This window comes from Pristiophorus japonicus, chromosome 1 (genome assembly GCF_044704955.1).
Source record: "Pristiophorus japonicus isolate sPriJap1 chromosome 1, sPriJap1.hap1, whole genome shotgun sequence".
Taxonomy (NCBI): domain Eukaryota; kingdom Metazoa; phylum Chordata; class Chondrichthyes; family Pristiophoridae; genus Pristiophorus; species Pristiophorus japonicus.
The window spans coordinates 68,273,464-68,417,642 of record NC_091977.1 but is presented as its reverse complement, the minus strand read 5'-3'; the positions used below and the strand labels follow the sequence as shown (position 1 = coordinate 68,417,642).

Here is a 144,179-nt window from a genome sequence, read left to right as displayed (position 1 = left end):
AATGGAAACTAGCGCTCATTTACCACCCGTTTATCACTGGTGGTAGATTTGGCATTCAATTACCGTCGGCGATGTGTGAAACCGCCCGCCCATTTTCTTTCTCAAATCTGACGTCATCACTCGTGTACCACCCAGAAGATTGATTATAATGGAAACCACCGCCCAAATACCGCCCAAATTATTGCCGAGTGCTACTTTCGGCAATTCACCCATATACCGCCCAAATAACCACCCGCGCAAAAAACGCTCAGAAAAAGTTGCACTTACCTGATCTTAACCCAGTGGTATGGACGCCATGTTGTAAATTGGATGAAGTTGAAGAAAAGGCTGCTTAAAGTTGTTGGGAGCATTGAAGTAATTCATGAGTGATTTTTTAAAAAATCTTGACATTCATCTGAACACATTGTGATCAATTTTAAGTAAATTTGTGTTTGTTTAGGACAATTCAAGAATTTTTAAGACAGATTAGGGCATTTAAAGTAATGGGGCCTGTAATTTCTCAGCCAGTATTGCTGACTACTCACATGCTGCAGAATAGCGATGGGAGAAGGTTCATTGAAGAGCATTATGTGCCCAAAGAGGTAGCAGACTGCTGAGGAGGAGGAGACCTTACACCCAACGCATTTACAGGGAGCAGCGTTCATACCTGAACCTGTCTGATAGGACATGCGTTAGAAGGCTGCGCTTCCGAAAAGAGGTCATCAGTGAGATATGCTAGCTGCTTAAGGGAGACCTGCAGCCTACAGTACCATCAGGACCACACTGCCCATTGAGGTTAAGATTACTGCGGCACTTTCCTTCTATGCATTGGGCTGCTTTCAGGCCTCAGCTGGCGACATTTGCTGCATCTCTCAGCACGTCGCACATTGCTGCATTCGCCAGGTGACTGAAGCCCTTTAGGCACGTAGATGGACTTTATAAACTTCCCTATGACCAGGGAGGCACAGAGAGAGAGGGCTCTTGAGAATAGCAAACTTCCCCAAAGTCCAGGGCGCAATAGACTGTACGCACCTTTAGAGGAGTCAGAGCTTTACCATAACCGAAAGGAATTCTACTCCCTGAACATGCAGCTCGTTGTGGACCACAAGCAAATAAACATGGCAGTAAATTCCAATTTTCCAGTGAGCATTCATGATGCGCACATCTTGCATGACAGCACTATCTCCGCACTATGTCAGCCACAAGGTCAATGCTGGATGCTAGGTGAGAAAGAATACGGCCTCGCTACCTGGTTCTTGACCCCCCTCCGTAAGCCCCAGACAGATGCCGAGCATTGCTACAATCAGAGTCATATAGCCATATGCAATATCGTCGAAAAGACAATTGGAGTGCTGAAACAGTGCTTCAGATGCCTGGACCACTCTAGAGGCAGCCTACAATACCACCCTGAGCAGGTTGTTGAGTTCATTGTGGTGTGGCTGCATGTTGCATAACTTAGCTATCAGGAGGGGACAGGATTTGCCAGATGGGACCGCTGGTCCTCCTCAGGGGAGGTGGAAGAGGAGGACGAAGACCTCAGGAAGGACAATCAGCCTGCCGACGAACCCATGCTATCACCCGCCTCCCCCCCCCCGCCTTCCCCATCCCCCACACCACAGGAGAAGCCCCATGATAGTTATGCAACTGCAAGACTGTTGCGTCAGCAGCTCATAAATGAACACTTTGCTTGAAGTTACATTACGTTACATTACGTTTAATCGTTGCCTGGCCATTGTTTGCAACCCTTGTATTGATGGTTAACCTTCTGTTTGTAAAAGACAGTGCACAAGAATTCTAAGTGTAATAAAAATCTTTTATAATTTAACAATTGAAAAAACCTTTTTTAGAAATTTATACTTACACATAAATTTTTTTAACGTGAAAAAACAATTAACAGATACAAACATTGATTTTTGAATAGAAACACCCATACCCCCCCCCCCCGCCAACAGTCAACAATTTTTTAATATCAATTGAAATAACGATAACAACAACCCCCCCCCTCCCGCCACCACCCGAACCAGGCAAAATTTCTACCTGCGGCCACCGTTCCCTCTGTCTTTACCCCGCGCTGACCTTAACACATCCTTTCCCCCTAAAGTTGCCCCTGCCCCTGGTCCTAACCACATTTGCTCCAAGACAACTTACAGCAGGGCACCTCGAGCGCTGCTGCTGTGGGGTGGATGTCAGTGGCAGAGTCACTTCTTAGGATCTCGGAGAAGAATCGATATCTGAAGACCCATCTCCAGAGTCAGAAGCAGCTGTTTCCTCCTGACTCTCAGCTGCCGGCATAGGTGGTAAGATACCTTGGAGTGCAGTGCTATATATCGAGTCCATCGTCTGCCGCATGACATCGACAGAATTGGCGGTTCGCCGCATTATCGTAATCAGCTGCGCCATGTCCTCCGAATGATGAGCTAAAAATGTGGCAATGTTGCCGGTTAACCCACCTATGGCCTGGAGGAGCTCTCGACCGATGTTGACGCTCGCCCTAGACAGTGATACACGTCCAGGTTGACATCTGTCTATCCCTGAACATTCCTACCTCGCCGAATCAACCTCCACGGATTTAGCGTATGTGCTGGACCACTCGGTGTGCCCTGCTGCAAGCCACTTGGCCCCACTACTTCCTCAGTTGAGGAAGAAGTGGCTGCAGGTAGAGTGGACCCTTGAGTCCCTGAGTCCCCCTTCTCTACATGTTGGGTTGAGCAGCATGGTTGAGATTCATCCATACGATCCTCCTCCTCCTCTATGGTCTCGTCTCCAGTGGTGAGCATCATTTGAAGTAAAAGGGGCGACGCTCCAGGGGGTTCCAAATTTCTCCGATGCTCTTGGGCAACTAGAAAACATAATATGAGAGGTTAGTAGAAGAGGAAGGGAGGGCAAGGGTGACATGAGAACACTTACGCTGCGCAGGTATATGTAGGAGAAGCAACACTACTGTATTAGATATCACCCTAGACAGTGATACCTCGTCCAGGTTGACGGACTGCATTGCGGCACTGGAGCTGTGGGTGGATGAACTCTGGAGCATCCACAATGCTGAGAATGTCGTGAATAGCACGTTTAGCGAGTTGGTCTTACCGCAGGAAAAGGGTACACAGCCAGATAGCAAATGGGCGACCAGCAGGAAGAGCAGTGCAAGGAAGGTAGTGCAAGGGTCCCCTGCGGCCATTCCCCTGCAAAACAGATCCACCGCTTTGGGTACTGTTGAGGGGGATGACTCATCAGGGGGGAGCAGCAGCAGCCAAGTTCATGGCATGGTGGTTGGCTCTGCTGCACAGCAGGGCAGGAAAAAGAGTGGGAGAGCTATAGTGATAGGGGATTCAATTGTAAGAGGAATAGATAGGTGTTTCTGCAGCTGCAACCGAGACTCCAGGATGTTATGTTGCCTCCCTGGTGCAAGGGTCAAGATGTCTCGAAGCAGGTGCAGGACATTCTGAAAAGGGAACAGCCAGTTGTCGTGGTGCATATAGGTACCAACGATATAGGTAAAAAACGGGATGAGGTCCTACGAGACGAATTTAGGGAGCTAGGAGTTAAATTAAAAAGTAGGACCTCAAAAGTAATAATCTCAGGATTGCTACCAGTGCCATGTGCTAGTCAGAGTAGGAATCACAGGATAGCTCAGATGAATACATGGCTTGAGGAGTGGTGCAGAAGGGAGGGATTCAAACTCCCGGGACATTAGAACTGGTTCTGGGGGAAGTGGGACCAGTACAAACTGGATGGTCTGCACCTGGGCAGGACCGGAACCAATGTCCTAGGGGGAGTGTTTGCTAGAGCAGTTGGGGAGGAGTTAAACTAATACGGCAGGGGGATGGGAACTTATGCAGGGAGACAGAGGGAAATAAAATGGAGGTAGAAGCAAAAGATAGAAAGAAGAATAGTAAAAGTGGAGGACAGAGAAACCCAAGGCAAAAAACAAAAAGGGCCATATTACAGCAAAATTCTAAAGGGGCAAAGTGTGTTAAAAAGACAAGCCTGAAGGCTCTGTGCCTCAATGTGAGGAGTATTCGGAATAAGGTGGACGAATTGACTGTGCAGATGGCAGTTAACGGATATGATGTAATTGGCATCACGGAGACATGGCTCCAGGGTGACCAAGGCTGAAAACTCAACATCCAGGGGTATTCAACATTTAGGAAGGATAGGCAGAGAGGAAAAGGAGGCGGGGTGGCGTTGCTGGTTAAAGAGGAAATTAATGCAATAGTAAGGAGGGACATTAGCTTGGATGATGTGGAATCGGTATGGGTGGAGCTACGGAATTCCAAAGGGCAGAAAGCGCTAGTGGGAGTTGTGTACAGACCACCAAACAGTAGTAGTGAGGTTGTGGACAGCATCAAACAAGAAATACTGGATGTGTGCAATAAAGGTACAGCAGTTATCATGGGCGACTTTAATGTACATATTGATTGGGCGAACCAAACTGGTAGCAATGCGGTGGAGGAGGATTTCCTGGAGTGTATTAGGGATGGTTTTCGAGACCAATATGTCGAGGTACCAACTAGAGGGCAGGCCATCCTAGACTGGGTGATGTGTAATGAGAAGGGACTAATTAGCAATCTTGTTGTGCGAGGCCCCTTGGGGAAGAGTGACCATAATATGGTAGAATTCTTTATTCAGGTGGAGAGTGACACAGTTAATTCGGAAACTAGAGTCCTGAACTTAAGGAAAGGTAACTTCAACGGTATGAGGGGCGAATTGGCTAGAATAGACTGGCAAAGGATACTTAAAGGGTTGATGGTGGATAAGCAATGGCAAACATTTAAAGCTCACATGGATGAACTTCAGCAATTGTACATCCCTGTCTGGAGTAAAAATAAAACGGGGAAGATGGCTCAACCATGTCTAACAAGGGAAATTAAGGGTAGCGTTAAAGCCAAGGAAGAGGCATATAAATTGGCTAGAAAACGCAACAAACCTGAGGACTGGGAGAAATTTAGAATTCAACAGAGGAGGACTAAGGGTTTAATTAAGAGGGGGAAAATAGAGGAGTACGAGAGGAAGCTTGCAGGGAACATAAAAACTGACTGCAAAAGCTTCTATAAATATGTGAAGAGAAAAAGATTAATGAAGACAAACATAGGTCCCTTGCAGTTGTAGGGGAGGACGAAAACCCCTCATTTTACCCAGAAGGAAAAGGGCTGTGGGATCAGTCTGTGCTGTGAATAGAAACCGATGGAAGGTAAACTTTGGGACACAAATGGAGACCCCCCCCCCCCCCCAGTGTTTGGACTCATAGGAAAGGGAATTTAATTTGGAACTATCTACCAGAAAGTTTGAAATCCTAAAGTGCACATGGAAGAAACTACGAACTTTAATCGAATTTGGGATTTTTTTAAAGGTCTGCAAGAAAAGGGGTGGAGTCAATATCAAAAGGGCCAGTTTGGACATTGGAACTAATCAAATTGTCTGGGAACTGTATACCCTCGAAACTTGCCCCTTGAAAACATTAGCATTTAAACAATGCCACATACATATTCCAACACCTTTTTCATCAGGCATAGAAATATCTGGCTCAGGCCAGACTAGCACAATGGCTACAGGAGGCCAATGAAATCAACACCCACTCAAACCTTGAGTAGGTTAAGATCAGTGGGAAAAAAACCTAAAAACCTCAAACTGCTGCATTTTTCAAAATCAAAAGTCCACCAATGAGAAGAATCGACTTCAGCAGGAGAGGCGGACTGGATAATCTGGCTATAAAAAAGGGGTTTCTGACGTAGTGAGATAGAGGAGTGATGATTTTCCCTGCCCTCGTGATTCAACAACCACAACCACAGGCCTCTCGACACTGAAGGAAAACCAGTGTCCGAAGACACCAAAGATAGAAGAAACAAACCACCAGACTGCGGAAGGCACAGTAGTGAGTATAACCTCTGGTCCCCAGAACTCCCAACTCAGTTAGGCCAGGAAAGGTGAGAGGTTGGGCATTGTACTGCTAAACTGGTGTAAAGATTTTCGTTGTGTCCGTTTAGTGGGATTTAGGGGGATTGTTTTGTTGGTGTATTGCTGTTTGTTGAGTTACACCTTGCCAAATAAATTGGAAGCCTAAAGTTCCTCTTGGAATCACCTTGTCTCAGTTCTATTGTATTACATCTCCTGATCGTGAGTCTTATGTCAGAACCGTGTAAGGGAAGCTAGGAGCGCCTCGAAAACGCTCAACTGTGTGTCACAGGCTAGGGAAGAAGGGGTTAGGAGTGTTTGACACTCACAGGTGCCTCACAGGCTAGGCATAAGCTGTGGGGACGCACGAGTCTCAAAACCCCCCTTCATAAGCTGTGGACACAGTCTCTCCAGGGGTGCTCTTGCAGCACTCAGGGTACCTCACAGGCCAGGCATAAGCTGTGAGGGCAGAAGCCCAGAGAGAAACACCCAAGGCACAACAACAACCCTGTGAAAACCCCTTACAGAACATGGCGACCCAGATGGGACTTAAGCAAACAGGAGATGTTAATATAACAGATGAGGTGATAAGAGAGGAAACTAAAATGGAGGAGAGAATTTCCTCATACATTTTTGGCAAGGTGAACCTCACCAAACCTTGGGTACAAGCCCTCACTCGGGCAGAGCGCCCAGTGGATGCTGCTGCCCAGTGGACAGCAGGGAAGGACCACAACCACAAGGTGGAAAAGGCCATCTGGCTTATCTGCTTCACCCGCCAAGTCCGAAAGCTCGATCAGCGGGTGAAGGACTTGGAACAGAGTCTTCAGAAATCAGAGGAGCTCTCTGCTATCCGGGCTGTGGTTGGGGACAACCTGCTGGCCGAATTAGCTGGGGAGCAGCAAAGGAACCGGCAGTTGAAGGAGACCTTCCGAAATAGCCGGGACTATCTTCAGTGTCAGGTCACTGAGGCCAAGGGTAGTGAGGGGTCCCTCCGGGAACAGAATTCTCGGCACACCCAGAAAATTTGGGAACTGGAGAATAAATTAAAAGACGTACAGGCAGCCTATAAAGTGGCCAGTAGCAGTGAGTTTGCAGATCACGGTCCCTGCCAGGAGAGGATTAAAACTCTCACCCACGCTCTATCCCAGGCAAAGGGGATGGTCGCCCTGATAGGACCTGGAGGGTCCACAGGGGACAAAGGAGAGTATTGTGGGGTAGAGGAGAATCCAAAGGCAAGAGACGCCCGACCACCTCCTGAGGCACCGGTTGTTTGTCTGGTGGGGTACCAGGAGGGGCACGCAGGTAGTAGCATTCCCAGGGCTGGGGGCAGGACCAATGTGTCCCGCTCGGCAGCAGGGATGTGAGGCTCCAGCCGAGGGTCAGTTAAAGGCTGGATCAGGCGACCGGGCACTGTCTGCTGCACCGGGTATGGTGGGACAGCCGGAGGTAGAGGGACCAGCACAGAAAGATCCTGAACCAGGGCGGATGTGCCCGGTCAGGCAGCGCAAGTACGGTCCTCCACAGGGAGGTGGCCAAGGTCGGGGAGCGCTGGAGAGCGACTTTATTATTCCCCATGGAGTTCAATCACTCAGGGCCATGGCGGCCTATTTGGCCAAACTCACTCACAGCGGGGACCCGTCTATCCACTTCATGGAGGTGATGCAGGCAGGGGAAATTAATGGGTGCGACGAGGAAGAGACAGCCAAGCTGCTGCTCTTCTCTCTGGACAGCAAATTGTACCAGGCCCTACCGGCAGAATGCCGGAGGGGACAGCGTACATTTACTGAGGTCCAGAGGGCCGTCCTTGAGGCTATGGGCTTCGATGACGGCAGTCCTTTCGAACGGGTCGAAAGGACAAGGCAGCTCACAGGGGAAACCCCGCAGGCGTTTGCGGACAGGCTGTGGGTGGTATACCATGCAGCCTGTGGGGAGCTCCCCGACCGGGCGAATCTTTCCGCGGTACAGACTGGCCGCTGGCTGAGGTTGCTGGTGGCAAACTGCTTGCCCCGGCTCAAGGCCAGGGCAGAACTGTGGTTCGATTCCCGGGACCCCAACCTCACCGAGGAAGCAGTGGTCAGGCAACTGGCACTGGTCCAACGGAATGGAGGAGGGGAGGAGGAGAAAACCTCCAAAGGTCGGGTAAATGAAGTAAAGCCCAACTCGATTCCCAAAAGGGAATGGCACCAGAAGGGTGGCCGCTCGATTGATAAGGAGGGTGTGTGCTACGGGTGCGGGAAAGCTGGGCATTTTAAAAGGGATTGCAGGAGCCCAGTAAAGAGAAATGGGGGGAGAAGTCCTTCAGGAGCCGCCCAGAGTGGGGGAAGTGGAGTGAGCTCCTCACTATCCCTTGACCAGATAGTAGCTGCAGTGAGGACAGCGCTGGAGGGGACTGGGAAGGTAGCCACGGCAACAGGCAGGGAAGCACCAGCAACCCTGCCAGTACAGAGGCCGTGACTAGCCCAGACCCAGCCTGCATACCTGTGCCCACTAGAATATGACCCCTGGGGACGACCCTGGGTCAAGATGGAGGTTGAGGGTGTATTGGGTACCTACCTTTTGGACACTGGTGCTTCCAGCACGATAGTCCATTCGGAGGACCCCGCAACCTCACCTCTATCAAACAGGGTGCCGTATCAACTAGTTGGGTTCACAGGTAATGAGAAGGCTGGGTTTTTCTCAGTCCCGCTTGCAGTTCGTTTAGGAGCATTCCAAACACAATGGAAGTGCGTCCTGATGAACTGGGAGCAGGTGGGAAAAGGGATTTTGGGGGCTGATTTTATCATCGCTCGCCAGATCCTAGTAGACTTAAGGAATCACTGTCTATGGGGTACAGTGGGCACGGGAGCAGAGGGAGAAGTCATGGTTATTGATAAGAAACAGGGAAAAGGGACTCTGTGTACAATGAAGCCAAAAGGGGGTTACGACCTGGAGGTTCTGGTCTGTAACACCCCGGCCGAGTACCGGGCCTATGTGCAAGCAAATCTTGCAGCATTTGCCACCCATAAACACGACTGTGGGAGAGTCACAGGAGTGGAGGTTAGAATAGATGGGGATCCCATGTCGCGCCCGCAAAAGCAATATGGCTTTCCCCGAGAGGCAGAAGCAGACTTGGAGACAGCTTTAAGCTCGCTTGTCGAGCAGGGTGTTTTGAGACCCATAGCCACCCATGTCAACTCCCCGCTTTGGCTGGTTAGGAAACCGGACAATTCTTGGAGGGCTACGGTGGATTATAGGGTGCTCAATAAAAACATCCCAGCTTGTGCCCCCACAGTAGCGGCGGTTGCGGATCTGATAGGGGAAATCCCTGCATCCGCAACCACGTTCACAGTGTTGGACATATCCAACGGGTTCTGGTCTATCCCTGTACGGAGGGAAGACCAGTACAAGTTTGCCTTCACCTTCCGGGAACAGCAGTATACATGGAGCTGCCTCCCACAGGGCTTTCATAATAGTCCCAGCATCTTTCACCAATGCATGGCGAACTGCTTAAAAGGCTTCAGCCAGCCACACCAGCTGGTCCAGTATGTGGACGACCTGTTGTTGTTCACAGACAGCAGTGAGGAACACGGTCCACTGCTGGCCGAAATGCTGGTATTACTGAAGGAAGGGGGTTTTAAAGTTAACCCCAAGAAAGCCCAGATAGGTCTAGGAGAGGTAAAATTCCTGGGCCTGACGATAAGGGCAGGAGAAAGGGCCATTGATGAGGCTAGAAGAAAGGCAGTGCAGGAACTCCCTGTCCCTAGGGATGTGTCGGGGGTAAGGTCTTTCCTGGGAATCACTGGCTACTGTAGGGACTTCATCGAGGACTATGCAGCCACTGCCGCCCCTCTGCTCAGACTCCTACATAAGGGGGTCGAGTGGGAATGGGATGAGGGCTGTGAGGCAGCATTTGTCCGTCTTAAGAGAGACCTGCAGGTAGCACCAGCCCTAGGGGCAATTGATGGGGGGGAGGAATTCTTCCTGGAGGTGGCAGCCAGTGGTGACTGCTTAAGTGCAGTGTTGCTCCAGGGGCGAAACGGTCAGCTGAGACCAGTGGTGTACTCCTCCAGGGTCCTCACGGAGGTAGAAAAGGGATACTCCAATTGTGAGAGGCACTTGCTTGCCACCTACTGGGCAGTAAAGAGAGCTCAGATCTTTACTGGAGTATCCCCCATTACACTCCTCACCCATCATACCCCGACGCAGATGCTGTTGGACGGGAGGATTAAGGACGGGACAGTGAGCAGTGCTAGAATCACTCGCTGGACCCTCCTCCTCTCCCAAATGACTTTAAAGGTCAAGGGCCTCTGCGAGCCCAGGCTCGCAGCAAATTTAATCTATCCAGGGCAGCCGCATCGATGCTCTGTGGAGGGAGTATGGGACATTAACTTTGGATTTCGGGCAGGGATACACCCCACAGGCCGCGAGATCTATGTTGATGGCTCCAGTTCAGTGTCTGCGGGTACAAGACTCACGGGCTGCAGAGTTTGGGATCCCAAGGCAGGAATTGCCTTGGCTCTTAAACTCCCATGCACCCTGAGCGCCCAGCAGGCGGAACTCTCGGCGGTGATGTATGTGGTCACACACCCCGAGGAATTATCTACCCCATACACGATTTGCTCGGACAGCATGTTCACTTGCAATTCATGTACAGAGTATCTGGCGATTTGGTCACGCCGGGGGTACACCTCTGCGGATGGGAAGCCCCTTGTGACCAAACCCCTGCTAGAAAAGATCGTGGCTGCAGTGGGAGAAACCGGGGATGTATATATCCATAAGGTAAAGGCCCACTCCAAAACTGAGCCACGGGGGGAAGGTAACCAGCAGGCAGACCTGCTGGCAAGGGAAGGTGCTCGCACAGGTCGCCCATGGGACCCATATGAGGCAGGCAGGATAGCAGCAGCAAGAAGCAAGCCAGGGACACAAGGGAGCGTAGGGGCGGCTGCGGCCCCGGACCTTAAAGTAGTCCAGATGCAGGATCCGATCCTGAAGGCTGCCTTGGCTGCTATCAAAAGGGGGGAAAAGGCGGAGGGCCCATACAGTGCTGTAGATATTGCTGTGCGGGAAGGCATGTTGTTTAAAGGGGACAAATGGGTAGTGCCGCCACAACACCGGAGGGAATTCCTTCAGCTGGCCCATGAGGGTCCAGGTGCGGGACACCCTGGGCCGGAATCTACCTGGCAACGGGTAGAAAAGGCAGGGTGGTGGCCAGACCTCCGGGAAGACGTCCGCAACTTCTGTGCGGGCTGTCTGGTTTGCGCTGCAAACAATTCAGACCCTCAGAAAAGGAAGGCGTCTATGGGACACGTCAGGCGGGTAGAGGGATCATGGCAGTCGATCCAGATCGACTACATCGGACCCCTACCGGCCGCCCAGGGAGGTTATAAATACTGCCTTGTCCTGGTGGATGTGTTTTCCAAGTGGGTGGAAGCCTTCCCTTGCCGAACAGCTACCGCGGTGGGGACTGCAAAAATCCTGGTGAGGGAGGTGTTCTCTCGGTGGGGTCTACCTCAAATCGTGGAGTCCGACCGAGGAAGCCACTTCACTGGCCAGGTGATGCAGGCCACCCTAAAGGTGCTGGGGATAAGAGCCAAATGGCATGTCGCCTACAACCCTCAGTCCTCAGGCCCCGTAGAACGCCTGAACCGGACCCTAAAGGAAAGGCTGCGCAAGGAGACGGGAGACTCACCGAACAAGTGGGTGGAGGTCTTACCGTTGGTCCTCATGGGAATCCGGGCCAGTCAGTCAAAGAGCACAGGGTACTCACCCCATGAGCTGGTGACGGGCCGGATCATGAGAACCCCAGTGCATGTGTTGGCGCCGGTTCTCACCGAAGGGCAGCTCCGAGAGGTGAACCGGGACCGGTTTGTCAGGAACCTGTCTGAACACCTGAAACAGATTCACTGGCAGGCTGCTAGTAACATGGGCAGACAGCATCAGAGTAACCGATTGCTGCTAGAACCCAGCAAACACCACGAATGGGAGATAGGGGACCAGGTCATGGTGAGGAACTATGCTCGGGTCGGGGTTTTTGAAGCATTATATATGGGACCATACAGCATAGTCGACAAGGCTAGCCCTATGGTCTATGCGGTTCGATTGCCTCGCCGGATGAAGTTGTATCACATTAATCAGTGTAAATTGTTTGACCCCAAAAGAGGTATAAAACAGAGGGGACGAGCAAGGGAAGGGAATCAGGCACTGGGGGAAGAACAGGCCCCAGTGGATTTGGAGGCTCCGAAGGAGGCAGCGGGCCCCGAAGCTCTACAGCCGGGGCTGGTTCATTGCTCCTGTAAGGCTATCCCACCACTGGGTAGAGGTTCCCAGCCCACTAACAGAAGTAGGGAGAAAGGCGCTACCATTAGCAAGGTTCAAGGGGAAGCTGAACCTCCCATGGTGGATCAGCTGGGGCTAGCCCAAGAGGTGGAGGAGATGGCACTGCAGCCCATAACGTGGGACTCTGCACCGACAGTAAGGAGGAGAAACAGAGTGCCACAGCCCAGGGCGCCGTGGTCCCCTGTTTACTTAGCCTCCCGCCCCAGACTGATACGGCGAAAGACAACAGGGAGGGTGCTCTGTTGCGCTAGCAAGGGTCTCCCACCGATTATCCGGGGCTCGGGACGGCCTTGGAGGGCAGCACAAGACTCATTAAGGGGGACCATACGAGCCCCTCAGCGGAGGACATCCTGGTCCCCAGGGTACGGTCAGCCAAGTGGTCGACGACACCTGTACAGTGACAGGATGTAGCCTGGCCACCCGGGGACGGGTGGCGGTGTATATATTTTCACTTCCTGTTTTGTTACTTTGTGTTGTGTGTATATGTGTTTAGGTAAGTCAGTGACGGTTGGGTACAGCATTTTTGTGTTTGGAACATGTTAAGTGGGCCGAGCCTGGAGAGGTCTCTCAAGGCAAGGCCATGTTCTTCTTGCCTTTCAGATGTCAACACCTCCCGACTGGACATTAGTGATGCTGGTATCGCTAAGGATCTGCACCGGGCACCGAGGGGACACCGAGGACTCCCTGGTTTTCGGATGCTCCGGGGGCAGAGCGCCGACAGTGACCACAGGAGAAGGGACTCCGGTGGCGGATGGCCGGGTCACCTACTCCCACGAGGGGAGATGGCCTGGGTGGTTGGGATCGAACTCCACCAAGTACTCCAACCATAAGGACTTTACCTACGGAGAGGCCTCCATCCCCTGCCCGGAGATCACTGTGGCCACTTCCAGAGTGAGAGTGACAGAAGGCAGGAAGGTCTGCCTAACTTGCCAAGGGGACATACCTCTGGGACGGTGGTGGTGGCTCAGAAAGCTCAAGAGGGACATGGGAGACCGACACTCGGACTGGGAACGTCTGGATAATGATACCTACCGAACCATCATGGGGTCATCCGGCGGGGTAACGGTGTGCTGGGAGAAATGGTGGGCGTACGACCAAGGAATTTGTGTATGTGGGGATCCACTCGCGTGTGTTCAGAGGGGGTCTCCATTGCTTTTTATAGGTGGTGGCAGGATGTCGGGGATGGGGTGGTATGGGATCGCAGCGGGGAGGCGTGTGTGATCCCTAATCCCCGGGTACCAGTAAATGCCACTGAACTTGTAGTTCGGGAAAGGAAGCCCCCACCCACGGCCAAGCCCACCGTCCCACACGAGTGCCCGACAACAACCAGGGGGCCGGGGAATGGTTTAGTGTTGGTCCCTACCGAGAAACTATTTTATCAGGGGGTACACTACGCAGTGGCATCAGTGGTGCTATATCTGACAGAAGTCCGCCTACCTACGTGGTATCCCCGGGAAACCGAGCTGTTATACCAGGCTCTGCTGCGGGAGATGTTCCGGAAGTTCTATGAACTGGACTTCGGGGATGTCAAAGTGACAGACTTGTATAAACAGTGGGATAGGGCCGAACCGGGCAGGCAGAGGCGAGGGACTTTAAATGACATTCTTACGGGGTTTAACACCGGGCGTCCGCCATAAACAGTTTGGATAACATGCAGCTGGCCCTCCAGATAAATGGGTTAAAGAATCAGCTGCACAAAGTCCTGGGGGACGAGAATACCGTAGTGGGATCCGCGCTCCACGAAGAGGTGGCAATGACAGTTCACTTAAAGGAGATTATCTCTCAATTGGAGGCGCAGGCCAGGGCTGTAAACGCCTTGATTCGGGAGGATAGAAACGCTTCCGATCAAGCTGCCCAAAATGAAGTGTGCGTGCTCTATGGGGCCTGGTTGCTGGGAGAGGGCCGGAGTAACCTCGAGGATCTGAGACAGGGACAGGTCCCCTCCTGGATCAGCAACCAGCACTTAGCAGCACTGCACCCTTACGATAATGTTTTGAGTCCTTGCCAACTTCGTGTAGCGTCGGAAGCCTACCCGGTACCGGTGGACTATAGAAAGTCAAATCATACCATCATGGGTGTGGTGGTCAGGATGCCCGTGATGGGGGCGTCCCCACGACCAGCACCCCTGTACCGAGTGGAGAATGTGGGAGTCATTCGTGGAGGGGTGCATGTTCGATTCCAAGAGGTCCCACCTTATGTCACAATGTGAGAGCACACTGTGACAGGTACAGACCTCTCGGGTTGTCGGAGCAGGGGAGCACAGGTAATCCTGTGCCCCCAGCACTTGAACGCTTTTGCATGGCCACAATGCGGGTTCAGCACTGCTGGGGCAGAGCCTATCAATTGCACAATGGAGGTAATGGCCCCTAACCACATGCCTCCACAGGTAGCATATGTAGGCGGTGGGACATATTGTGTCACCACAAGTGCCCAACGGTATGAACACGGACCGGGAAGGTGGTGTCCAATTCCGTACAGCAGCTTTTGCTTTAAACCCAGGGCAGAGGTTCAAGTGGCACACACCAGAATCACACCCATCCCTGAACCTTCCACGATTCACCTCACGATACAAAACAACCTCAGCCATCTACAACAATATGTTGCCCAGTTTGGCTATCCCATTGCCCCACTACCTGAGAAACTTACAGCCCTCCTCCAGGCAGTGGATTTGTCTCAAAAACATTTTTACACCATGGAGCAGAAAACTGAAATTCTAGCAGGGGAGATTGCCCAGATTAAACCCCCAGCATGGTGGGATTTGGGAATACGGGCAGACATACCTGCATGGATCCGGGTGGGATCGCATGCCTTAGTAATCGGCCAACTCCTGATTGTAGCTTATCTGCTAGTTACAAGCTGTAAGCTCAGGAGAAAAAGAAAAAGAATGCAGTTCCTCAGGCTACTACACAGCCAGGAGAGCTGTTGCTAAACACTCAAGGTGTGTAAACAAAGCTTGACCGCGACACTTAGGCGGTTTTGTTATTTCCAGGGATGACTGCGTTTTCATACATGGCTCCTGGGGAGTTTGCAGGGCAGGTTTTTTTGTTTTACGTTTGAGACCGAAATGAGACTCAATGTACAATTACTGCTGTAACCTTAAGTACATACATGTATGTTGCTGTCGTGTATTGTAACCTGTTGGATTTCTGTGTTTAGTACCGCGTTAAAAGGAATTACGATATATATCGACGGGATCAGTTTAGAATTAAACTGGGGAAAGTTGGGCAATTTGGGAGATCTAGGGTTTTCTCACCACCCTGAACTTTGACACACTCGAGTGGTGTCTGACTGTGTCAGATGGGGGATTATGTAGGGGAGGACGAAAACCCCTCATTTTACCCAGAAGGAAAAGGGCTGTGGGATCAGTCTGTGCTGTGAATTGAAACCGATGGAAGGAAAACTTTGGGACACAAATGGAGACCCTCCCCCCCCCAGTGTTTGGACTCATAGGAAAGGGAATTTAATTTGGAACTATCTACCAGAAAGTTTGAAATCCTAAAGTGCACATGGAAGAAACTACGAACTTTAATCGAATTTGGGATTTTTTTAAAGGTCTGCAAGAAAAGGGGTGGAGTCAATATCAAAAGGGCCAGTTTGGACATTGGAACTAATCAAATTGTCTGGGAACTGTATACCCTCGAAACTTGCCCCTTGAAAACATTAGCATTTAAACAATGCCACATACATATTCCAACACCTTTTTCATCAGGCATAGAAATATCTGGCTCAGGCCAGACTAGCACAATGGCTACAGGAGGCCAATGCAATCAACACCCACTCAAACCTTGAGTAGGTTAAGATCAGTGGGAAAAAAACCTAAAAACCTCAAACTGCTGCATTTTTCAAAATCAAAAGTCCACCAATGAGAAGAATCGACTTCAGCAGGAGAGGCGGACTGGATAATCTGGCTATAAAAAAGGGGTTTCTGACGTAGTGAGATAGAGGAGTGATGATTTTCCCTGCCCTCGTGATTCAACAACCACAACCACAGGCCTCTCGACACTGAAGGAAAACCAGTGTCCGAAGACACCAAAGATAGAAGAAATAAATCACCAGACTGCGGAAGGCACAGTAGTGAGTATAATCTCTGGTCCCCAGAACTCCCAACTCAGTTAGGCCAGGAAAGGTGAGAGGTTGGGCATTGTACTGCTAAACTGGTGTAAAGATTTTCGTTGTGTTCGTTTAGTGGGATTTAGGGGGATTGTTTTGTTGGTGTATTGCTGTTTGTTGAGTTACACCTTGCCAAATAAATTGGAAGCCTAAAGTTCCTCTTGGAATCACCTTGTCTCAGTTCTATTGTATTACATCTCCTGATCGTGAGTCTTATGTCAGAACCGTGTAAGGGAAGCTAGGAGCGCCTCGAAAATGCTCAACTGTGTGTCACAGGCTAGGGAAGAAGGGGTTAGGAGTGTTTGACACTCACAGGTGCCTCACAGGCTAGGCATAAGCTGTGGGGACGCACGAGTCTCAAAACCCCCCTTCATAAGCTGTGGACACAGTCTCTCCAGGGGTGCTCTTGCAGCACTCAGGGTACCTCACAGGCCAGGCATAAGCTGTGAGGGCAGAAGCCCAGAGAGAGACACCCAAGGCACAACAACAACCCTGTGAAAACCCCTTACACAGTCGGATTCAGGTGAATTTATAATGTGGAACAAAGAAATGGCAGACCAATTGAACCAATACTTCGGTTCTGTCTTCACGAAGGAAGACACAAATAACCTTCCGAATGTACTAGGGGACAGTGGGTCTAGTGAGAAGGAGGAACTGAAGGATATCCTTATTAGGCGGGAAATTGTGTAAGGGAAATTGATGGGATTGAAGGCCGATAAATCCCCGGGGCCTGATAGTCTGCATCCCAGAGTACTTAAGGAAGTGGCCATAGAAATAGTGGGTGCATTGGTGATCATTTTCCAACAGTCTATCGACTTTGGGTCAGTTCCTATGGACTGGAGGGTAGCTAATGTAACACCACTTTTTAAAAAAGGAGGGAGAGAGAAAACGGGTAATTATAGACCGGTTAGCCTGATATCAATAGTGGGGAAAATGTTAGAATCAATCATTAATGATGAAATAGCAGCGCATTTGGAAAGCAGTGACAGGATTGGACCAAGTCAGCATGGATTCATGAAAGGGAAATCATGCTTGACGAATCTTCTGGAATTTTTTGAGGATGTAACTAGCAGAGTGGACAAGGGAGAACCAGTGGATGTGGTGTATTTGGACTTCTGACAAGATCCCGCACGAGAGATTGGTGTGCAAAATCATGGTATTGGGGCTAATGCACTGACATGGATAGAGAACTGGTTGGCATACAGGAAGCAGAGAGTCAGGATAAACGGGTCTTTTCAGAATAGCAGACAGTGACTAGTGGAGTGCCGCAGGGGCTCGGTGCTAGGACCCCAGCTCTTTACAATATATATTAACGATTTAGATGTGGATGACACTAAACTGGGTGGCGGTGTGAGCTGTGAGGAGGACGCTAAGAGGCTGCAGGGTGACTTGGACAGGTTAGGTGAGTGGGCAAATGCATGGTAGATGCAGTATAATGTGGATAAATGTGAGGTTATCCATTTTGGGGGAAAAAACACAAAGGCAAAATATTATCTGAATGGCGACAGATTAGGAAAAGGGGAGGTGCAATGAGACCTGGGTGTCATGGTTCATCAGTCACTGAAAGTGGGCATGCAGGTACAGCAGGCGGTGAAGGCGGCAAATGGTATGTTAGCCTTCATAGCTAGGGGATTTGAGTATAGGAGCAGGGAGGTCTTGCTGCAGCTGTACAGGGCCTTAGTGAGGCCTCACCTGGACTATTGTGTTCAGTTTTGGTCTCCTAATCTGAGGAAGGATGTTCTTGCTATTCAGGGAGTGCAGCAAAGGCTCACCAGACTGATTCCAGGGATGGCTGGACTGTCATATGAGGAGAGACTGGATCAACTGGGCCTTTATTCACTGGAGTTTAGAAGGATGAGAGGCGATCTCCTAGAAACACATAATATTCTGACGGGACTGGACAGGTTAGATGCGGGAAGAATGTTCCCGATGTTGGGTAAGTCCAGAACCAGGGGACATAGTCTTAGGGTAAGGGGTAGGCCATTTAGGACTGAGATGAGGAAAAAATTCTTCACACAGAGAGTTGTTAACCTGTGGAATTCCCTGCCGCAGATAGTTGTTGATGCCAGTTCATTGGATATATTCAAGAGGGAGTTAGATATGGCCCTTACGGTTAAGGGGATCAAGGGGTATGGAGAGAAAGCAGAAAAGGGGTACTGAGGGAATGATCATTATTGAATGGTGGTGCAGGCTCGAAGGGCCGAATAGCCGACTCCTGCACCTATTTTCTATGTTTCTATGTTGGTATCACCATTAATTAACATGAACAGAAAGGACAAAAACTGCATGGCATTGTAATAAGATTTCATGGTCCGAGTATTAATTACATTACATTACATAATTCATATATTATACTCAAGTAGCATTAAATCACATTGAATTACCAGGGGGTTATACATTACTGACCTGGCGCCACAACTGGATCTGCACCACCACGGGTGGCCGAGCGTATATCGACCCCAATGAGGGCTGCGGCCCACCCCTCGAGGTTGGTCAGTTCTGCCAACTCTGTCGGCCCTCCTCCCATGCGCCGATGCTCCGCATGATTCTCCTCCGCAGATATCTTCTTCTGCAAAGATGACAGGAGCATGGTATAAGCAAATTGCCCAGGTACTATTATGGAACACACAGATAGACATCTACAATTAGTCATCGCCAATGTTTTTCATCAATGTCCCATTAATGTTATATGTTATATGCTAATACAGTTAGTGTTATGTATCTGTAAAGCATGCACTCCCATGTTCCGCCAGGGAGCGCAACCCCTGAAGTTGCAAGGGATCCCAGCATCCCTTGGGAGCATTGTATATAAGACAGCCCCTAAGGCCTGTTACTCACTCTGGAGTGTCTTAATAAAGACTGAGGTCATTGTTACTTTAACCTCCCTGTGTGCAGTCTCCTCCGAGTAAGGAACACAACAACTGGCGATGAGTATACGAATCCAACGCAAAGATGCAGCAAACTGTGGGCATCCTGGAGAAGTTCTCGGAGGGTGAGGACTGGGAAGCCGATGTCGAACGGTTAGACCAGTACTTTGTAGCCAACTTGCTGGATGGAGAAGGAAGTGCTGCAAAAAGGAGAGCGGTCCTCCTCACGGTCTGCGGGGCACCGACCTACATCCTCATGAAGAATCTTCTGGCTCCGGTGAAACCCACAGATAAGTCGTATGAGGAGCTGTGTACTCTGGTTCAAGAGCATCTTAACCCGAGGGAGAGCGTGCTGATGACGAGGTATCGTTTCTATACGTACAGCGATCTGAAGGTCAGGAAGTGGCGAGCTACGTCGCCGAGCTAAGGCGACTTGCAGGACAATGTGAGTTTGATGGCTAGCTGGAGCAAATGCTCAGAGATATTTTTTGTACTGGGCATTGGCCACGAGACCATCCTACAAAAACTTTTGACTGTCGAGACACCGACCTTCAGCAAGGCAATTGCGATAGCACAGGCGTTTATGTCCACCAGTGATAACACCAAACAAATCTCTCAGCACACAAGTGCTAGCAATGTTCATAAATTAACTGGAACTGTGTTTGTGAGCAGAAATGTACAGGGCATAAACCACGAGTCTGCAACTGCCAGCAGGCCTCAGGTGACCCAGATGACTCAGAGTCCGCAACAAAGGATAATGCAAGGCAATTCACACCTTGTTGGCATTGTGGAGGCTTCCATTCAGCCTATTCATGCCGCTTCAAAGGTATGTTTGCAAGAGCTATGGAACAATGCGGCACCTCCAACGAGCTTGCAGATGAGCTGCAAGCTCTGCAAAACCTGCTAACCACCACGTGGCAGAGGAAGATAGGTCCATGGTGGATCAAAGCAATTTTGAGCCTCAGAGAGAGGAGGCAGATGCTGAAGTACATGGGGCGCACACATTTTTGACGAAATGTCCACCTATAATGCTAAACGTAAAATTGAATGGCTTCCCCATAGCCATGGAACTGGACACTGGCGCTAGCCAATCCATCATGAGTAAAAAGATTTTTGAGAGACTGTGGTGCAACAAGACACTCAGACCAACCCTGAGCCTCATCCACACGAAACTGAGAACGTACACCAAAGAGCTTATCACTGTCCTGGGCAGCGCCATGGTCAAGGTCACCTACGAGGGCACGGTGCATGAACTGCCACTCTGGATTGTCCCGGGCGATGGCCCCACACTGCTTGGAATTTGCTGGCTGGGCAAAATCCGCTGGAACTGGGATGACATCCGAGTGCTATCACATGTCGATGAGGCCTCATGTACCCAGGTTCTTAACAAATTTCCTTCTCTTTTTGAGCCAGGCATTGGAAACTTTTCCGGGGCGAAGGTGCGGATCCACTTGGTCCCAGAGGCACGACCCATTCACCACAAGGCACGAGCAGTACCTCACATGATGAGGGAGAGAGTGGAAATCGAGCTGGACAGGCTGCAACGCGAGGACATCATCTCCCCAGTGGAATTCAGCAAGTGGGACAGCCCGATTGTTCCAGTACTCAAAAGTGATGGCACGGTCAGGATTTGCGGCGATTATAAAGTAACTATTAATCGTTTCTCGCTACAGGACCAATACCCGCTACCTAAGGCAGACGACCTATTTGCGACCAAGTTCACCAAGCTCGACCTGACTTCGGCCTACATGACGCAGGAGCTGGAGGAGTCTTTGAAGGGCCTCGCCTGCATCAACACACACAAGGGATTGTTCATCTACAACAGATGCCCGCTTGGAATTCGGTCGGCTGCAGCGTTCTTCCAGAGAAACATGGAGAGCCTACTCAAGTCGGTACCATGCACGGTGGTTTTTCAGGACGACATATTGGTCACGGGTCAGGACACCGTCGAGCATCCACAAAACATGGAGGAGGTCCTCCAGCGATTGAATTACGTAGGGCTGCGGCTGAAGAGGTCGAAATGTGTCTTCATGGCAACAGAAGTGGAGTTTTTGGGGTGAAAGATCGCGGCGGACGGCACTCAGCCCACAGACGCCAAGACAGAGGCGATCAGGAATGCGCCCAGGCCACAGAACGTCACAGAGCTGCAGTCGTTCCTGGGACTCCTCAACTATTTTGGTAACTTCCTACCGGGGTTAAACACCCTCTTAGAGCTCCTACATGTGTTATTGTGTAAAGGTGAGAACTGGGTATGGGGAAAAAAACAAGTAATTGCTTTTGAGAAAGCCAGAAGTATTTTATGCTCCAACAAGCTGCTTGTATTGTATAACCCGTGTAAAAGACTTGTGCTAGCATGTGATGCGTCGTCGTATGGAGTCGGGTGTGTATTACAACAAGTTAACGTTGCAGGGAAGTTGCAACCTGTCGCCTATGCTTACAGGAGCTTGTCTAAGGCTGAGAGGGCCTGCAGCATGATTGAGAAAGAGGCATTAGCGTGTGTGTTCGGGGTAAAGAAAATGCACCAGTACCTGTTTGGCCTCAAATTTGAGCTGGAAACCGATATCAAGCCCTCATATCCCTGTTTGCTGAAAACAAGGGGATAAATACTAATGCCTCAGCCTGCATACAAAATGGGCAATCTCGCTATCAGCATATAACTATACCATCCTCCACAGGCCAGGCACCGAGAACTGTGCGGATGCTCTCAGTCGGCTACCATTGCCCACCACGGGGGTGGAAATGGCGCAGCCTGCAAACTTGTTGATGGTGGCGCAGCCCGCAGACTTGTTGATGGCCATGGAAGCATTTGAAAATGATAAATCACCTGTCACGGCCTGCCAGGTTAGGACTTGGACCAGCCAAGATCCTCTACTGTCTCTAGTAAAAAACTGTGTACTGCATGGGAGCTGGGCCAGCATCCCCGTTGAAATGCAAGAGCCAATCAAGCCATTCCAGCGGCGAAAGGATGAGCTGTCCATTCAGGCAGACTGCCTGTTGTGGGGTAACCGCGTAGTGCTACCCAAAATGTTCAGGGAGACGTTCATCTCGGATCTCCACAGCACACACCCGGGTATAGTAATGATGAAAGTGATAGCCAGATCCCACGTGTGGTGGCCCGGTATCGACTCTGACTTGGAGTCCTGTATACGGCAATGCAGCGTGTTTGCTCAATTGAGCAACGCGCCCAGAGAGGCACCACTAAGTTTGTGGTCCTGGCCCTCCAGACCATGGTCAAGGATCCATGTCGACTATGCAGGCCCGTTTCTCGGTAAAATGTTCCTGGTGGTGTGGATGCTTTTTCAAAATGGATTGAATGTGAAATAATGTCGGGAAGCACCGCCACCGCCACCATTGAAAGCCTGAGGGCCATGTTTGCTACCCACGGCCTGCCTGACATACTGGTCAGTGACAACGGGCCATGTTTCACCAGTGCTGAATTTAAAGAATTCATGACCCGCATGAGATCAAACATGTCACCTCGGCCCCGTTTAAACCAGCCTCCAATGGGCAGGCAGAGCGGGCAGTACAAACCATCAAACAGAGCCTTAAACGAGTCACAGAAGGCTCACTCCAAACCCGCCTGTCCCGAGTACTGCTCAGCTACTGCACAAGACCCCACTCGCTCACAGGGGTGCTCCCGGCTGAGCTACTCATGAAAAGGACACTTAAAACCAGACTCTCGCTGGTTCACCCCTACCTACATGATCAGGTAGAGAGCAGGCGGCAGCAACAAAATGTAAACGATGGTCGCGCCACTGTGTCACGGGAAATTGATCTGAATGACCCTGAGTATGTGTTAAACTATGGATATGGTCCCAAGTGGATCACGGGCACGGTGATAGCTGAAGAAGGGAGTAGGGTGTTTGTAGTCAAACTAGACAACGGACAAATTTGCAGAAAGCACCTGGACCAAATGAGGCTGTGGTTCACAGACTGCCCTGAACACCCCACAGCAGACACCACCTTTTTCGAGCCCACAACACACACTCAAAGGATCAACGACACCACACCGGACCAGGAAATCGAACCCATCACGCCCAACAGCCCAGCAAGGCCAGGCTCACCCAGCAGCCCTGCAGGGCACAGCCAACACACCAGAACAGACATTTGTACTGAGGCGGCCTACCAGGGAAAGAAAGGCTCCCAACCGCCTCACCTTGTAAATAGTTTTCACTTTGACTTTGGCGGGAGAGTGATGTTGTGTATCTGTAAAGCATGCACTCCCATGTTCTGCCACCAGGGAGCGCATCACCTGAAGTCCCAAGGGATCCCAGCATCCCTTGGGAGCACCCTATGTAAGCCGGCCCCTAAGGCCTGTTCCTCACTCTGGAGTCTCTTAATAAAGACTGAGGTCACTGTTACTTTAATCTCCCTGTGTGCAGTCTCATCTGTGTTAGGAACACAACAGTTAGGATGCAATTGATGCATGACTAACACATCTATGTTCACAGAAGCAATGTAATAAGATCGTGGATAGGAAGTAATGCGTGACACCAAGCTTACCCACCTTACCAAGCTTAATTACAATCTGGCAGATTTACATTTTAAGTAATGAGTCAGTGCATTATTAAAGTTATTAAAGTTAGTACTTACTCTCGCAGACGCAATTAGATCGTTTCAGCGCTTGCGGCACTGACTTGGCTCCCGATAATCGTGGGCGGCCAATGACACTACCTCCGACATCTCCACCTATATACATTGGCAAACATTTGTGGGGGTTTCCACACCCACCCCGATTTAATTGGCTCCACCTGTATTCGACTTCGTGGACCAAGACCTCATCAGAAAACCGCTTGACGCTTTTTCTCCCTCCCACCTTAGCCACTTCACCCACGTCACTCATGACTACTTCTTCTCTGTCCATACTTTTTATTTGAAATGTATTGTAAGTTTTTTGCAACTTTTAAAACCTCGAATATTTGATGCTTCTCTCTCCACTTGATCTGCTCCCAGCCTGTGTGTCTCGCTCTTTCTCTCTCCCTCCCTTCTTTTTCTGCGCATGCGCAGGTGACCCCTGACCTCCCGAATCATGGCAAAAGTGAAGTGACAACAAAAAAAAATTGCGTATGTTCAGAATGGCCGTTGCTAGGGACACCGGCCTTGCACGATGGAATAGGCCGCTACCGCCCACTTGTTATCGCTACCGCAACCGCCCAAATAAAAAAGGCGAAACTAGTGGTTTTTAAAATGGGCAATATTCTGGTGGTTTGTAAGGTACCACTACTGCTGGAAATATCGCCCATATATAGGTGGTAGTGATCTATGCCAAAAGTCTAGCCCTAAGGCTTGGGGCAACTGGAGCTAAAAGGTGTTTCCTGCAGGCTGGATATATCGAGATGAATTTATATATTTAGCACTTAATATCAACCTTGAATGGGTTGCAGGAAGCCAAGTAGTGACTGCATCTCCACTGGTGGAACCACTGTTAGAGGGATTTGGTGTGGTCAAGGATGGTGGCAATACACTTGCACATCTTATAGCACACTGTGCTGTTCACCCTTGCTCTTATGAATAGTTCTTAGTATCTGATTTTTGCCTGATGAGATGCTAATGTGTGCTTCTAATTACAGTACAACAGTGAAAACACTTCAAAAGTACTTCATTGACTGTAAAATCCTGAGATCTTAAAAGGCGCTATATAAATGCATTTTCCATTTGTCCAATGTCTAACCAGTGACCATTCTGCTTGAGTGACTGAAGGCAAGTGGATCTCTGTGGGGATCTGGATCTCGAGTGGAACAGCTCATCTGGAAAGTGGAGAAGCGAGGGAAGGAGAAATGTTTCTGATGGTGGGATCATGTGGATAGCAGAATTTTTATGGTTCTCGTGATAAGGCTTCACCACCCAACTTCTCTTCCTGACTCTAATGTTAGCTGATATTGTTAACGAATCCCCCTGCCCTGAAAATCTGCCATCATCAACCCTTCCTCAAAAACATGCCACTGACCCCACCCACTGTCAATTGTAAGAGTTCAGAAGTGACACCAAAATTGGTACAACGGTTCTTTATTTTAAACACAAGCGTGCTCTAATACATTTCAATATTTAAGCAGTAATTTACAATGAAGGAAAACAATATTACTTTTTCCTCCTCTGAGTAGAATACATCACTGTTTGGCCACTCTACCACTTGTTACTGCATAATATCCCTCCTTTATATGTCGTTATTGTCATAGTAAGCAATCCTGATTTTATTATTGTGTGATTGGAGCTGTTCTTCACTCTTGACTTATGCCTTGTATATGGTGGAAAGGCTTTGGGTAGTCAGGAGGTGAGCCATTTGCTACAGAATACCCAGGCTCCGGTCTGCATTTGTAGCTACAGTATTCATATGGCTGGTCCAGTTAAATTTCTGGTCAATGGTGACCCCCAGGATGTTGATGGTGGGGGCGGGGGGAGGGGCGGGGGGGTTGGTGATGGTAATGCCATTAAATGTCAACAGGAGGTGGTTAGTCTCTCTCTTGTCAGAGATGGTCATTGCCTGGCACTTGTGTTGCACGAATGTTATTTGCCATTTATCAGCCCAAGCCTAAATGTTGTCAAGGTCTTTCTGCATGTGGGCATGGGCTGCTTCATTATCTGAGGAGTTGCGAATGGAACTGAACACTGTGCAATCATTAGCAAACATCCCCACTTCTAATCTTATGATGAAGGGAAGTTTATTGATGAAGCAGCTGAAGGTGGTTAGATCAAGGACATTGCCCTGAGGAATTGAATCATACTTCAGAATCAGTATTTTTGTTCAACATGAACATACCATAACCAAATTACACTTTAACTAAGGCAGCAACAAATGTTCTTCCTTTCCATGGATGTGTCTGGAATCAAGGGATAAGGAGATCTTGCCATTGTTCCGCTCCTATCACTATCTTAACCTCATTATTTCAATCACAAGACTGTTTCATTTTACAATGTGGTACCAAGGTCCAGCAAGCAGTCACAAGTTAGTACATTTTGAATTTCAGCAGAATAAGCAGCACCTTCAGCTAGATTTTGCACTTGGTACATTAGTGCACCAGCTTTAACTTATTTAGACATTAAGCACATTATACACCCTTATTACTCATTAAGCCCCCTCTACAACTTACAAACTATTGCCCCATCTCCAACCTCCCTTTCCTCACCAAAGCCCTTAAACATGTTTTCGCCTCCCAAATCCATGCCCATCTCTCCCACAACTCCATGTTTGAACCCCTCAAATCAGGTTTTCGCCCCTGCCACATTGCTGAAACCGCCCTTGGCAAAGTCACAAATGACATCATATGTGACCGTGACCATTGGGAAATCTATCCTTCTGCTGCCTTTGACATAGAAACATAGAAACATAGAAAATAGGTGCAGGAGTAGGCCTTTCGGCCCTTCGAGCCTGCACCACCATTCAATAAAATCATGGCTGATGATTCACCTCAGTATCCCTTTCCTGCTTTGTCTACATATCCCTTGATCCCTTGAGCCGTAAGGGCCATATCTAACTCCCGCTTGAATATATCCAATGAATTGGCATCAACAACTCTCTGCGGTAGGGAATTCTCTGAGTGAAGAAGTTTCGCCTCATCTCAGTCCGAAATGGCTTACCCCTTATCCTTAGACTATGTCCCCTGGTTCTGGACTTCCCCAACATCGGGAACATTCTTTCTGACCTGTCCAGTACCGTCAGAATTTTAGATGTTTCTATGAGATCCCCTCTCATCCTTCTAAACTCCAGTGAATACAGGCCCAGTCGATCCAGTCTCTCCTCATATGTCAGTCCTGCCATCCCGGGAACCAGTCTGGTGAACCTTCGCTGCACTCCCTCAATAGCAAGAACATCCTTCCTCAGATTAGAAGACCAAAACTGAACACAATATTCCAGGTGAGGCATCAATAAGGCCCAGTACAACTGCAGTAAGACCTCCCTGCTCCGATACTCAAATCCCCTTGCTATGAAGGCCAAAATACCATTTGCCTTCTTCACCGCCTACTGTACCTGCATGCCAACTTTCAATGACTGATGTACCATGACACCCAGGTCTCGTTGCACCTCTCCTTCTCCTAATCTGCCGCCATTCAGATGTTGGGGAGGGCATCAAACAGGAAATTAGGGGTGCATGCAATAAAGGTGCAGCAGTTATCATCGGTGACTTTCATATGCATACAGATTGGGCTAACCAAACTGGAAGCAATATGGTGGAGGAGGATTTCCTGGAGTGCATTAGGGATGGCTTTCTAGACCAATATGTCGAGGAACCAACAAGGAGAGAGGCCATCTTAGACTGGGTGTTGTGTAATGAGAGAGGATTAATTAGCGATCTCGTTGTGCGAGGCCTCTTGGGGAAGAGTGACCATAATATGGTGGAATTCTACATTCGGATGGAGAATGAAACAGTTAATTCAGAGACCATGGTCCAGAACTTAAAGAAGGGTAACTTTGAAGGTATGAGGTGTGAATTAGCTAGGATAGATTGGCGAATGATACTTAAGGGGTTGACAGTGGATGGGCAATGGCAGACATTTAGAGACCGCATGGATGAACTACAACAATTGTACATCCCTGTCTGGCGTAAAAATAAAAAAGGGAAGGTGGCTCAACCGTGGCTATCAAGGGAAATCAGGAATAGTATTAAAGTCAAGGAAGTGGCATACAAATTGGCCAGAAATAGCAACGAACCCGGGGACTGGGAGAAATTTAGAACTCAGCAGAGGAGGACAAAGGGTTTGATTAGGGCAGGGAAAATAGAGTATGAGAGGAAGATTGCAGGGAACATTAAAACGGACTGCAAAAGCTTCTATAGATATGTAAAGAGAAAAAGGTTAATAAAGACAAACGTAGGTCCCCTGCAGTCAGAATCTGGGGAAGTCATAATGGGGAACAAAGAAATGGCAGACCAATTGAACAAGTACTTTGGTTTGGTATTCATGAAGGAGGACACAAACAACCTTCCGGATATATAAAAGAGGTCAGAGAGTCTAGTAAGAAGGAGGAACTGAGGGAAATCCTGATTAGTCGGGAAATTGTGTTGGGGAAATTGATGGGATTGAAGGTCGATAAATCTCCAGGGCCTGATGGTCTGCATCCCAGAGTACTTAAGGAGGTGGCCTTGGAAATAGCGGATGCATTGACAGTCATTTTCCAACATTCCATAGATTCTGGATCAGTTCCTATGGAGTGGAGGGTAGCCAATGTAACCCCACTTTTTAAAAAAGGAGGGAGAGAGAAAACAGGGAATTATAGACCAGTTAGCCTGACATCGGTAGTGGGTAAAATGATGCAATCAATTATCAAGGATGTCATAGCAGCGCATTTGGAAAGAGGTGACATGATACGTCCAAGTCAGCATGGATTTGTGAAAGGTAAATCATGCTTGACAAATCTTCTGGAATTTTTTGAGGATGTTTCCAGTAGAGTGGACAAGGGAGAACCAGTTGATGTGGTGTATTTGGACTTTCAGAAGGCTTTCGACAAGGTCCTACACAAGAGATTAATGTGCAAAGTTAAAGCACATGTGATTGGGGGTAGTGTGCTGACGTGGATTGAGAACTGGTTGTCAGACAGGAAGCAAAGAGTAGGAGTAAATGGGTACTTTTCAGAATGGCAGGCAGTGACTAATGGGGTACCACAAGGTTCTGTGCTGGGACCCCAGCTGTTAACATTGTGCATTAATGATTTAGACGAGGGGATTAAATGTAGTATCTCCAAATTTGCAAATGGCACTAAGTTGGGTGGCAGTGTGAGCTGCGAGGATGCTATGAGGCTGCAGAGTGACTTGGATAGGTTAGGTGAGTGGGAAAATGCATGGCAGATGCAGTATAATGTGGATAAATGTGAGGTTATCCACTTTGGTGGTAAAAACAGAGAGACAGACTTTTATCTGAATGGTGACAGATTAGGAAAAGGATAGGTGCAACGAGACCTGGGTGTCATGGTACATCAGTCATTGAAGGTTGGCATGCAGGTATAGCAGGCGGTTAAGAAAGCAAATGGCATGTTGGCCTTCATAGCGAGGGGATTTGAGTACAGGGGCAGGGAGGTGTTACTACAGTTGTACCAAGGCCACACCTGGAGTATTGTGTACAGTTTTGGTCTCCTAACTTGAGGAAGGACATTCTTGCTATTGAGGGAGTGCAGCGAAGGTTCACCAGACTGATTCCTGGGATGGTGGGACTGACATATCAAGAAAGACTGGATCAACTGGGCTTGTATTCACTGGAGTTCAGAAGAATGAGAGGGGATCTCATAGAAACGTTTAAAATTCTGATGGGTTTATACAGATTAGATGCAGGAAGAATGTTCCCAATGTTGGGGAAGTCCAGAACCAGGGGTCACAGTCTAAGGATAAGGGGTAAGCCATTTAGGACCGAGATGAGGAGAAACTTCTTCACCCAGAGAGTGGTGAACCTGTGGAATTCTCTACCACAGAAAGTTGTTGAGGCCAATTCACTAAATATATTCAAAAAGGAGTTAAATGAAGTCCTTACTACTAGGGGGATCAAGGGGTCTGGTGAGAAAGCAGGAATGGGGTACTGAAGTTGCATGTTCAGCCATGAACTCATTTAATGGCGGCTCCTGCATCTATTTTCTATGTTTCTATCTATATTCTGCCTTCGTGTTTTTGCCACCAAAGTGGATAACCTCACATTTATCCATATTATACTGCATCTGCCATGTGTTTGCCCATTCACCTTACTTGTCCAAGTCACCCTGCAGCCTCTTAGCGTTCTCCTCACAGCTCACACCACCACCCAGCTTAGTGTCATCTGCAAACTTGGAGATATTACATCAATTCCTTCATCCAAATCATTAATGTGTATTATAAATTGCTGGGGTCCCAGCACTGAGCCCTGCGGCACCCCACTAGTCACTGCCTGCCATTTTGAAAAGGACCCATTTATCCCGACTCTCTGCTTGCTGTCTGCCAACCAGTTCTCTATCCACTTCAGTACATTACCCCCAATACCATGTGCTTTAATTTTGCACACCAATCTCTTGTGTGGGACCTTGTCAAAAGCCTTTTGAAAATCCAAATACACCACATCCACTGGTTCTCCCTTGTCCACTCAACTAGTTACACCCTCAAAAAATTCTAGAAGATTTGTCAAGCATGATTTCCCTTTCATATATCCATGCTGACTTGGACCGAGCCCGTCACTGCTTTCCAAATGCGCTGCTATTTCATCTTTAATAATTGATTCCAACATTTTCCCCACTATTAATGTCAGGCTAACCGATCTATCAATTATCCGTTTTCTCTCTCCCTCCTTTCTTAAAAAGTGGTGTTACATTAGCTACCCTCCAGTCCATAGGAACTGATCCAGAGTCGATAGACTGTTGGAAAATGATCACCAATGCATCCACTATTTCTAGGGCTACTTCCTTAAGTACTCTGGGATGCAGACTATCAAGCCCTGGAGATTATCAGCCTTCAATCCCATCAATTTTCCTTACACAATTTCCCGCCTAATAAGGATTTCCTTCAGTTCCTCCTTTCCACTAGACCCTCAGTTCCATAGTATTTCCGGAAGGTTATTTGTGCCTTCCTTCGTGAAGACAGAACCAAAGTTTTTGTTCAATTGGTCTGCCATTTCTTTGTTCCCCATTTTAAATTCACCTGAATCTGACTGCAAGGGACCTACGTTTGTCTTCACTAATCTTTTTCTCTTCACATAGCCAAAGAAGCTTTTGCAGTCAGTTTTTATGTTGCCTGCAAGCTTCCTCTCATACTCTATTTCCCCCCTCCTAATTAAACCCTTTGTCCTCTTCTGCTGTATTATAAAATTCTCCCAGTCCTTAGGTTTGCTGCTTTTTCTGGCCAATTTATATGCCTCTTCCATGGATTTAACACTATCCTTAATTTCCCTTGTTAGCCACAGTTGAGCCACCTTCCATGTTTAATTTTTACTCCAGACAGGGATGTACAATTGTTGAAGTTCATCCATGTGATCTTTAAATGTTTACCTTTGCCTATCCACCGTCAACCCTTTAAATATCATTTGCCAGTCTATTCTAGCCAATTCACTTCTCATATCATTGAAGTTACCTTTCCTTAAGTTCAGGACCCTAGTCTCTGAATTAACTGTGTCACTCTCCACCTTAATAAAGAATTCTACCATATTATGGTCACTCTTCCCCAAGGGGGCTCGCACAACAAGATTGCTAATTAGTCCTTTTTCATTACACATCACCCAGTCTAGGATGGCCAGCCCTCTAGTTGGTTCCTCGACATATTGGCCTAGAAAACCATCTCTAATACACTGCAGGAAATCCTCCTCCACCGCATTGCTACCAGTTTGGTTGACCACCCCATCCTTCTCCAACGCCTCTCCTCCCTTGTCTAGCTGATTGGTACTGCCCTCTCCTGGTTCCATTCCTATCTGTCATGTTTGTAACCTTCACATAACTGTAACCTTTATGTAACAACACTGTACACTGTATACACCTGAGTAATGCACACCTTGACCACAGGGAGTGAATTTGTGGGAGACACTCCTCACCTGGTCATCCAGGTATATCAGATATATAAAGGGAGGTCCCACATAGGGTCAGCACTTCTTGGTCCTGGGAATAAAGGTTCAGGTCATGTAGTGACCTTGTCTGAAGTACATGCCTCGTGTGATTCTATAGTAAGGTGTAAGGACACTACATTTGGCGACGAGAAACGGGAATCAATAACCCACGAGGATGGCCACCGGCAGCACAGAGGAATGGTACTGTGTTGGTGAGGACTGGGACGATTTCGTTGAGAGGCTCCAGCAGAGCTTTGTCATGAAGGACTGGCTGGGAGAGGAAGCAGCTAGCAAATGGAGGACGCATCTACTGACCAGCTGTGGATCCAAGACGTATGTGCTGATGAAAGACCTGCTCACACCCGAGAAGCCGGCAGACAAGTCCTTTGAAGAGCTTAGCACTCTGATCGGTGAGCATCTCAAGTCGGCGAGCAGTATACACATGGCCCGGCACTGGTTCTATACACACCGGCGTCGGGAGGGACAAAACATATCGGACTTCGTTGTGGACCTTTGGCGTTTGGCCAGCCTCTGTAAGTTCACAGATGCCTGCAGGGGGGAGATGTTAAGGGATTTCTTCATTGAGGGCATTAGTCATGCCGGGATTTTCAGCAAGCTTATTGAGACCAAGGACTTGACTTTGGAAAGGGCAACGCTGATAGCTCAGACCTTCATGGCAGGGGAAGAGGAGACCAAGATAATTTACACGCGCAGCCCTGGTTCCAACGTGGCGATGGACCAGGGAGTTAACATTGTAAATAAGACACAGAACCCTGCAGGTAGGCAAGGGCAATTCGACACCGCCCAGGCAGCAACAGGCCCTAGGGTGGGCCAGCAACAGAGACAATGGTAGGGGGATCGGCAATTCACGCCACCACAAGGGACAATGCGTCCGGGATGGGACCATTGACACTCAGCAACTGAGTGCTCAGGAGTAATCAAAGAGACAATCAGAGAGGAATGCCTGTTAACAGTTCCTTTGTTCACAACAATCTCAGCTCATGCTGGAGGTGCGGTGGCAGACATGCTGCGAAAACCTGTAGGTTTCAACAATTTATCTGTAGAAACTGTAACTTCAGTGGACATCTGGCCAGAATGTGCAGAAAGCCCAAAACGAGGCTAGTTTACGAGGCAGAGGAACCAGACGAGGGGTCTGCAAGGCAGGGTGATGCTTGGGGCAAAGATATGGACGCTGAAGTTCAGCAGGTTCACGTGGCAGACGTCCACAGCTCGTACACCAAAACGCCACCCATGATGATGAAAGTTCTATTAAATGGCATCCCGGTACGCATGGAGCTGGACACAGGAGCTAGCCAGTCAATTATGAGTGCCCAACAATTTGAAAAACTATGGCCACTCAAAGCTAACAGGCCCAAACTGGAACACATTGACACACAGCTACGGACGTACACCAGAGAGATCATCCCAGTACTTGGCAGTGCAAACTTGGTGGTCACACACAATGGATCGGAATACCGGCTGCCACTCTGGAATGGTCCCGCGCTCTTGGGGAGGAGCTGGCTTGCCGAGATGAACTGGAAATGGGGGGATGTGCACGCCATTTCATCTGTGGAGCGAAATTCATGCTCACAGGTCCTACAGAAATTCGAGCCAATTTTTCAACCAGGTGTCGGGACCTTTAAGGGCACCAAAGTAGTGATACGCATCACCCCGGATGCCAGGCCAGTGTACCACAAAGCCAGAGCCGCGCTGTATGTGATGCGTGAGCGAATTGAGAGTGAGTTGGACAGGCTGCTAAGAGAGGGCATAATTTCACCTGTTGAATTCAGTGACTGGGCAAGCCCCATCGTTCCTGTCCTTAAAGCGGATGGCTCGGTCAGGATTTGTGGCGAGTACAAGGCCACCATCAACCGAGTGTCACTACAGGACCAATACCTGCTTCCGAGAGCGGAGGATCTTTTTGCCACGCTGGCAGGTGGCAAACTGTTCACCAAGTTGGACCTCACTTCAGCCTACATGACCCAAGAACTGGCTGAAGAATCCAAGCTTCTGACCACCATCACTACGCACAAGGGGCTATTCGTTTACAACAGGTGTCCGTTTGGCATTCGTTCAGTGGCCGTTATCTTCCAGAGGAACATGGAAAGTCTGCTCAAATCCATCCCTGGAACAATCGTATTCCAAGATGACATCCTTATCACGGGTCGAGACACCGAGGAACACCTCCACAACCTGGAGGAGGTGCTACGCCGACTGGACCGGGTAGGCTTGCGACTAAAGAAGTCTAAGTGTGTGTTTTTGGCCCCAGTGGCCGAGTTTTTGGGCAAGAGGGTTGCCGCAGACGGGATCCGGCCTACCGAATCCAAAACGGAGGCGATCCGACGTGTGCCCAGGCCCGGCAACACATCGGAGTTGCGGTCATTTCTGGGACTATTGAACTATTTCGGGAACTTTCTGCTGAACTTAAGCACATTGTTAGAGCCGCTGCACGTGCTCCTGCGTAAAGGTTGTGAATGATTTTGGGGGGACTGTCAAGAACGGGCTTTCAATCGGGCGCAGAACCTGCTTTGTTCTAACAAGCTGTTGACCTTGTACAACCCCTGTAAGAAACTGGTTTTAATGTGTGATGCACCATCCTATGGGGTTGGGTGCGTGTTGCAGCAGAGTAATGATGAGGGCCAACTTCAACCTGTGGCTTATGCCTCCAGGTCGCTCTCCCAGGCAGAACGGGGATATTGGATGGTTGAAAAAGGAGCATGTGTCTACGGGGTGAAAAAGATGCACCAGTACCTTTTCGGCAGAAGGTTCGAGTTAGAAATGGACCACAAGCCGTTAACATCCCCGTTGTCCGACAGCAAGGCTGTCAATGCCAATGCGTCAACTCGCATACAGCGATGGGCCCTCACGCTGGCTGCGTATGACTACACCATACCACACCAGTCAGGCACCGAAAATTGCACTAACGCGCTCAGCAGGCTCCCACTGGCGACCACCGAGGGGGCGTCGGAACAAAGCGCGGAGATGGTCATGGCCGTTGAGGCTTTCGACACCGCAGGCTCCCCCATCAGAGCCCGCCAGATCAAAATCTGGAACAACAGAGATCCCCTCCTATCCCTGATAAAGAAATGTGTCCTGACTGGGGATTGGGTGCCCGCACACGGAGCGTGCCCCAAGGAGGTCAGGCCGTTTCACAGACGGAAGGACGAGCTCTCCTTCCAAGCCGACTGCCTGCTATGGGGCAGCCGGGTAGTCATGCCCCAGAAAGGAAGGGAAGCATTCATCAGGGAACTCCACAGCGAGCACCCAGGCATCGTGCTAATGAAGGCCATTGCGCGGTCACATGTATGGTGGCCGGGAATTGACTCAGACCTGGAACACTGGGTTCGCAGGTGCACTACGTGTTCTCAGCTGGGAAATGCCCCTAGGGAGGCCCCACACAGCCCGTGGCCCTGGCCCACCTGGCCATGGTCACATATTCACGTAGACTACGCAGGCCCGTTCATGGGAAAAATGTTCCTGATCGTTGTCGATGCATACTCGAAATGGATCGAGTGCATCATATTGAATTCGTGCACGACATCCACCACCGTGGAAAGTCTGCGTATGGTCTTTGCGACTCACGGCTTGCCGGACATCCTGGTTAGTGATAATGGCCCGTGTTTCACTAGCTATGAATTCCAGGAGTTTATGACGGGTAACGGTATCAAACACGCCAGGACAGCACCGTTCAAGCCGGCTTCCAATGGCTAGGCAGAACGTGCAGTTCAAATCATAAAACAGGGCATGCTTTGGATTCAAGGACCCTCCATTCAGTACCACCTATCGGCCTCCTGCTGGCCTATAGGTCCCGCCCGCATTCGCTCACGGGAGTCCCGCCCGCAGAACTACTCATGAAACGCACGCTTAAAACGCGGCTGTCCCTCATTCACCCAGACCTGTCAGACATTGTTGAGGGCAAGCGCCAGTCCCAAATCGAGTGCCATGATCGCAACTCAGTGAGGAGATGCATAGAAATTGATGACCCGGTATTTGTTCTCAATCATGCTTTGGGACCCACGTGGCTTGAGGGTACTGTAATTGGCAAAGAGGGGAATAGGGTCATAGTGGTCAGACTTAACAATGGGCAGATATGCTGAAAACATCTGGACCAAGTAAAGAAAAGGTTCAGCATGGATACTGAGGAACCTGAGAAAGATCATGAGATGTCACCCACACCACTGCCAGTGAACGAGCAACAAGGACATTCACCAACAGTCCCTGCGGCCAGCCCGGACGAGCCGGAATCACCTCAGGCGACAGAGATGTGTCCCTCATGGCTAAAGGGATCAAGGGGTATGGAGAGAAAACAGGAATGGGATACTGAAATGCATGATCAGCCATGATCATATTGAATGGTGGTGCAGGCTTGAAGGGCCGAATGGCCTACTCGGCACTATTTTCTATGTTTCTATGTTTCGATGTCCTGGAGAGGATATAACCATGAGGAGAAAGGTCGGTGAGGGCGGCACCACTTTGTGTGGGAGGGGACTTGAAGCACAGAGCTCCCATTAGTTTGTGAAGGTAGGGACACCAGCAAGTACAACATTTGAGAAATCAATTCTTGAGATGATGAAGGTTTGGATTGAGTGCTTTAGCAGCACAGGAGAGGGAAATAAGCAGGCAATATACTGGTGGTGGAAGAAGACAGTCTTGGCGATGTGCTGATGTGGAGGATATAGCTCAACTTAGAGTTGATCAGAATAGCAAAGTTGCAAACCACAGGGTTTAAGCTGAGTTGGCAGCTGGGAGATAGATGCAATCAGACCCAGATGGAAGAAGGGTCATGTGGATGTCAGATCAAGGGTAGATGGCAATGGAGAAAGAGTTGTCTGTCATCACTGTATATGTGGAGACTGAGGGCTCGATTTTTCCTACCAAGGCGGGAAAGACGTGAGCGATGTCCAAGGCGGGCTGCGACCCTGCTCCTGGCTCCATGTCGGCTCCCCCCACGACTTTCCCTAAATTGGGCTTGTTTAGCGAGGTTCCCGGTCAAAAAGGAAACAGGTCTGATGATGTCATCTGACGACGCGTCATCAGCCGGTTTCCTTAAAGGGACCATGCCCACACATATTTTGACTGTTGTGCTGTCAGTGTTCTGCAGCACTGAGGTGCTGCAAACACTGACAAATACTGCACAAAGGTGCACAGCTGCACCCAGACTCTCCCATGACTCCCGCCATATGCTGATGGAAGGAGTCACAGCATGCAGGGAGGTTTGGAAAGCAGTGACAGGATCGGTCCAAGTCAACATGGATTTATGAAAGGGAAATCATGCTTGACAAATCTTCTGAAATTCTTTGAGGATTTAACTAGTAGAGTGGACAAGGGAGAACCAGTGGATGTGGTGTATTTGGACTTTCAAAAGGCTTTTGACAAGGTCCCACACAAGAGATTGGTGTGCAAAATCAAAGCACATGGTATTGGGGGTAATATACTGACGTGGATAGAGAACAATTTGGCAGACAGGAAGCAGAGAGTCGGGATAAACGGGTCCTTTTCAGAATGGCAGGCAGTGACTCGTGGGGTGCCGCAGGGCTCAGTGCTGGGACCCCAGCTCTTTACAATATACATCAATGATTTGAATGAAGGAATTGATGTAATATCTACAAGTTTGCAGATAACACTAAATTGGGTGGTGGTGTGAGCTGTGAGGGGGACGCTAAGAGGCTGCAGGGTGATTTAGACAAGTTAGGTGAGTGGGCAAATGCATGGCAGATGCAGTATAATGTGGATAAATGTGAGGTTATCTATCCACTTTGGGGGCAAAAACGCGAAGACAGAATATTATCTGAATGGTGGCAGATTAGGAAAAGGGGAGCTGCAACGAGACCTGGATGTCATAGTTCATCAGTCATTGAAAGTTGGCATACCGGTGCAGCAAACGGTAAAGAAGGTAAATGGTACTTTGGCCTTCATAGCTGGGGGATTTGAGTATAGGAGCAGGGAGGTCTTACTGCAGCTGTACAGGGCCTTGGTGAGGCCTCACCTGGAATATTGTGTTCAATTTTGGTCTCCTAATCTGAGGAAGGACGTTCTTGCTATTGAGGGAGTGCAGCCAAAGTTCACCAGACTGATTCCCGGGATGGCCGGACTGACATATGAGGAGAGACTGGATCAACTGGGTCTTTATACATTGGAGTTTGGAAGGATGGGAGGGGATCTCATAGAAACATATAAGATTCTGACGGGACGGGACAGGTTGGATGCGGGTAGATTGTTCCCGATGTTGGGGAAGTCCAGAACCAGGGGACACAGTCTTAGGATAAGGGGTAGGCCATTTAGGACTGAGATGAGGAGAAACTTCTTCACTCAGAGAGTTGTTAACCTGTGGAATTCCCTACCGCAGAGAGTTGTTGATGCCAGTTCATTGGATATATTCAAGAGGGAGTTAGATATGGCCCTTACAGCTAAAGGGAGCAAGAGGTATGGAGAGAAAGCAGGAAAGGGGTACTGAGGGAATGATTAACCATGATCTTATCGAATGGTGGTGCAGGCTCGAAGGGCCGAATGGCCTACTCCTGCACCTATTTTCTATGTTTCTATGTTTCTTTTCTCTTCCCTTGGGCAGAAGAGATCTCCGCAGGAGACCAACGCAGCCTGGTAGCACATTGTACAGGAGGGCACAAGCAGAGATGTCATCAGGAGGACCTGGCTGCAGTGGCACAAACCTTTCAATGATCTCAGTAGATCATGAAACGTTACTGCAAAGCCACACTCAACCTCAACTTGCTGTGCCACACATCACATCCCTATCACTCACCTTCCCTACCCTACACCTGCACATCCTTACTCACACCAACTTATCTTGCACCTCCACCCATCACTGTCTCTATCTACATCATCACATCCCCATCTCACTAGCCACCCCTCATACTCACCCTCACCCTTGTCTAATCATACCAACTAACAACCCACAAGGGTAGGCACTTGGGTGTTATCTCCAATGCTGAACATTTGGAAGTGGCTTAGTGAGTTGCAGAGAATGGTGAGACCTAACGGCAACTGCCTCCCCTCCACCCCCTACCCTCCCCCCGTGAAAAGAATTGTTTGGGCATTGTAAGGATGCTTTATAGTTTTGGTGTGGAGTGATGCCAACCTGGTGCTGATGCTCTGTGTCCTGTGCAGCATCAGATGATTGCGGAGGAGGTTGGTGTTGTTGTTGATGCTGTTGGTGTGCCTGGTGATGTTGGTGTTTGGGCTGATCGTGATGGGATTCTAAGGACCAAGGTGAGATTTTTTCAAGGGTACCGATGCTGATGGAATAAATGGTAGCTGAAGTTGAAAGGACAGAAGCGATCTGTTAGTGGTGAGATAGGTTGCTCCAAGGAGATGACACTGGATAGAGAGTTCACTACAAACACTTCAAATCTCCATAAAGCTGAAAAGTGAAGTCCAAATCCTTAAGGCTCCAGTTTCTTTGATTGGAAATTAAACAGCTGAGAAATGGTAGCTTTTATACCACTTCTGCAGCTGACAACTAGACAAACCAATCTAGAGTTGTTGAGAATCCGACACACTTACCCGACGTGATACCCGAGGGATGGGAACCTCGTAAAAAAACTTGGAAAATCCATTGGACCTGGTAAAATGCTGCTTCAATAGCTTTAAGCAGCTTCTTAACTATCACAACTGCCTGACACACCGCTTAGTGCGGGTCTGCAAACCGCTGCCAGAGCCAATACTTTGGAAATTCGCCAGGAGGCGGGTTCAGAGCGGACTTCCGCTCCGCTGTCAATCATGGCCATTTTGACAGCGGCCCACCTACAAATTCGCGGATTCCGGCCTGAGATGCAGCACGTAAGCGATGAATAAGAAGGAACCAATGAAGAAACCCTGGGGTATGTCAGATGTGATTGGGGTTTTGGGTTTTGGGGGGAGGAGCAATTTGAGAAGTGATGATTACCTTGGGACAGGAAGGAGTGAGAACGAGAATATGGTACTGCAGAGATAGTCCACGGAGGATTATGGCATGGTCAAGTTTTGAAGACAGCAGACAGGGTGTAACAGGAATAAAATCTATCAGTGTAACTGGATTCTTTAACAGGGGCGCAAAACCAAAACCACCTCCAAGTGTCTTCCATACGCACAGTATATTTAATATGCTAATGATTATTTGATTTTTTTATTATTAAAATGAGAGACTATAGAATAGGCAAAGAGAAGTGTTCATAATAAGAAAAGTTTAATTCGGGACAAATCACAGATACAGATTGCTAGACCCAGGCAGGTTTACAAGAAATTCTCTATTGTCCAAATCATAAATATGAAGACAAGCAGCAATTCTGATCATCAGATGAAAGGATCCGTTCTCTCTCATTTAAAACAATGGGAGCAGAAAATGCAAATCTCTGTGCTAACTGAAAGGGATAGTTATTCTATGTACAACAGTATTTCCAATCTTTTTAAATGGAGACTGGATACCGAGAAATCACACATGGACCAATACTTAAAGGCACAAGTGTGTCTCCTTACAAACTCATGAAAATCACTAATATAAAACTAGAGTTTCAAGGGCTCTAACTCTGACCACTTAGTCATACTGCAGATCAGATTTAATGTACAGGTACTGATCTGCACACAATGTGATCCTACATCCAGTATAATTTGTGTACGTGGCACCTTTTTGCCTGAAGCTTACTAAACAAATCAAATTACAGTCTGATGTACACTGTATGTTGGAAGGTAGGGCTAGAAAACAGGTGCCACCCACTGGAATCAAGCTATTTACATGGGAATGATTCAATGAGACAAGTGGCTGGTTTAATATCAGCAGCACGGCTTGTGATTGGTAGTAACAGTGTAGAGAACAGATTTACATTTACACAGTGTGCTTCAAATAAAATAATAGCAGGCTGTTTACCAAACTATAAAACAAAAATGAAAATGTTGCAAAGTTAATGGCCCAGATTTTCCTGCGTCAGTAGTTCTGGCAGCAAACGTCATAAATTAAAATGTTACACCCGATACTCCAGTGGCAAGATGACGCTAAATTAAACTGATTTCAAAACGCCGCAGCGAAGATCGTGGTGAATCAGAAGCGGTGCAGTCAATGGCCAATACAGGGGATTTTTTTTTTTTACAGAAGAGAACTGATAACAGTCATCTCCATTTTTCTTCATATAAACTTAATTTGTTAAAAAAAAATCATGAATTATATTGAAGCAGAACCAGAATCTCCAGGTTTACATTGGAAGTTGAACAAATTGGTCATCAAGATTCATTTTTTATTTTTTAAAAAGCAGCCTTGGATTGTAATCTTCATTGAGCTGCTTCACTTTTTATTTATGGCCAGAAAAATATATAAAAGTCAGAATGTTGAGACTGGCCCCTGCTGTACTTCATCTATTGTTTTTTTTAAGTAATTGAGTAATTGTGCATTTCATTTGAGCTGTAAGAAATCTCAATTAAAAAAATACGAAATTTATACAGGATGGCCATTAAATGATGTTCTCTGAAGCTGGTTTTAGTTTGAACCCAAAAGGGCTGATAAAAGTTGGTGATTCCGATTCCATGATGCTTTATGGATGTTTATTTTTACCCGGAAAGCACACACAAAAAAAGACAATAAAGTACTTTTGAAGCATAGCCACTGTTGTAATGTTCCAACAGCTTGCATTATATAGTGCCTTTAATGTAGATAAACATATCACGGTGATTCACGGAAACCTAAACAAGCAAAAATCTTATGACTTGAGCTTCAGATATTTTCAGCATCATTTAAGTCTGATTCAATGAATACGTCAGAATCAATATTACACTACTGCCAGGCCATCAGTTCTATTAATTTGGCAGTAGCATGAAAAGAGGCTTAAATGCAGGTTGATTTTAATGAGGACAGAGCTATGATAATGACCTTCTCGGTTTTCAGCGAGGGTCATGGCAGAGTGGCACAAAGGTCCTAGAGTGATCTCTCGGACTAGTTTCAATTGCCTAGATAGGTCGGAGAGGAATGTCCCAGATCATTTTTCCCCAAAGTAGTCTGGATTTTTTATATGGTTTTTCGCCCCTCCCAGGAGATCACATGGTTTCGGGTGGAGTGGAGAGTATATATTGTGCTACACGAGGTATCAAAATTTGTGTGGGACAGGCTGGTGGACCACAGGATCTTTACCTGTCCGTCGTTGTTCATATGTTCTTAAAATATGGAGCGGCATAATTAATGGTGTACTCCACAATTTCCTCTTGCACCGTTCAAAGGTCCCTAAGCTGTAAATGCACCAGTACAATGGCGCAAGTCCTCAGGAAAATCTGGGCCAATAATTTCACAACTGGGTAAGTTTGGGGAAAATATAAATGGTTCCAGAAAGTGTGCCATCACTGTTAAAATGGGGCACTGTTGCACTTTGGGATGGTTGTTGGTTACACATCGATGCTCCCTCATATCCCATTTCCTGGTGATGGGTCTGTTTCTTAAACTGAAGTTTCCGCCCTCACCATCATCCGTCTTTGCAGCTGTCGGATCAAAAAAGTTTTCTCCACTTTGTATCTGAAATACAGCACGGGCAAAATTCTTTAATTAAATGGTCAGCATTCAAGGTGCACTGTCTTTAAAGATGAACCAAGTTAATACCTGTCTAAATTCTCATTTTAACAAGGATGAAGTCAAGACTTTGGGGGAAGTTTTAATGGCCAGCGGGTATGCGGCTGGTTTCAGATAGATTCCCGCTGGGCCACGACAGAATGAGGCCATGGCGATTATAAGCTCTGGCCGCCAGCCGACTTCCTGCCTGGCAAGGGCGGAAAAGGGTTGAAAGCAGTTCCTAGCCTGTGGAAATTCAAGCAGCCCTTGACTATCAGCGGAGTGCAGGGACTGGGATGCTGGGTGGGTCTTGCAATATGGAAAACAGAGGTGGGTGGGAGAAGAGTACTGCAGGTAGGGGTGGCCTAAATTTTCCTTATGGGGATTAGGGGAACATTCCTGCTCCTGTTGGCCCCATAAAGGTAAGTAAGCAGTTTACCTTGAATGCCTCTTCTGCTTCCTGATACTCTTCCCACTGGACTTTACCTGGCAGGAAAACCGCAGTGGCTTCCCCACTCAGATCACATTTAAAATCGCAGTCAAGACCCGTTGATGTCCATCAGATCCTGATCTGTATATTATAAGGAGGACGCCCGTCAGTTTCAGAAGTGCTGGTTAAAATTGAACACAACAGGATCCAGGTGGAATGTTCATGAGACAGGGTCCTTGAAGAAATGCAGCCTCCTTGAGAAATGCAGCCTCCCTGGAGAAATGCAGCCTCCTTGGAGAAACGCAGCTTCCCTGAAGAAATGCAGCCTCCTGGAGAAACACAGCCTCCTGGAGAAACGCAGCCTCTCTGGAGAAACACAGCCTCCCTGGAGAAACACAGCCTCCCTGGAGAAACACAGCCTCCCTGGAGAAGCGAAGCCTCCTATGGAGAAACGCAGCCTCCCTGGAGAAATGCAACCTCCCTGGAGAAACGCAGCCTCCCTGGAGAAACACAGCCTCCCTGGAGAAACGCAGCCTCCCTGGAGAAGCGCAGCCTCCCTGGAAAAGCGCAGCCTCCCTGGAGAAATGCAGCCTCCCTGGAGAAATGCAGCCTCCCTGGAGAAACACAGCCTCCTGGAGAAACACAGCCTCCCTGGAGAAACACAGCCTCCCTGGAGAAACGCAGCCTCCCTGGAGAAACGCAGCCTCCCTGGAGAAGTGCAGCCTCCCTGGAGAAGTGCAGCCTCCCTGGAGAAACACAGCCTCCTGGAGAAACGCAGCCTCCTGGAGAAGCGCAGCCTCCCTGGAGAAATGAAAGGTCCCTGGATGAACACCTCCCTATGCACTGCTGCCCTGAGAAGTGCATGAATGTCACCCTGGGCTATAGACTCTGTTGGGAGAGTAAGGATTCCTGTGAGCTCGCCTCCATCTCGCTGGTCTCCCACCTGCTGCAGCTCGCTGTGCTGCTTCCAACAATTGCTGATGTTCCTCCTTGTTCTTCTCTTCCTCTGGCTAGAGTTGAATTGCTAGAAAGATGTCCATTTTAAAAAGTGCGTTGCCAGATTCCTGAATGCCAGATTCTACAGTCACTACAAGAACTTGAAAATTGAGTAAGTTGCTAAAATCCATTTTAAGCTGCCAGAAAAATATCTCATAAACCTTTGCAGAGCAAATGAGGATCCCTTTAAATAGTACTGAGAATGGCCACACCTGCCCTGTGCCGCCCAGGATTTAGGGGCGGGTTGGGGAAGTAACAGTGACATTGCTGATTGACACAAAAATGACACTGGGATTCTGACAATGACATTTGACCCCTATTTGCCTACATTCACGAGGCTTCTGCCTGTTTCCGGCAGGAACTCTGGCCGCGTAAATTGCGCTCCATCTGAAAATCAGAACGGACGGACCTCTGGCAGCAAATCAGCAGTACTTTGCCCAATTTTCTTCCCTGTATATTTCAAAACATGGTTGTAGCGTGACAAAAATCACCCTAGGTGTCTATAGAATCATTTACAATAACTGAAGGCCGAAATTCAATGCACCAGAAAGCTGGCGGTGTTAAGGTCTTTTTTTCCCGATTAGCACCGCAATGTTTGCGGCGGCCATTGGATCCAAATTCAGTTTTTTGGTCCCAAAAAAGTCCTCCAGCACTAATAGCGCCTCAAAACTCATAGTTTGCAGCGGTATGTGATATGCCCTTACTATACAGTACAAATGCACACGAGGACCATACTAGAAAGGAGGTTACTCTGTGACCAGTAACCTTTATTCCAGCACTGACGTGATGAAGGTGGATGGAGCTTCCCCTTTTATACCTGAAAGTCCAGGTTAGAAGTGTCTCCCACAAGTTCACCACCTAGTAGTCAGAGTTCTCACGGTGTACAACTTAGGTCAGTTTATACTTGAATTGCAATGACTAGTGAATACATGACATCACCTCCATCCAAAGTCTTATTGGGATCACAGGTTAAGTCTCTCTGGTGGTTTACGCTCCCTTGTAGAGCTCCTGAGTTGGGGCTCCGGTTGTTGGACGCTGGCCTGAGTGTCTGCTGTTTGCGGTGCCTCAGGCCTGTCTGGACTGCCCACAGTGACTGGGCTCTCTTCCACTTGGTTCCGGTGTTTGGTCACCTGTGCTGGAGTGAAATCTACATCGTGTTCTTCCTCTGCTTCTTCTATGGGGTTGCTGAACCTCGTTTTTGTTTGATCCACGTGTTTGCGGCAGATTTGTCCATTAGTAAGTTTAACTAACAGAATCCTATTCCCCTCTTTGGCAATCACAGTGCCTGCAAGCCATTTGGGCCCTGCAGCGTAGTTGAGGACAAAGACAGGGTCATTGACATCAATACATCGCGCCCTCGCATTCCTGTCATGGTAGTCACATTGTGACCGGCGCCTGCTCTCAACAATTTCTTTCATGGTGGGGTGTATGAGGGATAACCTGGTTTTGAACGTCCTTTTCGTTAGCAGCTCTGTGGGAGGAACCCCTGTGAGCGAGTGTGGTCGGGATCGATTGGCCAACAGGAGGCGTGATAAGCGGCATTGTAGAGAACCCCCTTGAATTCTGAGCATCCCCTGTTTGATTATCTGCACTGCTTGTTCCGCCTGGCCGTTTGAGGCTGGTTTTGAACGGTGCCGTTGTGACATGGTTGATACCATTTCCTGCCATGAAGTCCTGGAACTCAATGCTTGTAAAGCACGGGCCATTGTCGCTGACCAAGACGTCAGGTAGACCATGGGCGGTGGACATTGCCCGTAGACCTTCTACCGTGGCAGAGGATGTGCTTGAATTGAGGATGTCACACTTGATCCATTTGGAGTAGGCGTCTACTACAACCAAAAACATTTTTCCCATGAAAGGACCTGCGTAGTCCACATGGATGCGTGACCATGGCTTGGCGGGCCAGGACCAGGGGCTAAGGAGGGCTTCCCTGGGCGCATTGCCCAGCTGGGCACACGTGTTGCACCTGCAAACACAAAGTTCCAGGTCTGCATCTATCCCTGGCCACCAAACGTATGACCTGGCAATTGCTTTCATCATGACAATGCCCGGGTGTTCATTGTGGAATTCTCGGATGAACGCTTCTTTGTCCAGCTGGGGCATGACTACTCGGTTTCCCCATAGTAGGCAATCGTCCTGAATCAAGAGTTCATCCTTGCGCCTGTGAAATGGTTTCAATTCCTCAGGGTACGCCCTGTATGTGGCTGCCCAGACCCCATTAAGGACACATTTCTTGACTAAAGACAGTAGTGGGTCTCTATTTGTCCAGACTTTGATCTGACGGGCTGTCACGGGTGAGCCTTCGCTTTCGAAAGTTTCAACAGCCATGACCATCTCAGCAGCATGCTCGGTTGCCCACTCGGTGGTGGTTAGTGGGAGCCTGCTGAGTGCATCGGCGCAGTTTTCAGTGCACGGTCTGTGCCGAATTGTATAGTCATAGGCGGCCAACGTGAGTGCCCACCTCTGTATACGGGCCGACGTATTTGCATTTATGGCCTTGTTGTCGGCCAAAAGGGACGTTAGGGGTTTGTGATCTGTCTCCAGCTCAAATTTCCTGCCAAACAGGTACTGGTGCATTTTTTTTACTGCATACACACATGCAAGCGCTTCCTTTTCTACCGTCCCGTAACCCCTTTCTGCCTGAGACAGACTTCTGGAGGCATAAGCTACCGACTGTAACTGACCATTGGCATTCACGTGCTGCAACACACACCGGACCCGATAGGACGACGCATCGCATGTTAAAACAAGTTTCTTACATGGGTCATATAGCGTTAACAGATTGTTGGAGCATAACAAATTGCGTGCTCTATCAAAATCCCTTTCCTGGCTGTCCCCCCAGACCCATTCGCGACCTTTGCATAGGAGCACGTGTAGCGGCTCTAACAGCGTGTTCAATTTGGGAAGAAAGTTACCAAAATAGTTCAGGAGCCCCAGGAACGAACGCAGCTCCGTCGTGTTACGGCGTCTGGGTGCTCTCTGGATCGCTTCCGTTTTGGATGCAGTAGGTCTGATCCCGTCTGCTGCTACCCTCATCCCCAGGAATTCTACCTCTGGAGCTAGGAAGACACACTTCGCCTTTTTCAGTCGCAGACCTACCTGGTCCAGTCTGCGTAGCACCTCCTCCAGGTTGTGGAGGTGTTCTTCAGTATTGCAACCCGTGATGAGGATGTCGTCTTGAAAAACCACCGTCCTTGGAATCGACTTGAGGAGACTTTCCATGTTTCGTTGAAAGATCGAGGCGGCCGAGCGAATCCCGAACGGACATCTGTTGTACTCAAACAACCCCTTGTGTGTCGTGATGGTGGTCAGCTTCTTCGACTCACTCGCCAGCTCCTGGGTCATGTAAGCTGAGGTCAGGTCCAATTTTGAAAAAAGTTTGCCACCGGATCGCGTCGTAAAGAGGTCCTCCGCTCTCGGTAGCGGGTACTGGTCTTGGAGTGACACCAGATTGATGGTCGCCTTGTAATCACCACATATCCTGGCCGACCCATCCGCCTTGAGCACTGGCACAATCAGACTCACCCAGTCACTGAATTCGACTGGTGAGATAATGCCTTCCCTCAGCAGGCGGTCCAATTCGCCTTCTATCTTTTCCCGCATCACATACTGCACCGCTCTGGCCTTGTGGTGTACTGGCCTAGCGTCCGGGTTTATGTGAATCACTATCTTGGTCCCCATGAAAGTACCAATGCCTGGTTGAAATAGTGAGTCAAATTTGTCCAGGACCTGTGAGCATGATATTCACTCCACAGAAGAAATTACATTGACATCGCCCCGTTTCCAGTTCATGACAACAAGCCAACTCCACCCCAGTAGTGCGGGACCGTCCCCCGGGACAATCCAGAGTGGCAACCTGTTCTCCGAATCTTTGTGGGTCACGACTACCGTGGCGCTGCCTAGCACCGGAATGATCTCCTTTGTATATGTCCGTAGCTATGTGTCAATCTGCAATAATTTTGGCCTCCTGGCCTTGGACGCCCACAACTTGTTGAACTGTTTGATACTCATCAGGGACTGGCTGGCCCCCGTATCTAGCTCCATTGATACTGGAATGCCGTTGAGGAGCACTTTCATCATTATCGGTGGCGTCCTGGTGTATGAACTGTATATGTGCTCCACATGAACTCGCTGAACTTCAGCTTCCAGCGATTTCCCCCAGTGTCCATTTGGCCTCGTAGGGCTTACATCGGGCCCGTCCTCCTCGTACATCAACCTGGCTGCAGGCTTCCTGCACATACGCACCAAGTGATCGCTGACGTTGCAATTTCTGCAAGTATATTGCTGATACCTGCAAGCTCTGGCTGGGTGTTTGCCTCCACACCTCCAACAGGAGCCGTTGTTGGAAACAAAAGGTCCATTACCAGTCGATCATCACTGACTGTCTCTGTAACTGTCCTTAAATGCACCATTGACAGGTGTTGATGGCCCCATTACTGGCCGCATTGTCCCTTGCGATGGCGTGAATCACCGTTCAGCTAGCCATTGTCACTGTTGAATTCCCCCTTTGGGTTCAATACATGCTCGGGCATATCCGATTGCCCCTGTCTGCCTGGAGAACTGTGTGCAGCGTTAACAATGTTGACTCCCTGTCCATTTGCTGCATTTAAACCAAAATTTTTGTCAAACATCATTCTGGTCTCTTTCTCCCCTGAGATAAATGTCTGGGCCATCAAAGCCACCGTTTCCAAGGTCAAGTCTTTGGTCTCAATCAGTTTCCTGAAAACCCCAGCGTGCTCGATGCCCTCAATAAAAAAGTCTCGCAGCATCTCCGCTCTGCATGCATCTGGGAACTTACATAGGCTCGCCAGTCGCCGGAGGTCTGCCACGAAATCTGGAACGCTTTGCCCTTCTCGCCGCCGGTGCATGTAAAACCGGTGTCTCGCCATGTGCATGCTGCTCGTCGGTTTAAAGTGTCCCCTGATCAACTTACTGAGCTCTTCAAAAGTCTTGTCCGCCGGCTTCTCTGGCGCTAGAAGGTCCTTCATCAGGGAGTACATCCTGGATCCACAAACCGTCAGGAGATGAGCCCTGTGTTTGTCGGCCAAATCCTGTCCCAACCATTCCTTAGTGATGAAACTTTGCTGTAGTCTCTCAATAAAATCGTCCCAATCATCACCAACACAGTACCTCTCGTCTGTGCTGCTAGTGGCCATGCTCGCGTGGTTTAAATCCCAGTTTCTCGTCGCCAATGATATGCCCTTACTATACAGTATAAATGCACACGAGGCCCATACTAGAGAGAAGGTCACTCTGTGACCAGTAACCTTTATTCCAGCACTGAAGTGATGAAGGTGGGTGGAGCTTCCCCTTTTATACCTGAATGTCCAGGTTAGGAGTGTCTCCCACAAGTTCACCACCTAGTGGTCAGTGTTCTCACGGTGTACAACTTAGGTCAGTTTATACATGGATTACAATGACAGTTGAATACATGACAGTTTGGGTGGGTTGATTGAGGCAGTATTCCCACGGGGAAATTCACCCTTAGGGTGATTGGTAGCCAACGAGCCAGCTGCTTCCTGGCCTTCTTAAAGGCCAGGGTTCACAGCTAGGCCCTGAGGAGGGACAGAGTGGTTTGGAATCATGGCTGGTGCTGCTGTGTTAAGGAGGTCTACGAGATTTTCGGATGCCGAGCTGAAGACCCAGATGCAGAGCGTGGAGTGAAGGAGATGACTCCTCTACACAGACTTAGGGATACCAACTCGCCAGCAGTTTAGCAATGCCTGAAGGGTGGTGGTGGCAGAGGTCGGGACCTCCATCTATAATAGGACGGCAATCCAATGTCGAAAAAGGTGTAATGACAGCATTCGTTTGTTGAAACTGAGTGCCTGTTTTACCCTTATTTTCCACCTTCACTCTTTTGTCACTGACGCAGCATTTCATTGATGACTCCTCCATATATATATGTGTGTGTTTGCAATGGAGGCCTTCTGATCTCACATTGACAGCTGCATGTCGCGGACACACACTGATGGATCATCTCTTGTCATGTATGTATGCTTGGGGTTACTAGCCACCAGGTGGCGCGACTGTCGGAGGTCATTGGGCTATACGCACGTGTGTGCGGCTCAGGTATAAAAGGCAAGCCACCATGTAATATAATCACTTTGGGCCCTAATAAAGCAGAGCCAGGTTTGTACCTGTGTTAGTTTACAGTATTCAGTCTATCGAGTTATTACATACATAACAATCACGGTGCTACAAACCAACAATTCTTTGTGTTGCAGGCCAAACTTGTTCATAATCGGTTTGAGCAAAGGAGGACTGATGGTGGCGAGACCAAGTTACAAGTCCTCACACCCTTGGAGGCAAGGGTCAAGGCCATTATAGGGGACATGGTGCCTTCCCTGTGGGCCAGGGCACTCGTGATGCAGATGAGGGTAGGTGAAGACCCTGCTTTAATGCTATCTCTCCCTGAATGCTGTAGCACCTACTCTGCCTTTGCCTCTGAAAGTCTTCTTCAGGTACGCTCCATGTGTAAATTCCCCACCTCCCCCTCACAGTGGCCCTTCTCCCATTGATGCTTGCAGGTGAGAGGCCGACTGGCAGCCGAGGCGAGGGAGCTGCACCTGACGAGACACCGTCGCCAGACCTGCAGCAGACCCTTGATGAGACCCAGCCAGATGAGCCTAATGACAGCATTGAGAAGACCGAGGTGTCGAGCATTGCTAAGACCCTAGATATATCTTTTGCCGACCTCAGCGATGAGGAAGAGGAGGACTGTGCTGAGAGCACCGCGTCACAGCTTCCACCCACATGCGCCAACTCAGATACTGGGAGTGCGCGGTGCCACCTTTCCGGGGGGCGAGGATTCCGACAAGCCCATCAATGTTGTGGTTTATGAGACAAGGGTGGAGGCCATGCATTCCTAGATGTTGGGGGCACTGGCAAGGGTGGTAGAGAGCCTGGCGGAAATGGTGAAGAGCGTGGAGGAGTCCGCCTCCCTCATAGTCGACAGCTCTGTGCACTCCATGGAGCCCATCATTGCCAGTGTGCAGGCGATGGTGGACTCCCAGAATGTCTGTGTGGATCCTGCTGTGATGCCGCAATCTGTAGGTGATGTGGCAATTGCCACTGCAGCACAGGTGCGAGGGAATGAGCGTATCTGTGCTGCTTTGGAGAGGATGGCCCCGGCTCTGCAAGAGTCGACAGAGCATCTCAGTGCTGTCATATCTGGCGACTGTGACACTCTGGCTACTCTCATGCAGTTTCAGTTCAATGCCACCTGAGACCTCAGTGTTGCTGTCGCGGCTTGGTCCACCATGGGCCATGGGGGACCTTCCGGTGTGGCGCCAAAGCACCGACCTGAGCTCCCTCAGATTGGTGATGGTGGTAATGTGCCGCCGCCGGTGAGTGTCTCAGGCTCCTCAGGCCAGGATACGGATGATGCGCTCCCTCAGGATCGCAGCATTCCTAGCCCCAGACCCATCACTCTGTCAGTGCCTTCATGCATAGCCTCGCCCAAGCCAAGCCAGACTGAACCCTCCCAGGAGAGTGGTGGCCAGTCTTCAGCTGGGCCTTCCAGGCCCAAAACTGGTCGAGGGCATCCTAGAAGGACATCTGCAGCTTCCACACAGGGAAGACAGCAGCCTTCCAAGACCCATGAGGCAGCCACAGTGGAGACACTGAGGTGAAGTAGCAGGTTAGACACGAGTAAGAGGGCTTATTTTGAATTGCACAAGGGTGGCAAATGATGATAATGGCCCAGAAATCCCAGTCGGCTGTTTCCCGCGGGCGATCGGGTAAAAAACTTTTTAAAAGATGCGCACTTACCTGAAGCTGCTGCGCCCATGCGAGTTCCCAGTCCTGAGGCCTCCTCAGAATGTGTGCAGGGCTGGAGCTGCAGTCACATGGCTCTGGACAGCCAATCAGGTAAAGTATGTTCTCATTCATAATAATGGGAACTGCGTAAGTTGGAGTTCTCATTATTATGAATGAGAAACCTCCCCAAAAACACACAAAACATTAATAAATAATAAAAAAATACACTACATACTTAACATTAATTTAAATTAAAGTTATTTATGCATGATTAAAAAAAGATATTTTTGTGATTTTTAAAAAAGTTTTTTAAATTATGCTTTAAAATAAATTTAACTTAGTGGGCAGGGTTTTAAAAAATAAAGTGTGTTTTTTAATTTTCTTATTTATGTTTTACATGTGTTTTAAAACTCTTATGCCTGTAAAAGTAGGCTGTGTGCCTGCTTTTATCAGGCGCAAGAGTTTTCAGGACATTTGCTGGGCAAGATATGGTTAAATACCGTAATCTTGCCCTTGCAAATGTCCTGGCTGCCGAGATATGAAAGATCTGTCAAACTCCAGCTTGACAGGTCGGAAAAGCTGATTTTCAGAGCATATAGATCGTGCGCTGAAAACCGGCTTTTGCGATGCCTTCCCGGGACGGTACACACTCAGTACGGACCCGGGAGGCTGGACTTTCTGTCCCTATATGTAAAGTTTCTGCACTGATCATTGTTCTGTTAGTTGTTTGGAGTTATACTGAGTATGTATTAAATCTTTATATTTTTGCACCTATATCTGGGCTGGTGTATAATGTGACGGTGGGCAATGATATATCAAGGCGTTCATTGGGATTGCTATGGAAAGTAGAATTTGAAGCGTCATGTGGGGATGAAATGATCAGAATCGAGCAGCATTAGGATGGCGCCGGCGCCTCCTGGGTGGCTCAGGACGCTCCTCCTTCTCCTCCTCCTCCTCCTGCGGTGGGACTACTGGTTCGGCCTCCAGATGCTGTCCACCTTTGACAGCCAGGTTATGCAGCATGCAGCAGGCGACCACAATGATGGAGACCTGTTCAGGCGAGAACTGCAATGCACCACCAGAGCGGTTAAGGCAACGGAACCTTTATTTTAGCATCCCAATGATGCACCTGGTCCCATAATGAGCATCGTTATAGGAATGCTTGGACGCAGTCCTGGGGTTCCAAAGTGGAGTGAGCAGCCAAGTGGACAGGGGATCAGGAGCGGATGGAATCCCCGCTGAGGCACTAAAGTAGGGCGGAGAGGCACTATTGACACGAATGCATGACCTCATCTCTCTCATCTGGAAGGAGCAGAGCATGCCAGGAGATCTCAGAGATGCAGTAATCGTGACCATCTTTAAAAAAGGGGACAAGTCCGACTGCGGCAACTACAGAGGAATCTCCCTGTAGTCAGCCACTGGGAAAGTCATCGCTAGCATCCTCCTCAACCGTCTTCTCCCTGTGGCTGAGGAGCTCCTCCCGGAGTCACAGTGCAGATTCCGTCCACTACGGGGTACAATGGACATGATCTTCACGGCGCGACAACTGCAAGAGAAATGCAGGGAACAGCACCAACCCTTGTATATGGCCTTCTTTGACTTTACAAAGACCTTAGTCACTGTTAACCGCGAGGGATTATGGAGCATCCTCCTCCGTTTCGGCTGCCCCCAAAAGTTTGTCACCATCCTCTGCCTGCTTCATGATGACATGCAAACCGTGATTCTGACCAACGGATCCACCACAGACCCAATCAACGTCCGGACCGGGGTCAAGCAGAGCTGCGTCATCGCGCCAACCCTCTTCTTGATCTTCCTCGCTGCAATGCTCCACCTTACACTCAACAAGCTCCCCACTGGAGTGGAACTAAACTACAGAACCAGTGGGAACCTGTTCAACTGTCGTCACCTCCAGGCTAGATCAAAGACTGTCCCATCCTCTGTCGTCGAACTACAGTACATGGGCAACGCTTGCGTCTGCGCGCATTCAGAGACTGAACTCCAAGTCATCGTCAACATCTTCACCGAGGGATACGAAATCATGGGCCTTACACTAAACATCCATAAGACAAAGGTCCTTCACCAACCTGACCCTGCCACACAGCACTGCCCCCCAGTCATCAGGATCCACGGTGCAGCCCTGGACAACGTGGACCACTTTCCATACCTTGGGATCCTATTATCAGCAAGGGCAGACATGGACGACGAGGTTCAACACCGTCTCCAGTGCGCCAGAGCAGCCTGTGGCTGCCTGAGGAAGAGAGTGTTCGAAGATCTGGCACCAAGCTTATGGTCTACAGGGCTGTAGTGATACCCACCCTCCTGTAGGGCTCAGAGACGTGTACCGTATACAGTAGACACCTCAAATCGCTGGAGAAATACCACCAACGATGTCTCCGCAAGATCCTGAAAATCCCCTGGGAGGACAGACGCACCAACATCAGTGTTCTCGATTAGGCCAACAACCCCAGCATCGAAGCACTGACCACACTCGACCAGCTCCGTTGGGCGGGCCACAATGTTTGCATGCCCGACACAAGACTCCCAAAGCAAGCGCTCTACTTGGAACTCCTACACGGCAAGCGAGCCCCAGATGGACAGAGGAAACGTTTCAAGGCCACCCTCAAAGTCTCCTTGATTAAGTATAACGTCCCCACCGACACCTGGGAGTCCCTGGCCAAAGACCATTTTAAGTGGAGGAAAAGCATCTGGGAGGGCGCCGAGCACCTCAAGGCTTGTCGCCGAGAGCATGCAGAAAATAAGCGCAGGCAGCGGAAGGAGCGTGCGGCAAAGCAGACTCCCCACCCACCCTTTTCTCCAATGACTGTCCGTCCCACCTGTGACAGAGACTGTAATTCCCGCATTGGACTGTTCAGTCACCTGAGAACTCACTTTTAGAATGGAAGCAAGTCTTCCTTGATTTCGAGGGACTGCCTATGATGGACAGGGGATATCCCTTATCCCCAAGCAGCCACCCAGTCCTGGTTTGGACCAGTAAAGATGGCGGGCACACTGCTCTTGCGCAGGATGAAGGCATCATGGAAGTTGCCTGGATACCTGGCATCAACTGCCAGGATCCTTCGCTGGTGGTCGCACACCAACTGAACATTCAGGGAGTGGTACCCCTTTCTGTTGATAAACAGTTCGGTATGGTGTTATGGTGCCCTCAGGCCAACGTGTTTGCAGTCAATGGCCCCCTGCACCCTGGGGAACCCTGCAATCCTCAGAAATCTGGCCTGCGCTCCAACTGTTTTTCCCTGGTCATGGGGAAGGAGATATATTGCATTCTTCACTTGTACAGCGCTTTGGTCACCTGCCGATGGAGCGATGTCTGCACTTGCAGACCGGAACGAGCCCGTTGCATAAAAGTTCAGCGCTATGGTTACTTTGGTCTTCATGCTGAGCACTGTCCTCAGCCTTGTGTGAGGCTACAAATCTGGCCGCAGGACATTGCAGAGCTAGGTCAATACGTCCTTCGTGAATCTCAGCCTCTGCACAGATAGTTCGTTGCTGAGCTGAAGGAACGAGAACTGAACGCCAGTACACCCTAGCACAGTAGGGCCTTCTTGGCAGAGGTATGTGCTGGGCCCCTCCCATGCCAGCTGGATGAGCATCTTCTCCCTCTTCCTCATGATGTTGCACAGCCTCTGCAGGCTGCTACTGGCAAGGCTCCTCGCCTAGTATCTTGTGAGGGGGCTGAGCGTACCTCACCCTTCTCCTCACGCCATCTCCCTGCTGTCGAGCCTCTGCACATTGATATCTGCGGACATGTTGGGCAGCCATGGCTGCTGCCTCCCTAGCCTGCTGCCTGAGGACTCGTTGGTGACGATGACGCCTCCTCCTGCGTGCCACCCTGCCTCTGACAATCTGGAGCAGGCGTTCCCTGCCAAAACTGAGCCCATTATGGGTGGAGGCATGACTCTCTGTGCAGCAGAGATTTATTCCCACCAGCCATGACTAAGTAGATACAGGGAGAAAAATTTGGCACTTAACAAGACCTTTCTGAATCCTGCTGCCCTTTTTCAGATGTGGAACAAATAGCTCTGAGAATTTTTCCAAGACCCAAAAAACACCGAGAATTTTTCATCAGCAAAAAACCTCAAGACACCAGCTGGCGTTCTCCCACTGTGCACCGACCCTATAAGCTGGCAGGGGCACTGTCAACAAAAGGGCCGGCTTTTTAAATGCTAAAAATGGGTTCGGGGGACAGAGTGGCAGCGTTGCGCACTTTGATCGCGTCATCACTGTCGCAAACCCCACACCACCGCAAAATCTCCCGGGCCTAATTTATGTTGGGGCGGCCAGTTGACCACAAAACGGCAGCCATGGGATACTGCCACATGGCTGTCGCAAACGGGTGGTAACGGGTCTTACCGAGACCCTGAATTTTGGCCCTCTGGTGTTTTGCTATTTTTCTTTAAAGCTTGTTTATCAATTCAGCGAAGGTACGAACAATATTGTGACATTATCACAAAGTAACTGCATTTTTGTAAAAGGAGAGACTAATGATAAAAATCTTACCGCAGATGGGTATTTCCGATGTATTTTTCCTCTTCCTCATTCAGTTTCTGGAGAATTGCGTTTAAAATGGGAAGTTCAAACTTGATATACTGAGCCACCTGTCAGAAGCAATAATAACAACCAGGGATTAGAAAGCAGGCCTTTGAAATCACTGATGTGCTGAGGAGAATCTTGGAGGATTGTTACTAAAATATTACTTACATCAATGCTTATTTCTTCTGCATCTTTGTCCATTAAAAATATTTTCACAATTTTCCGTGATGGCCCGTGAAGCAATCTCTCCCACAGTGGGAATGCTGTGTCCATAAGCTTTTTCTTTTCTATAAAAATGGTTTAGGATTCGGTGAGATGCAGCACAGATGCTACAAATTGCCAGATTATGATCATCTCTATCATTATAAATATATAATTTAATTGCCGAAAACAAATGATTTCTCACAAATTCATAACTACAAATAGAATATGGACATTCCTATTAATGATTTATTTCACTGTGAGCCTTGGGAATATTAGAGACACAGGTACCATTCCGCTCTGACAGCAGGACTTGGATCCAATTAATAAGATGGTTGATGACATAACTGCAGAAAAATAAAGGGCCAGTTCACAGATTGGATGCTCCTGTGCTGCGAGGCGTGGCACTAAAAAGGGCACCAGCTGGAAAATGGTGTTCGAGAATCAGGGCGCCTCAGCCTGCGATTCTCCAACCAGCACTCCTGGGGAGTGACAGTCAGTTCGGGTTTGCAGACTCAGTATTATTAGTCGTGGGCCATTTGTTTATCTCATCATATCTGATCCTGGCGACTTTTATGCTGAGAGGCCAAACTGCATGTGTCCAAGTAAGACCTGACATGTTTAACGGCAGGATCTCCCTATAAATATTTTCTTCCATTTCCCTCTGGCAGCCGGCCAAATTGACAGGCTGACTGACTACCGCCAGCGCCAGGAGGCCGGAGACGGGGACCCTTGGGGACAGAAACTGGCATCGGGAAGGGGGGGGGGATGGTGTGAGAGATCGGAGCTTGGGATGGGGAGAGAGAGGCCATCACGGAATCATAGAATCATAGAAATTTACAGCATGGAAGGAGGCCATTTCGGCCCATCGTGTCTGCGCCGACCGACCAAGAGCTATCCAGCCTAATTACACTTTCGAGCTCTTGATCCATAGCCCTGTAGGTTACGGCACATTGGGCTCAAAATTGGCCAGGAGTTACTCCGTTTTTCTTGGAGCAACTTGATTTTTCTGGAGTATCTTAAAAATCCCCATTTTGCACATTCAATTTGTGTCAGTGTAAGTGAGTTAGTTAGGATTTGTTTAGTTTAGTTTTTTTCAAAAGGGGGCGTTACCAGCCACCTACGCCCATTTTGGCCAGTTAGGCCACTTTGGACAGCTAATAGTTACTCCAAACTAACTTAGGCCAGCGCATGTGGCCACTTGTGGCCGCACAGAAAAGCCTTCCAGAGAGTTAAGAAATCAGCTTAGGTAGGTACATTGGAGGCCAGCAGAACTTAATGACTTGACTAAAGAATGTGAATAGGATCAAACAGCTATACAGGACATCATATGACAAACTTCGCAAAGTTAATTTACTATACAACAGAAGCATTCATGGAAGCTTAAACTACAAAAATAAAAGAAGTAAAGAGACAAAACATATTTACAAAATGTTTTCAAAATATTCAAATATAAAATAGAAGTACCTCCCGCTGGTAATTTTTATGTTCTTATGTTCTCTCAGCCACCTATGCTCACCCACTATCAGCCCACCCCTTACAAACAACCCTACCTCCCGGGGTCGGGGATCAGACCCTCCAGGATCAGAACAGCACCTGGGGTCAGAGATCGGACACGTCTGGGGATCAGATCTTCCCTCGAGGTCGGGGATTGGACTGCCCAAGGGCTCGGAACCACCTACCCCCAATAGGGTCGGTGATCGAACCCACCCTGCAGTTCGGAATTCCCTCCCCACCCCGCCGGGATCAAAACTACCCCCCCCGCCGGATCAAAACTCCCTCTCCCCGGATCAAAACTCCCCCCCCCGCCCCGGGATCAAAACTCCCACCCCCCCCCAGCCCCCGGGATCAAAACTCCCCATCCTCCCCCCCCCCGGATCAAAATTCCGCCCCCCCGTGATCAAACCCCACCCCCCACCCCCCCCGGATCAAAACTCCCCCCCCCGCCCCGAGATCAAAACTCCCACCCCCCCCCACCCCCCGGGATCAAAACTCCCCATCCCCCCCCCCCGGATCAAAACTCCCCCCACCCCCCACCGCCGGATCAAAACTCCCCCCCCCACCGATCAAAACTCCTCCCTCTCCCCCCCACCACCCCCATCCCCACCGCCCCGGTTTGGGCTCTGCACCAACCTGTTGTGGCCTTTGGAAGGCAGCGGGCCAGCCCGTGCGGGAGGCCACTTGGCCCGGATAGGGGCGGCACACATCGGGTCCCATGCTGCAGCACGCCAACAGAGACTGGGGGCAGGAACTACTGCGTATGTGCGCACACTCCAACGTGCATGTGGAGAGCTGCCGGCACTGTTTCTGGCGCAGGGCCCTACCTCCGCCCCCCAATCGACTGGCCATGCCGCGCCAAGCCCCGGGAGAGGCAACACAGTGGCCAGAATCGGGGGACATTTTATCGGTGCCCTTTTCAGCCCACAAAGTCGGTGCATCTCTGGTGAGTGCGCCATAAAAAGGAGTGGGCCAATTTTGAGCCCTTTAAGTGCACATCCAAGTATTTTTTAAATGTGGTGAGGCTTTCTGCCTCTATCACCTTTTCAGACAATGAGTTCCAGACACCCACCACCCTCTGGGTAAAGACATTTCCCCTCATATCTCCTCTATAGCTCCCCCCAATTACTTTAAATCTGTGCCCCCTGGTTGTTGACCCCTCTGTCAAGGGAAACAGGTCCTTCCTATCCACTTTATCCAGGTCCCTCATAATTTTATACACCTCAATCAGGTCTCCCCTCAGCCTCCTCTGTTCCAAAGAAAACAGACCCAACATCTCTAATCTTTCCTCATAACCAAAATTCTCCAGTCCATGCAACATTCTTGTAAATCTCCTCTGCACCCTTTCCAGTGCAATCACATATTTCCTGTAATGTGGTGACCAGAACTGCACATAGTACTCCAGCTGCGGCCTAACCAGTATTTTATACAGTTCAAGTATAACGTCCATGCTCTTGTATTCCATACCTGGACTAATAAAGGCAAGTATTCCATATGCCTTCTTAACCACCTTATCTACCTGGCCCGCTACCTTCAGTGATCTGTGGACATGCACTCCAAAGTCCCTTTGTTCCTCTACACTTTTCAGAGTCATACCATTTAATGTGCATTCCCTTGCCTTGTTAGACCTCCCCAAATGCATTACCTCACATTTATCCAGATTGAATTCCATTTGCCACGGTTCTGCCCACCTGACCAGTAGTCCAAATCATTGCTATATACCACAAAAAGCAAGGGACCCAGTACTGAGCCCTGCAGAACCCCACTGCATACAGCCTTCCAGTCACAAAAACACCCATCAACCATTACCCTTTGCTTCCTGCCTCTGAGCCAATTTTGGATCCAACTTGCTACTTTGCCCTGGATCCCATGGGCTTTTACTTTCGTGACCAGTCTGCCATGTGGGATCTTATCAAAAGCTTTGCTAAAATCCATATACACGACATCATATGCACTGCCCTCATCGACCCTCCTGGTTACCTCCTCGAAAAATTCAATCAAGTTAGTCAGACACGACCTTAACTGACAAATCCACTCCCCACCTTGAACGGGCATGAGGAGGGCTGCCGAGAGGCAAAGATTGGGTGGACATTGGCCTCCTGCCAGCTCCCAGGTAAGTGGAAGGGAGAGGGTTTCAGGTGGGTTTTTCTTTCTGTGATTTTCCTTGTGGGGTTTGGTGGCACACTCGTCCAGCTCCGGGCCCCACAGAGGAAAGTTTTGGACTTACTTGAAGGGCCTCTTCTGTCTGCAGACCTGATTCTGCCGAGTGGGAAAGCTGCAGCTGCTTCCCTGCTCAGAACCCGATAAAAACCGCATCGGGGTTCTAATGATGTAATAGGACCCGTAATTTGAGGCTCCTGCATGCTTTAAACGGCATCGCATCCGCCTGCAGAACCCTGCAGGTTAACAAAGGAAATGGTCGGGATCTGAGCAGGTAAGTAACCTGTTTGTTTTGAACTGCCCACTTGCCCAGTTTCCGCAGGGTGGGTAGGGTTAAAATTGACTCCAAGGCCTTGGTTTAACACCTCATCCAGATATTTGCATTCAGTAATGCACTGAAGTGTCAGCCCGGGACATGTGCTTAAGACGTTGAACAAGGTCTGAACGCACAGTCTTTTTACTGAGATGTGAGCAATCTGCCATCTGAGCCAAGCTTGCACTTGAGAGCAATGAAGATATGGTTCATGTAGTTATCTATTTGACAGAAGATTGCACAGATGTACTGACTAAAACTCATGTGCTTCAGTTGGGAGAGGGAATTTGAGGCCTATGCGATACCAAAAGTGGTTGGTATGATCCCAATGTTAAGTGTCAAGGGGGCTAGGAGCATGTGCACAAGCTATGCACTGGGCTCATTAGGCCCTGGGTTTAACACTAATTAAACAGCCCCCACATGTTATGGTCCCAGGCGCACAGCACCCTTTGGATTGGATGCTGAATATAAGCCGCCACTCAAATTGTTAAAAAAATTTGGACCCATGACACTCTCGCCCCATTTGTCCGGTCACTCCTGGACCACGTCCCATGTGCCCCTGAACCTTCCCTGCGCCAGACCATTGCCTGATGCACAAAATCCAGCTAGCAGCCCTTTACTTGTTGCTGCCACCTGACATTGTGGCCCCAGCAGTCCCAGCGCATCACGAGAATTACGTGCGGGATGCCCTAGAGTCATTATCTGCTGAGATCAGATAATTCGTGGCCAGCATCAGCATTATACATTAAATTTGTTTCAAATATACTGAAACCAATTTTAAAACAAACCATTGATCATCTTCTCTTTGGCTGCACTTATGCACTATCTCCCCTCATCTACTACACTTTGGTTGGTTACAGTAGGATGTCCATTAAAGAACGGATTGCAAGGAAGGAAACAGATAATCAAAACGAAAATTAATTGATACAGTAGAAGAGGTTGAGGAATGTTTAAAACTCATACTGCAGTGTGGTACCAGATCTAGAGCTATCTAGCAAAGCAGAGTGAGGCTGGCCCCAGTGTTCTCAGACATAGAGGGATAGTTATTTATCCAGGAATCAGAACTCTTAGGTAAAACTAACTGAAAAAGAAAAAGGAAATTATGCAGATAACTTACCTTCACTTGCATGAACGACATACAATGCAAAATCATTAGGGTCATTTTCTATCTGTTACGAAATAAAGATATGTCAAAGTATAAGAAGTTATAACATATTGAAAATCTTATGCCTTTAAGTATTTTCTGTCCGTGCCACTTGATTTCCTGTTGTCACATTTCTGTCACAGCTTTTGAGTCAATGTTTCCCATTATAAATTCCTATCCCACATTTCTAATTGTAAATCTCTATTCTGATTATGGCAGTGGGTGCCCACAATTCTCTCAAAATGCCTTGTAAACATTTTTTCTCAATAACTGAACTTTCTAATGACCAAAATAAGGCATTAATAAAAAAAAATATATATATAATTCACAATAACATTGTTAAATTTATCGACTGTATTTTCTTTCGCTGTCTTTTTAAAGCTTTACTGAAAAGCCTGAAGTAAAAGCCTGGGCTTGGACTTGATAGTTTTACCCAGATCTGTGACCCCATTAGCTGTAGTTTGGTTCAGCATTCTGAGCAGGTGCAGTGTGTCTAATTTCTCAGGATGCATTCGTACCATCCAGTTAGCTATAATTAGGAATAGTTCAGTTATTGGCAGTTTCTACTCAAACGTTAAAAAAAAAATTATTTGAAGAAAATTCAGAGGTCTAATTTTAAAGCTCAATTCAGGTCAAATTCATAATGAGTGTTTTTATACAATACAAAGAAGTTGGGGGTAATTTTAACTCCCCAGGATGGGCGGAGTGGGGTTTAACAAACAGAAACCCGACCCCAATCCACCTCAAATGTGCCCATTTCCGTTTTTTAAGAAGGCGGGTTGGGGGATGGCCGACTAACCTGCTCTCTGGAGGCGGGTCCATACTTTACATATTTTAAAGAGGCTGCTTGCCTCAAATTTAACTTCTGTCTGGCATTTAAAACCAGGCCTTGGGAAACCCGGCAGCTGAAGTAAGGTGAGAATGGTTGGATGGAACATGCAAGTTCCTTTCCCAAGGGCCAGGAGGAACAGATGTGCATCCCCACATATCCTCAAACTACCCTATAAACCGTCCCACGATTAGAACCCTCAATCGACCATCTGCCGTCACAGACCCGAAACGTTAACTCTGTTTCTCTCCACAGATGCTGCCTGACCTGCTGAAATTTCCAGCATTTTCTGTTTTAATTTCAGATTCCGGCATCCTCAGTATTTTGCTTTTGTATTAGCCTCTCAATCTGGCTGGCTGTGGCCGGGAAGCTGATTTGAAAAATTTAAATCAAAACCTATCTTTAAATTCGACAGAATCTATGGAAAACACGGATTTCCGACCACTAAATCTCCCCGCCACCCATCACCCCACTCCCTTCGCACCTTCCTGTTATTAGCTGGACAGTTGTGTGCGTGACCACGTCCCACCGCCCCCCCCCCCCCAACAATCAGAATCTCCGAGGGGAGGGGAGTGGGAGCGTGAGGAGAATGGGCAGATGAGGGGAGCGGGAGAGCGAGGGAGTAGGAGGGTGAGGGGAGTGGGAGAGTGAGGCAAGAGCATGGGGAGTGGGAGAGCGAGGGAAACGGGAGAGTAGGGGGCACAGCGGGAATGAGTGGCAGAGCGGGAGTGAGGGGGAGTGAGGGGACTTAGATCTCGGGATTGGTCAGAAGGACTGCAGAGCCATTTAAAATTTTAGGAAATGTACCTTAAATTTTTGTAGCAGTAGTGCTATTACTTCCTGGGTTGTCAATGTGCTGTTGATTCTCACACTGGTCACAGAGCCCTTGGTTGGTGTGAAAATGGATGTCTGCAAAACACAAAGCCCATATTTTTACAAATGACGAGCTTTGCAACACATGGCTGTTACTTTACTTATTATTTGTTAGGCAATTCTGTCATGAGTTAAATAGCCCAATCCTCAGGTTGATAACTTTGGACGTGTTTGACGCTTGCTTGGTCTCCTGCTCCCCAAAGTCCGCTAAAATCCCCATTTTATCTTGTGAATTACAACCTGCAGTACTCACAATAATATTATGTTCTGAAGCAATTTAATCAAAACACCTAGGGAGATGATTCTTGCAGGGGGCTAATCTCCCCATTCCCTTTATAAACAGGGTGGCTAATCTCATTCTCCTCTTTTAATTGGAGCAGTAAGGAAACACTGGATTGCCCAGTGTCATAAATCCAAATAAAAATAATTTAATGAAAGTGACACCTTTTTAAGAGGGGCACCAGCAATAAACAACCAAATCAGCCAGAAACAAAGGAGGAGCCCCTGCAAATAATGCAACCTCTCACATTTTGTGTAAATGTGATGCACGGACTCATTCAAGCCGCAAAAGTTACAGGCGGCCTGGTAGTCCATGAAGCGACTTAAAAATCTATTGGATGGGACTGCTCCATGCAACACTCTCCAGCCCAGATCCACAAGTCTATTATAAATGAGGGACTAATCTTATTCTCTTTTATAAATGGGATCTGATCTCCCCATTCTTTTTTTCTTTTCAAGGGAAAGAATTGAAAAATTGCAGTGCCTCAGTCCGATTCCATCACCCGCATCACACCCAATCTGCATTGCACCCTCTCCAAGGCCTATATATCCCTCCTGAAGTGTGATGCCCAGAACTGGTACTGACCCCAACCTTTATAGCAAACACTTGTAGCCGGTGGAGCAGGTTAGATCAATTTTAAGTAGAAGTTTGACAACTTCATAAATTAAAACTTATTTTGTTGTTTAAGTACAATCAGCTCTGGGATTTGAGTTCGGATCTCCACACCCTCTCGCTTTCTCAGAGGTGATTCTCTGAAGTAGAGGTCAGGAAGTAGCCCTTTGCTGGCAGTCTCTCCATGTATCTATCTCTCCCCATTGAAATTTGCTGTTGGTGATCTGAAGAGGATTTCTGGGCTTATATGTTAATCTTTCTTGTAATTATATTTGTGGAAAATATTCCTGACTACAGACAAGCTATGCGAGGTGGAAGTTTATCCTCTTATTCAGCTATGGAGAGCTGAAAAGGGCTGTAGTACACAACTGTCTGGTCAGTTTCACCACTCCAGCGGGTGCTATAAATGCAGCACGAGTTTCAACAGGCTTGGTCACTTGTGTGTCACTTGGGGCTGCCCGAAAGGACTTTACGGGCTAGACATTCGATTGCCCCCAAAAACGGGTGCAAGGATCGCAATGCGAGATCAACCCGCGCCCGTTCAAAGTAATGCAGGCAGCATGCCAACTTCTTGCCGCCTGCTGATTAACATGATAGCAGCACGTTCAGTGCTGGGCTGCACGGCACAGAGTGTCTGCACGCTCCGCAAGGGCTCACGTTCGTGTGAGGCTGTCACAAAATAAAGCTGCCCTGCACTACTTAGTCAATCTGCATGTCCTCTGACATGCTTGCCCCGCCTCCGCACCAGGTGACTAAATATCAGAAACAAAGAAACAGCCCCTGCAAATAATGAAACAGGGGCCGCAACCTCTCACATTTTGTGTAAATGTGATGCACGGACTCATCCAAGCCGCAAAAGGGCAGGTGCATTCTGGCTGCAGCACTTGATTCAACTAGCTGGGGAATAGATTATGAGATTTTAGAAGTAGTCATCATCATAGGCGGTCCCTTGAAGCGAGGATGACTTGCTTCCACGCCAAAAAAGGAGTAGTTCACAGGTGTTCCAATGAAGGACCTAAAATTCCAGATCCTGAACTACATGTTGAAGGGTTGAAGATGCCTGTGCATGGATTGTTTTAATATGTGGTGGCCATTGCATACCAGCCACCACACGGGCTTGACAGAGCTAGGTCTTGGTCCAGTGGCAAGGATTACCCAAGACAACTGGAGACCAGCTCTGCTGCACGGACCCAGTGCGCACACATATCGCAGTATGGGCTGGTCCGTGCTGCCCCTGGGCCCCTGGCCCTGAACTCACACCTCCCCTGGGCCCCGATCACATCCCTCCACAGTCTCTGCTGTATCTGCCCACGCTCCAATCAGCGACCTAGAGACCTTGATGCCGTCACTCTTCGCTGCCGTCGCAGCTCGTGCTGCTCCCTGAGGTGGTATGTCTCCACGTTGCTCCTGGGCCTACGCTCGCAGCTCCTTTTATGACCCCGACCTGCCGCTGGTGTTCTCCCGCAGGTTGGGGCCGCCACGCTGCGCTAGAGAATGCAGGATCCACTCATACTCAGGGCAGAGTGTGTTTCACTCTAAAGTAGTACTGATGGCACAACAGGCGAGAGAGCATGCTCCAAGGTTCTCGGATGCAACTGGAGGCCTTGATGCAGAAGGTGGACAGGAGGAGAGAGGTCCTTTTTCCACAGGAGGCCAGGAGGGCCTCCAGGAACCTGCTGTCCTCTCTCAGGGTGACAGCATTCATCCCCCGACCACTGCTACTCCGCCAGTACCCTCACTGTTGCCTGTCAGCCAACCAGCCCAGACTGCTGCCATCCATGCTGAAGTGATGCAGTCTAAAACTGGGCCTTCTAGGCCCAGAGCTGCTCAAGTTCATCCTGCAAGGCCATCTGCAATTCCCCCCACTGGAAGTCAGCAGCCTTGTACCAGCCATGCTGTAGCCACTGGAACTGCACTTCGCAGGAGCACGAGGACAGGGAAAGACACATGGAAGACACACTAAGGGACTGCAAAAGGGTGATTAGTTGACTTTCTGATGTAATATTGATATATAAAGTTGGTTTGGAATGTTTCCTTTGTGGTGCCTTTTATTTCAGTATTGAGGCCAAGAGGATGCTATGATGGTCCAGAACAGAGGGATGGTAAGGTGTGTGAGTGTTGTATAATGGGGATTTGGGGTTGTGTTCTGTGGAACTGTAGTCGAATGAGGCAATCATGGGCAGCCTGGCCAGAGACAAGATGTGCTGGTTGCCTCCTCCTTTCCTCCTGCTCCCCCTCTTCCTTCTCCTCCCTCTGCAAGCAGCTCGTCTTCCTCTTCGCAGCCTCTGCTCTATTTCCATGTCATAGAAACATAGAAAATAGCAGCAGTAGAAGGCCATTCGGCCCTTCGAGCCTGCACCGCCATTCAATATGATCATGGCTGATCCTCTATCTCTACACCATATTCCCGCTTTTCCTCCAAACCCCTTGATGCCTTTTGTGTCATGTCATGTTGCAGGCCAACGGAGATGGCTACTACAGCACCCATGACTGGGAGCAATTGGTCTTACCAGAACCATTGAAATCAGAACCAAGGTCTTCTCCACTTGCATCCCCGTCACCACACCAATTTTAAACAACGCTGGAAAGTACCAAAGACTTCTACAAGCTTACACAGAGCCAGTAGAAATTAATCGGCAACGAACAGGAGAGTGGTGATGATCCCTTTAAATATCACTTGTGAGGGGGTCCTTGCTGCTGCTGAACACATGTCCAGTTGTGCGAGGTAAAGACAGGGGTGCCGAAATTGGCACTTCTCTTATGGCCTGTTCCCGCCGGAAATCGGCGGCCACGCTGCTGAGTGCAATGGCCGTGTAATTGCCGCCATTTTGAAAATTCCGCACCTGTCGTATCCCGGCAGTGATCGGCTCCCCACACTACCGCCCCGCTGCTGCCAATCCATCCTAAGTGCGTCATCAGCGCGCGCACCGCCGATGTTACTCCCCAATGGCGCAATTCTGCCAGAAAAATCTTTGTCCTGCCGCTTGGTGCCACCGGCAGCTTTTTCTGCCGGTGCACTGAGCTTGGAATGCTTCTAAAATGGAGGTGCGGCTGCCATTAAAGGGGAGGACCTACTGCCCAGTGGACTGAACTTAAAGAATCGCACTGGCTCTCCCCTTTGTGAAGGGGAGAGACGGGACTAAGCTGATGACTGACAGCGGCGGACACTACACCCGCCCCCAACTTCCGCCCCTCTAGACTGCGAACTTCCGCTTACCACCGACCGCACTTCTGCCCCTATTGTGACCGTCATCCAGTCCACTGAAAAAAAAAGCCAAAGAGCGGAGTTTTGCTCAAGAGGCCACCGCTTTCACCGCGCCGGTAAAAACAACAGAAACACGGTAGGTGCGTCCGTTTCCAGCGGTGGGCAATTTCGGCCCCAGGGTGTTAACTCCAGTGTTGAAGACTAAAATGGCAGCGCTGGTGTCAAATCAGCATGCTGATTGATGTCACGATCTGCTTAGTTTACAAACCTTCGGTGCACGGTCCTAACACCCACCCTACAGTCCTCACCAAAATGGCTTCTGGTGCAGCTTGCACCAGAAGTGTGTGCGTGCAGCGTGGACACCATTTTCGACACAAAATGGCACCCGTAGCGCCGAAAAATCGGGCACCATGGAGCCAAATTTCTAGCCCAATGACAGATCATTGCACTCGAACAGCTGTTTGAACTGCCCAAAATAGCTGGCCTGCTTGACACGGTTTAAGCGACGCCTTTGTAATTTACGGTAATGGCAAATGGCAAGCACTGTTTGCTGATATAGATGGCTGTCTGGGATAAACAGGGACAGTGTAAGTGATGGGAACTGTATTTCCATCATGTGGTATTTTCTTTTAATCTACTGTTCTATGGCCTTTAGTTTGGATATGTGGAATTAATCATGTTTGAATTTCGTACCCACCACAATTGACATCATTTTGTAAGTTCTGCCCAATTTTTCCAATTATAATTTCAAACAAAGAACTGCAAATAATATATATTCAGTGAGACCTTTAACTAAAATTTGTGTGCCTGCAAAATGATTAATGGTGTTTGTTTCAGTTAAATGTTGATGAACAGAATCCTGTCTCAATTTGTATTGTAAACTGTACCACCCGAATAAACAGGAACGTTTGATCAGTGTCAAGTTACAGTGCGAACTGCACCTTAATCATCAGGAGTAAACTTAACACATTCCAACCTCCACCGTTCAATGATCAGAGCTGGTGTCAGCAATTAACATTTGCTCCCATGAGATATTAGTTTGTAGGACTGTCAACATCAGAAAAATTTAGGAGCAAGGATTACGACAAATATGTGCAAGGAGATTACAAGCACGGTTAAAATACATCTGCAGTATATCTATAATGCAGATACTATTACATCAGTGAGGTTTTGATGTCTGCTGACTAACAGTGAGCATGTGGCATCTGCACGTGTATGTGTGCATGTGTGTGTTATATAGGTGCCTGCATATGTGTAACGTTTTGAGTCCACCACACTTCAGCGGTCAAACTTGAGAGACAGGAGACTGATTTCAAGCTGACATGGAGCTGGGGATTTACCAGCATCTGCCACCAATCCGTAAACTTTCCTCAGCAGCTTCAAGTAACCGCTAATTGACCACAGATGCCCTGACATTAAATAGACTCTCTGGCTTTAAAAGGTTAAAGCTGCATCATAACAGCATAATAATTGACTGTGCGTGATGGGGTGTAACGCTTGTTATAAAACAGCGTGGTATCTGCACCCTGAGCAAATCCATAGGGGAGCTGCTAGTTTTAAAATCGATAACAAGTCTTACTCTAAGGGGTCGAAATTCTGTTACAGCCCGTTTAGGGGCGGTAACTGAGGTGAGGCAAGACTTCTTGTACCCGGCACGAAAGTCCCGCCCTGTCCGCGAAATTGTGGGTACCGCTCCCGCGAGGAAGTGGAGCCGTCATGTCGGGCGCACCACTTTCTCTTGGGGGAGGGACTAGCGAGCTAAGAGCGGGAATTTTTCAGCGCGGTGCGGAGTGCCGCTTAATGCTGGCTGGGATCACAGGGACCTCCCCTTCCATTAAAGGGGAGGGCACGCTGCGAGCTACGCAGTGGGGTGAGGGGCCTCCACTTCGCTACTGGGGATGAGGGGTGCCATGACAGCAGCCCGGCACAGAAGTGGACTGCTGGACTGCACCATCGCGGCACGGACCCCGCAAAATAATTCGGCCGGGAAATGGCTCCGTGAAGCACCCCTTTACCTTTCGCCCCATGACCGGAGTGCGGCCCGGTTTGCGACCTATGAGACTGCCGCTGACATTGCCCATGGCGGCCTCACAGGGCACTGCCCAATTTCCGCTGAGGGGCGAAAACGGGTTGCTGTGCACAGTGATAACGTCATCTTTGCCGGCGCAGTGGCCCCGGACACTACCTGCAGGAACAGGGCGCTGCCAGTTTTGCACCTTTGCTAACTCCTGCACAATTTCGCGGGAGCCTCTAGTGCCCCCCCCACAAGAAATCGTCTGCGTCTTGTTTTCCCCCCTGTGGGCACTAATGAGAGTCGCAAACGCTGCAAAATCCTCCCCCCAAATCTCTGAGTCTTCACCGATCGGCTGTTTCAAGCCACAGCTGGAAGGCGAGTATGGGAGGAAAAAATGGCAGATACTATCCATTAAAAGCATTGCACCATCAATAAAATTCTGTTTAAAATGAATGTGATTTCATGAGGGAAATCTTTATTCAGGAACAGTCAAAGGGATGTCATATCTTGTAACGTGTGGAAGGAAAAACAGTGTAAGTTTGGGAATGAGAAATATTGATGAGAATTAAATTGTCAGCGTTAAAATTATGGAAAAGAAAAGGCTTCAATCGGGGAGGATATCCATTAAAAAAATATTAATTTTCGTTTATTAACCAAGCTCTTCCTGGTGAATTCTTGGGAGACCCTTAACCAGCATTTCACTTTGTGACAAGATTTGATTAGGGAGAGAGGCTGAATATTGGAGCTTTCAAAGTATAATATCACCAACTCTCAAACGCACAGAAATTGTTGCTTGGGATCCATTAAAGGACATTTAGTAAAAATCAGCTCCAGAACCAGCAGAAGAGGCGAATAATTTAATTCCAACCCTTTTTATTCTAATTTCATTTAATGGGAAGGTTAGGAAAAGAATGATTCATTTTGAGGGAAGATACCTGGTTAAAAATTTGTTTCAATCTTATTTTCACAATGCCAATTTTCATAGCTGCGGGGGAGGGTATACGAGATTGGATATATTACCTGTGAGGAGGGTACATGAGGTTAAGTTACCTCTGGGTGGTGGTGGGGGGAGGGATATGAGGTGGGGTCCATTGCCTGTGAGGGGGCTGCACAAGGTCAGATCTATTATCTGTGGGAGAGGGGGTGGGGGGGTACATGCAGTGTCACATCAGCCCCACCAGGGAAGAGGACCAGCCTCACACATTTCTGTAAGTACGAAATTTGACATTTAGAAAAAAAATCAAAGTTTCCTAAGCATATTTTTCAGATTATAAAAGGGGAAATGTGCTTTGAATAAACAAGGTGATCCTGCAATTCGGTGCTCCCAGCAGAACAGGCAATCGAAGGAACGTATCTCAGGAAAGAGCAGGCACACAACACACAACACACAGACTGCGAGGGCAGCTCAAGGGATCAGCCTAAAAGGTATCACCTAGTCTCACCTTCACCTTTACCCACATAGAAACATAGAAACATAGAAAATAGGTGCAGGAGTAGGCCAGTCGGCCCTTCGAGCCTGCACCACCATTCAATATGATCATGGCTGATCATGCAACTTCAGTACCCCATTCCTGATTTCTCTCCATACCCCTTGATCCCTACAGCCATAAGGGCCACATCTAACTCCCTTTTGAATATATCTAACTGTTATGTATGAATAAAGAGTCTGGCTGGATACTGTGAGCTCAAAGTAAAGTCTTTTATTGCAGGTCTCCAGAGTGCCTCTCCAGCCTGTGAGGCCTCCTTAAGTACCTGTGCTCCCAAAGGATTGTGGGATCCCTTGGGACTCCAGGGGATGAGCCCTCTGGTGGCTGTACAAGGTATATACAAGTTTACATATATAACAACACTGCCCCCCACCCCCCGCCCCCCCCGGCAAAGTCAATAGTGTAACTATTTACAGGGTGAGTCGATCTGGGGCCCTTCTTTCCCTGGTTGATCATCTTGGTGTAAATGCTGGTTTTGGTGAATCATCTGTTGGGCCCTCGCTGGGCTGCTGTGCAGCTGGCTTTGCTGGTGTGGTGAGTCCTGCTGGACTGCTGCGGATGATGGGTCCTGCTTTGTGGCCAACCGCGGTGTCAGTTGCCACTAGTGTGTATGTTGGGAGGTCAAAGAAGGTAGGGTCCCAAGTGGGTTGCTCAGGATAGTCCATGAACCTGAGTTTGATTTGGTCCAAGTGTTTCCGATGAATGAATCTATTTGAAAGTTTGACCAGAAACACCCTGCTCCCCTCTTTGGCCACAATAGTGCCGGGAAGCCACTTGGGACCTTGTCCATAATTCAATACAAATACAGGATCATTGATTTCAATTTCGCGTGACACATTTGCGCTATCATGATATGTGCTTTGTTGAAGCCGCCTGCTCTCTGCCTGTTCGTGTAGATCAGGGTGGACTAACGAGAGCCTTGTCTTAAGTGCCCTTTTCATGAGCAGTTCAGCAGGTGGAATCCCAGTGAGCGAGTGGGGTTTCGTGCGGTAGGTAAGCAGGACCCAGGATAGACGAGTCTGCAGTGAGCCTTCAGTTACCCTCTTCAAGCTCTGATTGATAGTTTGCACTGCTCTCTCTGCCTGACCATTGGATGCTGGTTTGAAAGGGGCAGATGTGACATGTTTGATCCCATTACGGGTCATGAATTCTTTCAACTCGGCACTGGTAAAACATAGCCCATTGTCGCTCACAAGGACATCAGGTAGTCCGTGCGTGGCAAACATGGCCCGCAGGCTTTCAGTGGTGGCAGCAGACATGCTTGCTGGCATTATCTCACATTCAATCCATTTGGAGTACGCATCGACAACCACAAGGAACATTTGACCTAAAAACGGGCCTGCATAGTCGACATGGACCCTAGACCACGGTTTGGAGGGCCAAGACCATAAACTTAGTGGCGCCTCCCTGGGTGCATTGCTTAACTGCGAGCATGTGTTACATCTGTGAACGCAGGACTCTAAGTCCACATCGATACCGGGCCACCACACGTGGGATCTGGCAATCGCTTTCAGCATTACGATGCCTGGGTGGGTACTGTGGGGGTCACTGGTGAAGGTTTCCCTGCCCTTCTTGGGGACCACTACCCGATTTCCCCACAGAAGGCAGTTTGCCTGTATAGACATTTCACCTTTGCGCCGCTGGTACGGCTTTATCTCTTCCTGCATTTCCACTGGGGCACTGGACCAGCTCCCGGGAAATACACAGTTTTTAACTCGGGACAGTAAGGGGTCCTGGCTCGCCCAGGGTCTAATGTGTCAGGCTGTGATGGGTGATTGCTCACTCTCAAATACTTCCATAACCAAGACAAAATCTGTGGGCTGCGCCATTTCCACCCCCATGGTGGGCAATGGCAGCTTACTGAGAGCATCGGCACAGTTTTTTGTGCCTGGCCTGTGGCGGATGGCATAGTTTTATGTGGACAACGTGAGCACCCATCTCTGGATGCGGGCCGATGCATTAGTATTTATCCCCTTACTCTTGAAAAACAGGGATATTAGTGGCTTATGGTCAGTTTCCAATTCAAATTTTAGCCCAAACAGATATTGATGCATTTTCTTTACCCCATAAACACACGCTAACGCTTTTTTTTCAATCATGCTGTAGGCTCTCTCAGCCTTAGACAGACTTCTGGATGCATAAGCAACGGTTGCAATTTCCCAAAATCATTAGCTTGTTGCAATACCCACCCAACGCTGTACGACGACACATCACATGCTAGTACCAAACGCTTACATGGATCATACAACACAAGCAATTTGTTTGAGCATAACAATTTTCTAGCTTTTACAAAGGCATTTTCTTGGCTTTTGCCCCAAACCCATTCGTCTCCTTTACACAGTAAGGCATGCAGTGGTTCTAACAGTGTGCTGAGACCCGGTAAGAAGTTATCAAAGTAGTTCAGGAGTCCTAGAAACGACCGCAACTCCGTCACGTTCTGTGGCCTCGATGCGTTCTCGATTACCTCCATCTTCGAATTGGTGGGCCTGATGCCGTCTGCCACGATTCTCCTCCCCAGGAACTCCACTTCAGGCACCAGGAAAACGCACCTCAAGCATTTTAACCTGAGCCCCACGCGGTTGAGTCGACTAAGAACCTCCTCCAGGTTCTGCAGATGCTTGACTGTGTCCCGACCTGTAACCAAGATGTCGTCCTGGAAGACCACCGTGCGCGGGACTGACTTCAGTAAGCTTTCCATGTTTCTCTGGAATATCGCTACGGCTGATCGAATTCCAAATGGGCATCTGTTATAAATGAAGAGACCTTTGTGCGTGTTGATTCAGGTGAGGCCCTTCGATGATTCCTCAAGCTCCTGCGTCAGGTAGGCTGAAGTCAAGTCCAGCTTCGTGAACGTCTTTCCTCCGGCCAGCGTAGCAAAAAGGTCATCGGCTTTTGGTAGTGGGTATTGATCCTGCAGGGAGAAACGATTGATAGTTACTTTGTAATCACCACAGAGTCTAACGGTGCCGTCTGCCTTGAGGACTGGAATGATCGGCGAAATGATGCCCTCTCTTTGCAACTGGTCCTGCTCGATCTCTACCATTTCTCTCATCATGCACGGTACTGCTCTCGCCTTGTGATGAATGGGTTGCGCCCCCGGAATTAAGTGGATCAGCACTTTTGCTCCTTGGAACTTCCCGATGCCTGGTTCGAACAACGAACGTAACTCGTCTAAGACCTGGGCACACGAAGTGTCGTCAGTGAACAAGAGCGCTTGGACGTTGTCCCTGTTCCAGCGTATCTTTCTCAGTCAGCTCCTGCTGAGCAGCGTGGGACCATCGCCCGGTACCACCCAGAGTGGTAACTTGTGCACCACTCCATCAAAGGTGACCTTTACAGTAGCACTGTCGATTATGGGAATCAGTTCCTTTATTTAAGTTCTTAGTTTTGTGCAAATTGGAGTCAACACTGGCCTTGAGGCCTTGCTGCACCACAATTTTTCGAACGTCTTTTTGCTCATAATGGACTGGCTCGCACCCGTGTCCAGCTCCATTGACACCGGAAGTCCATTTAGTTCAAAATTCAGCATTATCAGGGGACACTTAGTGGTAAATATGTGCACCCCATATACTTCTGCCTCCTCGATCTGAGGCTCTGGTTCGCCGTGATCCACCGTGGATCTGTTCTCCCCTGCAACATGGTGGTTTGCAGGATTAACAGGATTTGCAGCTCACCTGCACATACTTTGGAGTTGTCCCATTGTTCCACTGCCCTTGCAAACATACCCTTTGAAGCGGCATGAATGGAAACGACGATCATCCCCGCAGCGCCAACAAGGTGTTAATGGTCTTGCATTCATCACCCTTGATGGTGGACTCTGAGACATCTGCGGATGTGCAGCTGCAGGCTTGTGGGGCCTGCCCTGTATGTTGCGATTTGAAAACAACATCACTTTGTTCATAGTACTTGCAGCAGCACTCGTGTGCTGAGAGATTTGCTTCGTATTGTCACTGGTGGCAATGAACGCCTGGATTATCGCTATGGCCTTGCTCAAGGTTGGGTCTCTACAGTCAAAAGTTTGCGCAGTATCATTTCATGGCCAATGCCAAGTACGAAAAAGTCTCTGAGCATGTGCTCCAAAAGTCCTTCAAATGCGCAATGTCTTGCAAGGCATCTTAGCTCGGTGACATAACTCGCCACTTCCTGGCCTACAGACTTTTTGTAGGTGTAGAACCGGTACCTCGCCATCAGAACACTTTCCTTCGGGTTCAGATGCTCTCGGACCAGTGTGCACAAATCATCGTATGATTTCTCTGTGGGTTTCGCTGGCGCAAGCAGATTTTTCATGAGGCCATACGTTTGTGCACCGCAGATGATGAGGACAATTGCCCTTCGTTTGGCAACGTTCGTTTCTCCGTCCAGCTCGTTGGCCACGAAGTATTGGTCGAGTCACTCCACGAAGGATTCCTAATCATTTCCCTCCAAGAATTTCTCCAGGATGCCCATTGTTCTCTGCATCTTTGGGTTCGTCATCTGTACCTCGTCGCCAGTTGTTAAGTATGAATAAAGAGTCTGACTGGATACTGTGAGCTCAAAGTAAAGTGTGACCGTAGTCTTTTATTGCAGGTCTCCAGAGTGCCTCTCCAGCCTGTGAGGCCTCCTATAAATACCTGTGCTTCCAAGGGATTGTGGGATCCCTTGGGACTCCAGGGAATGAGCCCTCTGGTGGCTGTACAAGATATTTACAAGTTTACATATATAACACTAACGAACTGGCCTCAACAACTTTCTGTGGTAGAGAATTCCACAGGTTCACAATTCTCTGAGTGAAGAAGTTTCTCCTCATCTCGGTCCTAAATGGCTTATTACTTATCCTTAGACTGTGACCCTGGTTCTGGACTTCCCCAACATCGGTAACATTCGTCTTGCATCTAACCTGTCCAACCCCGTCAGAATTTTATATGTTTCTATGAGATCCCCTCTCATTCTTCTAAATTCCAGTGAATATAAGCCTAGTCGATCCAGTCTTTCTTCATTTGTCAGTCCTGCCATCCCGGGAATCAGTCTGATGAACCTTTGCTGCACTCCCTCAATAGCAAGAATGTCCTTCCTCAGATTAGGAGACCAAAACTGTACACAATATTCAAGGTGTGGCCTCACCAAGGCCCTGTACAACTGTAGTAAGACCTCCCTGCTCCTATACTCAAATCCTCTCGCTATGAAGGCCAACATGCCATTTGCCTTCTTCACCGCCTGCTGTACCTTCATGCCAACATTCAATGACTGATGTACCATGACACCCAGGTCTCGTTGCACCTCCCCTTTTCCTAATCTGTCACCATTCAGATAATATTCTGCCTTCCTGTTTTTGCCACCAAAGTTGATAACCTCACATTTATCTACATTATACTGCATCTGACATGCATTTGCCCACTCACCTAACCTGTCCAGTTCACCCTGCAGTCTCTTAGCCTCCTCCTCACAGCTCACACTGCCACCCAGCTTAGTGTCATCTGCAAACTTGGAGATATTACATTCAATTCCTTTGTCTAAATCATTAATGTATATTGTAAATAGCTGGGGTCCCAGCACTGAAACTTGCGGTACCCCACTAGTCACTGCCTGTCATTCTGAAAAGGACCCGTTTATTCCTACTCTTTGCTTCCTGTCTGCCAACCAGTTCTCTATCCATGTCAATACATTATCCCCAATAACATGTGCTTTAATTTTGCACACTAATCTCTGTGTGAGACCTTGTCAAAAGCCTTTTGACAGTCAAAAATACACCACATTCACTGGTTCTCCCTTGTCCACTCTACTAGTTACATCTTCAAAAAATTCTAGAAGATTTGTCAAGCATGATTTCTCTTTCATAAATCCATGCTGACTTGGACCGATCCTGTCACTGCTTTCCAAATGCGCTGCTACTACATCTTTAATAATTGATTCCAACATTTTCTCCACTACTGATGTCGGGCGAACCGGTCTATAATTCCCTGTTTTCTCTCTCCCTTCTTTTTTAAAAAGTGGGGTTACATTAGCTAACCTCCAATCCATAGGAACTGATCCAGAATCTATAGAATGTTGGAAAATGATCACCAATGCATCCATTATTTCTAGGGCCACTTCCTTAAGTATTCTAGGATGCAGACTATCAAGCCCTGGGGATTTGTCGGCCTTCAATTCCATCAATTTCCCTAACACAATTTCCTGACTAATAAGGATTTCCTTCAATTCCTTCTTCTCACTGGACCCTCGGTCCCCTAGTATTTCCGGAAGGTTATTTGTGTCATCCTTCGTGAAGACAGAACCAAAGTATTTGTTCAATTGGTCTGCCATTTCTTTGTTCTCCATTATAAATTCACCTGATTCTGACTGCAAGGGACCTACGTTTGTCTTCACTAAATTTTTTCTCTTCATATATCTATAGAAGCTTTTGCAGTCAGTTTTTATGTTCCCTGCAAGCTTACTCGCATACTCTATTTTCCCCCTGCTAATTAAACCCTTTGCCCTCCTCTGCTGAATTCTAAATTTCTCCCAGTCCTCAGGTTTGCTGCTTTTTCTGGCCAATTTATATGCCTCTTCCTTGGATTTAACACTATCCCTAATTTTCCTTGTTAGCCGCGGTTGAGTCACCTTCCCCGTTTTATTTTTACGCCAGACAGGAATGTACAATTGTTGAAGTTCATCCATGTGATCTTCAAAAATCTGCCATTGCCTATCCACCGTCAACCCTTTGAGTATCATTCGCCAGTCTATCCTAGCCAATTAACGTCTCATACCATCGAAGTTACCTTTCTTTAAGTTCAGGACCCTAGTCTCTGTGTCACTCTCCATCTCAATGAAGAATTCTACCATATTATGGTCACTCTTCCCCAAGGGGCCTCGCACAACAAGATTGCTAATGAATCCTCTCTCATTACACAACACCCAGTCTAGGATGGCCTACTCTCTAGTTGGTTCCTCGACGTATTGGTCTAGAAAACCACCCGTATACACTCCAGGAAATCCTCCTCCACCATATTGCTACCAATTTGGTTAGCCCAATCTATATGTAGATTAAAGTCACCCATGATGTACCTTTATTGCATGCATAGCTAATTTCCTGTTTGATACCATCCCCAACCTCATCACTACTGTTTGGTGCTCTGTACACAACTCCCACGAGTGTTATCTGCCCTTTGGTGTTCCGCAGCTCTACCCATACAGATTCCACATCATCCAAGCTAATGTCCTTCCTTACTATTGCGTTAATCTCCTCTTTAACCAGTAACGCTACCCCACCTTTTTTTCCTTTCTGTCTATCCTTCCTGAATATTGAATACCCCTGGATGTTGAGTTCCCAGCCTTAGAAACATAGACATAGAAACATAGAAAATAGGTGCAGGAGTAGGCCATTCGGCCCTTCTAGCCTGCACCGCCATTCAATGAGTTCATGGCTGAACATGCAACTTCAGTACCCCATTCCTGCTTTCTCACCATACCCCTTGATTTCCCCTAGTAGTAAGGACTTCATCTAACTCCTTTTTGAATATATTTAGTGAATTGGCCTCAACAACTTTCTGTGGTAGAGAATTCCACAGGTTCACCACTCTCTGGGTGAAGAAATTCCTCTTCATCTCGGTCCTAAATGGCTTCCCCCTTATCCTTAGACTGTGTCCCCTGGTTCTGGACTTCCCCAACATTGGGAACATTCTTCCTGCATCTAACCTGTCTAACCCCGTCAGAATTTTAAACGTTTCTATGAGGTCCCCTCTCATTCTTCTGAACTCCAGTGAATACAAGCCCAGTTGATCCAGTCTTTCTTGATAGGTCAGTCCCACCATCCCGGGAATCAGTCTGGTGAACTTTCGCTGCACTCCCTCAATAGCAAGAATGTCCTTCCTCAGGTTAGGAGACCAAAACTGTACACAATACTCCAGGTGTGGCCTCACCAAGGCCCTGTACAATTGTAGCAACACCTCCCTGCCCTTGTACTCAATTCCCTTCGCTATGAAGGCCAACGTGCCATTTGCTTTCTTAACCGCCTGCTGTACCTGCATGCCAACCTTCAATGACTGATGTACCATGACACCCAGGTCTCTTTGCACCTGCCCTTTTCCTAATCTGTCACCATTCAGATAATAGTCTGTCTCTCTGTTTTTACCACCAAAGTGGATAACCTCACATTTATCCACATTATACTTCATCTGCCATGCATTTGCCCACTCACCTAACCTATCCAAGTCGCTCTGCAGCCTCATAGAATCCTCCTTGCAGCTCACACTGCCACCCAACTTAGTGTCATCCGCAAATTTGGAGATACTACATTTAATCCCCTCGTCTAAATCATTAATGTACAGTGTAAACAGCTGGGGCCCCAGCACAGAACCTTGCGGTACCCCACTAGTCACTGCCTGCCATTCTGAAAAGTCCCCATTTACTCCTACTCTTTGCTTCCTGTCTGACAACCAGTTCTCAATCCATGTCAGCACACTACCCCCAATCCCATGTGCTTTAACTTTGCACATTAATCTCTTGTGTGGGACCTTGTCGAAAGCCTTCTGAAAGTCCAAATATACCACATCAACTGGTTCTCCCTTGTCCACTCTACTGGAAACATCCTCAAAAAATTCCAGAAGATTTGTCAAGCATGATTTCCCTTTCACAAATCCATGCTGACTTGGACCTATCATATTACCTCTTTCCAAATGCACTGCTATGACATCCTTAATAATTGATTCCATCATTTTACCCACTACCGATGTCAGGCTGACCGGTCTGTAATTCCCTGTTTTCTCTCTCCCTCCTTTTTTAAAAAGTGGTGTTACATTGGCTACCCTCCACTCCATAGGAACTAATCCAGAGTCAATGGAATGTTGGAAAATGACTGTCAATGCATCCACTATTTCCAAGGCCACCTCCTTAAGTACTCTGGGATGCAGTCCATCAGGCCCTGGGGATTTATCGGCCTTCAATCCCATCAATTTCCCCAACACAATTTCCCGACTAATAAGGATTTCCCTCAGTTCCTCCTCCTTACTAGACCCTCCGACCCCTTTTATATCCGGAAGGTTGTTTGTGTCCTCCTCAGTGAATACCGAACCAAAGTACTTGTTCAATTGGTCCGCCATTTCTTTGTTCCCCGTTATGACTTCCCCTGATTCTGACTGCAGGGGACCTACGTTTGTCTTTACTAACCTTTTTCTCTTTACATATCTATAGAAACTTTTGCAATCCGTCTTAATGTTCCCTGCAAGCTTCTTCTCATACTCCATTTTCCCTGCCCTAATCAAACCCTTTGTCCTCCTCTGCTGAGTTCTAAATTTCTCCCAGTCCCCGGGTTCTCTGCTATTTCTGGCCAATTTGTATGCCACTTCCTTGGCTTTAATGCTATCCCTGATTTCCCTTGATAGCCACGGTTGAGCCACCTTCCCTTTTTTATTTTTACGACAGACAGGAATGTACAATTGTTGTAGTTCATCCATGCGGTCTCTAAATGTCTGCCATTGCCCATCCACAGTCAACCCCTTCAGTATCATTCGCCAATCTATCCTAGCCAATTCACGCCTCATACCTTCAAAGTTACCCTTCTTTAAGTTCTGGACCATGGTCTCTGAATTAACTGTTTCATTCTCCATCCTAATGCAGAATTCCACCATATTATGGTCACTCTTCCCCAAGGGGCCTCGCACAACGAGATTGCTAATTAATCCTCTCTCATTACACAACACCCAGTCTAAGATGGCCTCCCCCCTAGTTGGTTCCTCGACATATTGGTCTAAAAAACCATCCCTTATGCACTCCAGGAAATCCTCCTCTACCGTATTGCTTCCAGTTTGGTTAACCCAATCTATGTGCATATTAAAGTCACCCATTATAACTGCTGCACCTTTATTGCACGCACTCCTAATTTCATGTTTGATGCCCTCCCCAACATCACTACTACTGTTTGGAGGTCTGTACACAACTCCCACTAACGTTTTTTGTCCTTTGGTATTCTGCAGCTCTACCCATATAGATTCCACATCATCCAAGCTAATGTCCTTCCGAACTATTGCCTTAATTTTCTCCTTAACCAGCAATGCTACCCCACCTCCTTTTCCTTTTATTCTATCTTTCCTGAATGTTGAATACCCCTGGATGTTGAGTTCCCAGCCCTGATCATCCTGGAGCCACGTCTCCGTAATCCCAATCACATCATATTTGTTAACATCTATTTGCACAGTTAATTCATCCACTTTATTGCGGATACTCCTTGCATTAAGACACAAAGCCTTCAGGCTTGTTCTTTTCACACCTTTTGTCCTTTTAGGATGTTGAGTTCCCAGCCTTTGTCACCCTAGAGCCATGTCTCCGTAATCCCAATTACATCATATCCGTTAACAGCTATCTGCGCAGTTAATTCATCAACCTTATTAAGAATGCTCCTCGCATTGAGACACAGAGCCTTCAGGCTTGTTTTTTTAATGCTTTTTTTCCTTTTAGAATTATGTTGTAGTGTGGCCCTTTTTGATTTTTGCCCTTGATTTCTTTGCCTTCCACTTTTCCTTATCTCCTTTCTACCTTTTGCTTCTGCCCCCATTTTACTTCCCTCTGTCTCCCTGCATTGATTCCCATCCCCCTGCCATATTAGTTTAAACCCTCTCCACAGCACTAGCAAACACTACCCCTAGGACATCGGTTCCGGTCCTGCCCAGGTGCAGACCGTCTGGTTTGTACTGGTCCCACCTCCCCCAGACCTGGTTCCAATGTCCCAGGAATTTGAATCCCTCCCTCATGCACCATTCCTCAAGCCATGTATTCATTTTAACTATCCTGCTATTTCTATTCTGACTAGCACGTGGCACTGGTAGCAATCCTGTGAGGTCCTACTTTTTAATTTAAATCCTAGCTCCCTAAATTCAGCTTGTAGGACCTCATCCCGTTTTTTACCTATATCATTGGTATCTATATGCACCACGACAACTGGTTGTTCACCCTCCCCCTCCAGAATGCCCTGCAGCCGCTCCGAGACATCCTTGACCCTTGCACCAGAGAGGCAACATACCATCCTGGAGTCTCGTTTGCGGCCCCAGAAATGACTATCTATTCCCCTTACAATAGAATCCCCTATCACTATAGCTCTCCCATGCTTTTTCTTGCCCTCCTGTGGAGCAGAGCCACCCACGGTGCCATGAACTTGGCTGCTGCTGCCTTCCCCTGGTGAGCCATCTCCCCGAACAGTATTCAAAGTGGTACTTACACCCATGAAAGCAGCAACAGACAGATCTAGTACAAGTAACAAAGTCTCAGGACCCTGCTTCATGCTTTTACTGAAGGAACACAGATCCATCGAACAGACAGTTTCCAAAGTGGCTGTCTTGCATACTTCACTTTCTACTGGTGACAGTTTAGTGACACTGGTCATGTAAAAAGTAGTAGGACCTCACGTAAGGGAGCTTAGTTTTAAAATAATTTATAATTGTTATTCTCTTCTGTCTTTGTTGCTCACAAAAACTAAACTGCATTTAAGTCAAGCTATAATTGCACCAGTGCCACTGTTCATCAGAGTAATGTCTGAACCAAGGCTCCGAGGACCTTCACTTTCACTCTATCATACCATAACAGGTTCAGTCTGGTATTGATTCTCATTCCTACCCAGACTAACAGAAGCAGTGCAGGTTTATTTGTTTAACAACGCTGACTGTGCCACACTGCAGTCTGCTATCTGCTGGTGTCACTGACTCAAAACTTCTTCAAACCTCACTGATAATGCCCTTGGTGTACATCTGAGCTGCTGCCACGGAACTTCGCCTACCAGTTGCGCACCATAGGAACTTACGAGCGTGTTGCGGGAGAACTGTGAGCAACTAGTCTGCGATTTCTAACAGCCGCGGCCAGTGTATTTATAATTAAGGCCCCTGGTTTGATTCTGATGATATCCCACTGACTGTAAAGAAAGACTTTCATTTAAGTTTCCCCTGAGCACATCTTCAGGTCGTCCCAAAGCACTTTACAGCCAATGAACTCCTTTTGAAGTGTAGTCACTATTGTTATGTAGGAAAACACTGCAGTCAATTTGTGCACAGCAAGTTCCCACAAACAGGAAATAAGATAACCAGTTAATCAATTGGTGGTATTGGTTGAGGAATAACAGGAAACCGTGAGAACTCCTTGCTTTTCTTTGAATAGTGCCATGGGAAATTTTACATCCACCTGAATAGACCGCACCTCTGATAGTGCAGCACTCCCTCAGGCTAGATTATGTGCTTAAGTCCTGGAGTGAAAATTAAACTCAAATTACTAATACATTGCAACCATTTAATTCTTATCAGAACATTTACTATACAATGAAACATATCGCATGCTGGTCATACTGAGTACAAGATTTAAGTTGAGCAGGTGTAATTCATACATTGGACTTTACAGCACATAAGTAGCATAAGAAATAGGAGCAGGAGTAGGTCATTTGGCCCCTTGAGCCTGCTCCGCCATTCAATAAGATCATGGCTGATCTGATCTTGGCCTCAACTCCACTTCCCTGCCCATTCCCCATAACCCTTGACTCTCTCATCATTCAAAAATCTGACTATCTCCACCTTAACTATATTCAATGACCCAGAATCCACAACTCTCTGGGGTAGAGAATTTAAAAGATTCATGACCCCCTGAGAGAAGAAATTCCTTCTCATCTTCCTTTTAAATGGGCGAGCCCTTATTCTGAAATTATGCCCCCTAGTTCTCCATTACCCCATGAGGGGCAATGTCCTCTCTGCATCTACCATAATCATATACATTTCAATAAGATCACCTCTCATTCTTCTAAATTCCAATGAGTATAGGCCCAACCTTTCTTCATAAGACAACCCCTTCATCTCAGGAATCAACCTTGTGAACCTTCTCTGAGCTGCCTCCATTGCAAGTATATCCCTCCTTAAATAAGGAGACCAAAACTATATGCAGTACTCCAGGTGTGGCCTCACCAATACTCTGTACAGTTGTAGCAGGACTTCCCTACTTTTATACTCCATCTCCCCTTGCAATAAAGGTCAACATTCCATTTGCCTTCCTACTTACTGACTGTGCCTGCATGCTAACCTTTTCTGTTTCATGTACAAGAACCCCCAGATCTCTCTGCACAATTTGCACTTGCTTTATTTCTGTAGAAAATAACTGAATTCTCCCTTCATACCTTGTAGTTGTAATAGTGGCCATTAATGGAAAACCGATGGCGCTGAGTTTTCCGTGCTGTGGCCACTGCTTGATTCTTTACTCTCATCTTCACCAGTGACGCATCACTCCTGGTACGTATTAAGTTGCTACTTTCTGGCTCTCGGTTGCGTTGTGGTTTTAATGTAGTGCTTTCGAAGACTAAAGATTTGAAGGAGAAAAACATAACTAACTAAAATCTATCTCGGATACCGTTCAGTGTCATCTCATATCTTTCCCAACAACTTGAACTGGTTGAACATTCTTCCTCACTCTTTATCACTTGGATCATAGATAAATGGACTGATTTCATAAATGGCTGGAAAATCAGGCATTGTGAACCTGCAATTCCCTGCCCAGAGCTTTGAGCTGGGGGAAAATTCCAATTATTGAATCAGCCTTACTGCTATTGCACTTTGAAACATAACACTTTTAAAATTAAAAACAAAAACAGAAAATGCTGGGAACACCAGAAATCTGTGTATGGAGCATATGAATTAAGGGCCCTGATTTTAAAGGATTTTAATCCGTCTGTGCAAAGACATTTCTCTTAACCCTTCTTCTCACTCTCAATAACAATGTTAAATTGATGACCCCCTCATCACTGACTCCCCAAGCTAGAGGAACTAGTCATTCCTTATTCATTCTATCACAACCAATCATAATTTTAAAAACCTCCACCAGTTTAAGAAAGAACCCAAGGTGTGGTTCAATGTAAACTGATTTCAATTTTAAAAATCAACATTTAATCTCACTGCTGTAAAGTATTCTCCAAAAGCCAACAAAGATCCCCAAACCATTAATTATTGAACCACTAACCCAACTCCCTGGAACCTTACCCAGCTGCTGGGTTGCCACCTGATCCTTGGCTTCTGGTTCTGCTTCCTCCTCCAGCTCAGCAATGTTGCACAAATTATCAAACTCTCCCCACCGTGTCATTCCTCTGCAAACACAAGTTAATGTATTTATTGAAAGGCCCATCCTATTGAATGCTTCTTACTGTTGGCAATGAGGTTAGAACAGACAAACATTTCAGAAACAATTTTAATCCAAGCTCTGCAACAAGTGTCTCATCTCCTGACACCTCAAATCTTCTCCACCATTTACAAGGGTCAAGTCAGGATTGTGACGGAACACTCAATTGGATTGTACAGCTGCAACAGCTCTCAAGAAGCTCAACACCATCCAGGAGAGAGCAGTTTACTTGATTGAAGTCCGTTACTGGATTAAAAATTCACCCCATCCACCTTTGGCATTCTGTGACTGCATTTTGTACTGTCCACAGGTAGTGCCGCAGCAACTCACCAGCATTATTTCAGCAGCACCACCCACCCCTGTCACCTCTACCACCAAGGACAAGAGCAGCAGTGTTGTGGGAATACCATCACCTTCAAGTCACACACCATTCTGACTTGCACATACATTGCGTTTCCTACATCATCGCTGGATCAATATCCTGAAGGAGAAAGATTCTGGGATGGGGGTGTGGGGGAGATAGAGTCTTGGGGGGGGATAGAGTCTGGGGGGGGAGAGAATAGAGTCTGTGGGGGGGGGAATAGAGTCTGGGGGGGGAATAGAGTCTGGGGGGGGGGAGATAGAGTCGGGGGGTACAATAGAAGCACAATATTTAATGCAATTATCCGTCCTGTGCTCCCATGGAGCAAGGCTCCCTCCTGGGACACTGCGTTTACCCGATATTGTCTGTATATAAACACATGTACACGTACATACTATGTAGCAAGTGTGAGGTAGTTGCACAATTTCACCGTGGATGCCTACCTTTTGTTCATCACGGGGCCAGGGGACTTGATGGCTTTTGATGATGGTGTAGGTTTCTCATCATTAATCTGCAATCTTATTGGTTGGTGTACACCCCACGAAATATCTAATAGCCCTTCGAGGACAATTTTTCCATTATTCTATAAAGGGAACAGTGAGGTGTTTGAATTAAATGAGAAGCCTCAACATACAATGTTACATTGGAAACAAAAGTACCTTATAACAAGTCTGATAACATGAGTGAGGTACATAGTTCCACAGGACTAGACAGATACAAACAACACACTTCAGTATCATTACCATCTCACCAGAGTTGCTATTCAGGCTCTGTGAAGTACTCATACCTTAATATGCTTTAACCATTTCTTATAGTTTAACTACATATAAATAGGACAGCAGACAGAAACCACGGGTTCACACCAGCCATTTGCCTATTCTAACCTACTTTTGCCTTTGAGACTGGGCATTGGTTGATGATATGCTGAGGGAACATTGGGAAAACGAAGGTATCATTTAAAAAAAATTCAACAGTGTGAGTGCCATATCCAGCAAGCTGATTGGCTTGTAGTTTGGTGTTCCTTCCTAGAAACCTGATTGGTTATGGGTAACCTTGTGACCATGTCCTCCAATTAAGAACATATGAAATTAGATGCTTCGAGTTTTGCCAAGTCCATTAAAAGCTCAGAGACAAAAAGCAAAATACTGCAGATGTTGGAAATCTGAAATAAAAATAGAAAATTTTGGAAATACTCAGCAGGTCAGGCTGAGTATGGAGAGAGAAACAGAGTTAACGTTTCAGGTCGATGGCTCTTTGTCAGAACTGGAATTAGTTCGAGATACAACAGGTTTTAAGCAAGTGTAAGGGCAGGGAAAGGGGGAGGGGCAGGGAAAGCGGGGAGGGGAGGAAAGAACAAAAGGGAAGGTCTGTGATAGGATGGAAGGCAGGAGAGATTAAGAGACAAAAGGGATGATGGTGCAAGGCAAAAGGAGATGGAAATGGGACAAGTTAAGAAACAAAAGATGAGTCTGGATAGGGTGTAAATGTAAATGGCAGAAATCATCAACTGCTGCCACGTGAGAGAAAAAAAATAGGGGCAGATGTTATGGTCTGAACTTGTTGAACTCGATATTGAATCCAGAAGGCTGTAAAAGATGAGATGCTGTTCCTCGAGCCTATGTTGAGCTTCATTGGAACAGTGTATGAGGCCAAGGTTGGAGAGATCAGAGTGGGAGTGGAGCGGAGAATTAAAATGACAGGTAACCGGAAGCTCATAGACCAGAGACCATTGGTGATTAATCAGCTTGATTGTGGCAAGACTTTTCCTGGCATTACCAAGTTTATTCATCTTTTTCATATATTTTCTTATCCTTTTCACATTTTATTTACCTTTAACTTGCATTTTATTTTGACATTTTGATGGAAATCTGGTATCATTCCCATTGGAGAGGCAACTGCTCCCAGGGACACGGCTGCTGGCAGGAGTTTCAGTAACGTGAAAAATATATGGCAAACATCAGAAAGCATGCACCAGGTCCATGATTACCTCTGACCAACAACAGGGGATATTTACTGATCCTCTTGTGAGAGTTACTTCAGAATTTTTTCTTTCCTTTCCTTTTTAGCTGCAATCTTCACCACGATCAAGAGGGTGATCTACTGCCAGGCCTCATGAATGTTACATTGTAGACCGTGTTTATAGAGGCCTAGGTTGAGCTTTGTTCTGATTTCCCGCCCAATCCCGTACAGTGGAGAAATGGCTGGTTTCACTCTGTACCAACTACCAATGACATGGCTGAGGTAAGACATAAGAAATAAGAACAGGCGTAGGTCACACGACCCATCGAGCATGCTCCGACAATGAATAAGATAAAGGCTGAACTTTTACATCAACTCCACTTTTCCACCCTATCCTTTAGTGCCCAAAAATCTATCGATCTCAGTCTTGAATATACTCAATGACTGAGATGATAGGAACCATAAGCAATGTTATCATTTTGTGACAAATCGGGGATCAAAATTGGCACACCGTCCAACTGTCTACTATATTGTGTGAAACACTGGGATTACATTTTATTGGCTAGAAATTACAGCCACATAAGGGGTTGGCCATACGACCCCCTCGAGCCTGCTCCACACAAGATTAATACAGAGAGAATATTTCCTGGAATGTTGAGATGGTTGAAATGGTAACAAAAAATATTAGTGCAAACAAGTAAATACTTGAATGTGAAAGGAACATTTTCATATCAGAATTAAATTATGTAACCAGGTTACAACTTGTACTTTATCCCAAAAGTCCAATGAGTTCGGAACTGTGTTCTGGTTCTGTGCATTTGCTCAATCTTGTGTTAAAATAATGAGCATTAGGCAAAACAGCAAAGGACACTTGGTAGTTAAAGCAAACCAGATATTACATAAATCATTAAATTTGAAAGACTTAAATTCTGATGTGGCACACGTGGGTGATTTTATGGCCGTGCAGGACCTTTGTCTGACAGCAGCTATCAGAACTCCGGACATCGTGGACTTGAATATCTCACATGCACATCTAATGCTCGACATCCACAATCAGCAGCTTGGATTCATAAAATGAAGCTTAGACGCAAATACTTTATGCACTGGTACAAAGTTCCTCTCTCCACACCTGATGGCATGACCTGCGCTTATATTGTTATTATCTCTAAAAAAATGACCAAAGTGAGAACTTTCACTCAGGAGATTAAACAGATTGGTCAGAGTCAAGGATGGATAAAATTGCATTTTGTCAATGAACTGATTGCATTAGACAGTCTCGATGGGCTTAGCTTGTTGCATACTTTATATTAAGAAACTTTCATTTTCGGATATCTGAATGATCTATAAAATATACTCACATCATAATACGTCAGTTGAAAATTCTTCTTATCTTCACAGAAACAATTGTATGTTCTCAGCAATGAGAAAAACTCAACACTGGAGGAATTAAGAATAAAATTACATAAAAATGAAGTTTCTGGGAGAGATGCACTGACAGAACGAAAGTTTCCTGCTTCTGCAGGCTGTGAGAGTCCAGAGTGGAGTAGGTTTGAGCTTCCTCAACCTAGTTCCCATCTGATGAGAGAGTAATGAGAATGTCCTGTACAGTTTCACAGTTAAAACTTCATAGTACACTTAGACTAAAGCTGATCTTTGCATTTCTCTGCACATGTCCTGAATTTGCATCCTGACACAGTACCTCGTGTGCCAGGAGCACAGATTGGGATTTTGGGAGCAGGCCTTTGTGCCTGAATTCCTGATATGTGCTCTCGATGTGCAAAGCTCTGTGTTGGAAGTGCTATTTCCTAAAATCCACCCTACATGAAGTCCTCATTGAGCTAATGACTTAAATCTGGTTCTCTGGCCAGCGAATCCCATTTTACATTTATTTATCTGGCCTTCGTGAGGGAGACTCAGCTAGAGTCAAATATTCACTCTGGACTCTTGCAGCCAGTAGAAGCAGGAGGTTTTCATTCCGTCAGTCCATCTCTCCCAGATGAAACATTCACACAGTAACCTACTGTACCACTCAGTCTCTAGTGAAAATTCAACTGGCTTCACAAACTAAATTGTTTTATTTTTGTGTTTTATCAACAATTTTAAAGCACAATGCAAAACGGGTGACTCCAAACTTTCTCAAAGCTGACGTCATTTGACATGAATTGCCTTAATACATAAAAATAGTCCAAAAATTGCTTTCAAAATAATGGCGAAGCAAATGCTACAGCAACGTCAGATGAGGGCAGATGCGCGATTAAACGTGGAAAGTCAAAAGTTGCCGTCGGAGATGTGCTGCTCCACTGGTAGCTTGTTGAAAATGACATCTCGCTGTCTAGCTCTCTATTGAAATACATTGAATGGTGTGAAGTTCCTGTACTTGCATGGTAGATATAAATAAACTCACCACTGAAAGTTAAGTGAAGCCATTTCAATCTAAGTGCCCTTTTAACGATGTGATGAGTGTTAATTGCTACCAGTCAACCTCTCTGGCACAGAAAATTAATTACTGCAAATGTGGAGACTGATACCTTCAGGTTTTAATTGTTGTTGGAGATTTTTTTAAAATGTCATTTACAATTTTTGTTTTACTTTCGGTTTCTGTCTTTTTCTTTCTCTTAATCCAATCTTTCTTTCCTTCCTTTTATTTATCTTTCTATACCTGATTTGACATTGGATTCACCATTCTAACTTATAGAAACATAGAAACATAGAAAATAGGTGCAGGAGTAGGCCATTCGGCCCTTCTAGCCTGCACCGCCATTCAATGAGTTCATGGCTGAACATTCAACTTCAGTACCCCATTCCTGCTTTCTCGCCATACCCCTTGATCCCCCTAGTAGTAAGGACCTCATCTAACTCCTTTTTGAATATATTTAGTGAATTGGCCTCAACAACTTTCTGTGCGTGCTAATTTCAGCATCTGATTGGTTAAGGAAATAGACAGTTGTTTTCCCTGTTCACACAGATCCAGAATGCCCTGTACTTAAGGGGCTAAATATTGTTGCCATTAATTGGGCAAGCGCGAGTCTAACTAATAGCGAGCGCTGCTCGTTGCCCTGCCACAGCAAATTTTGGGCCAATGCAAAACACAAATAACGTCTATTACTGATGATGTCAGGGTTGAAACTGCGGGTACAGAGCGGGACATCGATGGGTAAGTCCCCTGGTCGATTTTAGCTGCCCATCAGCCTAGTTTCTAACAGACAGCAGGCTGAAAATTGCCCCTAGACTGCCCGTGTGGAAGCTAACCTCTGCATGCACTCAATGTCTGCCACTTCTCACACTGAAGGATCGGTGATTGTGATGAAATTCAAAAACAATGATCTGTGCGTGAAATTGGTGTAAGGCGTATGGCGGTAATGACTGTAAAAGATTTGGATATGTAGATTTTATTTTATTGCTGGCTCTTAATCATGAATATCTGTATATTGCATTTAAGCCATAAATACATTTTTGTTCATTCATTACATTAGTGGTAGAAAGGAAATAAAGTCCTGCTGAAAATAAAGCTTTCATAGTAATGATTCGAAAGGGATGAAAGATAAACAAAACCTCAGTACCTGGAAATAAACTTGTCTTTACAAACTTGGATTACAGGCCGCGGATGGATAGCGTTCATGACAAGTACATTTACTCAGAGAAGAGGGAAACCTGATAATAAAAGATGAATAAATAAAATGTATTTTTTTACTAACACATGAAATGATTATTGCAATATTCTTTTTAGAATTATTTTCTTTTTAGAATTATATATATATATATATATATACATATACAGAGTACAAGATTACCTGTGCATTCTTCATTGACATGCAGTGTTGTACTTAAATTATAAACTCACAAAAACAAGACATTTGAATCTGGGAAAGAAAAAGTTAAAAAGAAAATGTAGTAAAGACAGTGGTTGATGCAAAAATACTGGTAAGGACTGCCCTAGGGTGTGTATGGTTGACTTTCTTAATTTGACTGTCTTAAAATATCTTTCAAAGTAAACTGCAAATCCCTTGATGTTTATATTTAGTTGTTTTGTTTATGACTATTTACCACGGCTTAATATGAACAATTCCACATTTCCACGATGTTGGCAATAATAATGTTTGGGCATTAACATCTTTGCCCAGAATCTGAGTTTGAGTTTGAGTTTGGGGTTTGCGTTTCAGTTTGGGTTTGAGTTTCAGTTTTAATTTGGGTTTGATGGATTTAAGTTTCAGTTTGAATTTGTGTTTGCGTTTGGGTTTAAATTTGGGTTTGGGAATGGGTCTGGGTTGAGTTTGGGTTTGGGTTAAGTTACTTGAGACGTTGTCTTTTAAGACATTTGTGTTCATTTAGATGCTCTGATAATGACTCCACGAGGCAGTGTATTGCACTTGAACTGTAGTGACCTTAGTCCATTTAATATAATTCCAGAGTAATGATCACTCATGGTGGCCTGCCTTTTATACGAGGCCTGGCATACCTGTACAGGTAACCTGCAAGTCTCTCACTGCAGTGCCCTCTGGTGGCACACCTTAGTGACCATACAGCTGGTGTACAAGTTTCCCATAGTAGTGCCCTCTGGTGGCACATCATATATAATAGTACAAGCAGTAAATATGTCTGGATACTTGACATCACTCTTCCCCAAATCCTTAGTGCAAATCGCCTTCATACATTGATTGTGCTCTGGGCTTAGCTCTATCTGGTTGACCCTTGGAGGGTCGTTTCCATCTTGGGTGAGGTGCTGGTGGTTTCTGTTTGTGAGTCCATGACCACTCCATTCTCTCCCCCCCACATATAGATTATGCTGGTGGCTCATTACATTCATATACATTCAAGTCCAGAAAAGAAAATTGCATTTACATCATAACATTTGTGGTACAGTTGTGAGGCAAATACATTTGACTGGTGAGATACATTCTTGATACATACTTGGAATCAGTACTAGTGTCCGCACCAGTGCGTGAGGACAAGCTAGTTCCAGAACTGCTGGATGCTGTCCAGGTAGTCTGGTGGTGGTGCGGTGCCCAGTGCTGGCAGTGGGAACCCGGTTGGCTCAAGTTGCCTGCTCTTGGGGCCTTTGCCGTTGCTCCTAGCATCGAGCAGGTTCACAGATGCCTGTGACCTCCCTGTCCTTTCCTTACATCCTGGGTCGCTGCAGCTCTCTGAGGAGCAGTCGTCTAGCAGTGTGCAGGGAACTGCTGACTCGCTTGCCTGGCCTTTATTTGGTTTGGGATCCTGGCTGGTCCCGGTCCCATTTGGGAGAACCATTGCAGATGACACTTCGTTCCCGGGTGTAGCCTTGGTGGCGATAGGGTCTGGGGGCTGCGCCTTAGCGCAGTTTGCTCTTTCAGGCTCGTGGCGGTTGGTGCCATCGGGTGCCCGAGAGGTGGAGCCGATCAGGGTATCGATATCAGTGCCGTTGCCCTCCTGAGATCGCTGGCTCTGCAGCTTGTCGATATTAGCTGCTTGTGGCCATACTCCGTGGTGCATCACCCTGGTCCCAGGCTACAGCATTGGGTAGCCCGCTGGACCAAGTGCTCCCGATGGGTGTTTGCCCGCTACATTATCTGAATACAGTTGAAATCCTAAATCGCACAATGTTTCATTACTCATTGTAGATAAACTGTAGCTTCGATCGCAATCACACGACTTTTCTTTGCTTATTACATGTATAAAACTCTGATCATCAAGTACAAGCTTTATATTTAACTCACAGTTGCTGTTACATTGATTGAGAATGTGGAACTGTCCCTTTAAGTGTGGTGGGTTGTTGGCCTCCTTTAAGAGAGCCTTGCTATCTTTAGCCCAACCACCTTCTTCGCTTGGTACCATGTGTTACTCCATCAACGCTGCACCTCATGGTCTGGCCGCCATTATAGTTTTCTTCAGCGCTTCACCTCGTGGTTTGGGCGCCACCTTTCTTCCATCCACGATGTCGACTGCTGTGATCCTCTTCTCCCCGGGTTCTGCCACCGAAGCTGGGAAGTCACCTTTGGATCCGATTTTCTTCCTCCGGAGTCCTGCCACTGGAGCCTGGATCATCTCCACGCAGTCGTGCTGAGCGGTCTGTGCCTCGGGTGCTGTGCTGGTCCTCTCTCTGGTGCCGGACAGGGATGTACAATTGCTGAAGTTCATCCACGTGATCTTTAAATGTTTGCCATTGCTTATCCACCGTCAACCCTTTAAGTATGCTTTGCCAGTCTATTCTAGCCAATTCACGCCTCATACCGTCGAAGTTTCCTTAAGTTCAGGACCCTAGTTTTCGAATTAACTTTGTCACTCTCCATCTTAATGAGGAATTCTACCATATTATGGTCACTTTCCCCCAAAGGGCCTCACACAACAAGATTGCTAATTAGTCCCTTCTCATTACACATCACCCAGTCTAAGATGGCCAGCTCCCTGGTTGGTTCCTCGACATATTGGTCTAAAAAACCATCCCTAATACACTCCAGGAAATCCTCCTCCACCGCATTGCTACCAGTTAGGTTAGCCCAATCAATATGTAGATTGAAGTCGCCCATGATTACTGCTGTACCTTTATTGCACACATCCCTTATTTCTTGTTTGATGCTGTCCCCAACCTCACTACTACTATTTGGTGATCTATACACAACACCCACTAGTGTTTTCTGCCCTTTGGAATTCCGCAGCTCCACCCATACCGATTCCACATCATCCAGGCTAATGTCCGTCCTTACAATTGCATTGATTTCTTCTTTAACCAGCAACGCCACTCTGCCTCCTTTTCCTTTCTGTCTATCCTTCCTAAATGCTGAATACCCTTGGATGTTGAGTTCCCAGCCTTGGTCACCCTGGAGCCATGTTTCCGTGATGCCAATCACATCGTATCTGTTAACTGCTTTCTGCGCAGTTAATTCATCCACTTATTCCGAATACTCCTCGCATTGAGGCACAGAGCCTTCAGACTTGTCTTTTTAACACACTTTGCCCCTTTAGAATTTTGCTGTAATATGGCCCTTTTTGTTTTTTGCCTTGGGTTTCTCTGCTCTTTACTTTTACTATTATCCTTTCTATATTTTGCTTCTGACTCCATTTTATTTCCCTGTCTCCCAGCATAGGTTCCCATCCCCCTGCCATATTAATTTAACTCCTCCCCAACAGCACTAGCAAACACTCCCCCTAGAACATTGGTACCGGTCCTGCCCAGTTGCAGACCATCCGGTTTGTACTGCTCCCACCTCCCCCAATGTCCCAGGAATTTGAATCCCTCCCTTGTGCACCACTTCTCAAGCCACGTATTCATCTGAGCTATTCTGCGATTCCTACTCTGACTAGCACATGGCACTGGTAGCAATCCTGAGATTACTACTTTTGAGGTCCTACTTTTTAATTTAACTCCTAGCTCCCTAAATTCGTCTCGTAGGACCTCCTCCCGTTTTTTACCTATGTCATTGGTACTATGTGCACCACGACAACTGGCTGTTCACCCTCCCTTTTCAGAATGTCCTGCACCCGGTCTGAGACATCCTTGACCCTTGCACCAGGGAGGCAACATACCACCCTGGAGTCTCGGTTGCGGCCGCAGAAACGCTTATCTATTCCCCTTACAATTGAATCTCCTATCACTATCGCTCTCCCACTCATTTTCCTGCCCTCCTGTGCAGCAGAGCCAGCCACGGTGCCATGAACTAGGCCGCTGCCTCTCGCCAACTCCCGCCTCTCTCGACGCTCTTCTGGCTGGATAGAGCTTAAAGGAACAAAGGTGTTAATTGGAAAGCCATTAACCTAGTCAAGGAGTGGCGCCGGCCCTCCAGACAGACACATGTATGAGGAAAAGCCAATCAGGAATGGCCCTGGAACCAAGATCCAATCCTGAGGCTTCCTGAGAAACAATGGCTTTAAGAGGTATAAAAACTCAAGCCAAAGATTGCTCTCTCTCTCTCTTCTCCTTAGCACATGGCAAAAGCAGGACCTCCCTCTACAGACAAAGAAGCAGGCCGTGTGCTTTGCCAGAGGCAAGTAAAGTATATCGTTTTTATTGTAACATCATTGTATCTGTTGAAACTAAATCGATCCGTAGGATAGCTGACGATTGCTGATAGATGTGCATGTGTGTGTGTTTAATAAACTATTCCAAATTGTATTAAAAGAATCAGTCTTGCTGTCAATTTAATGGTAGAGATTTAGAAATTTTACATAGTCCAGGAGATCACCCTGGCCATATTTGATTCCGTAAAGTACTTACCATCGTATCTGCGCCAGCCAACACGAGGTTATCCAGTCTAATTCCACATACCAACTCTAGCTCCGTAACCCTGCAGATTATGGCACTTCAAATGTCCATCCAAGCACCTTTCCAGGCAGTGAGTTCCAGACCCCCACAACCTTCTGCGTGAAGAAATCCCCCTCAAATCCCCTCTGAACATTCCATCAACCATCTTAAAACTATGCCCCCTCATAATTGACCCTCCACCAAGGAAATAGACCCTTGCTATCCACTATATCCAGGCCGTTCAACATTTTGTCCACCTCAGTGAGGTCTCCTTTCAGCTTCCTCTGTTCCAATGAGAACAAACCCAGCCAATCCAATCTGTACTCATAGCAAAGATTCTCCATTCCAGGCAGCATTCTAGTAAATCTCCTCTGCACCCTCTCTAGTACAATCACGTTCTTCCTATAATACGGCGACCAGAACTGCACGCAGTGCTCCATCTGTGGCCTAACCAGAGTATTATACAATTTAAGCATAACCTCCCTGCTCTTGTATTCTATGCCTCGGCCAATAAAGCAAGCATTCCATATGCCTTCTTAACCACCTTATCCACCTGGCCTGCTACTTTCAGGAATCTGTGGACAAGCACTCCAAGGTCCCTTTGTTCATCTATAGTTCTAAGTGGCCTACCGTTTAATGTGTATACCCGTTCCTTATTAGCCCTCCCAAAGTGCATTAACTCACACTTCTCCAAATTAAATTCCATTCGCCACTGTTCTGCCCGCTTGACGATTAGATTGATATCCTCCTGCAGTGCATGACTTTCCTCTTCATTATCAACCACACAGCCAATTTTAGTGAAACTTCTTAATCATACTCCCTATATTCAAATCTAGATCATTGATGTATACCACAAAAAGCAAGGGATCCAGAACTGGGCCCTGCGGAACCCCACTGGAAACATCCTTCCAATCACAAAAACATCCATGAACCATTACCCTTTGCTTCCTACCTCGAAGCCAATTTTTGATCCAACTTGTCACTTTGCCCTGGATCCCATGGGCTTTAACCTTCATGACCAGTCTACCATGTGGGACCTTATCAAAAGCTTTGCTAAAATCCATATACACTACATCGTATGCACTACGCTCATCGACCCCCCGTTACCTCCTCAAAAATTCAATCAGTTTGTCAAACACGATCTTCCCTTAACAAGTCTGTGCTGACTGTCCCTAATTAATCCTTGCCTTTCCAAATGTAGATTTATCCTGTCTTTCAGGATTTTTTCCAATAATTTTCCCAACACTGTGGTTAGGCTGACAGGCCTGTAATTACTCAGCCTATCACTTTCTCCCTTCTTAAACAAGAGTCCCATATTAGCAGTCCTCCAGTCCTCCGGCACCATGCCCAAATCAAAAGAGGATTGGAAAATGATGGTAAAGGACTCTGCTATTTCCTCTTTTGCATCGCTCAACAGCCTGGGATGCATTTCATCCGAGCCTGGGGACTTACCTACTTTCAAAGCTACTAAACCCCTTAATACCTCTTCTCTTACTATGTTTATTTCATCGAGATTTTCACACTCCTCGTCGATAGCAATATCTGCATTGCCCCTTTCCTTGTGAAAACAGACGCAAAGTATTCATTAAGAACCATACAAACATCTGCCACCTCCACACAGAGATTATGCTCATGGTCTCTAATAGGCCCTACCCTTTCTTTAGTTACTGTCTTGCTCATAATATATTTATAGAACATCTTTGGGGTTTCCTTATATAAGCAAATCCTTATTAATCAGGAAATTGTGTTAGGGAAATTGATGGGATTGAAGGCCAATAAATCCTCAGGGCCTGATAGTCTGCATCCCAGAGTACTTAAGGAAGTGGCCCTAGAAATAGTGGATGCATTGGTGATCATTTTCCATCCAGAGCCACGAAGAAGAGAGAGAGGAGGGAGAAGGGCTTGTCTTTGTAGCCCTTGAGCTCGAGGAGCCGGAACAGGATGACAGCAGCCTCCTGCCATGTGAGCCAGCTGTCCGTAGAACCTCGGCGTCGGGCTCCGAGTTCCTGGGGTTTGGAATGGACTCCGCAATGGCAAGCTCTACCAAGCGCAGAGGCCATGGCGCGAAGGTAAGCAAGATGCCAGAACCCACCAGGAGCGAGCAACCACCTGAGGATGCAGCACCGCTCTCTGCAATTCAGGAGGGTCCAGCTATCATGGACGAGTGTGCAGATAGGTCGCGATATACTCCAAACCATGGCTGGGATTGCTGGCAGCATCGCCACCTTCACCCAGCAACATGATGACAGGATGGACCGGCTCATTACTGTGTTGGTACACACAACCGAGACCGTTGAGGCGATGAGGCAAGAAATGGCTTCTGGGCACGTAGTGCAAGCCCTTGAGCCCACACCCTCAAGGCAGACAGGTCCAGAGGAGCAGGAGATCCTGGCGCCTTCGGCCGTGCCCCCTGCCTTCTCACCAAGACGCACACATCTGCAGAGATCCCGCTGCCCTCCTGCACAACCTCGTCAACCAGAGGCAGTGAGGGACAGGGGAGCGGCACACCGTGGTGTAGGCTGGGTGAGGAAGAGGAGCTTGTGCATCGCTTCAAGGGGGGGGAAGAGAGGTGGTGGTGCTGGGTAGAGGGGTGGGTGTTGGTGGTGTAAATGTTTGTAAATGTAATAATGATATGTAACTTTGTTATTGTGGACTTGTAAATACACTCACATTGTTGACCCTCTCTTGGTAAGTGTGATTTTAACGTCATGTGTCGTGCCTTGTGAGGAACACACATCTTTCCCTCGGGTCTTCTGCTTTATCAGGAATATCTTCCCATCCACATATGACTGTATAATGGGTATGGTCATCAGGCCATCGCGACACCACAAGGAAGGGTCACCAATGCAGGAAGGTTGCCATTCAATGACACTCACTTTACCTACTTGCAGGGCAGACCTTAAGGCTTTCAATTCAACCCTCTTTTTCCAAGGCCAAACATGGCGGAGCGTCACCCTGAGATGACATGGTCATCAGTTACATTGCAGTACATTAAATGTCTTTCCCCGTGTTCCATTCCTCATGTAATGCTCTTCTGACTATCAGTTGCAGCGATGTGCCATTTCTTAACATCTTCTAACTCTCACTTATTCAGCCTGACATAATCCCATACCCTCTGCGCAGTCACAGTTTGTGCCTAAATATGTTCTGCATTAAATGCTCTCATAACTCTTGGAGGCTATCTCCACTGAGCCTTTACCAGCTTTCGCTACTCACTGCCGCCTCATCCAGCACACCTTCCTTTCAATGGAGTCATATGGAGAAACATATCTGAACTCTTTCTGTGCTGGTTAAGGTCCATCACATTACTCTTTATGTGCTGTGAGGGTTATTCGATCTGTCATCTCTCAGAATAAACTTATGTCCATCACCACAACAAGGCACGCTGGGTACAGGTCTTTTGTGATGAATCAGAACAGATTTTATGAAGTAGTTTCCTTGCAGTACAAAGAAAAACACATTAACAAGGCGATAGGTCACTGAGTCACCACGGCGCTTGTCTCTTGCTGTATTCTATTGACCGTAGTCCTTCCTCAGTCTGCTCTGAAATCGCGCTGCCCCTAAAGTCGAATAGCTGTAACTTTATATTCTTTTCCTTCCACACAAATGTTGTCAGAGTCTGCAGGCTTACAATAGATCATTCTAACACTAACCCTCTCACCCTCTATGTGATATGTAGTGCTTCCCTGAGAACTTCTTGTAAAGGACTGTGTCACAGAATTAATTAATCAGCTTGGCTGGACAAAATGTGACAAGCTGAAGACTTTTCACTTATTCATAATAACATTACCTTCTCCATTAGGTCTTTCAGCAGGGTCAAAGAAAAAAGTTTCCATCAGCCTAGACACAGTTCAGTCGTTTTTATCACATCCAAATAAAACATGACAATCAGCAATAAAGTAAAGCTACACCCACCTAACTTTTTTCTAGCGGTCCCACTCCTGATGGTCCAGTATCTGCACCATAGCCACGATGTGCAGCACTGCAGCACTCGGAGCCCTTCTCCCTGCCGCCCGACTCACGGGCAGCTCACATCTGCTTTTTGCCAGCGGTCCTTCAGGCGGGCGGCAGGTCGATCTGAGGCCAACATCCCTCACCAAAATGGGCAATATGCTGCATCTGGCATGGGCGCGCGGCACGACGTCATGCCGGCAGAACCCTCTGCGACCAATCTCCCGCCGGGCGGAACGTGGACTCGTTGTACCTCCGTTTTTCCTCATCTGCCGCCATTCAGATAATATTCTGCCTTGGTGTTTTTGCCACCAAAGTGGATAACCTCACATTTATCCATATTATACAGAATCTGCCATGCATTTGCCCACTCACCTAACCAGTCCAAGTCACCCTGCAGCCTCTTAGTGTCCTCCTCACAGCTCACAGCGCCACCCAGTTTAGTGTCATCTGCAAACTTGGAGATATTACACTCAATTCCTTCAGCTAAATCATTAATGTATATTGTAAATAGCTGGGGTTCCAGCACTGAGCCCTGCGACACCCCACTAGTCACTGCCTGCCATTTTGAAAAAGACCCGTTTATCCCGACTCTCTGCTTCCTGTCTGCCAACCAGTTCTCTATCCATGTCAGTACATTACCGCCAATACCATGTGCTTTAATTTTGCATACCAATCTCTTGTGTGGGACCTTGTCAAAAGCCTTTTTAAAGTCCAAATACACCACATCCACTGGTTCTCCCTTGTCTACTCTACTAGTTACATCCTCAAAAATTACAGAAGATTTGTTAAGCATGATTTTCCTTTCATAAATCCATGTTAAAATAGACCGATCCTGTCACTGCTTTCAAAATGCGCTGTTATTTCATCTTTAATAATTGATTCCAACATTTTCCCCAGTATTGATGTCAAGCTAACCGGTCTATAATTACCCGTTTTCTCTCTCCCTTGTTTTTTAAAAAAAGGAGTGTTACATTAGCTACCCTCCAGTCCATAGGAACTGATCCAGAGTCGATAGAATGTTGGAAAATGATCACCAATGCATCCATTATTTCTATGGCCACTTCCTTAAGTACTCTGGGATGCAGACTATCAGGCCCCGGGAATTTATCAGCCTTCAATCCCATCAATTTCCCTAACACTATTTCCCACCTAATAAGGATATCCTTCAGTTCCTCCTTCTCACTAGATCCGTGGTCCCCTAGTATTTCCGGAAGGTTATTTGTGTCTTCCTTCGTGAAGACAGAACCAAAGTATTTGTTCAACTGGTCTGCCATTTCTTTGTTCCCCATTATAAATTCACCTGAATCTGACTGCAAGGGACCTATGTTTGTCTGCACTAATCTTTTTCTCTTCACATATCTATAGAAGCTTTTGCAGTCAGTTTTTATGTTCCCGCAAGCTTCCTCTCATACTCCAATTTCCCTCTCCTAATTAAATCCTTTGTCCTCCTCTGCTGAATTCTAAATTTCTCCCAGTCCTCAGGTTTGCTGCTTTTTGTGGCCAATTTATATGCCTTTTCCTTGGATTTAACACTATCCTTAATTTCCCTCGTTAGCCACGGTTGAGCCATCTTCCCAGTTTTATTTTTACTCCAGACCGGGATGTAGAATTGTTGAAGTTCATCCATGTGAGCTTTAAATGTTTGCCATTGCCTATCCACCATCAACCCTCTAAGTATCATTTGCCAGTCTATTCTAGCCAATTCATGTCTCATACCATCGAAGTTACCTTTCTTTAAGTTCAGGATCCTAGACTCTGAATTACCTGTGTCACTTGCCATCTTAATAAGGAATTCTACCATATTATGGTCACTCTTCCCCGAGGGGCCTCGCACAACAAGATTGCTAATTAGTCCTTTCTTATTACACATCACCCAGTCTAGGATGGCCAGCCCTCTAGTTGGTATCTCGAGATATTAGTCCAGAAAACCATCCCTAATACACGCCAGGCAATCCTCCTCCCTCGTATTGCAACCAGTTTGGTTAGCCCAATCAATATGTAGATTAAAATCGCCATGATAACTGCTGTACCTTTATTGCACGCATCCCCAATTTCTTGTTTGATGCTGTCCCCAACCTCACTACTACTGTTTGGTGGTCTGTACACAACTCCCACTAGCATTTTCTGCCCTATGTGCAGGACCATGGATTAGCCATGCTGACCTCTGTGCCTGAATTGCTGATAGTGGCCCCAGTTCAGGAAAGCTCTGAGCCGGCAGCACTACCCCGTAACGTTGATCCCACTGTCACTAGCTGATTTCTTGACCCCTCAGCGACTGCCATATTCTATTAACATTTGGAGGTTGCATAAATGAAGATATATATATCAACACACTAAAATACTTTGCCAGAACTTTCACAGAAACCATGACTAACGTCAAAGTTTGAATCACGTTGGTTTTACACAATATTATTCTCTGTCCATGTTTGACAAGAGTTGCAAATGTTAAAAAAGTAATGTGAGCTTTCCATTGACTACAGACGCAACAAAATATTCTCCAAGATTCCTGCAGGGACGCCCCACTGGTGGAAAAGTAGTGGAACAGACCTGTAATCCACTTGCATGGAAAGGCCCAGACCCTCAAGGATAAGGTCATTTGAGTATGTGAGGTGGTCACATGCTCAAGTCCAGGAGTTTCATGCCCATTACCTTGAGTAAGATTTGGTATGTGGGACCCTTGTGGATATGATGGGTAGAAATTCAACTGGGCACGTTTTCGTGCCGGACCCGGGAGTCCTGAGCGGGGCAAGCTTGACACCTGCTCCCCACATCAGGAACAAATTACCCAGGGGGTCCTGCAGCAGGCTTTCGCACTCTAATTAACATGTGCAAGAGGCATAATGCCTGTTTTAGGTGACCACCCAGAACTCCTACAAAGCTGCATACACTAATATGCCGGAGCTCGTAAGGTAGGCGCTGATCATCCGTGGGATGCTGAAATTAAACCATTTTGTTCCCCCCGATTTTCCACCTGGAAACAAAGACCAATTTCTACACCGATGAGCTCCATCTTTATACTAACCTTCCCATATATTTTTGCGAATATCATATTTTAAAAATTGGTGACTGAGTCTCAAGCTCGATTCTTGCTTACCTCAATCGTCTGGGAGATGAGCTTTCAAAGTGAGTGTTGTAGATTCAGGTCTGGAGACTGTTTGCTTAAATACTGTCACCTCTAACTCTGAAACTGAAAAGCAAAAGTAAATGTGTATTTGAGGGAGAGCTGGCAGCTTTGGTTTCTGTTCTGGTGAATTATATATTTCATCCACAATTAAATAAATTTGGTGTTTTAATTCAGTTTCTAGTAGGTGCAGTTTACAGCACTGTAATTATTTGTGTTTCTAACATTTTGCAGAACTTAAAGCCCCTCCATGTTGCAGAACTGCTCATCATCCATCTGATATGTTTTGCTGTTTGGCATCAAAGGAGCTTGAGCAGGTCTGAAACATGTAAATGTTTAAAATTGGGCAGGATGCTCATAGCAAGGTCACTGGTTCATCCTGAAAAGGGGAGGTGAAATTCCTCTTTTAACAAAAAATGGGAGAAACTGCACATGTCAAAATTGCGCATTTGGCTATTTTGTCAATGGGTTGTTAATTAAGGAGAAAAGCAGGAATTGACCTATTTTTCATTAAAAATAAATGTTGAGCCTTATGATATTTTATGTCTTTAGGACTTCTGCACGCAATCTAGGCTGACACTTGAGTACAGTACTGATAGAGTGCTGCATTGTCAGAGGTAGCATCTTTCACAAGTTAAACTGAGGCCCTATTAGCATGTTCTGGTGGGTGTAAAAGATCCCATGGCACTAATTGAAGAGGAGCAGTGGAGTTATCTTTGGTGTCCTGGCCAACATTCCTCCCTCAACCAAAAACAGATTATCTGGTCATTTATCTCATTACTGTTTATGGGATCTTGCTGTGTTCACATTAACTGCTGTGTTTCCTACATTACTTCATTACTTTATTTCATTACTTCATTATTACTTCAAAAGTGCTTAATTGACTGCGAATCATGTTGGGCCATTCTAAGGTTGTGAAAGGTGCTATATAAATGCAAGTTATTTCTTTCTACATTTATCAGTTTCTCCTCAAACTGAAACACTAAGGTCTGAAATTCTACACCATTTCTGGGATCTAAAATCAGTGCAAATGTTTTTTCTGCTCTGGTAATCTAGGCCAGCAGTAATTTCTGCAGGTTTGTCAACCCAAAAACGGTACGCCTGTCCTGCGATCCGAGCATTGAGTTCCCATAAATTTAAATGACGGCCAGTTCTGTGGTGCCACAGAGTTCTGGAAGTTACACTCACAATGCACCAGGGATAAGCTAGAGCAAGAAATGTAACGTACAACCATTGTCAGGGTCAGCGAAAGACAGCAGAATGTGCTCAGAATGCACTAGTTTTGCCGAGGTGAAATTACGCTCAAGTTTCTGCGCAAACGCATTGGAATAAGCCGGAACATAAAATAACCCATGAATCAGTGCAATGAAGCAGCATAATCGATTGCAATCGATTGGTGACTGGAGCAAGGCATTCTCAGCATCACAAGGAAGTGGGATTGGCGGGAATTGAGCCATTCTTCAACTGCCTGATATTATGCTCTTGGTTTTACTTTTAATTTGGCTTCAATTGACTGCTTTGATCTGCCCGTGGTACACAAGACCTGTGACAAGCAGTTCATTGAAGCCACACAGGTGTGACCCGCTCTGCTATAAATGATTAAATTTAGACTAATTTAAAGTAGCAGCAGCAAGAGAAGTACAACAGAGTCTGGCTTCAGTTGACTGCTGGTCACAGCAGGTACAGATGATTAATGCTGGATTCATGTGACCAAGGGTGCCTGGGCGCAATGTGATGAACACCCCTGAATGGGTGCAATCTGTGGAATCTCGCCACATCGACCTAGCGATGTGGCTAGTTTTGTCAGTGAATGGACCTCTGAACCAATGTAATAGATCTCGGATAGTCTGTTTATGGGCGCAACTCACTTACTCTTAAAATTCTGTGGTCTTTTGTGCTATTTGTGTTCAAGTTGACAGTTTGTTCCAAGTAAATAGGTAAGGGAGGACCAGGGGTCACAACTGTATTAGGCCAGTTTTAGGTTAAATGTCAGGAGGTGGTTCTATTCCCAGAGAATATCTTTCCCCTGGAAGGGGCTGCCGCCTCGGGTGGAGGACAGTGTCGCTGAATTTCTTCAAGTGACGCCTCTCGAGCAGCTGCAAGGCCTGACACTCATAGGGGTGAGGTTGGGGATGTCCCCTCTTGTCCCCTGCCTCTCGCAGACATTGCATGCAAATTTTCCTGCCACACAATTGAATGAATTAGGTGAAGGTAATTGAGGGATGTCTCCCGGGAAAATGAACAGCTGATATAAAAAAAGAAAGAAAGAATTGGATTTATATCGCGCCTTTCACAACCACCAGACATCTCAAAGCACTTCACAGCCAATGTACTTTTGGACTATAGTCACTGCTGTAATGTAGGAAAGAGATCGGGGCTAGAACCTCCACTTCTTTTGCCTGCTTAACGCTCACTTAATGCCCATTTTATCTCTGAAATGATGTATAACACCCATATATCACCCATTTTTGCACAAAATGGAAACTGACAGGCTTTTTTAGGAGACTTATCGCCGAGCCTTATTTTAACAATGTGCTTAACGCTTCACTTTTTTGGGGCGGAACCAGCAGAATGGGCAAAATCAACGGCCATAATATCGCCCAGCATTACTTTCCGCATGGAATTAATGCCAAGATTCAATATTAACGCCCGCCACTGTTTTTTGTCGTAAAGAGCATACTTATCCAAGCTAGTGGCCATGGAGATCGGCCATCGTCAATTTCACCACCTCGCACATATATCGTCCACAATACCGCTCGCTCAAAAAACCACCCACAAAAAGTGGAACTAACTGGAACGAACGCCAGCGGTGTGACTAGCATTTGTTAAATCCCACTCTTACATGAGGAGCTGATATCTGAAAGATTTGCCTGAAAGAGCACTGATGTGAGTGACAACGCTGACACACTGCTGTGTGTGTGCAGCTCAGACATCAATGGTGCCATCACTTCGGTGCCAGTTAAAGTTTACGGTGATTGATGTTAAGTTGTATTTAACCTTTTCATGATAAGGAATCACCAGTGTGTAACGGTTCAGCTATCTGAGACAATGCGCAACAAGGTTATGTTCAATAACAAAGGTTTAATACCAACATTAGTCTGAAATCATAAGTATCACAGCCAATAACACCCAACCCCTGCCCACACCCTACTTTTTTCCACCATTGACATAAATCACATGTTCAACATGTCCAGCAACACAGAATACAAAGGCAAAGCAGAAGCATGGTCCCCAGCCCCCATACATTACAACAAATTGCATACACCCAGATGGAGATATTACACAGCCATCACCTGCGCACATGCACCTCACTTTCCTTCCCACCTCCTTCTTCTCCCCACCTCTATCCCTTCCCCTCCTCACTCCACGGCGCCTGGCTGAGGAGCTCCTCAAGCGTTGCCTCATTGGGGGGGATGAAGGCAGATGTGTTGGTTGCATGGGTACGGGAGCGGGAGGTGCCGAGGGGGCAATATTCTCTGATGCAGAAGCAGGATCTTGGTCCTTGCTCTCATCTGTCATTCGCAGTGGTGGTGCAGAACCTAGAGGTGGGGTGCCACACTTGGGGATCATTGGGAGGCATGTGGCAGCAGTGTTCCTGGCTATCGCATCCAGGGACTCCGCCAGGCGCAAAATGTACTCGGTTATGGTGGCCAGCTGTCGGGATATGCCCCCCAATGCTTCGATGAGCTGGTCACCAATGTCTACAGACCTCCTGGATAACTGTACCATCTCTCCGCTGTCATGTGGCGCTCGTGGAACAGACCTGCCGCGTCCACGAGGCCTCCGCAAGGTCGGTGCTGTCCTGGGGAAAAATGGGGTGCCCTGTGGAGAGATGCTTGGGGTCAGTACCTCCAGATTGGAGGCGGGAGATAAACTAGGGTGTTTTGAGAATGGGCGAGGAGCCGGCGATCAGAAAACCCTTTTTTACCGCCCACGCCGGAAATAATGCCCATTTTTGGGCGATAAGCACAAAAGTGGAGGTTCTAGCCCAAGAGATGTTAAGGTCAGGGAAAGGGTTTTAAGGTTCCACATGCAGGTAATTGCAGTTAGAGGAGATGGTCACACATACCATTAGTGTCTCCCCTTAAACAGAGTACAGTGTGAAGGGTGACATGTGCAGCTAATAATTTTACAGGGTGAAGGCTGTGTAGGTGCTCAAGGAAGTAAAGGGCGAATAGCCGGTGTGTTACCCTGCCTGCCTTTGCCAGCTCATTGAACTGGTCTGTGACCCTGGGAGTGGGAGAGTTGGCACTCAAAGTTAGTGCTAACTCCACCTCCCTCCACATGGCACGATACTTTTTTGTGGCTTTCTCCCATGGAGACTGAGCAATCAATCCCTCACCCTCTCGCTGTCTGTCTGACTCTGTGTCCATCTCTGTCTCTGTTTCTCTCTGTCCCACTTTCCCTCCATCCCTCTCTATGAGATCAATTATCCCCAAAGCTTTTTTTTTTGTGTACTTGAAGAGTTACCCCCGTTTTTTGGGGGCCCAAGTACACCATAAAAAATGTTCTAAGTTTCCCCGTTGGATTTCTTCACTTTAGCGTGTCATAACCTGCCCTTTAGTTTTGGGGATGGAGCCTTGTTCTGCGCCAAAAAGATCCGAGTTGCCATGGTAACCAGGGAGACAATGCGAGCTGAGGCTGCAAAGTGAAACATACAGCCAGCTCCCAACACATTAAAACAACATTACATCAATTTAAAAACACATTAAAACACGTTGCATCAACTTAAAAACATGTTAAAATATAGTGCAGCAACTTACCTCTAATTATTAAAAGCGGTCCCGATACCCCCGCCCATAGCCCTGGCCGAAGGACTTGCCGGTCTGCTTGCCTAGCCCACCCCGCGCCCCTTGCTGGTGCTAGTCCAGCTTCCCCCACCCCCCCCCCCCCCCCCCACCCTCGAGTGCCTTGCCAGTCCCGGTCCACTGTCTCTAGCCTTGGCCAAAGGGCTTGCTGGTCCGCTCCCCCGCCCGACCCTGGCCCGGTGTGCCATACCAGTCCGCTCCCTCGCCCCTAGCCCAGGCCGAGTGGCCTCCCAGTCCACTCCTCCGCCCCTATCCCAAGCCGAATGGCCTCCTCCCTCCCGGTCCCCGCACCTAACTATACCCGAAAGGCTTCACCCCACCCCCTCTCCCTCCCCCCACCTCTCTCTTACCTTTCCTGTTGCTGCTGTCCGGGCATCTGCTACACTTACCTGCGCCGATTTCCTTACCTGCGCCGATTTCTTTAGCTCTCAGCTGGCCAAACTTGCCTAAATGGCCTGCATTGGCGCGGGTGGCAGGTTACGTTCCCTTTGGCTGAAAAAAAAACTTACCTAAAAAAATCGTAACTAATTGAGTTACGCTGATGCACACTGATTGGGGAAACTGTTTTTTTAAAAAACTTAGGCCAAAAAAAGCAGCCTGCTCCAAATAAACGGCGCAAATCACGAGGGGGAAATTGAGCCCTATGTCTTTCTGTCTCTGTCTCTCTCTCTGTCACTCCCTCTCTCTCTATGGCTCTCCTTATCTGTCTGTGTTTTTCTATCTCTCTCTGTCACTCTCTTTGCCTGTTTGTCTCTCGCTTTTTTCTCTCCCTCTGTCTGTCTCTTTCTCACTCTTTGTCTCTCTCTCTCTCTGTCTGTCTCTCCCTCTCTCTCTCTTTCTCTCTGTCTCTCTCTCTCTCATTTGCTGACTCACATGCAGCAGAGTTTGATGTTGGTAGAATTCTGTACTCCCGTTTCCAGCCTGTGCCGTGCCCTTCTCCCTTTTCCGGCTGTCTCTGCCAGATCCTCCAGTCCAAAACATTCTTTAAAAGTGGGACAAAATGACACATGAGCCATCGAGTGCAGCTACCTGACAGTTGGCTGACAGAGCCTGGCCCTGTTCATTACCAGCTGCGCCTGCAGCCTGTTGCTGCAAACTTCAGCCAGGCCTGGCTTTTTAGAGGCTGTACTTCAATTTGAGAGGCAATGTTTATCCCTCAACCAACATCACTAAAACCAGACTCTCTTGGAATTTCCTCGTGGTCACTGGATCAGCTGCCTCAACATTGATGGAAAATTGCTGGAAACCCTGGACAGAAGTTACGGCAGTTGTTTGAGAGACTCCTGAGGGAACTCCCAGTTACTATCTGTTTGTGTGATCTTGCTGTGTGTGAAATGGCTGCTGTGTTTCCCTACATTACAACAGTGACTCCATTTCAATCTTCATTGGCTGTGATGCGCTTTAGGACGTCCAGGTGTCATGAAAGGCGCTACATAAATGCAACTCTTTCTTTCTTTCTTTCTTTCTTTCTTTCTTTCTTTCTTTCTTTCTTTCTTTCTTTCTTTCTTTCTTTCTTTCTTTCTTTCTTTCTTTCTTTCTTTCTTTCTTTCTTTCTTTCCTTTCTTTCCTTTCTTATAGTTTTGTGAAAGGGAAATTGTGTTTGACAAATCTGTTAGAGATTTTTGAAGATGTAATCAGTAGGATAGATAAGGGAGAACCAGTGCATGTATTGTATTTACATTTTCAAAAAGCATTTGATAAGAACATAAGATAAGAAATAGGAGCAAGAGTAGTCCATTTGGCCCCTCGAGCCTGCTCCGCCATTCAATAAGATCATGGCTGATCTGATCATGGACTCAGCTTCACTTCCCTGCCCAATTCCCATAACCCTTTACTCCCTTATCGCTCAAAAAAGGGTGCCACATAAGAGGTTATTACACAAAATTAGGACTCATGGGATGAGGGGTAATATATCGGCATGGATTGAGGATTGGTTAATGTAATGTATGCACCTGTGAGTATGCTCACAAGTTTGTAGAGCTGTTCAGAGGTGGGCACCGGAGGGACTGGAGTGCATCATCATCCCCGGCAACCAAATTTTAATTTGATCCATTTAATGTCCAAAGTTTAATTTGTTTATTCATCGGTTTTAGTGTCCCCCCCACCCCACCTTTTAGCCAGGGACCACTTGTATAATTTGTGCATTGGTGCCCTCAAAAAAAAACAAGGATGCATTTGTTTGAAAGTTTCTGTTTTAATGCCAGCCGCGCCCCTCCCCCCCCATCAGGGGGCATTTGCGTTAACAAATGATGATTAACAGATTACAACAAAATAGTTGTAGAGCTGTTCCAAGGGACTGGAGTGCATCATCACCCCCGGCAATCAAATTTTAATTTGATTTTAATGTCTAAAGTTTAATTTGTTTAAGTTGTCGGTTTTAGTGCCTGCCCCCCAACCCCTACTTTTAGCCAGGGGGCACTTGAATAATTTGTGTTTTTTAGTGCCCTCAAAAAACCCCAAAAAAAGCAAGGGGGCACTTGAAAAGTTTTTGGAGTGTGCTCCCCACCCCCCACCGCTCCCGCTCCCCCCTTTAATCAGGGGGAAACTGATTAAAAATAGTTGTAGAGCTGTTTCAAGGGACTGGAGTGCATCATCACCCCCGGCAACCAAATTTTAATTTGATCCGTTTAATGTCCAAAGTTTAATTTGTTTATTCGTCGTTTTTTAGTGCCCCTTTAATAATGGGACATTTGATTTACAGATCAATTAAAATAGTTGTCGAGCAGTTCCATTGTGAGTGACTTAGCCAGTTACATGATGTTCACAAAACTCAATAAAACCCCAGTCAATTAAGTCTAGATCATCCATTATTAAGGAAGTAGTCGCGGGACATTTAGAAAAGCATAATTCAATCAAGCAGAGTCAGCATGATTTTATGAAAGGGAAATCATGTTTGACAAATTTGCTGGAGTTACTTTGAGGATGTAACGAGCAGGGTAGATAAGGGTGAACCAGTGGATGTGATGTATTTGGATTTCCAGAAGGCTTTCGATAAGGTGCAACATAAAAGGTTACTGCACACGATAAAAGTTCACGGGGTTGGGGGTAATACATTAGCATGGATAGAGGATTGGCTAACTAACAGAAAACAGAGAGTCGGGATAAATGGGTCATTTTCCGGTTGGCAAACAGTGACTAGTGGGGTGCAGCAGGGATCAGTGCTGGGGCCTCAACTATTTACAATCTATATTAATGACTTGGATGAAGGGACAGAGTGTAATATAACCATGTTTGCTGATGATGCAAAGATGGGTGGGAAAGCAAATTTTGAGGAGGACACAAAAAATCTGCAGAGGGATATAGACAGGCTAAGTGAGTGGGCAAAAATCTGGCAGATGGTGTATAATGTGGGAAAATGTGAGGTTATCCACTTTGGCAGAAAAAAATAGAAAAGTAAATTATAATTTAAATGGAGAAACATTGTAATATAGAGGGATCTGGGGGTCCTTGTGCATGAAACACAAAAAGTTAGTATGCACGTACAGCAAGTAATCAGGAAGGCAAATGGAATGTTGACCTTTATTGCAAGGGGGATAGAGTATAAAAGCAGAGAAGTCCTGTTACAACTGTACAGGTTATTGATGAGGCCAACCCTAGAGTACTGTGTACAGTTTTGGTCTCCGTATTTAAGAAAGGATATACTTGCATTGGAGGCTATTCAGAGAAGGTTCACTAGTTTGATTCCAGATATGAGGGGGTTGACTTATGAAGATAGGTTGAGTAGGTTGGGCCTATACACATTGGAGTTCAGAAGAATGAGAGGTGATGTTATCGAAACATATAAGATAATGAGGAGGCTCGACAAGGTGGATGCAGAGAGGATATTTCCACTCATAGGGGAAACTAAAACTAGGGGACATAATCTCAGAATAAGGGGCCGTCCATTTAAAACTGAGATGAGGAAGAATTTCTTCTCTCAGAGAGTTGTAAACCTATAGAATTCTCTGCCCCAGAGAGCTGTGGAGGCTGGGTCATTGAATATATTTTAGGCGGAGATAGACAGATTTTTGAGTGATAAGGGAATAAAAGGTTATGGGGAGCGGGCAGGTAACTGACTGCAAAAGCTTCTACAGATATGTGAAGAGAAAAAGATTAGTGAAGACAAACATAGGTCCCTTGCAGTCAGATTCAGGTGAATTTATAGTGGGGAACAAAGAAAAGGCAGCCCAGTTGAACAAATACTTTGGTTCTGTCTTCTCGAAGAAAGTCACAAATAACCTTCCGGAAGTACTAGGGGACCAAGGGTCTAGTGAGAAGGAGGAACTGAAGGAAATCCTTATTAGGTGGGAAATTGTGTTAGGGAAATTGATGGGATTGAAGGCCGATAAATCCCCGGGGCCTAATAGTCTGCATCCCAGAGTACTTAAGGAAGTGACCCTAGAAATAGTGGATGCATTGGTGATCATTTTCCAACATTCTATCGACTCTGGATCAGTTCCTATGGATTGGAGGGTAGCTAATGTAACAGCACTTTTTAAAAAAGGAGGGAGAGAAAAAATGGGTAATTATAGACCGGTTAGCCTGACATCAGTAGTGGGGAAAATGTTGGAATCAATTATTAAAGATGAAATAGCAGCGCATTTGGAAAGCAGTGACAGGATCGGTCCAAGTCAGCATGGATTTATGAAAGGGAAATCATGCTTGAGAAATCTTCTAGAATTTTTTGAGGATGTAACTAGTAGAGTGGACAAGGGAGAACCAGTGGATGTGGTGTATTTGGACTTTCAAAAGGCTTTTGACAAGGTCCCACACAAGAGATTGGTGTGTAAAATTAAAGCACATGATATTGGGGGTAATGTACTGATGTGGATAGAGAATTGGTTGGCAGACAGGAAGCAGAGAGTCGGGATTAACGGGTCCTTTTCAGAATGGCAGACAGTGACTAGTGGGGTACCGCAGGGCTCAGTGCTGGGATCCCAGCTATTTACAATATACATCAATGATTTAGATGAAGGAATTGAGTGTAATACCTCCAAGTTTGCAGATGACACTAAGCTGAGTGGCGGTGTGAGCTGTGAGGGGGATGCTAAGAGGCTGCAGCGTGACTTTGGCAGGTTAGGTGAGTGGGCAAATGCATGGCAGATGCAGTATAATGTGGATAAATGTGAGGTTATCTACTTTGGTGGCAAAAACACAAAGGCAGAATATTATCTGAATGGCGGCAGATTAGGAAGAGGGGAGATGCAACGAGACCTGGGTGTCGTGGTACATCAGTCATTGAAAGTTGGCATGCAGGTACAGCAGGCGGTGAAGAAGGCAAATGGTATGCTGGCCTTCATAGCTAGGGGATTTGAATATAAGAGCAGGGAGGTCTTACTGCAGTTGTACAGGGCCATGGTGAGGCCTCATCTGGAATATTGTGTTCAGTTTTGGTCTCCTAATCTGAGGAAGGACGTTCTTGCTATTGAGGGAGTGCAGCGAAGGTTCATCAGACTGATTCCCAGGATGGCAGGACTGACATATGAGGAGAGACTGGATCGAGTGGGCCGTTATTCACTGGAATTTAGAAGGATGAGAGGGGATCTCATAGAAACCTATAAAATTCTGACAGGACAGGACAGGTTAGATGCAGGAAGAATGTTCCCGATATTGGGGAAGTCTAGAATCAGGGGACACAGTCTAAGGATAAGGGATAAGCCATTTAGGACCAGGATGAGGAGAAATGTCTTCACTCAGAGTTGTTAATCTGTGTAATTCTCTACTGCAGAGAGTTGCTGATGCCAGTTCATTGGATATATTCAAGAGGGAGTTAGATATGGCCCTTATGGCTAAAGGGATCAAGGGGTATGGAGAGAAAGCAGGAAAGGCGTCCTGAGGTGAATGATCAGCCATGATCTTATTGAATTGTGGTGCAGGCTCGAAGGGCCGAATGGCCTACTCCTGCACCTATTTTCTATGTTTCTATGTTTCTACCACATTTCAAAGGTGCTTGGATGGGCACTTGAAGTGCTGTAATCTGCAGAGTTACAGACCTAGAGCTGGTAAGTGGGATTATACTGGATAACCTCTTGTTAGCTGGTGCAGATACGATGGTAAGTACTATAGGGAATCAAATATAGTCAGGGTGATCTCCTGGACTAGTTTTGATCGGCTGGATGGGTTGGAGAGGAATTTTCCCACAGTTTTTTTCCCCAATTGGCCTGGGTTTTTATCTGCTTTTTGTCTCGCCCAGGAGATCGCATGGCTCCGGTTGGGATGGAGTGTAGAATGTTTCGATGCAAGAGGTGTCGAAGTTGTGTGGGGCAGATTGATTGGGCCGGGTAGTCTTTACCTTTCCGCCATTGTTCATTGTTCATAGGTTTATATGTAACGTTCAGGGCTGCTGACCGAGGGCCGTGTGGCTCTTTGTCGGCCGGCGCGGACACGATCGGCCGAAATGGTCTCCTTCTGTGTTATATATTTCTATGTTTCTATGTTTCTATAATGGTTTCAAAAACTACAATCTGATCATTCCTATGCTATATCTTTTTCTTCCTGCTTCATGAAAATTCAAACAAGTATTTAAAACAAATAGCTTTGTTTAGTCTCTATTCCTTTTGAATCAGTTGTGTGGGTAAAGTGATAGTGGAGAGTCCATGAAAGCATTCAATGGGCCATCTTGGATCAATGTAAAATAAAATGAACAGTGTTTCCTTTTAGCTATGGCATCCTCAGGGAATGGTTTCTCATTAAACAACACTGAAAGTTGCATGCCTTCTTCAGCACAATGAGAGATACAAACTGCAGTACAAACAAAATCATTAACTTGCCCTGTTTTACACCCACACCCTCTCCCCTCCTCTGATCCCATAAAACCCGAAGTATGATCAAACCACAGACTTGTCCGGTGTAGTCGACAGACTCCCCACAAGTGATTAAATAAGTTGCTGAACCCTTTTTCCAACTGTAAAAATTGTGTGAGCCGGAGCCTGAGCTGATTTAAAAGATTACTTCCATAAATAGGTTTCGGAGCTTTGCTCGTGTCACTTTGATGTGCTTTAAGAACATAAGAACATAAGAACTAGGAGCAGGATTTATAATGGGGAACAAAGAAATGGCAGACCAGTTGAACAGATACTTTGGTTCTGTCTTCACAAAGGAAGACACAAATAAACTTCCGGAAGTACGAGGGGACCGTGGGTCTAGTGAGAAGGAGGAACTGAAGGATATCCTTATTAGACGGGAAATTGTGTTAGGGAAATTGATGGGATTGAAGGCCGATAAATTCATGGGGCCTGATAGTCTGCATCCCAGAGTACTTAAGGAAGTGACCCTAGAAATAGTGGATGCATTGGTGATCATTTTCCAACAGTCTATCGACTCTGGATCAGTTCCTATGGACTGGAGGGTAGCTAATGTAACACCACTTTTAAAAAAAAGAAGGAGAGAGAAAACGGGTAATTATAGACTGGTTAGCCTGACATCAGTACTGGGGAAAATGTTAGAATCAATTATTAAAGATGAAATAACAGCGCATTTGGAAAGCAGTGACAGGATCGGTCCAAGTCAACATGGATTTATGAAGGGGAAATCATGCTTGACAAATCTTCTGGAATTTTTTGAGGATGTAACTAGTAGAGTGGGCAAGGGAGAACCAGTGGATGTGGTGTATTTGGACTTTCAAAAGGCTTTTGACAAGGTCCCACACAAGAGATTGGTGTGCAAAATTAAAGCACATGGTATTGGGGGTAATGTACTGACATGGATAGGGAACTGGTTGACAGACAGGAAGCAGAGTGCCAGGATAAATGGGTTCTTTTCAGAATGGTAGACAGTGACTAGTGGGGTGCCGCAGGGCTAAGTGCTGGGACCCCAGCTATTTACAATATACATTAATGATTTAGATGAAGGAACTGAGTGTAATATCTCCAAGTTTGCAGATGGCACTAGCTGAGTGGTGGTGTGAGCTGTGAGGAGACTGCAGGGTGACTTGGACAGGTTAGGTGAGTGGACAAATGTCAAATAACCTCACCTAAGCAGTATAATGTGGATAAATGTGAGGTTATCCACTTTGGTGGCAAAAACACGAAGGCAGAATATTATCTGAATGGTGTCAGATTAAGAAAAGGGGAGATGCAACGAGACCTGGGTGTCATGGTACATCAGTCATTGAAAGTTGGCATGCAGGTACAGCAGGCGCTGAAGAAGGCGAATGGTATTTTGGCCTTTATAGCTAGGGGATTTGAGTATAGGAGCGGGGAGGTCTTACTACAGTTGTACAGGGCCCTGGTGAGGCCTCACCTGGAACATTGTGTTCAGTTTTGGTCTCCTAAACTGAGGAAGGACTTTCTTGCTATTGAGGGTGTGCAGCAAAAGTTCACCAGTCTGATTCCCGGGATGCCTGGACTGACATATGAGGAGAGACTGGATCGACTGGGCCTTTATGCACTGGAGTTTAGAAGGGCGAGAGGGATCTCATAGAAACATATAAAATTCTGACGGGACTGGACAGGGAAGATGCAGAAAGAATGTTCCCGATGTTGGGAAAGTCCAGAACCAGGAGACACAGTCTAAGGATAAGGGGTAAGCCATTTAGGACTGAGATGAGGAGAAACTTCTTCACTCAGAGAGTTGTTAACCTGTGGAATTCCCTACCGCAGAGAGTTGTTGATGCCAGTTCATTGAATATGTTCAAGAGGGAGTTAGATATGGCCCTTATGGCTGAAGGGATCAAGGGGTATGGAGAGAAAGCAGGAAAGGGGTACAGAGGTGAATGATCAGCCATGATCTTATTGAATGGTGGTGCAGGCTCGAAGGGCCAGATGGACTACTCCTGCACCTATTTTCTATGTTTCAGTGGGCCCAAGTTTCGGCCTCAGTTGCTCCTGATTTTTTGGAGCAATTGGTGTAGAACGGAGTATCTTAGAAATTCAAATTCTCGGCATTTAATTTGCTCCAGTTCTCGTCAGTTAGAACAGTTTCACTTTGGAACAGAATTTTTTTTTCAAATGGGGGTGTGTCCGGCCACTTACGCCTGTTTTCAAAGTTTCGGCAGTGAAAACTTACTCCAAACTAACTTAGAATGGAGTAAGTGAAGATTTTTGTACGCTCGAAAAAAACTTGTCTCCACTTTAGAAAATCAGGCGTAGGTTACAAATCAGGCGTAGCGAATGAGGGGAGGGGATTTAAAGGGAAGTTTACAAACATTTCAGTTTTACAAATAAAGAGCCATCATCAATAATAAATGATAAAAACTTCAATAAATCAACCAATAAACCAATTAAAAAAAATTAATAAGAAATAATTTAAAAAAAAATCAATATATTAAACATTTTTTACTTACCGACTGCAGCACCGGGAGCCCTCCAACAGCGTGCTGGGATGCTTCCCACCCCCCCCCCCCCACCCCAGTGTGTCTCTGTCAGTGTCTCTCACTCTCTGTCTGTCAGTGTCTGTGTTTCTGACAGCGAGGGGTGGAGGGGAGGGGAGGAGGGGCGGTGGAGTGGGGAAGAGGGGGTGGGCGGGGAGGGGGGTGACAAGTGAGGGAGGGGAGGGGGGTGAGGGGAGGGAGGGGAGGGGGTTGAGAAGGGAGGGAGGGAGGGGAGGGGGGATGAGAAGGGAGGGGGGGTGAGAAGGCAGGGAGGGGAGGGGGGGTGAGAAAGGAGGGAGGAGAGGGGGGAAGAGAAGGGAGGGAGGGAGAAGGGGAGGTGAGAGAAGGGAGGAGTGAGAGAAGGGAGGGAGGGAGGGGAGCGGGGGAAGGGAAGGGAGGGAGGGGAAGGAGGGAGAGAAGGGGGAAAGAGAGAGAGGGAGAGAGAAGGGAGAGAGAGAGAGAGAGAAAGAAAGGAGAGAGAGGCTGAACGGGCCGGGCCCGGCCGGGCCCAAGACTTCGAGCTTAGGCTTACCGGATTGACAGGTAGGTGGCGTCGGGTCCGGGGTCTGGGAGGGTCGGTAGCGCGGATCGGGGGGAGCGCGGGTCGGGGCGGAGGGGAGGGTGGATCGGTCGGGGGGGGGGGGCGGAGATCGGTCGGGGGGGGGCGGAGATCGGTCGGGAGCGGAGGTCGGTCGGGGAGGGGGGGAAGGTCGGGAGCGGGGGAAGCGGAGGTCGGGTCGGGGGGGTGGGGGGGGCGGTCCGGTGGGGGGGGGGGGGTGGGAGCGGGAGTCAAGTCGGGTCGGGTCCGGTCCGGAGGCGGGGGAAGCGGGAGTCGAGTCGGGTCGGGAGGAAGCAGGAGCTGGCCGTGGGAGGCAGCCTTATGCACGCAGCCCCAGTGAGGCCATTCGGCCAGGGCTAGGGGCTGCATGCTTCGGGCCCCTCCCACACAGTTTTGGGCGCCTGGAACTACTGCACTTGCGTGCCCACTGTACCGCGCATGTGCAGAGGTCCCGGCACTGTTTTCAGCGCAGGGACCTAGCTCTGCCTCCCACAGCTCGTGCTGCGCCGCGCCGAGGGCCAGAGGACCTGCAGGGAGCCGGAGAATGTGGAATTTTTTTTCAGGCGCACTTTGTGGCGCGAAAAACGGGCGTCCAGGTCGGGGCTGCGCCGTTCTAGGCACGGCCCGAAACTTGGGCCCTATGTTTCTATGGTACAGAGGAGATTTATGAGGATGTTGTCTGGATTGGAGAATTTTAGCTATGAGGAAAGATGTTGTTTTCTTTGGAACAGAGGAGGCTGAGGGGAGACCTTATTGAAGTATATAAAATTATGAGGGGCCTAGATAAAGTGTATAGGAAGGACCTATTTCCTTTAGCAGAGGGGTCAACAACCAGGGGGCATAGGTTTAAAGTAATTGGGGAAGGTTAAGAGGAGATTTGAGGGGAAATTTCTTCTCCCAGAGGATGTTGGGGGTCTGGAACTCACTGCCTGAAAGGGTGATAGATGCAGAAAGCTTTTGCAGTCAGTTTTTATGTTCCCAGCAAGCTTCCTCTCATAATCTATTTTCCCCCCTCCTAATTAAACCCTTAATCCTCCTCTGCTGAATTCTAAATTTCTCCCAGTCCTCAGGTTTGCTGCTTTTTCTGCCCAATTTATATGCCTCTTCCTTGGATCTAACACTATCCTTAATTTCCCTTGTTAGCCACGGTTGAGCCACCTTCCTCCTTTTATTTTTACTCCAGACAGGGATGTACAATTGTTGAAGTTCATCCATGTGATTTTTAAATTTTTGCCATTGCCTAACCGCCGTCAACCTTTAAGTATCATTTGCCAGTCTATTCTAGCCAATTTATGTCTCATACCATCGAAATTACCTTTCCTTAAGTTCAGGACCCTGGTCTCTGAATTAACTGTGTCACTCTCCCTCTTTAGTGCAATCACATCTTTCCTGTAATATGGTGACCAGAACTGCACACAGTATTCTAGCTGTGGCCTAAATAGGTTTTTAATACAGTTCTTGTATTCTATGCCTCGGCTAATAAAGGCAAGTATTCCGTATGCCTTCTTGACCACCTTATCTACCTGGCCTGCTACCTTCAGGGATCTGTGGAAATGCACTCCAGGGTCCCATTATTCCTCTACACTTCTCAGTGTCCTACCATTCCTTGCCTTGTTAGCCCTCCCCAAATGCATTACTTCATACTTCTCTGGATTGAATTCCATTTGTCACTGTTCTGCCTACCTGACCAGTTGATTGATATCTTCCTGCAGTCTACAGCTTTCTTCTTCATTTTCAACCACACAGCCGATTTTATTATCATCTGCAAACTTCTTAAACATACCCCCTACATTCAAGTCTAAATCATTGATTATATACCACAAAAAGCAAGGGACCTAGTACCGAGCCCTGCGGAACCCCACTGGAAACAGCCTTCCAGTCACAAAAACACCCATCGAACATTACCCTTTGCTTCCTACCACTGAGCCAATTTTGGATCCAACTTGCCACTTTGCCTTGGATCCCATGGGCTTTTACTTTCGGGACCAGTCTGCCATGTGGGACCTTATCAAAAGCCTTGCTAAAATCCATATACACTACATCAATGGAAGGCAAATGGTATGTTGATCTTTATCGCAAGGGAGTCAGAGTACAAGAGTAAGGGGGCTAGAACTTCGATGATTGATTTCTAGTTGCAAAATATTTGCATGCACAGTGGAAGTCTCCTCATTCAGTACAGCAGTGACAGGGCAGGGCTCATTTCCCTGGGCCAGGGTCACTATTAATGCAGGATGGGTGGGATTCCCACCACCAAAAGGGATGCCACCACGGAGGCCAATCATCTCAGCCCCAGGACATCACTGTAGGAATTCATCAGGGACAACCATCTTCAGCTGCTTCATCAATGACCTTCCCTCCTTCGTAAGATCAGAAGTGAGGTTGTTCGTTGATGATTGCAGTGTTCAGTTCCATTCGCAATTTCTCAGATAATGAAGCAGTCCGTGCCCACATGCAGCAAGAACTGGATGACATTCAGGCTTGGGCTGATAAGTGGCAAGTAACATTCGTGCCGCACAAGTGCCAGGCAATGACCATCTCCAATAAGAGAGAGTCTAACCACCGCCCCTTGACATTCAACGGCATTACCATCGCTGATTCACCCACCAGCAACATCCTGGGGGGTCACCATTGACCAGAAATTTAACTTGCCAAGACTTCTTTGGCAGCACCTCCCAAATCCACGACATCTACCACCTAGAAAGACAAGGGCAGCAGGCACATGGGAACACCATCACCTCCAAGTTTCCCTCCAAGTCACACACCACTCCGACTTGGAAATATATTGTCATTCCTTCATCGTCGCTGGTCAAAATCCTTCAACCCCCCTACCTAACAGTACTGTGGGAGCAGCTCCACCACATGGACTGCAACAGTTCAAGAGGGCGGCTCACCACCACCTTCTCAAGGGGAATTAGGGATGGGAAATTTGTCCATCAGATGTGGGCATCGCTGGCCTTGCCGACGATGCCCACATCTGATGGACAAATAAAAATGGACGGCATCTTTGTGTGGCCTGCTGATTAACAGGATTGTGGCTTGCAACTTAGCACTGAAGGCACTGATGAGTGGCTGCACACTCAGCAGGAGGCCCAAGTTTGTGCAAAGCTAGCACCAATTAAAACTAGTCTTCAGTTCTTAAAAGCAGTTTGCACCTCTTCAAGTGGAGGTGCATTCTTCCTGCAGCAGATGAGTCAACTGGCTGGGGAACAGAATGTGTGCAGGAAGTAGTAGTACTGATAGTACAACAGGGGAGAGAGCATGCTCCAAGGTTCTCAGATGCAGCACTGGAGACCTTGGTGCAGGAGGTGGACTGAAGGGGACCAGTCCTGTTTCCACAGTGGGCCAGGAGCAATGTTCCCTCAAATTTTTTTTTTGTGTGCGGTATCTTTTCCAGCAGTAACAGCTGGTGAGCAACTTGCGCGGGACCTCCCGATTGATGCGTGGCCGCATGCCCACACACCTTAGGGGAATGTTGGCCAGGCGGCCCTCCAGGCAAATTCAGAAAAGGCATTGGGAGCAGATAGTTGTCGTGGTCAATGCCAACGGTGTAGCCCCGAGGACCTGGATGCAGTGCAGGATCAAGTTTAATAACCTCACACATGTGGTCAAGGTCAGCGAAGTCATCTTCAAATGCCATATCCCAATATCTACACCACTAGCCTCACACACTGCTCAATGCATCACATTCCCATTACTCACCTACCTACAATCTCTACCAAACACGACTCATACCTCACATTCATAGCTTCGCCTTGCCCTCACATACTTACCATTGCTGCAAGCCTCAAACCCATATCTCACAGCTTGAACACATTGGCAGCTATTCAACCATGACAGGTGCATCAACCAAACACATTACACCACACTCACTGACACACTTCCCTTTCTCTTGCAGAACAAGGTGGCTCACAACCAGAGGCAATAGGACCTAACCGGCAGGGGACAGGCTGCCTGCATATCCTTACCCCGATGGAGGAAACGGTGCTGGTCATTATTGACAGGGCCATTGCTGAGCCCGTGGCCAGCGGTGGGGTTGCAATATACAAGATACAAGATGATGGTATCCTCATAAGTAATCCTACTTCTCACATCCCACTTCCCCCTCATCCCACAATCTCTTCTGGTTTACAAGCTTCGCATGATGTAAACATGCATCTCTTGCTTTCCCCCCTCCCCTCTCCACAACCTCACCCTTGTACCTTTCTCCTTTCAAATAGCCAAGAACTGCCACCTGGCTAGGCACTTGTGGAGGAGCAGGAAATAGAAGAGCACTGATGATGACATAACACCGTCACTCGATTTCACATTCCCAGGCACCAGCTTAAATAGTGGCATACTTTATTATACTATATATCGGTCATGAGTGGCCTACAGCCAGGGCAGGGGAAAAAGGTAATGGAGGAGCCAGTTCTTTGGAGGGTGAGATTATACATGAGTTCTGCTGCACAGGATTTGGATGGTGATTTTGATTGGGCAGCCTACAGAAGAAGACTGTTGGCTATGCACAATGAAATGCTTGCTGCATTGGCAGGGATGCCGGTAAGCCTGAGTGCAATCTTAAGGAGCATGGAAGAGTCTGGCACTGACCTTGTACATGGAAGTGGTAGGCAACTCCATTAGCCTACTTGTGGACCCAGCATCATGGCTGATGTCTCAGCTTCCAGTGTAGTACAAGCAGACCCAACGTCTGAGTGCTGCAGTGGAAGCTCAGAATATTGCCATGCAAGCTCAAACTGCTCTCATGCAGGCTCAGCTTGCTGCCTCGCAAGCTCAGACTGCTGCCATCGTGGCTGGGTTTACCAGGCTGGAAAGGGGCTTGTAGGGTGTCACAGCGGTCTGGAAATCTGTCCTTCAACAGTTTACTTGGATTGGTAAGGGCCACCCCGGGGGAATGGGAGTGGCTCTATGGAGCACGAACCTGCTGTCCTATCTCAGGATGTCAGCATTCATCCTCCCAGCACAGCCACTTCGCCAGTGTCCTTGCTGTTACCTGACAGCGCCAGCCCAGACTGCTACTGCCCATGCTGAGGTGGTGTTATCTAAAACCAGACTATCTAGGTCCAGAGCTGTGCGAGGTTGTCCTGAGTATCCCCCATTGAATGTCAGCAGCTTTCCAACAGCCATGCTGCAGCTACTGGGGCAGCACTTCGTAGGAGCACTAGGTCAGGCAACAGCACACGGAAGGCAAGTACTAAGGGAATGCACAAGGGTGATCAGTTGTCTTTGTTACGTAATATTGGATGGATTCATATATAATGTTGGTTTGGAATGTTTCTTTTGTGGTGGCTTTTATTTCAGCATTTTGGCCAAGAGGACGCTGTGATGGTCCGGAACAGAGGTGTGTGACTGTTATAAATGGGGATTTGGGGTTGAGTTCAGTGCAATCATAGTCAAATAAGTCGATCACGGACTGCCCAACCGAAGACAGGATTTGCTGGTTGCCTCTACCCTTCCTCCTGCTTCTTCTCCTCCTCGTCTTTTTCTTCCTCCTCCTTCTTCCTCTGCGAGCAGTTTGTCCTCTTCTTTGCTGCTGCTGCTCCCTCTCCCTGTCATGCTGCAGGCCAAGGAGGATGGCTACTACAGCACCCATAACTAGGAGTAAGTGGTTTGACCTAGAACCCTTGAAGTTAGAACCAAGGCCTTCTCCACTTGCAGCACCACTCCCTGACACCTCACCAACTTTGAACAAATCTGGAAAGTACCCAATACTTCTACAAGCTTACACAGAGCCTGTAGAAATTAATCAGCAACTAATCTGAGAGTGGTTGTGTCATGTATCTCACACTACTCTATATAACTGTATCTTACCATGCTATACATGACTGTAACTAGATATGACCTGTAACCATAAGCATACTTTACCACCAGGGGTGTACTTGCAGGAGACACTGCATACGTGTTCCACACAGCTATATAAAGACAGGTCTCAGGCAAGTGTGGGACTCGAGAGCTGTGAAATAAAGGTGCAGGTCCAGAGTGACCTTGACTTCAGCATGTGCCTCGTGTAAGTTTGTACTGCAGGGTCAGGACTTTACAGTGGCGACGAGAATGGGATGATGTTCACGCCATGTCGTCAGAGGAACGGACCTCCTGCTCAACAGTTCTAAGTCGTTTCGAATATCTCTTTCAGCCAGGTATGGGCACCTTCAAAGGGGCTAAAGTTAAAATCTACATCACACAGGATTCCAGGCCGGAGCTGTGCCCTATGTGATGAGGGAAAAGATTGAACACGAACTGGACCGGCTTCTGCGGGCAGGCATTATCTCACCCGTGGAATTTAGCGAATGGTCAAGTCCCATCGTCCCTGTAATGAAGCCTGATGTAATCCCCACAGATTCGTACGGATCCAAGTCTACCATAAGCAGAGTCTCCATACAGGACCAATACCCGCTGCCCAGAGCGGAGGGCGTATTTGCCACATTGGCTGGAGGAAAACTTTTCTCGAAACTAGATCTCACATCTGCGTATGTGACGCAAGAACTGACCGAAGAGCCTAAGCTACTCATCACCATCAACACACATCGAGGCCTTTTTATGTACAATCGATGCCCATTCGCCATCAGGTCGGCAGCTGCTATATTCCAGCGCAACATGGAAAGTCTGCTCAAGTCCATCCCGGGGACGGTTGTGTTTCGAGATGACTTACTCATCACGGGCAGGGACACCGCCTCCCATCTCCGCAATTTGGAGGAAGTACTAAGTCGATTGGATCGGGTAGGCTTAAGAGTTAAGAAATCCAAGTGTCTGTTTCTCACGCCTGGGGTTGAATTTTTGGGCAGAAGGATTGCTGCTGATGGAATCCGCCCAACAGAATCCAAAACAGAAGCAATTCGTCTGGCACCCAGGCCCTGGAATGTCTCGGAACTGCGCGCCTTTCTCGGGCTACTCAATTACTTTGGGAACTTTATGCAGAACTTGAGCATGCTGCTGGAGCCTCTCCACGTGCTACTCAGAAAGGGGTGCGATTGGTTTTGGGGGGACGCCCAAGAACGCGCCTTCAATAAGGCACGCAACCTTCTATGTTCCAACAGTGTTTTAGCCTTTTTTGACCCAGGTAAAAAGCTAGTTCTTACATGTGATGCGTCAGTGTACGGGGTCGGGTGCGTTTTACAGCATGTCAATGATGCGGGAAAATTACAACCCATTGCTTATGCCTCCAGGTTACTTTTGCGGGTGGAGCGCGGGTACGGTATGGTTGAGAAGGAGGCGCTCGCGTGCGTGTACGGTGTCAAAAAGATGCACCAATACCTTTTCGGGGCCAAGTTCGCATTAGAAGCCGACCACAAACCACTCACGTCCCTCCTATCCAAGAGCAAGGCAATAAACGGCAACGCCTTGGCACGCATGCTGGCATTTTACGACTACACAATAAGGCACAGACCAGGCACAGACAACTGTGCTGACACGCTTAGCAGGCTACCCCTGGCAATCACGGAAGGGTCTAACGAACAGGACTGTGAGATAGTCATGGCAATCGATGCCTTTGAGTCCACAGGTTCGCCCATGACAGCTCGCCAAATCAGAGCCTGGACGACCAGCCACCCCACGTTATTCTTAGTCAAAAGATGTGTTTTAACTGGTGACTGGGCAGAGGCTCGCGATGCCTGCCCCGAGGAGATCAAACCTTTCCGTAGGCGCATGCATGAACTCCCACTACAGGCAGACTGCCTGATGTGGGGCAGAGAGGCGTTTGTCCGGGAGCTCCACCGCAAGCACCTGGGGATCGTCCTTATGAAGGCCATAGCCAGATCCCACATCTGGTGGCCTGGCATTGACGCGGACTTGGAGCTCTGCGTCCGGCAGTGCACCATTTGTGCCCAACTCAATAATGCCCCCAGGGAGGCCCCCCTAAGCCCCTGGCCCTGGCCCACCAAACTGTGGTCGCGGATGCATGTAGACTATGCGGGCCCATTCATGGGCAAAATGTTCCTCGTAGTCGTCGATGCATTTTCAAAGTGGATCGACTGCATCATTTTAAACTCGAGCACCACCTCCACCACTGTGGAGAGCCTTAGAACCATGTTTGTAACGCACGGAATTCCTGACATATTGGTCAGTGATAATGGTCCGTGCTTCACCAGCGCAGAATTTCAAGATTTTATAGCTGACCATGACATAAATCACGTTAAGACGGCACAGTTCAAGCCGGCCTCCAATGGCCAGGCGGAGCGAGCAGTGGAAATCGTTAAACAAGGCATGCTACAAATCCAAGGTCCCATGCTGCAGAGCCGTCTGTCGCGACTGCTGCTGGCAAATAGATCTCGTCCGCATTCGTTGACTGGGGTTCCCCCTGCGCAACTATTGATGAAACGGACCTTAAAGACTAGGCTCTCGTTAATCCTCCCAGACATGCATGAAATTGTTGAGGCAAAGCGCCGGAAGTTAACTGAGTACCATGACTGAAATTCGAGGGGGAGGTGGAATGAGATAGGGGACAAAGTGTTTGTGCTAAACTATGGCAGGGGTCCAAACTGGCTTTCAGGGACAGTAACAGGCAAGGAAGGAAACAGGCTACTGGTTGTACAAATGGACAATGGCCAAACCTGCCGGAGGCATGTAGACCAAGTAAAAAGTAGATTCACCAACAACACTACAGAACCAGAGGCAGACTACAATGTGGAACTCACACCACACCTGGTGGACAGACAGAGGGAACAACTTGAGGAAAGGGCAGTCTCAACAGACAGCCCAAGTGAGATACCAGCAATCATACTGAACGAAACAGACAGCCCAGGCGAGATACCAGCAATCATACCGAAAGAAAAACAGACACCAAGGCAAACAACTGAACCACAACTAAGACGCTCCACGCAAGAGCGTAGACCACCTGAGAGACTGAATCTATTAAGACAATAAGACCTTGGGGGAGGGTGATGTCATGCATCTCACACTACTGTATATAACTGTATCTTGCCATGCTATACATGACTGTAACTAGATATGACCTGTAACCATAAGCATACTTTACCACCAGGGGTGCACTTGCAGGAGACACTGCATACCTGTTCCACACAGGTATATAAAGACAGGTCTCAGACAAGTGTGGGACTCGAGAGCTGTGAAATAAAGGTGCAGGTCCAGAGTGACTTTGACCTTCAGCATGTGCCTCGTGTAAGTCTGTACTGCAGGGTCAGGACTTTACAGGTTGATAATCCCTTTAAATAGCGCTGGTGGAGGTCCTGGCTGCTGTTGAATGCATGTTCAGCTGCGCAAGGTTTAGACAAGGCTTAACGTGATTGACGTCACAATCTGCCTACTCTACATATTACCGCCTTCACCAAGATGGCATCCGCTGGGGCCCACTCCAGAAGTATGCGTGCGCAGCGTGGATGCCATATTTGACCACTACATCTGTATTAAATTTACAACTGGCATTTGGAAATAGTGCAAGTTGAATTATCACCAGGTTAAAATTGAATCATGCCCAGGTGAAAGTTGAACTATCCCCAGGTTAGAGCTGTGGAGTCTCAGCCGTTGAGTATATTCAAGGTTGAGGTTGATAGATTTTTTACTCGAAGGGAATCAAGGGATATGGGGATCAGGCAGGAAAGTAGCATTGAGTTCGAAGATCAGCCATGATACTGAATGGCGGAGCTGGCTCGAGGAGTAGAATGGCCTACCCCTGCTCCTATTTCTTATGTTCTGGAAGATTTATACCAGAGTTCCTACAATTTACTCCCTTAATTCTTTAAGGATCCTCAGGGCCGTATTGCCTACTCCTTCTATTTCTTATGTTCTTATGCACCAGTTGAATTATACTGCCAAGCCAGTACATATGAACGCCCCAAAGGACCGCCCGTGTTTGAAGGAATTAATCTTTCTTCTATGCTTCAAGGATTAATTCCAGACTTTTATGAAACCCCAGCCTTGCTGCTGGTAACCCACAATCAGTGTAACATAACCTTTGAGTATTTATCACCCTTTGGCCCACCTGTCCAACCTCTCCTGGTCTCGTGCCGCTGCCTGCAGTGTATAGACAGCTGTTCTTATTAAAGTTGCCTCCAGTTACACCTTGTTGTTATGCCAACTCATTTATCAACAATGAGAAACATTGAGCTAAGTAAGCACCTTAGATAAGGGCTCATTCCTTTGTACATGAACCTGTCCAGCAACTCGAAGAGACACTGCAACATTAAAAACCCATCTTGCATTTCAGCGGTGCTGCTATCTTGGTGTCTGTATTCATGAGCTCGACAAACTGGAGCCTTCAATGGGAATTTGATCAAAAAACAGAACACTTTTGTTATTTCTAAACAAAAAGAAATACTCATATTTTCTTCAGTACTCATAAATCACATTTGAGAAATCACTTAGGAGACTGCAGACAACTCCAATAAATTAAATGTGCAGGCATCAGTGCCCTTTTAAAGTCCAAAGCTCCCTGCATGTGGCTCAGATTCCTCCTTCACGCAGCTATCCCCTGATCAGTAGTGTGTGGAAACTATCCTTACTCCAGCCCTGACTCATTGTCGAGCATGGCACAGGGAAAGACTAAACTCCAGTGAGCGAATATTTTGCTTAATGGTTAAATAAGTATGCAAATTAGAGACCGTTACACCTCTATTACATTTACAACTGGCATTTGGAAACAGTGAAAGTTGAATTGTCCTAGGGTGAAAGTTGAATCATGCCCAGCTGAAAGTTCAATTATCCCAGGGTGAAAGCTGAATTATCCCAGGATGAAAGTTGAATTACCCAAGGGTGAAAGTTTAATGATCCCTGACAAGTTTGGAAGCTACAACTTTGCCTGGAACCGGTTTAGTGGGATTGTTTTTAGACCCAAAGATTACTTTTTATTCTGGTTAATGTCCCCTGTCTTTACAAACTATTCTATCCAACCTTTTCACAGATCGCAGACATATTGGGCAAAATTCTTATGGTGGATTATTTATTGGATTCTTCCTCGCTGGTCATAGCACACAGGGTTAAATGTGGGTACTGCTAGCTGTTTATGGAAGCTACAGACAACCTGCTCCTGTGGGAGGAAGGGTTGTTAAACCTGTGAATGCCTGTTTAGTGCAGTGCTATCCTCCTATTGTCCCTGGTAACTGACTGGAGAAGCGTAATTTTCCTGCAATCATAGGCTGATCTGGAACACACCAAGTGGTCTTAACATTGCATCCAGTTCAACCATCCTGTGTGAGTAACACCTGGGGATCTTATTCAAGGATCTGTTTGATTGGCAGCTCTGAGTCAGAGGGACACAGAGTCCAGACTTCTAGAAACATAGAAACAAAGAAACATAGAAATCTACAGCGCAGAAGGAGGCCATTTCGGCCCATCGTATCCGCGCCGGCCAACAAAGAGCCACACGACCCTCAGTCAGCAGCCCTGAACGTTACATATGAACAATGAACAATGGCGGAAAGGTAAAGAGCAGTCCGCCCTACACAACTGCAACACCCCCTGCACCACAACATTCTACACTCCCCCCGCCACAACTGGAGTCATGTGATCTCCTGGGAGAGGCAAAAAAACAAATAAAAAACCCAGGCCAATTGGGGAAAAAAATCTAGGAAAATTCCTCTTCGACCCATTCAGGCGATCGAAACTAGTCCAGGAGATCACCCTGGCCATATTCAATTTGCTGTAGTACTTACCATCGTATCTGCGCCAGACAACAAGAGATAATCCCACTTACCAGCTCCAGGTATTCAACTTCACGTTCAAGCACCTTTTAAATGTGGTGAGGGTTTCTGCATCCACCACCCTTCCAGGCAGTGAGTTTGAGACCCCTACAAGCCTCTGCGTGAAGAAGCCTCCCCTCAAATCCCCTCTAAACCTTCTACCCATCACCTTAAACCTATGCCCCCTCTTAATTGACCCCTCCACCAAGGGAAATAGGCTCTTGCTATCCACTATATCCAGGACCCTCAAAATTTTATACACCTCAATGAGGTCTCTCCGCCTCCTCTGTTCCAATGAGAACAAACCCAGCCTATCCAATCTGTCGTCATAGCTAAGATTCTCCATTCCAGGCAGTATCCGACTAAATCTCCTCTGCTCCTGCTCTAGTGCAATCATGTCCTTCCTATTATACGGTGGCCAGAACTGCATGCAGTACTCCAGCTATGGCCTAACCATAGTATTATACAATTTAAGCATAACCTCTCTGCTCTTGTATACTATAAAGGCCAATAAAGGCAAGCAGTCCATATGCCTTCTTAACTATTGTGTATCTGTAAAGCATGCACTCCCATGTTCCGCCGCCAGGGAGTGCATCCCCTGAAGTCCCAAGGGATCCCAGCATCCCTTGGGAGCACTGTATATAAGCCGGCCCCTAAGGCCTGTTCCTCACTCTAGAGTGTCTTAATAAAGACTGAGGTCACTGTTACTTTAACCTCCCTGTGTGCAGTCTCATCTGTGTCAGGAACATAATAACTGCCGATGACTATACGAATCCAATTCAAAGATGCAACAAACTGTGGGCATCCTGGAGAAGTTCTCGGAGGGTGAGGACTGGGAAGCCTATGTCGAATGGCTAGACCAATACTTTGTAGCCAACGAGCTGGACGGAGAAGGAAGCACTGCAAAAAAGGAGAGCAGTCCTCCTCACCGTCTGCGGGGCACAGACCTACAGCCTCATGAAGAATCTTCTGGCTCTGGTGAAAACCACAGATACATCATATGAGGAGCTGTGTACACTGGTTCAGGAGCATATTAACCCGAGGGAGAGCGTGCTGATGGCGAGGTATCGGTTCTACATGTGCCAGCGATCTGAAAGTCAGGAAGTGGCGAGCTACGTCGCCGAGCTAAGGCGACTTGCAGGACAATGTGAGTTTGATGGCTACCTGGAGCAAATGCTCAGAGACCTTTTTGTACTGGGCATTGGCCACGAGACCATCCAACGAAAACTTTTGACTGTAGAGACACCGACCCTCAGTAAGGCCATTGCGATAGCACAGGCGTTTATGTCCACCAGTGATAACACCAAACAAATCTCTCAGCACACAAGTGCTAGCAATGTTCATAAATTAACTGGAACTGTGTTTGCGAGCAGAAATGTACAGGGCATAAACCATGAGTCTGCAACTGCCAGCAGGCCTCAGGTGACCCAGATGACTCAGAGTCCGCAACAAAGGATGAATGCAAGGCAATTCACACCTTGTTGGCGTTGTAGAGGCTTCCATTCAGCCTATTCATGCCACTTGAAAGAGTATGTTTGCAAAAGCTGTGGAACAATGGGGCACCTCCAACGAGCTTGCAGACGAGCTGCAAGCTCTGCAAACCACCACGTGGCAGAGGAAGATCGGTCCATGGTGGATCAAAGCAATTTCGAGCCTCAGAGAAAGGAGGCAGATGCTGAAGTACATGGGGTGACGAAATGTCCACCTATAATGCTAAATGTAAAATTAAATGGCTTACCCGTAGCCATGGAACTGGACACTGGCGCTAGCCAATCCATCATGAGTAAAAAGATGTTTGAGAGACTGTGGTGCAACAAGGCACTCAGACCAGCCCTGAGTTCCATCCACACGAAACTGAAAATGTACACCAAAGAGCTTATCATTGTCTTGGGCAGTGCCATGGTCAAGGTCACCTACAAGGGCATGGTGCACGAACTGCCACTCTGGATTGTCCCGGGCGATGGCGCCACACTGCTTGGAAGGAGCTGGCTGGGCAAAATCCGCTGGAACTGCGATGACATCCAAGTGCTATCACATGTTGATGAGGCCTCATGTACCCAGGTTCTGAACAAATTTCCTTCCCTTTTTGAGCCAGGCATTGGAAATTTTTCCGGGGCGAAGGTGCGGATCCACTTGGTCCCAGAGGCACGACCCATTCACCACAAGGCGCAAGCGGTACCTCACATGATGAGGGAGAGAGTGGAAATCGAGCTGGATAGGCTGCAATGCGAGGGCATTATCTCCCCAGTGGAATTCAGCGAGTGGGCCAGCCCAATTGTTCCAGTACTCAAAAGTGATGGCACGGTCAGGATTTGCGGCGATTATAAAGTAACTATTAATCGTTTCTCACTACAGGACCAATACCCGCTACCTAAGGCAGACGACCTATTTGCGACGCTGGCAGGAGGCAAGATGTTCACCAAGCTCGACCTGACTTCAGCCTACATGACGCAGGAGCTGGAGGAGTCTTCGAAGGGCCTCACTTGCATCAACACGCACAAGGGACTGTTCATCTACAACAGATGCCCGTTTGGAATTCGGTCGGCTGCAGCAATCTTTCAGAGAAACATGGAGAGCCTACTCAAGTCGGTACCGCGCACGGTGGTCTTTCAGGACGACATATTGGTCACGGGTCGGGACACCGTCGAGCACCTACAAAATGTGGAGGAGCTCCTCCAGCGACTGGATCGTGTAGGGCTGCGGCTGAAGAGGTTGAAAAAGAGTGGGAGAGCTAGAGTGATAGGGGACTCTATTGTAAGGGGAATAGATAGGAGTTTCTGCGGCCGCAACCGAGACTCCAGGATGGTATGTTGCCTCCCTGGTGCAAGGGTCAAGGATGTCTCAGAGCAGCTGCAGAGCATTCTGGAGAGGGAGGGTGAACAGCCAGTTGTTGGGATTGAAGGCTGATAAATCCCCAGGGCCTGATGGACTGCATCCCAGAGTGCTTAAGGAGGTGGCTTTGGAAATAGTGGATGCATTGACAGTCATTTTCCAACATTCCATAGACTCTGGATCAGTTCCTATGGAGTGGAGGGTAGCCAATGTAACCCCACTTTTTAAAAAAGGAGGGAGAGAGAAAACAGGGAATTATAGACCAGTCAGCCTGACATCGGTAGTGGGTAAAATGATGGAATCAATTATTAAGGATGTCATAGCCACGCATTTGGAAAGAGGTGACATGATAGGTCCAAGTCAGCATGGATTTGTGAAAGGGAAATCATGCTTGAAAATTCTTCTGGAATTTTTTGAGGATTTTTCCAGTAGAGTGGACAAGGGAGAACCAGTTGATGTGGTGTATTTGGACTTTCAGAAGGCTTTCGATAAGGTCCCACAGAAGAGATTAATGTGCACAGTTAAAGCACATGGGATTGGGGGTAGTGTGCTGACGTGGATTGAGAACTGGTTGTCAGACAGGAAGCAAAGAGTAGGAGTAAATGGGCACTTTTCAGAATGGCAGGCAGTGACTAGTGGGGTACCGCAAGGTTCTGTGCTGGGGCCCCAGCTGTTTACATTGTACATTAATGATTTAGACGAGGGGATTAAATGTAGTATCTCCAAATTTGCGGATGACACTAAGTTGGGTGGCAGTGTGAGCTGCGAGGAGGATGCTATGAGGCTGCAGAGTGACTTGGATAGGTTAGGTGAGTGGGCAAATGCATGGCAGATGAAGTATAATGTGGATAAATGTGAGGTTATCCACTTTGGTGGTAAAAACAGAGAGACAGACTATTATCTGAATGGTGACAGATTAGGAAAAGGGGAGGTGCAACAAGACCTGGGTGTCATGGTACATCAGTCATTGAAGGTTGGCATGTAGGTACAGCAGGCAGTTAAGAAAGCAAATGGCATTCGGGGTAAAGAAATGGCCTTCATAGCGAGGGGATTTGAATACAGGGGCAGGGAGGTGTTACTACAGTTGTACAGGGCCTTGGTGAGGCCACACCTAGAATATTGTGTACAGTTTTGGTCTCCTAACTTGAGGAAGGACATTCTTGCTACTGAGGGAGTGCAGCGAAGGTTCAACAGACTAATTCCTGGGATGGCGGGACTGACATATCAAGAAAGACTGGATCAACTGGGCTTGTATTCACTGGAGTTCAGAAGAATGAGAGGGGGCCTCATAGAAACGTTTAAAATTCTGATGGGTTTTGACAGGTTAGATGCAGGAAGAATGTTCCCAATGAAGGGGAAGTCCAGAACCAGGGGTCACAGTCTAAGGATAAGGGGTAAGCCATTTAGGACCGAGATGAGGAGAAACTTCTTCACCCAGAGAGTGGTGAACCTGTGGAATTCTCTACCACAGAAAGTTGTTGAGGCCAATTCACTAAATATATTCAAAAAGGAGTTAGATGTAGGCCTTACTACTAGGGGGATCAAGGGATATGGCGAGAAAGCAGGAATGGGGTACTGAAGTTGCATGTTCAGCCATGAACTCATTGAATGGCGGTGCAGGCTTGAAGGGCCGAATGGCCTACTCCTGCACCTATTTTCTATGTTTCTATGTTTCTATGAAATGCATCTTGATGACAACAGAAGTGGAGTTTTTGGGGAGAAAGATCACGGCGGACGGCATTCGGCCCACAGACACCAAGACAGAGGCTATCAGGAACGCGGTCGTTCCTGGGACTCCTCAACTATTTTGGTAACTTCCTACTGGGGTTAAGCACCCTCTTCGAGCCCCTACATGTGTTATTGCATAAAGGTGAGAACTGGGTATGGAGAAAAAAACAAGTAATTGCTTTTGAGAAAGCCAGAAACATTTTATGCTCCAACAAGCTGCTTGTATTGTATAACCCGTGTAAAAGACTTGTGCTTGCATGTGATGCGTCGTTGTACGGAGTCGGGAGTGTATTACAACAAGCTAACGTTATGGGGATGTTGCAACCTGTCGCCTATGCCTCCAGGAGCTTGTCTAAGGCCGAGAGGGCCTACAGAATGATTGAGAAAGAGGCATTAGTGTGTATGTTCGGGGTAAAGAAAATGCAGCAGTACCTGTTTGGCCTCAAATTTGAGCTGGAAACCAATCACAAGCCCCCCATATCCCTGTCCGCTGAAAACAAGGGGATAAGTACTGATGCCTCAGCCCGCATACAAAGGTGGGCACTCGCACTACCAGCGTATAACTATACCATCCGCCATAGGCCAGGCACCGAGAACTGTGCGGATGCTCTCAGTCGGCTACCATTGCCCACCACGGGGGTGGAAATGGCGCAGCCTGCAAACTTGTTGATGGTGGCGTAGCCCGCAGACTTGTTGATGGTCATGGAAGCATTTCAAAATGATAAATCACCTGTTATGGCCCGCCAGATTAGGACTTGGACCAGCCAAGATCCTCTGCTGTCCCTAGTAAAAAACTGTGTTCTGCATGGGAGCTGGGTCAGCATCCCTGTTGAAATGCAAGATCTAATCAAGCCATTCCAGCGGCGAAAGGACGAGCTGTCCATTCAGGCAGACTGCCTGTTGTGGGGTAACTGTGTAGTGCTACCCAAAAAGGGCAGGGAGATGTTCATCTCAGATCTCCACAGCACACACCCGGGTATAGTAAGATGAAAGCGATAGCCAGATCCCACGTGTGGTGGCCCGGTATCGACTCTGACTTAGAGTCCTGTACGGCAATGCAGCGTGTGTGCTCAGTTGAGCAACGCGCCCAGAGAGGCACCACTAAGTTTGTGGTCCTGGCCCTCCGGACCATGGTCGAGGATCCATGTCGACTATGCGGGCCCGTTTCTCGGTAAAATGTTCCTGGTGGTGATGGATGCTTTTTCAAAATGGATTGAATGTGAAATAATGTCGGGAAACACCGCCACCGCCACCATTGAAAGCCTGAGGGCCATGTTTGCCACCCACAGCCTGCCTGACATACTGGTCAGTGACAACGGGCCATGTTTCACCAGTGCCGAATTTAAAGAATTCATGAACCGCAATGGGATCAAACATGTCACCTCGGCCCCATTTAAACCAGCCTCCAATGGGCAGGCAGAGCGGGCAGTGCAAACAATCAAACAGAGCCTTAAATGAGTCACAGAAAGCTCACTCCAAACCCGCCTGTCCCGAGTACTGCTCAGCTACCGCACGAGACACCACTCGCTCACAGGGGTGCCCCAGGCTGAGCTACTCATGAAAAGGACACTTAAAACCAGACTCTCGCTGGTTCACCCCAACCTGCATGATCAGGTAGAGAGCAGGCGGCAGCAACAAAATGTAAACGATGGTCGCGCCACTGTGTCACGGGTAATTGATCTGAATGACCGCGTGTATGTGCTAAACTATGGTCATGGTCCCAAGTGGATCGCGGGCACGGTGATAGCTAAAGAAGGGAGTAGGGTGTTTGTAGTCAAATTAGACAATGGACAAATTTGCAGAAAGCACCTGGACCAAACGAGGCTGCGGTTCACAGACTGCCCTGAACAAACCACAGCAGACGCCACCTTTTTCGAGCCCACAACACACACCCAAAAGATCAATGATACCACCCCGGACCAGGAAATCAAACCCATCACGCCCAGCAGCCCAGCAAGGCCAGGCTCACCCAGCAGCCCTGCAGGGCCAACAACAGGCCAGCCCAGCGAGGGCACAACCAACACACCAGAACAGACATTTGTACCGAGGCGGTCCACCAGGGAAAGAAAGGCTCCCGACCGCCTCACCTTGTAAATAGTTTTCACTTTGACTTTGGCGGGGAGTGATGTTGTGTATCTGTAAAGCATGTACTCCCATGTTCCGCCACCAGCGCATCCCCTGAAGTCCCAAGGGATCTCAGCATCCCTGTATTATAAGCCGGCCCCTAAGGCCTGTTCCTCATTCTGAAGTGTCTTAATAAAGACTGAGGTCACTGTTACTTTAACCTCCTTGTGTGCAGTCTCATCTGTGTTAGGAACACAATATTAACCACCTTATCCACCTGGCCTGCTACTTTCAGCGATCTGTGGACAAGCACTCCAAGGTTCCTTTGTTCATCTACACTTTTAAGTGGCCTACCGTTTAATGTGTATACCCTTTCCTTATTAGCTCTCCCCAAGTGCATCACTTCATACTTCTCCGAATTAAATTCCATTTGCCACCGTTCTGCCCACCTGACCAGTACATTGATATCCTCCTGCAATCCATCACTTTCCTCTTCGTTATTAACCACACAGCCAATTTTAGTGTAATTTGCAAACTTCTTAATTATACTCCCTATATTCAAATCTAGATCATTGATATATACCACAAAAAGCAAGGGATCCAGTACTGAGCCTTGCGGAACCCCACTGGAAACATCCTTCCAGTCACAAAAACATCCATCAACCATTATCCTTTGCTTCCTACCTCTAAGCCAAGTTTGGATCCAACTTGCCACTTTGCCCTGGATTCGTTGGGCTTTAACCTTCGTGGCCAATCTACCATGTGGGACCTTATTAAAAGCTTTGCTAAAGTCCATATACACTACATCGTATGCACTACCCTCATCAACCCTTCTGATTCTGTGTCTTTTTGACGGAAATGTGGCATAGTTCTGAAGTTAATGGACAAGATAATCAGGCATGATGTAAAACGGGTGCTATGAGCCATTTCATAGAATCGTAGAATCAGAGAATCATAGAATGATTACAGCACAGAAGGAGGCCATTCGGCCCGTTGTGCCCGTGCTGACTCTCTGTAAGAGCATGTCAGCTAGTCCAACACCTCCGCCCTTTCCCCGTAGCCCTGCAAATTTTTCTCCGTCAGATACTTATCCAATTCCCTTTTGAAAGTCACAATTGAATCTGCCTCCACCACCCTCTCGGGCAGTGAGTTCCAGATCCTAACCACTCGCTGCGTAAAAACATTTTTCCTCATGTCGTCTTTGGTTCTTCTGCCAATCACCTTAAATCTGTGTCCTCTTGGTTATCAACCCTTCTGCCAATAGGAACAGTTTCTCTCTATCTATTCTGTCTAGACCCCTCATGATTTTGAACACCTTAATCAAATCTCTTCTCAATCTTCCATGCTATAAGGAGAACAACCCAAGCTTCTCTAATCTATCCACATAGCTGAAGTTCCTCATCCCTGCACCCATTCTTGTAAATCTTTTCTGCACTCTCTCTAAGGCCTTCACATCCTTCCTAAAGTGCAGTGCCCAGAATTAGACACAATACTCCAGTTGAGGCCAAACCAATGTTTTATAAAGGTTCATCATACCTTCCTTGCTTTTGTACTCTATGTCTCTATTTATGAAGCCCAGGATCCCGTAAGCTTTTTTAACCGCTTTCTCAAACTGCCCTGCCACCTTCAGTGATTTGTGCTCATATATCCCCAGGTCTCTCTGTTCATGCACCCCCTTTAGAATTGTACCCTTTAGTTTATATTGTTTTGTGCTGCTGTGAATTTCACCCTCATTGACTCTTTGCCGGCTTGAACCTTGAAGATGCAAAAGTGTTAAGGACTCAGCTGCAGGCAGCCCTGAACGAACTCTCCGAATCATGATGTCAGCCCTTTAATATTTCGCCAACTCCCAGTTTCTTGTTTAGTTTCTGCTTTCACTTTCAACTATTGTGACCATCTAATGATCAATTTTAAATAAATATTTTACAATTTAAAGTGAGAGGTAAAGATTGTAAATTCAGTAATTCCGTTTCTTGAACTCTGAGACTGAAGTGGTCTGTTCTGATCTTGTGCATTCCTAAGTTACTGTGACTGTATGAGATCTCCTCCCATAAATTGCTCACATCACTCAGTGCTTGCAAATGTTTGAAATCTGACTGATCTGAACTCGCCTAAATTTACTTTTCACCAACCAGTAAGCATTACTTGAATTTTACTCAGAAGAAATGAATGCTGGAGTAAAATACACCTTTCAGGTGCCAGCCAGCTGGTTTGGTAACAGATTCCAAAGAATCAGGTACAGCAAGAGTATAGATAAAAATCAATAAAGGACCAGAGATTGAGAGAGGAGCAGACGGTCACGCACCAACTAATGGGCTGGCTGTTTGGAGTTGCAAAGGAGCTCAGTAATGGTTAGTTTGAGACATAAGAATTAGGAACAGGAGTAGGCCATCTAGCCCCTCAAGCCTGCTCCGCTATTGTTTTCCAATCAGTGTTGACTATTAAGAAAGAAAGGAAAAAAGGAAAAAAAAAGAAAAAAAGTATTTGTGCACAATAAGATCCCACAAACAGAAATGGGATATATCCTCACATAATCTTTTTTCTTGGTGCTGCTTAAGGGATAAATATTGTCCAGGACACCAGGAGAACTCCCCGTCTCTTCTTCAAAAAGTGCCCATGGGATCTTTTACACCCACCTGTGAGGGCAGACGGGACCTCGGTTTAACATTTTATCTGAAAGATGAAAGACTGGATGATATTACCGGTTCTCCCTTAAGTACCGTGGTTTGCTTTCCTATTTATTAACCTGTCAAATTTCATACTGGCACAAACAGATAACCTAAAACATAAGCCTGAAGGAAAGTATTTCAGTCACTAGTAGAAAATAAAACCAACAGATTAAGCAGCAGGAATGCTATTTCATTTACAAGTTGTAACGTGTTGTGCTGTATCATGAACCCCAGACTGACTATAGGTTAACGTGGCAGATTTATAAACTATATTGAGAAATACAGCACAGCAGGAATCTAATTTTGGTTTTGACCCTCGAAATACAACAAATGAATACACAAAAGTCAGTGATATTATAACACTGCATTTTGAGCTCTCATTTTGTAGTTATAAACAAACATGGTGCCGATCAGTTTGCAGAGAGAAGGTTGTAAAACGTACATGAGTCACAGTTACGTTCAGTCTTGTGCCACGAGTGCAAACATATCAGGTTGTGTTAAAATCCTCGCAGTTGAGGAAGTTTCAGGATTAGTGCAAGCACTTGTTCTGAATGATTTTGCACAAGTAGCCCTGTAAATCACACAACCGAGTTGGATAGTCTTCGAGTTCTGCCCTTCTCATTCATGGACTAATTTAAAACTCAAAGAATCAAAAGATCTGTGACAAACACACATTCTTAATCCATAAACTTCACTTACCTGAGGAAGTCTGAAGTACAAATCGGTTTGATGCACTCTTTCACATATCCCTTCACTTGGCCATTCAGGCACATGACAACATTAGAACTACCTGTCAGCTCGCCTCTAAAATATGGAACAGCCTCAGGAAAAAGTTAATTATTAGCTAAGGAAAACTATTGGGCTTGAAATATGACACACCCATCGCCAGCTGCCCTGTGCATTTTGGGAGTGTTTACTTTGTTGTTAAAAGCAGCTGGTACAAACACTCCCACATTGGCATACTGTTAGAGAAAGTACTCTGTACCTGTGTGCGAAGCTTTCTGTTAAAAGAATGTGCAGAGGAACTTCCTGCTTCAAATTAATTCCTGCACAAAGTTTTCTTGACGTAGCACAATTAGAAAAGTTATGACTGAGGGGATTATATATATAATCTGTTTACCAATCCGTATTTAACTTGGGTTGCCAAATAAAAGAAAGACTTGCATTTATGAAGCATTTTTCATGACCTCGGAAAATCATTCAGAACAAGTACTTTACAGCCAATGAAGTACTTTTGATGTATAGTCACTATTGTCATGTAGGAAACACGGCACTCAATTTGCTCTCAGCAATGTCCCACAACCAGAATGCGATAACGGCCAGATAATCTCTTGGTTGAACATGGGAACATCGGAATAGGAATAGGCCATTGAATCCTTCGAGCCTGTTCTGCCATTCAATGAGATCATGGCTGTTCTGTGACCTAACTTCATGTACCTGCCTTTGGCCCATATCCCTTAATACCTTTGGTTAACAAAAAGCTATCAATCTCAGATTTAAAATTAACAATTGATCTAGCATCAATTGCCGTTTGTGGAAGAGCGTTCGAAACTTCTACCACCCTATGGGCTAGACTTTCCATAAGTTTTGCATCGCTACCACCCCACTTAACATCCAGTTTAATGCTGAGATGAGGTATAACGCCCAGATATTGCCCATTTAGCCAAAAAATGGAACTTATGCCCATTTATCGCTCACTTATTGCCCAGCATTACTTTTGGCATGGAGTTAATGCCGAGAATTAATAATACCGCCCGCCCATTTTTTTTTGCCATAAATGTCAGAATATCGGCAAACGTTACTTTCGGCATCTCGCCCACATATCACCGAACATATCGCTCGCCGAAACAAACGCTGAGAAAAAGCTGCTCTCACCTGACCTTAACCCAGCGGTATGGATGCCATTTTGTAAATCGGAGGTCTTTTCATATAAAAGGCTGCTTCAACTTCTGGGGAGTTTTGATGTAATCTGCAGTTATTTTAAGGTGATTTGAACATTTGAACAACCATCTTATCTTACTGTGGACGAATTGAATTTATTTTATTTGTTTTGGTAGGTAAATTTATTGTTTGTGAACAATAGGTATAACACTGATTGTTATTGATGACTACGCACATGCCGTAGACTAGAGATGGCAGAAGGTATATTGAAGAGCATTATGTGCCCAAACAAAGAGGTGGCAGACTGAGGAAGAGGAGGATGAGGAGGTGGACGATGACCTCAGAGCAGACAATCAGGATGAAACCATGCCCCCGCCCCCCTGTAGACTGCAGGAAAGGGCCCGTGGTGGCTACATAGCTGCAAGACTCTTACATCAGCAGCTCATAAATGAGCGCTTTGCTTAAAATAACATTGGTGGTATTTACAAAGCTGCAAGACTGCTGTGTCTGCAGCTCATACATGACTGATGTGCATTTCCTTGGTGACAGTTAAAGTTGATTCAAGTTACGTTTAATTATCCCATTTCATGTTAAGGAATCATCAGTGTTTAATGTTACAGCTATCTGAGAAAATGCGCAACAATGTTATGTTAAATTAAAAAAAAATAATGATAACATTTGTATTAATTCATACTTATAACTCTAAAAAACACTCCACCCCACAACAAATTTATAACATTTATATAATTTATTACATTTTTAACATTTCCAATAACACATATAACACAAATGCAAATACAACAAGGTACCCCCCTTCTCCTCTTCCCTTCCCCCAAACCTCCCAACATTTATTAACTAGCAACAAAAGCAAGAACAATACTGTCACAACTCCAACTCCTGCGGCCATGCACCTCACTTTCCTTTTCACCACCTCTATCCTTCCCCTTCCCATCCTGACTCCAAGCCGCCTTGCTGCAGTGCTCCTCAGGCGCTGCTTCATTGGGGGGGATGGTGGCAGATCCGCTGGTTGGCCGGATGCTGGCGAGGACGTTCCCGAGGAGGGAACATCCTCCGAGGCAGAAGCAAGAGCTTCCTCCTGGCTTGCATGTGTCATTGGCAATGTGGTTGCGTCACCTTGAGATTCAGTGCCGCATTCCGGGAAGACTGGTAGCCCTCTGGCACCAGTGTTCCTGGCTATCACCTCCAGGGCCACTGCCATCCATGTCATGTACTCGGTTATGGTCGCGGATATTGTGGCCAGCTGTTGGGTTATGCCCCCCATTGTCTGGAGGATCCTCCTGGACAAATAACCCATGTTCCTGCTGATATCTGCCAATCGTGGAGCAGTCCTGCTGCGTCGAACCGACCTCTGCGGGGTCGGCGCTGGCATGGAGACACTTGGGGTGCCCTGCGGCAAAGTGCTTGGGCCCGCTACCTCCACGATGGAGGAGGACATGGCTGCAGGAGCACTAGGTGTCATCGGTGTGCTTGATATGGAGCTTGTTGCTGCAGGCTCCTCCAACTCCTCACTGTCGTCAGTGGAGAGGCCAACCTGCAGCTCAATGGGCGAGATTCGGGACTCCTCACCAGATCCACCACAGACGCCGCCACAGTATCATCACCTCACCTCGGTGCTGTTGACAGTGACTGCGCTCTTGGCTGAGCTACAAAACATAAATGAGGTAATTAGAGGAGAAGGGGTGCTGGGGTCACAGGGTGATTCAAACGCTACACACAGCATATGCATGAGAACAGCACTACCACTATCAAAGTAATCACAGACATCACATTTAATGAACATAAAATTCTGCATTGCAATGATTTTCATGAGCCCATCATTAATTACATAACATTTTCATCAATCATCTATCAAATATTGTACGGATATGAGTGGGTACGGCATCTATTGACTTTACATCATGCAATGGTGTATACTTTACTCACGTGGCATAACATCTGGTTCTGCTGCTGCATGGATCCCCACTAGTGCCAGCGCCTGCTCCTCAATGTTGGTCAGCTCACACATCACTGGTGGGCCGCTACCCGTGCACCGCTGCTCAGCCATATTCTTCGAAAGCTTCTTCTGCAAAAAGTAACAACGGCACGACATGGCATAAGATCATTGCGTAAGATCATTGCTAGGTACTGTCACATACACTGATACAACACATAACCGACAGATGGTATAATAATAATTATCATTATTATCATTATTAACTTAAAGACGTACACCGTAAATTTAGGATTTGAATAAAACATTACCGGTCTAACTGCAATACATCAGATCTGAATTTATTTACTCATTACACTTACAATTCCAATTATATAAATATAATTATATAAATAAATGTAATACTTACTCTGCCGGAGCCGCCAAGGTCGTTCCTGCACTTGCAGCACCGGTTTCCCTCATGCACCTCGAACGTCACCGACGAGACCACCTCAGCGATTTCGGCCCAAATCTTCTGATACACCTTCGGGGTAGGCTTCCAATGTCCACCCCGGGTCAATTGACCCCAACGTGACTCCACCTCCTGCAGGAGGGCAACATTCGCCTCGTCGAAGAATCTCCTCGCTCTTTTTCGTACTCCCATCTCCAATTCCTCTCCAACCTCACTGCCCTCACCAGCCTTCTCCACTTCCACATCGTGCTCTCTCGTCTCCTCCATGCCTTCCATTTTATTATTTTTTTTTTAAAACAGATATTTCTGTCTCACCAAACTAAATAGTGCTATATTTTATTGTTACTCCTCACAAAAATCGTTCCAAACTCCCACCACAGCCAAACAGACCACATAGATCCAGACAACAAACCCACACATGCTTTCTTTTCCTCTCTGCTCTCTGTCTTTCTCTCCTCTTCTGCGCATGTATTGATGACCCCTTACCTCGTAAAACATGGGAGTAGACGCCAACATTTTATGTCAGAAGAAAAGAAAATACCGCTAATGCCCATTTCACATCGCTCCAGCTAACACCCATTTTATAAAGTGGAAACTCGGGATTTGAAAATGGACGATACTCCGTGATCTCAAAACCCATAATAAACGCCAACGTTGGAAATAATGCCCATTTTTGGGCGATCTGCACAATAATGGAAAGTCCAGCCCTTTGTGTGTAGAAGTGTTTCCTAATTTCACTCCTGAAAGGCCTGGCACTAATTTTTAGACTATGCCCCCTAGTCCTAGAATGGCCAACCAGCAGAAATAGTTTTTCGCTATTTACCCTATCTGTTCCCCTTAATATCTTGAAAATTTTAATCAAATCACCACTTAACTTTCTAAATTCTAAGAAATATAACCCTAATGTGTAGTCTCTCCTCGTAACTTAACCGTGGGAGTCCGGGTATCATTCTGGTAAACTACACTGCACTCCCTCCAAGACCAATATATTCTTTCAAAGGTATGGTGCCCAGAACTGCTCACAGTGCTCCAGGGGCTAGAACCTCCAATTTTGTGCTTATCGCCCAAAAATGGGCATTATTTCCAGCGTGGGCATTAAAAAAGGGTTTACAGATCGCCGGCTTCTCGCCCATTTCAAAACACCTAGTTTACATTTTTGAAAATGGCCGTTACCCCAAGGGATATCAAATGGCCGGTGTAAAGTCCTTACTCTACAGCATGAAACCATACAGGGCACATTCTGGGGACAAGGTCACTGTGTGACCTCAACTCTTTATTCACAGCACTCCACAAGTGATGACCCTGTGTGGGACCTCCCTTTATATACCTGGGAGATCAGGTAAGGAGTGTCTCCCACAAGTTTACCCCTTGTGGTCAAGGTGTGCATCTAGGTTGTGTGTATACAGTGGTGTTACATTGTGGTTACATACATGACAGGCGGTAGCGTAAATTTTTTTTTATCTTTTGCTGTAAAGTGTGGTCGTCCTTACCAACGGCATGGCAACGCTTGATTCCCGCGATTCTGGAAGTCAAGGGTCACCATGATATGTGCAGAAGAGGAGACAGAGAGAGAGGGAGCTGGGTGTGGTGTGGCTGCTTTGGGAGGAAGGAGGGAGACTTTAGAGCTTCACAGCAAGCAGGCAAACAAAAAGTAGGTGTTACCAGCCACATATTTGCCCAAATTTGCCTATAATGGAGAGAGAGGATGAGGCATCACAGCACGCTGTGGAGACTGATGCTGAAGAGAGCAGTGAGGTGGGAGAAGAGCACATTGGAGGCCGCAAAAGAGCCAGGAGGATCTCAGATGTGACAAATGCCTCCCTCCTGCAGGAGGTCAAGTTACGATGGGGTGATTTGACACCAGGAGGGCATGGGAAGCCCACCCCAAAGGCCTATCAGAGGATATGAACCGAGATAGCAGAGATGGTCTCGTCGGCGACCAACGAGGTGCATGAGGGCAACCAATGCCGCAAACGATGGAACGACCTTGTGGGATCCGCAATAGTAAATAGTAAGTATTACATTGATTTACATGTACTTATGTATTTATATAATTTGATTTGTAACAGCCATGAGTGACTATCTGCAGATGTGAGGTCTTGCACTTTTACCG

At 47.1% G+C, this 144,179-nt stretch overlaps 1 protein-coding gene across 3 annotated transcripts; it reads right to left on the bottom strand.

The window, feature by feature from the left end:
* Positions 1–39,819: 39,819 nt before the first annotated feature.
* rassf6 (Ras association domain family member 6) lies at positions 39,820–138,647 on the bottom strand. 3 transcript variants are annotated; one of them, XM_070901224.1, is made up of 12 exons: positions 138,483–138,647; positions 102,181–102,273; positions 90,478–90,568; positions 88,276–88,354; positions 85,402–85,541; positions 84,462–84,565; positions 83,606–83,784; positions 62,849–62,950; positions 61,186–61,237; positions 56,066–56,184; positions 55,865–55,962; positions 39,820–42,126 (listed from the first exon to the last, which is right to left on the bottom strand). In XM_070901224.1, exons 3-12 carry the CDS (start codon positions 90,534–90,536, stop codon positions 42,051–42,053), a joined length of 1,008 nt encoding a protein of 335 aa, XP_070757325.1. In that variant the 5' UTR covers positions 90,537–90,568; positions 102,181–102,273; positions 138,483–138,647; the 3' UTR covers positions 39,820–42,050. The 3 variants fall into 3 exon arrangements, with proteins under 3 accessions (XP_070757325.1, XP_070757479.1, XP_070757395.1); XM_070901378.1 differs by lacking the exon at positions 138,483–138,647 and adding an exon at positions 108,045–108,106; XM_070901294.1 differs by lacking the exon at positions 138,483–138,647 and adding an exon at positions 107,889–107,951.
* Positions 138,648–144,179: the final 5,532 nt, after the last annotated feature.

Excerpts from the sequence above, each read along its gene's own strand:
- rassf6 (XM_070901224.1), bottom strand. The coding sequence starts at position 90,536 with ATGAACGCTATCCATCCGCGGCCTGTAATCCAAGTTTGTAAAGACAAG. Across the intron at positions 85,542-88,275 it reads TTCAACTGACGTATTATGAT|AATAATGGAAAAATTGTCCT; the intron begins GTGAGTATATTT and ends TTCCCTTTATAG. Across the intron at positions 55,963-56,065 it reads CAGAAGAAATAAGCATTGAT|GTGGCTCAGTATATCAAGTT; the intron begins GTAAGTAATATT and ends TGCTTCTGACAG.